The sequence below is a fragment of the Bos javanicus genome, chromosome 29 (genome assembly GCF_032452875.1).
Source record: "Bos javanicus breed banteng chromosome 29, ARS-OSU_banteng_1.0, whole genome shotgun sequence".
Taxonomy (NCBI): Eukaryota; Metazoa; Chordata; class Mammalia; order Artiodactyla; family Bovidae; genus Bos; species Bos javanicus.
This window is the reverse complement of record NC_083896.1, coordinates 26,971,690-27,099,898: the sequence shown is the minus strand read 5'-3', so window position 1 is coordinate 27,099,898 and position 128,209 is coordinate 26,971,690. Positions and strand designations below refer to the sequence as shown.

Genomic DNA, 128,209 nt, shown 5'->3' with positions numbered 1-128,209 from the left:
CAATACAGTCCTACCTCAAGAAACAAGAAAAACATTGAATAGACAACCTAACTTCACACCTAAAACAACTGGAAAAAGAAAAAAAAATTAGTAGAAGGAAAGAAATCATAAAGATCCAAGCAGAAAGAAATGAAAACAAAATAAAAAAAAACAATAGTAAAGATTAATAAAACTAAAAGTTGGTTCTTTGAGAAGGTAAAAAAATTGACAAACCCTTAGCAGACTCATCAAGGGAAAAAAAAAGAGAAGAGTGAAATCAACAAAATTAGAAGTGAAAAAGGAGAGGTTACAACAGACAAGGCAGAAATATAAAGGATTATAAGAGACTATTATGAACAACTACATGGCAATAAAATAGATACCCTGGAAGAAATGGACAGATTCTTAGAAAAGTTCAATCTCCCAAAACTGAACCAGGGAGAAGTAGAAGTTATGAACAACCCAATTACAAGCACTGAAATTGACGCTGTGATCAAAACTCTCCCAAAAAAAAAAACAAAATCCCAGGACCATGTGGCTTCACAGGAGAATTCTGTCAAACATTTGGAGAAGAGCTAATGCCTATCCTTCTAAAACTGTTTCAAAAAATTGCAGAAGGATCACTTCCAATTTCATTCTACAAGGCCACCATCACCCTGATACAAAAACCAAAGACAACACACACACACAAAAAACTACAGGCCAATATCACTGATGACCATAGATGCAAAAATCCTCAACAAAATTTTAGCAAACAGAGTTCAGCAACACATCAAAAAGCTCATACACCATGATCAAGTTGGGTTTATTCTAGGGATACAAGGATTCTTCAATATATGGAAATCCATCAGTGTGATACACCATATTAAGAAATTGAAACATAAAAACCATATGATCATTTCAATAGATGCAGAAAAAGCCTTTGATAAAATTCAGCACCTATTTATGATTAAACCTCTTCAAAAAATGGGCATAGAAGGAACCTATCTCAACATAATAAAAGCCATATATGATAAACCTACAGCAAACTTTGTTCTCAATGGTGAAAAACTGAAAGCACTCCCCCTAAGATCAAGAACAAGACAAAGGTGTCCACCTTCACCACTATTATTCAACATAGTTCTGGAAGTCCTAGCTACAGCAATCAGAAAAAGAAATAAAAGGAATCCAGACCAGAAAAGAAGTAAAGCTCTCACTGTTTGCAGCTGACATGATACTACACATAGAAAACCCTAAAGATAGTATCAGAAAATTACTAGAGCTAATCACTGAATTTAGCAAAGTTGCAGGATACAAAATCAATATACAGAAATACTCGCATTTCTATATACTAACAATGAAAAATCAGAAAGAGCAATTAAGAAATCAATCCCACTCACCATTGCAAAAAAAAAAAAAGTATTAAATATATAGGAATAAACTTACCTAAGGAGATGAAAGAACTGTATACAGAAAATTATAAGACACTAATGAAAGAAATCAAAGATGACATAAACAGATGGAGAGATATTCCATGATCCTGAGTAGGAAGAATCAATATTGTGCAAATGACTATACTACCAAATGCAAACTACAGATTCAACACAATCCCTATCATTACCAATGGCATTTTTCACAGAACTAGAACAAAAATTTCACAATTCATATGGAAACACAAAAGACCCCAAATAGCCAAAGCAGTCTTGAGAAGGAAGAATGGAGCCAGAGGAATCAACCTTCATGACTTCAGATTATACTACAAAGCTACAGTCATCAAGACAGGATGCTACTGGCACAAAAACAGAAATATAGGTCAATGGAACAAGATAGGAAGCCCAGAAATAAACCCATGCACCAATGGGTACCTGATTTTTGACAAAGGAGGCAAGAATATACAAGGTGGCAAAGACAGCCTCTTCAGTAAATGGTTCTTGGAAAACTGGACAGCTACATGTAAAAGAATAAAATTAGAACACTTCCTAATATGATACACAAAGATAAACTCAAAATGGATTAAAGACCTAAATGTAAGACCAGAAACTATAAAACTTTTAGAGGAAAACAAAGGCAGAACACTCAATGACAAAAATCAAAGTAGGATCCTCTATGACACCTCCTAGAGTAATGGAAATAAAAACAAAAATAAACAAGTGGGACCTGATTAAACTTAAAAGCATTTGCACAGCAAAGGAAACTATAAGCAAGGTGAAAAGAAAACCTTCAGAATGGGAGAAAATAATAGCAAATGAAACAACTGACAAAGGATTAATTTCCAAAATATACAAGCAGCTCATATAACTCAATACCAGAAAAACAAGCAACCCAATCAAAGAATGGGTAAAGACCTAAACAGATATTCCTCCAAAGAACACATACAGATGACTAACAAACACATGAAAAGATGCTCAACATCTCTCATTATTAGAGAAATGCAAGTCAAAACTACAATGAGATATTACCTAACACTAGTCAGAATGACCATCATCAAAATGTCTACAAGCAATAAATGCTGGAAAGGGTGTGGAGAAAAGGGAACATTCTTGCACTGTTGGTGGGAATGTAAACTGATACAGCCACTATGGAAGTCAGTATGGAGAGTCCTTTAAAAACGAGTAATAAAATCACTATATGACCCAGCAGTCCCACTCCTAGGCATATACCCTGAGGAAACCAAAATTGAAAGAGACACATGTATTCCGTTGTTCATTGCAACACTATTTACAATAGCTAGAACGTGGAAGCAACCTAGATGTCCATCGGCAGATGAATGGATAAAGAAGCTGTGGTATATACACACAATGGAATATTACTCAGCCATAAAAAGAAACACATTTGAATCAGTTCTAATGAGGTGGATGAACCTAGAACCTATTATACAGAGTGAAGTGAGTCAGAAAGAGAAAGATAAATATGCTGTTCTAACACGTATATTTGGAATCTAGAAAAATGGTACTGAAGAATTTACTTACAGGGCAACAATGGAGAAAGAGACATAGAGGAGATTTATAGATATGGGGAGAGGGGAGGAGAGGTTGAGATGTATGGGAAGAGTAACATGGAAACTTACATTATCGTTTGTAAAATAGATGGCCAACTGGAATTTGGTGTATGACTCAAACTCAAACAGGGGCTCTGTATCAACCTAGAGGGATGGGATGGGGAGGAAGATGGGAGGGAACTTCAAAAGGGAGGGGATATATGTATACCTATGGCTGATTCATGCTGAGGGTTTGACAGAAAATAGCAAAATTCTGTAAAGCAATTATCCTTCAATAAAAAATAAATTAATTTTAAAAAATAAAGGAAGGAAATTGACTCTGAATGGATGCTACTAGATGGATGAAGCTTGAGGAGATTATGACAAGTGAAATAAGCAGCCACAAAAAGACAAATACTGTAGAATTCCAGCTAAACAGGGTGTTTAGAGTAGTTAGATGACAGATAAGAAGGTAGGAAGTTGTTTGCCAGGGGCTGGGAGAGAAGAAGATATGTTTGTTACTCATTCCCAGTGTCCAGCTCTTTACAACACCAGGGACTGTAGCCCACCAGGCTCCTCTGTCCATGGAATTCTCCAGGCAAGAATACTAGAGTGCATTGCCATTCCCTTCTCCAGAGAATCTTCCAGACCCAGGGATTGAACCTGGGTCCCCTACATTACAGCCAGAGACTTCTTTACTGTCTGAACCACCAGAGAAGACCCAGGGGAAGAGAGATTGTTGTTTAATGTATATTGTTTCCTTCTGCAAGGTGAAAAAGTCCTGAAGTTTGGTTGTGCTGTAGCATGAATGTACATAGCACTACTGAACTGTATACTCTAAATGGCTAAGATGATAAATTTAATGCTTTGTACTGCTTTTCCACTATTTAAAAATGAGGCTCCTTTGGAATAGACATGTACACACTGCTGTATTTTAAATGGATAATCTACTGCATAGCACAGGGAAGTCTCCTCAATGTTATGTGGCAGCCTGGACAAAAGGGGAATTTGGGGGAGAATGGATACATGTATATGTATGGCTGAGTCCTTTTGCTGTTCACCTGAAACTATCACAACAGTGTTAATCAACTATACTCCAATGTAAAATAAAAAGTTAAAAACATAAAAAAAAAAAAAAAAGCCTCCTTATCTGGTTCTCACATATCCTGGGATTTTTGAGTTTTCTAGTTCTCTCTTTTTTCTTATAACTTCATCTACTCTTGAACCCACTCAAATGACTGTTAAATTGCTGAATACCTCAGTTTGGTGTTTGGTGTGGGCAGAGAAAAATCTAGTCTAAGGTAGGCTCCACTGGGGTATGCTTGGAGTTATCATTAGTGTCCTTACTCCTTACCAGACAGAGTGAAATGTGATTGCTTTACAAGTATTATCTAGTTTACCTAAAAAAATGCTGAGATCACTTTACTTAAGGTGAAACAGGGCTAAGGGATGTTGGATAAATTTCTGTGAATTTCATGGGGTTTTGTAAATAGAATTAGAATTCCATCTCAAATCCTCTTGCAGCTATCCTCAAGATAGCAATTTTGCAAAAATTTTGAAAGTAAGTATTTGGCCATTTAAATACATACACCAAGGCTTCCCTACAGCTCAGTGGTAAAGATTCCACCTGCAGTGCAGGAGATGCAGGTTTTGGCTCTGGGTCAGGAAGATCCACTGGAAGAGGAAATGGCAACTCATTCCAGTATTCTTGCCTTGGAAATTCCATGGACAGAGGAGTCTGGTGGGCTACAGTCCATGTGCTCATAAAGAGTCAGACAGTACTGAATGACTGAGTACACATACACACAACACATACACATACACACAAACACACACACACACACCCCAAAACATCTTACTTCACTTTGTTTTTCCTTTCAATACCTCATATTATCTCTTATTCCTGTCTTCGAACCATGCAAGCAATCTCCTTTTTTATACCTTCGCTTTTTCCCACAGAAAGCAATGGGTGGTTGAGTCTGAATCACCTGATGGGCAGGGCCCTGAGGATGCACCACAAGTTCTTACTGCTGAGGAGCTACCCTAGTTCCTAACCTTCCATGAGCCCAGTTTTTTCATCAATTTATTTAGTTTTCTGCTGCTACTGCTGCTAAGTCGCTTCAGTCATGTCTGACTCTGTGCGACCCCATAGACGGCAGCCCACGAGGTTCCCCCGTCCCTGGGATTCTCCAGGCAAGACCACTGGAGTGGGTTGCCATTTCCTTCTCCAATGCATGCAAGTGAAAAGTGAAAGTGAAGTCGCTCAGTCGCGTCCGACTCTTAGCGACCCCATGGACTACAGCCCACCAGGCTCCTCCATCCATGGGATTCTCCAGGCAAGAGTACTGGAGTGGGGTGCCATTGCCTTCTTTTCTAAGCTACCACAATTACTATTTCTTGCAATAAATCAATCCTATTGACACAAGTACCAAAATAATATGTTTGTATGTATGTGTTAGTTGCTCAGTAGTGTTCAACTCTTTGTGACCCCATGGACTGTAGGCACCAGGATCATCTGTCCATTGGATTTTCCAGGCAAGAATACTGGAGTGGGTTGCCATTCCATTCTCCAGAGGAAATCCCAACCCAGGAATCAAACCTGGGGCCTCCTGTATTGAAGGTGGATTCTTTACCATATGACCCACCAGGGAAGCCCCAAAATCACATAATTCATTAATTAAAACAACATATATACATGAAAAAGCAGTAAATACATAAATGTACCTATAAATATGTGATATCTGTGCCAAATGAATTTTTAAATTATATTATTATTCCATTAAAGTATATTTTGCAAAGATAATCATAAAAGATTTCATCTTTAATCAGTTTCCTTCTCTTTCTGTCTTGTTGCTAAGGTGTAATTATACCAAGCAGTTAATTGCTTCCTTGCTTAATAGGCTCTCTGACTTGGGGGATTAACACCCAAAGGAAGACCAAGGTTACTTAAAGCTTGTTTGGGAATTATTGCAGTTCCTTCCTAGAGTCAAAGAGGAAATTATATTGCAAGAAAGAAAAGCACATTGAGATTTTTGACATTCTGTTTTAAAGTGATGGGAAAAGAGAAGAATTCTGGAGGTCTACCAGCAGACTGCAAGCGGATGGGAATTCAGCAGGACAAGACTGCTTCCTCTTCCTACAGTAGGAGAGAAAAGTGACATTCAACTCAAATAGCACCAGCCAGTTATGTTCCCTCTTTGCCTTGTTAGTTCCCAAATTTTGTGCTTTATTTTTTAAATATTGACTCTCACCCTCTCCCACCCATCAAAATAAAATAAAGTAAGAACAGAGCTAGAGCTAGATAGGGTTTTAGGCAGTAGAATTCATGGATTGATCTAAGATTCAATGACTTCATTGTGTTGGAAAAGTTAAAGCAATTTGGAAAAGATATGAGATGTGTTCAAAAAATGAAAATTGGAAAGGAGTCTCTAATATGCATACTCCTGGGCTGTCTACTGCCATAAAGTTATTGTAGTTTAGTCACTAAGTCCTATCTGACCCTTTTGTTACTCCATAGCTTCCTAGGCTTCAGCGTGTGTGGGATTTTCCCAGTAGGAATACTGGAATGGGTGGCCATTTCCTTCTCCAGGGAATCTTCCAGACCCAGGGGTAGAACTCGAGTCTCCCACTTCTCCTGCATTGCAGGTGAATTCAATACCACTGAGCCACCAGGAAAGTACTTCCTAGCCCCTCAATGTCCTTGGTAGAATTTCTAATTAACTTCAACATCATCTTGATGGTTAAACAAAGGTTATAGTTGTTAGTGTCACTAAGTCATGTATGACTCTTATGCCATCCCATAGACTGTAGCATGCCTGGCTCCTCTACTCTCCACTATCTCCCAAAATTTGTTCAGACTTAAGTCTATTGAGTCACTGATGATATCTAACCATCTCACTCTCTGCCACCCTCTTCTTTTTCCTTCAATCTTTCCCAGCATCAGGGTCTTTTCCAATGAGTTGACTCTTCAGATCAGATGGCCAAAATTTTTCAGCTTCAGCAACAGTCCTTCCAGTGAATACTGAGGACTGATTTCTTTTTGGATTCAGAGTGATGATGAATGTATTGCTATTGTGTCTGTCATAGCCTGCATCTTCATGCTTCCCTGTCTTTTGTCTCTCCTAGACCTTCCTCCCAAGAACATGAGGAACCACACAGAGCTGAATGAGTTCATCCTACTGGGAATGCCTCAGACACAGGGACTGGAGACTGTGCTCCTTGGCATCTTCTCATTTATTTACCTCTTCACCCTGCTGGGAAATCTGCTCATTCTTCTAGCAATTGTCTCCTCCTCGACCCTTCACACTCCCATGTACTTCTTCTTGGGACTCCTATCGATTTTGGACATGCTGTTCCCCTCTGTCACCTGTCCCAAGATGCTATTCTATCTCTCTGGCCAGAGCCACGCCATATCTTATAAGGGATGTGCTGTTCAGCTCTTCTCCTATCATTTCCTGAGTTCTACAGAAGGCTGCCTCTATTCTGTGATGGCTTATGATCGTTTTGTTGCCATCTGTCACCCACTAAGATATATGCTCATCATGAGACCTGGAGTCTGTGTTGGTTTGGTCTTGGCAGCCTGGTTGGTGGGTTGTCTTCATGCCACTATCTTGACATCTTTTACCTTTCAGCTGCCCTACTGTGGCCCCAATCGGGTGGACCACTTCTTCTGTGACATTCCTGCTATCTTACCCCTGGCTTGTGCTGATAGCTCCCTGGCCCAGAGAGTGGGTTCCACTAATGTTGGCTTTCTGGCTTTAATGCTTTGGTTGAGTGTTTGTGTCTCCTACACACACATTGGGATTGCCATTTTGAGGATCCGTTCGGCAGAGGGCAGGCAGAAAGCTTTCTCTACCTGCAGTGCCCACCTCACTGCCATTCTCTGTGCCTATGGGCCTGTAATCTTCATCTATCTGCAGCCCACACCCAACCCTTTTCTCAGTGCCACGGTGCAAATATTAAATAATATTGTCTCACCATGCTGAACTCATTAATCTATTCTTTAAGGAAGAAAGAGGTGAAAAGCTCACTAAAAAAGGCATTCTATAATGTAGTATTTAGTGCTCTAGACTAAATTATGAGTTTTGTGAAGGATTTTAGATTTATTGTCTTTTAACACCATTCTCCTATTTCTTCTTTTTTAAAAAACATTATTGTAGTATAGCTTTTTTACAATGTTGTGCTCATTTCTTCTGTACCTTAAAATTAATCAGCCACACCCACACATGTACTAAGCTGCATCAGTCATGTCCGACTCTTTGCAACCCCATGGACTAAAACCTACAAGGCTCCTCTGTCCATGGGATTCTCCAGGCAAGAATACTGGAGGGGGTTGCCATTTCCTACTCCAGGGGATTTTCCTAACCCAGGGATCAAACCCGTGTCTCCTGTATCTCCTCCATTGGCAGGCAGGTTCTTTATACACACTCATATGTCCCTTCTTTTTTGGATTTCCTTCCCATTTAGGTCACCTCAGGGCACTGAGTAGAGTTCCCTGTGCTACAGTGTAGGTTCCTATCAGTTATCTATCTTATACATAATATCAATAGTATTTATATGTCAGTCCCAATTTCCCAATTCATCCCACCACCACCCCCCATTTTCGAATTGGTGTCCATAGGTCTATTCTATACCTGTTTCTCTACTTCTTCTTTGCACATAAGATAATCTATTTCTTCTTTTTTGTTTGCTTTATTTTAATTTTTTTTATTTTTTATTGGAGTATAGCCAGTCAACTATGTTGTGATAATTTCAGGTGAACAGCAAAGGGACTCTGCCATTCATATACATGTATCATTCTCCTCCAAACTCCACTCCCTTTTAAATGAATAAACAGTTCATGGAAAATGCTTCCTTACATTTGTCTTATTCACTGTTGTATCCGCAGGACATGGCTCAGTGATCTAGTAAGTGCTATGCATGAGTTTATTAAGTGAATGAATGGGTACCACTTAACCTTTCAAATTTGATGTAATTTAATATTTATTTACTATAAACAGAAACATAATTTCAATAATTGGGAAACAGAACAACCACATAAACTGATTTAAATACATATCCTCTTAAATTTGAGGAAATATAAAACCAAATCTGAATGAACTCTAACCACTTTTCTCAATTCTCAGATCAGTGTTGTGATGACTGGCATGGCAAAACAATTAAATCATTTTAAATCTTTCCTGTATCTAATACTTTAGTATGCTGCTGCTGCTGCTGCTGCTAAGTTGCTTCAGTCATGTCTGACTCTGTGCGACCCCATAGACGGCACCCCACCAGGCTCCCCGTCCCTGGGATTCTCCAGGCAAGAACACTGGAGTGGGTTGCCATTTCCTTCTCCAATGCAGGAAAGTGAAAAGTGACAGTGAAGTTGCTCAGTCATGTCTGACTCTTCGCGACCCCATGGACTGCAGCCTAGCACACAACAAAAAATTTTATTTAAACATACATAATCACACACACAAGCAAAAACCAGTTCTTAAAATCTCACTCCATCAACAACACAACAACAAAAACAAAGAACTTGATTCCAAAAAGTGGGCAGAAGACCTCAACAGACATTTTTCCAAAGAAGACATACAGGTGGCTAATAAACACATGAAAAGAGGCTCAACAACACTCATTATTCAGATCAGATCAGATCAGTAGCTCAGTCATGTCCGACTCTGCGACTCCATGAATGGCAGCACGCCAGGCCTCCCTGTCCATCACCAACTCCCGCAGTTCACCCAGACTCACGTCCATCGAGTCAGTGATGCCATCCAGCCATCTCATCCTCTGTCGTCCCCTTTTCCTCCTGCCCCCAATCCCTCCCAGCATCAGAGTCTTTTCCAATGAGTCAACACTTCGCATGAGGTGGCCAAAGTACTGGAGTTTCAGCTTTAGCATCATTCCTTCCAAAGAAATCCCAGGGCTGATCTCCTTCAGAATGGACTGGTTGGATCTCCTTGCAGTCCAAGGGACTCTCAAGAGTCTTCTCCAACACCACAGTTCAAAAGCATCAATTCTTCGGCGCTCAGCCTTCTTCACAGTCCAACTCTCACATCCATACAGGACCACTGGAAAAACCATAGCCTTGACTAGACGAACCTTGTTGGCAAAGTAATGTCTCTGCTTTTGAATATGGTATCCAGGTTGGTCATAACCTTCCTTCCAAGGAGTAAGCGTCTTTTAATTTCATGGCTGCAGTCACCATCTGCAGTGATTTTGGAGCCCAGAAAAATAAAGTCTGACACTGTTTCCACTGTTTCCCCATCTATTTGCCATGAAGTGATGGGACCAGATGCCATGATCTTCATTTTCTGAATGTTGAGCTTTAAGCCAACTTTTTCATTCTCCACTTTCACTTTCATCAAGAGGTGCCGGGAGCGGGTATATTGCATATTGAGTGCAGCACTTTCCACAGCATCATCTTTCAGGATCTGGAATAGCTCAACTGGAATTCTATCACTGCCGGTAGCCAGTGTGAGGAACTCCGCCCATGACAAAGGTCATGAGGAAGGAGGCTCGGCATACGCAAAGGTGGGATCGAGCTTCAGAAGTCCCCCTGGAAATTCTCGAGCATATACCCCCAAAACCAGAGTCTGCCTACTTTCTGCTTTGAGCTTTCACCTACACCTCTGACTTTAGGGGGGCTGTCCCCCACTACCTCTCTCTGAAAAAGAGTTAGCTTACAGTTCCAGTTAATAATTCCTGGGTGTGACAGTGTTTAACCTACAAACTCCTTTGGAAATCCTCTAGCCTGCCTGAATAGGTTTTTCCGGCCACATGTGATTGTTCAGAGCCTCCCAACTGTGAGAGGCAGGAGATGTTCTAAACTGTCTAAACACAGATTCTTTTGAGTAGTTAAAAGATTGATTAGAAATTGTATTGGTGAAGGGATTTTCACTTCTTGGGCCAATGTTTGCTGCTAAGTTTCCATATCCCTTATCTGCTGTGTCCCTGGCAGTGTATTGATTAATATAATTGGTGTAAGTAGTAGCTTTAATGTTTGTAACCTGGGACCCTTGAGTTAATTCTTTTTCTTGTTATAGCCCACCACACCTTTGCTCTGTAGGAATGCAACTTTATCTAATGCTTTTTGGAGGCTGGCGCCTGACTTTAGAATAATCACCTTTAGAGAAAAAGGCCTCTGGGCCAGAAGATGATGCAAATCACCTAAGCTTTTGCATATGATAAGTTTGCAGGAAGAAAGCCTGGCTTGCTGCCTGATTCTACCCCTTCCCCCATTATCCTCTATGCATAACTTAAGGTATAAAAACTACTTTGGAAAATAAAGTGTGGGCCTTGTTCACCGAAACTTGGTCTCACCATGTCGTTCTTTCTCTCACCTTCTGGCTGAATTATTCAGCCTCTTTTCTCCACTGAATTTCCTCACTGAGCTATCCTTATTTCAGCCTCTTTTCTTCACTGAATTTTACTGAGCTATCCTCATTCTATTACTCTTTATACCCTTAATTAACATTTAATTAAGCAATTGTTTCCTGATCCTCGCCGACGCTGTCTCCGCTTCGAATTCCCTGGATCCACCGGGGCTGGACCCCGGCAAAGAGGCTTTTGAGTTCCTCTTCACTTTCTGCCATAAGGGTGGTGTCATCTGCATATCTGAGGTTATTGATATTTCTCCCAGCAATCTTGATTCCAGCTTGTGTTTCTTCCAGTCCAGCGTTTCTCATGATGTACTCTGCATGTAAGTTAAATAAACAGGGTGAAAATATACAGCCTTGACGAACTCCTTTTCCTATTTGGAACCAGTCTGTTGTTCCATGTCCAGTTCTAACTGTTACTTCCTGACCTGCATACAAATTTCTCAAGAGGCAGATCAGGTGGTCTGGTATTCCCATCTCTTTCAGAATTTTCCAGTTTATTGTGATCCACACAGTCAAAGGCTTTGGCACAGTCAATAAAGCAGAAATAGATATTTTTCTGGAACTCTCTTGCTTTCTCCATGATCCAGCGGATGTTGGCAATTTGATCTCTGGCTCCTCTGCCTTTTCTAAAACCAGCCTGAACATGAGGAAGTTCACGGTTCACATATTGCTGAAGCCTGGCTTGGAGAATTTTGAGCATTACTTTACTAGCATGTGAGATGAGTGTAATTGTGCGGTAGTTTGAGTATTATTTGGCATTGCCTTTCTTTGGGATTGGAATGAAAACTGACCCTCTCCAGTCCCGTGGCCACTGCTGAGTTTTCCAAATTTGCTGGCATATTGAGTGCAGCATTTTCACAGCATCATCTTTCAGAATTTGGAATAGTTCAACTGGAATTCCATCACCTCCACTAGCTTTGTTCGTAGTGATGCTTGCTAAGGCCCACTAGACTTCACATTCCAGGATGTCTGGCTCTAGGTCAGTGATCACACCATTGTGATTATCTGGGTCTTGAAGATCTTTTTTGTACAGTTTTTCTGTGTATTCTTGCCATCTCTTCTTAATATCTTCTGCTTCTGTTATGTCCATACCATTTCTGTCCTTTATCGAGCTCATCTTTGCATGAAATGTTCCTTTGGTATCTCTGATTTTCTTGAAGAGATCCCGAGTCTTTCCCATTCTGTTGTTTTCCTCTATTTCTTTGCATTGATCGCTGAAGAAGGCTTTCTTATCTCTTCTTGCTATTCTTTGGAACTCTGCATTCAGATGTTTATATCTTTCCTTTTCTCCTTTGATTTTCACATCTCTTCTTTCACAGCTATTTGTAAGCCCTCCCCAGACAGCCATTTTGCTGTTTTGCATTTCTTTTCCAGGGGGGTGGTCTTGATCCCTGTCTCCTGTACAATGTCATGAACCTCATTCCATAGTTCATCAGGCACTCTATCTATCAGATCTAGGCCCTTAAATCTAATTCTCACTTCCACTGTATAATCATAAGGGATTTGATTTAGGTCATACCTGAATGTTCTAGTAGTTTTCCCTACTTTCTTCAATTTCAGTCTGAATTTGGCAATAAGGAGTTCATGGTCTGAGCCACAGTCAGCTCCTGGTCTTGTTTTTTCTGGCTGTATAGAGCTTCTCCATCTTTGGCTGCAAAGAATATAATCAAGCTGATTTCGGTGTTGACCATCTGGTGATGTCCATGTGTAGAGTCTTCTCTTGTATTGTTGGAAGAGGGTATTTGTTATGACCAGTGCATTTTCTTGGCAAAACTCTATTAGTCTTTGCCCTGCTTCATTCTGTATTCCAAGGCCAAATTTGCCTGTTACTCCAGGTGTTTCTTGACTTCCTACTTTTGCGTTCTAGTCCCCTGTAATGAAAAGGACATCTTTTTTGGGTGTTAGTTCTAAAAGGTCTTGTAGGTCTTCATAGAACCGTTCAACTTCAGCTTCTTCAGTGTTACTCGTTGGGGCATAGACTTGGATTACTGTGATATTGAATGGTTTGCCTCGGAAACGAACAGAGATCATTCTGTCGTTTTTGAGATTGCATCCGAGTACTGCATTTTGGACTCTTTTGTTGACCATGATGGCCACTCCATTTCTTCTGAGGGATTCCTGCCCGAAGTAGTAGATATAATGGTCATCTGAGTTAAATTCACCCATTCCAGTCCATTTGAGTTCGCTGATTCCTAGAATGTCGACATTCACTCTTGCCATCTCTTGTTTGACCACTTCCAATTTGCCTTGATTCATGGACCTGACATTCCAGGTTCCTATGCAATATTGCTCTTTACAGCATTGGACCTTGCTTCTATCACCAGTCACATCCACAACTGGGTATTGTTTTTGCTTTGGCTCCATCCCTTCATTCTTTCTGGAGTTATTTCTCCACTGATCTCCAGTAGCATATTGGGCACCTACTGACCTGGGGAGTTCCTCTTTCAGTATCCTCTCATTTTGCCTATTCATACTGTTCGTGGGGTTCTCAAGGCAAGAATACTGAAGTGGTTTGCCATTCCCTTCTCCAGTGGACCACATTCTGTCAAATCTCTCCACCATGACCCACCCGTCTTGGGTTGCCCCACGGGCATGGCTTAGTTTCATTGAGAAATACAAATCAAAACTACAATGAGATATCATACACCAGTCAGAATGGCCATCATCAAAAGATCTACAACAGTGAAGGCTTGAAAGAGTGTGGAGTAAAGGGAACCCTCTTGTACTGTTGGTGGCAATGTTAACTGATACAGACACTCTATAGGGCAGTATGGAGATTCCTTTAAAATTATGAATAAAATTACCATACGATCCAACAGTTCCACTACTGGGCATATTCTCTGTGAAAACCATAATTGAAAAAAAGACAGAAGTTCTGAAATATTCACTGCAGCACAATTTACAATAGCACATGGAAGCAGTCTTTATGTCCATCAACAGATGAATGGATAAAGAAGCTGTGTTACATATATACAATGGAATATTATTTAACCATAAAAAGAATGCATTTGAGACAGTTCTAACGAGGCGGATGAACCTAGAACCTATTATACAGAGTGAAGTAAGAGAGAAACACATATCTAATATTAATGCATATATATGGAATCTAGAAAGCTGGTATGATGAACCTATTTGCAGGGCAGCAATGGAGATGCAGACATAGATAACGGACTTGCTGACACAGAGGCGGGGAATGAGTGGTGGGACGAATGGAGGGAATAGCATGGAAACATATACATTACCATGTGTGGAATATATAGACAGTGAGAATTTGCTGTATGATTCCCAGATCTCAGAAAGATGCTCTGTGACAACCTAGAGGGACAGGATGGGGAGGGAGGTAGGAAGGAGGCTCAAGACGGAAAGAACATATGTATACCTATGGCTGATTCATGCTGATGTATGGCAGAAACCAACACAATACTGTAAAGCAATTATCTTTCAATTACAAATAAATTTAGAAAAACAAGTAACTTGATTTACAAGGGTGTAAAGGACTTAAAAGACATTCTGTGAAGAAGACAGCAAGCATATAAAAAGATGTTTAATATCACTCCCACTAGGTAAATGTACATCAGATTCACAAGATGTCACTCACAGCCATCAAAATGGCTTTTACTGAAAAAAGGGGTGGGGGATGGACACGTGGAGAAATTGGAACCATTGTCTGCTGTTGGTGGAAACTATAAAATGGTACAGCCACTATGGAAAACAGTGTGGAGGCTCCTCAATATAAATTTTAAAATAACATTCCCCTATGATTCACCAATTATGCTTTTGAGTATAGATCCAAAAGGGTCCTAAATATTCATATTTATATCATGTTCAAAGCAGCATTACTCACAATAGACAGGTAGGAGGTGAAAGCTATTCATGTGCATTAACGATAAATGAATAGTCAAAATGTGATATATACATACATGGAATATTATTCCCACTTTAAAAAGTGGGATGACACAGTTGGATGCTACTAGATGGATGAAGCTTGAGGAGATTATGTTAGGTGAAATAAGCAGCTACAAAAAGACAGATACTGTAGGATTCCAGCTATACTGGGTGTTTAGAGTAGTTAGATGACAGATAAGAAGGTAGGAAGGTGATTCCCAGGGGCTGGGGAGAGGAAGATAGATTGTTGTTTAATATATATAGTTTCCTTTTGCAAGATGAAAAAGTTCTGAAGTTTGGTTGCACTGTAGAAGGAATATATATAATACTACTGAACTGTATACTTAAAATGGTTAAGATGGTAAATGTTATGCTTTATATTGCTTTTCCACCATTTAAAAATGAAGCTTCTTTGGGAAGGACATGTACACATTGTTATATTTAAAATGGATAATCTACTGTATAGCACAGGGAACTCTGCTCAATGTTACATGGTAGCCTGAACGGGACAAAAGTTTGGGGGAGAATGAAAACATGTATATGTAGGGCTGAGTCCCTTTGCTGTTCACCTGAAACTATCACAACACTGTTAATCAGCTATACTCCAATATAAAATAAAAACTTTTCAAAAATAAATAAAAAGAAGCCTCCTTATCTGATTCTCACATACCCTGGGATTTTTTTAGTTTTCTGTTCACTCCTTTTTCTTATAACTTCATCTACTCTTGAACCCACTCAAATCACTGTTAAATTGTTGAATACTTCAGTCTGGTGTAGGCAGAGAAGAGTCAGAAATCCAGCATAACGTAGGCTTCAGAGGGTCATCCTGGAGTTATCATTTGTGTCCTAACTCATTACCAGACACCATGTAATGCAATTTCTTCACAAGTATTACCTAGTTTATCTACAAAAAGTGCTAGATCACATTACAGAGGCAAAACAAGTCTTAGGGATGTTGTGTAAATTTCTGTAAATTACAGGTTTTTTGTGGATAGGATGAGGATTCCATCTCAAATCATCATGAAGCTATAATCAATATAGCAATTTTGCTGAAATTCTTAAAATATATATTTGACCTTTTATATAAACACACCAAAACATCTTACCTCAGCTTTTTTTCCTTTCATCATCTCTGATATATGAGAATGTTCCCATATTATCTCTTATTCCTGGTTTAAACCCTCCAAGCACCCCTCCTTTTTATACTTATTTTTTTCCCCTCCAGTAATTCAATGCCTTTTCCATTTTTTATTTATTTTTCCTTCCTAGCCTTCCTCACTCTAGTGAAGTGAAAGTCACTCAATCAAGTCCGGCTCTTTGCAACCCCATGACTCTAGTCTGCATGACACTCCTCTGTCCATTGAATTCTCCAGGCAAGAGTACTGGAGTGGGTAGCCATGCCCTTCTCCAGATCTTCCCGACCCAGGGATTGAATCCAGGTCTCCTGCATTGTAGGCAGTTTCTTTACCATCTGAGCCACTAGGGAAGCCCTCTCTTGACTTTAATCCTAACCCTGAATACACCGTTACTTATCAAGGTTAATTTAATGGTGTTTTCTTCCTAGTCAAAGGCATTGTTACCATCTTTTTTATTTGGACAGTCTGTAAAGTTTTTTCAAGTCGATCACCATGCTTCAGAGTATTAAAGATAATCGGAGATAAATAGCATGGTAGAATCATTAACTTTAACATCCTTTTAGCATCAGTTAGATGTGCAATAAAAATATTGTTTTCTTTTTAAGTAGAAATTCCAGATGTACTTAGAATAACATAACTACCTAAGTGCCAAGAACAATAAAACACGTACTTCAAATTATAGCTCAAAATTCTTTTCCACCTCTTAGCATGTGTCTTCCTCCCTTTTCTCCTAGCTTAGGCCTTTATTTTCCCTAACCTTTGGAGGACTGCCCATTTCTGTTCCACTGTACCCTGTACCCTGGCCACAGAGGTGGGCGTGAGATTCAGCCAAGAAAATCAGATTTGAATCTGAGGCTCCCAGAAGTAATGGGCAGCTGAGGCTGAATCACCTGCTGGCAGGGCCCAGAGGATGCACCACAAGTTCTTACTGCTGAGGAGCTGCCCTAGTTCCTAGCCTTCCATGAGCCTAGTTTTTTCAACAATTTCTTTAATTTTCTGAGCTAACCCAGTTACTGTTGCTTGCAATAAATCAATCCTATTACCACAAATAGTAAAATAATTGATTGATTAAAACAACACATACACATGAAAAAGCAGTAAATATATCTATAAATGTGATATATGTGCCAAATGAAGTTTTAAATGATTATTCACTAAAGTATATTTTATAAGGAAACCATAAAAGATTCCCTCTTTAATCAGTTTCCTCCTCTCTCTTTCTCTCTAGGTTTCATTGGTAAGGTCTAATTATATCAAGCAGTTAATTTCTCCCTTGCTTAATAAGGACCCTGACTTGGGGGATTAATACCCAAAGGAAGACCAAGGCTACTTACTATCTCCCGTATTTGAAAATTATTGCAGTTCCTAGATCAGAGAGAAATTACTATAAAAGTGAAAAGCACACTCAGATTTTGACATTCTATTTGAAAGTGATTGAAAAAGAGAATTCTGAAGATCTACCAACAGACTGCAAGTTGATGGGAATTTCGCAGGACAGGGTTACTTCCTTCTTCCAGGGAAGGAAAACAAAGTAACATTCAATTCAATAGCACCAGTCAGTTATGTTCTGTTTGCCTTGTAAGTGCCCAGATTTCTCCTTCATTTAAAAAAATTTGGCTCTCACTCTCCTGTCATGACCATCAAAATAAAATAATAAAGATAGAGCTAGAGCTAGCTAGGGTCTTAGGCAGTAGAATTCATGGGTTAATGTATGATTTAAAGAGCTTACTGTGCTGAAAGTTAAAACAAGTTGAAAAAAATATGAGAAATGTTCAAAAGATGGAAATTGGAAAGGAGTCTCTACTATACCTACCCCTGTGTCTTCTACTGCCATAAAAGCAGAATGCTTTTTAGCCTGGATCTGGTTAGACTATTACAGGTTTTGGATACTGAAATGGAGGCTATTGGTTACTGATGTGTGCTAAAATCCAGAGCATATGCGTCCTGTTAATGTAATTTTCCATTCTTTAAGGGCTGTTAAAGACCCCTCTTTTGGCTGGTTTCTCATTGTTGACCCTCATACCCAGGGAGATAATGTGGGAAAGAGTCTGTCTTTTGTATGTGTGGCTTGCATGCATGCATGCTGATCACCTCAGTCGTGTCCAACTCTTGAGACCCTCCGGACGGTAGCCACCAGGCTCCTCTGTCCATAGGATTCTCCAGGAAAGCATACTGGAGTGGGTTCACGTGTCCTCCTCCAGATCTTCCCAACCCAGGAATCAAAACCAGGTCTCTTCTGTCTCCTGCATCGGCAGGTGGGTTCATTACTAGTGTCACCTGGGAAGCCCCTAAAAGTGAAAGTGTTAGTTTTTCAGTCCTGTTTGACTCTTTATGACCCCATGGACTGTAGACCACCAGGCTCCTCCATCCATGAAATTCTCCAGGCAGGAATACAGGAATGGGTAGCCATTCCCTTCTCCAGAGGATCTTCCTGACCCAGGGATCAAACCTGCATTACAGGCAGATTCTTTAACATCTGAGCCTCCAGGGAAGCCCATATGTGACTTATATGATCATAAATGATTTTGGACATTTAAAGTAACCTAATTGTCTCAGGTGAATATAGAAAACTTGGATAGGACTTTCTTGCATCTTTAAATTTGTCCTTTTAGAATCACAAAGCAGCATTCAAAATTTATACAATTTAACAGTGTATATGCAGCGTGGAAGATAGGAGAGTTGTCATGTAAGGATTTCTTGGTGAGACTGCAAGCAGAAACTGCACTGCAAAGAGAGACCCAGCATGGAAAGAAGCGGGCCAATCAAGGCAATTCTAAAGGGAAGCACTAGTCTGTTTACATTGAGATTATTTGCTCCTTTTCCATTTCATTGTCTTAAACACATTCACATACATATTCACATACGTATTTACATACATATTCACTTTAACCACAGATTTCTTTTGACAGACGCCCAAGATTTGATCCTTCCATAAACATGAGAAATCACACAGTGGTGACTGAATACATCCTGCTGGGAATCCCTGAGACAGAGGGCCTAGAGACTGTGCTTTTTTCCCTGTTCTCATCATTATATTTGTGCACTGTCTTGGGAAACGTGCTCATCCTTTCGGCTATCATCTCTTCCTCTCGGCTTCATACACCCATGTACTTTTTCTTGGCGAACCTCTCCGTGTTTGACCTGGGTTTCTCATCAACAACTGCTCCCAAGATGCTGTCATACCTTTCAGGGCTGAGTCAAGGTATCTCTTTTCAGGGTTGTGCTACCCAGCTCTTCTTCTACCACTTCCTGGGATGTACTGAGTGTTTCCTATACACGGTGATGGCCTATGACCGCTTTGTTGCCATATGCTTTCCTCTGAGATACATGGTCATAATGAATCACAGAGTCTGCACCATCTTGGCCACAGGGACCTGGATAGGCAGCTGTATCCATGCCATTATCCTAACGTCCCTCACCTTCCAGCTGTCCTACTGTGGCTCTAACAAGGTGAGCTATTACTTCTGTGACATACCTGCCATCTTACCTCTAGCCTGTGGGGATGCATCTCTAGCCCAGAGGGTAGGTTTTACAAATGTTGGTCTTTTGTCTCTCATTTGCTTTTTTCTCATTCTTGTTTCCTACACCCGCATTGGGATTGCCATATCAAAAATTCGCTCAGCAGAGGGCAGGCAGCGAGCATTCTCCACCTGCAGTGCACACATGACTGCAATTCTCTGTGCTTATGGGCCAGTCATCATCATCTATCTACAGCCCAATCCCAGTGCCTTGCTTGGTGCTATAATCCAGATATTGAATAATCATGTAACCCCCATGCTGAATCCATTGATCTACAGCCTGAGAAATCAGGATGTTAAATCAGCTCTAAGGAATGCATTTCCCAAGAGATGCTTCACTCTGAAGAAAAACTGAGAAAAGCTCAAGCTTTGCTGGACAAAGTTTGAGTCTCCATTTCTCAGGACTAATTCTCTTCCACAGCTTCCACAGCGTGTTGAAATCAAATGTGCTCTGAATGGTTCTACCACTCAACCTCACCAAGTTTTAAAGCCATGTCTGCTTTCATATTTTCCTGTGTTTATAATGAAATATAATTACTAGAGTAACTACTGACATCAATCTTATTCTTGGGCTGCCTGGATTGCCTGCCAGAACCACCATCCTTCCCCAAACATTTCCTCCCTCGTTAAATCTTTAAAAGAGTTCAGAGAACATATTTTCTTTCTCATAATCTCAGTTAAAAGTAGTTCCGTATATATCTAAAGGGAAGGGAGAACGGAAAAAAAATTCAAGCAAGCCCAGCTTAATACAGAGTATCAGAACTCAATATCCTTTCTGTAGAGTATAACCTCCAATTTACTTCCACTCAACACCAAAACTCTCACTTGAGTAATATTTAAGGGTTAGATCTATCTCATGTGTAGTCTGGTTTGATTTTAATATTTTCCTTGTGTACAAATTCCTTTGGGATCCAGATATTCTTGTATTATTAGATGACTGGAAGGCTGTGATCTTGAATCTTGTCTCATTAGCCCCTACAAAAATCAGCTTTAGTTTTGTAAAGAAAAAAGGAAACAAAAGGATAGTAAGACAAACAAAAAGAGTCAAATTTAAATGTAATACTACATGTTTTTCTAAAACAACATTGATTGATTTGTCTGTTATAAAAAGCAAGCTGGTTAGAATTTTCATTTAAATTCAGGTAGCAATAAACTTGCTTTTCCATTGAAAATAATAAGGTATATATAACTTATTTTGATTCTGCTAATCTCTAGTTTCCCTAACGATAAGGGAAAAAATAGGTAAATTTATTATAGAAACTGTGTTAAATTTTATAACATAGTCTCATTCTTCTTTTGCTGATTTTAGTTTGTTTCCTTTTATGTTTTACCTACCAGATGTTTATGACTTTTCTTGTAAGCCACCTTAAGTCCTTTTGGTAAGAACCAGAGAATAAATAATGCACTAAAACAAATAATAATAATGATATTAATAAAGCTGTATTTCAGTAGTATTTTTCATAATGGATTTATTATTTTCTTCCTTCTCTGGCCTTCAATTCCTGTCTGTCAAATGATTGAAAATAAGTTCTCCAAGTAGAAACTGTAAGCATCACAATGAATGTGGAGTGAGCTGTCAGAAAATATTAAATGGGCTCCCATGGCAGGAGATGCCAGTTACCAGTGCTCTGAATTTGTTGTAAAGGAATCTCTAATGTGAGATACTGTTATTTCACCTGAAAAGTAATTCCGGAGTCACTAGGCATTTCTGGCTAGAAATCCAGAGGACATTAACCAAGTAACCTTAATTACATGGAAGTTGTTTCCAGGTTAGCAACAATTGTATTGAAATATTAAATATATCAAGTGTTAAAGGATATAGTGTAAATAATGGTTGGATTTTCACTCATTGCTTTCATATAAACATCAAAAACTCAGTATCTTCCATTATAGCAAGGTTGTTTTTTTCAACGTTCTCTTAACCAAGAGTGAACTACAGTAGTTCCACCCTTATCTGCAGTTTCATTTTTCAGTGGTTTCAGTTCTGTGGTTTCAGTCACCCACAGGTCACCCTTGGTCTGAAACTATTAAATGAAAAATTCCAGAAACAGATCATTCCTAAGTTTTAAACAGCCAGCCTTTCTGAGTAGTGTGATGAAATCTCGAGCTCCGTCTGGCCACGTACATGAATCACTGTCCCAGGAATACAGTGTTTATGTTCAAGAAACCTTTCTTTTACTCAGTAAGGACCCAAAGCTCAAGAGAAGTGATGTTGCCAATACAGATAAGCCATAGTGAAGCCATAAAGTGTTTCCTGTAAGTGATAAAGTTAAAGTTCTCAACTTAAGGAAAAAATTAGTTCTGTATTGAGGTTGCTGTGATCTATAATACTAATAATGAATCGGATACCCAAGAAACTGTGAAGAAAAAGAAATTTGTACTAGTTTTGTTGCCACACCTCAAATTACAAAAGCTATGACCATAGTGTGTGATAAGTGTTTAATTAGGATGGAAAAGTCATTAAATGGTGCAGTAAGTATTTTAAGAGTGAGAGGGAGACCACATTCATATAATGTTTGTTACAGCATATTGTTATTATTGTTCTATTTTATTATTAGTTATCGTTGATCTCTTACTGTGACCAGTTTATAAGTTAAACTTTATCATAGGTTTGCATGTATAGGAAAAGACATATATAAAGTGTTAGTCGCTCAGTTGTGTCCAACTCTTTGTGACCCCGTGGACTGTAGCCCGCCAGCCCTCTGCCCACAGGATTTCCCAGGCAAGAACACTAGAGTGGATTGTCATTTCCTTCTCCAGGGGATCTTCCCAACCCAAGGATCAAACCAGGGCCTTCTGTGTTAGAGGCAGATTCTTTACACTCTGAGCCACCAGATTCAGGTTTGATACTGTTTGCAGTTCCAGGCACCCACTGGGGATCTTGGAACATATACCCCAGGATAATGGGCATCTACTGTAGTCACCTCCGTTCTTTAGCCTTGTCTTGATGCTGTCAGCTGCATTCATACCCATCCCATTCATTTCATCCTTTCTCTAGACTCCAAGGATTTATACTAATTGCTTTCCATTTCCCTAAACATAAATACCCATATTTTCTTTCCTGATCTCCAACTTTGATGGGCAGATGCTGAAATAGGTTTATGTTTTACAGCCTCCACTCTTCTGTTCTTTAAACGCACACTTTTTTGTTTTAAGGATTTTACTACTTGTCACTACAAAGAAACACACGACGATACAAAAAAATAATAAACATTTGAAAAGTTACAATGGTTTAGAAAATTTCTTTGTATTTTATCCTAACAGTTTTCCTCTAATGTGTATTTTTAAATGTAATTTTAACTATTCATACCTTTCTATTTACTTCCAAATTCTTCACCTTCCATTGATATACTCATAGATTTTTTTTCTTCCAAAATTTATTTATTATTTTTTTTTAATTTTATTTTATTTTTAAACTTTACATAATTGTATGAAGGGCCAGGTTCACAGGCTAAGAGCCTGGATACAGAAATTTCCTTAGTTAATGGTAGAACCAAAAATAGAATCTTGGTCTTCTGGTTTGCAGATCAGTTCTTTTCCTGTTGCACAGACTTATAAATTCCAACTGAGGAATTTATGGGTGATCTTGATGCTACAGAACTTTCATTAATTTCCAGACAAGTCATCATAGCAATAAAAACACTAAATAGAAAAATAATTCAGTATTTTATTGTAAGAGGTCACCTCTGATTCAGAAATTTTACCACTTCTGACACAAAACATATAAAAGTTTTTAAACATAAAAAACTATATAAGAAAAAATAATGTCTAGCTTTTACATTCTCTTGATACATTCCTAAAGCTTCATCAAATAGACTTTATAAATTTAGAGATAATTTGAAAGTTCCAAAAGAGTTACAAAAGTAGTACAAAAAAATCCATGTATACCCTTTATTCAGATTCCAAAAATGTTATCATTATATTTATTACAATCCTTCAAAAAAGGATTTTTAATGTGTTTAAATAGCTTTCTCTCATCAACAAAATGATTAGCATTCAAGTTACAGTGTTCCAAGATTATCGAAAAAAGACTGCATAATGAAAGCAAATGTCCCAAAGAGTTTAACTATGAATGCTTTGATATCAAAAATATAACTTTAAGCTTCGGTTGTAGAGTTGATGTGAAAGTTGTACAGACACACAAAGCAACCTTCCTCTCTGTCCCCCCATACACATACACACAAACACACACATTTTTTTTCTAAATCAGAATACATTGTTGCCATGAGGAGTTGCAGACATAATTCCCCTTTTCCTTACACTCCTTACTTAGAGTGCATTTTTTTGAATATAAGGAACCTCCTTATATAACTATAATAAAGTTATCAAAACTAAGAAGTTAACATTGATACAATACTATTACCTGATCTACACCTTTACTTTAGGTTTTAGTAATTATTCCAATAATATCGTTTGTAGAAACAAAAAAAAATGTCCAGGATCATGCATTGCATAAAGTCATTTCTGTTTGGTTTCTGTTCATCTACTATGTTTCCTAAGTCATGCTTTGTACTCTAGGACAGTAAAGTTTTGAAGATTTTATTCTGAGTATTTTGTGGAACATCCATTAATTTGAGTTTGCCTGATATTTCCTCCTCATTAGATTCAGGTTATGCATTTTGGGCAGGACAAACTCAGAAATGTTTTGTTCTTCCTAGTATATCATATCAGGAGGTATTTACTATACATTTGTCCCTTTAATAGTGAGGTCAATGCCAATCATTTCTGCCAGATTACTCAAGAATAAAGTTATAATTTTACTTTCAGAATTAATTGTGATCTTTGTGGGAAAGAGGGGTACTTTGTGATTATGTAAATATCCTGTTACTCCTCAAAGTTTAAACTGATAGTTGTAACCTCCATGGATGATTCCTGTCAGAATTGATTATTATGGTAGTTGCCAAATAATGTTTTTCTAATTTAATCATTCCTACTATAATTACCAACTGGCTTCCTACTATAAGGGAGAGCTTTCCATTCTCTTTTTAATATAAAATTTATATTTAAATGTATACAAAGAGACATTTATATTAAAATGTCACGCTAACAAACTGAATAAAATATATGATCCTATCTTGTTGAGAATGTGACAAAGGCTGTTAGCTGGAATCACATGGGGTAAGATAAGCATACTAAGACCTTATCTTATTAGGAAGGAGAACCGCTTTTTTAGTAGAGGAAATGCATAAGATAGCAAAACTGAACTAGGTCACGTCGAAGTTTCCTTCCAACTCTGAAATACTAATTTTGTGTCTCTATAGAGCTGCCTCATAACTGTGGACCAACCCTTCTGGTTGGGGAAATGGGAGTATGGGTAGAGGAAAAAATGCAGACGGGAGATGACGATGGGACAGAAAAAAAGGCATTTTATTCTTGCCATGAAATCCTTGCTGAATTATCCAAGAAATAAAAAAAATAACTTCTTGCTGTGTAAAACAGGGAGCTCAGCTCAGTGCTATGTGACAGCCTAGGGGGTGGGATATGGTGGGAGTGGGAGGGAGGTAGAAGATGGAGGGGACATATGTACACTTATGGCTGATTCACTTTGTTCTATGGCAGAAACCAGCACAACATTGTAAGGCAATTATCCTTCAATTAAAAACAAATTTAAAAATACAAATTATTTTTGCTCAGCTAGTTGCTTGATCTCAGCTAGCTGCAAACACTAGATATGAATCAACAGACAAGGACACCAGTCCCCCAAATAACAGGAGGTATTTATCATAAGGATATAGAAGAAAAGTGGACCATCGGGATAGACATATTACAGAGACAACATTTTTCAAGACAGAAAGCACAAGGTTCTTGGACCTAAATTTCACCATTGAACACAGGGTTGTTTATGATATTATGGGAATAGATAAGTTTAACTGTGGAAACATTATTGATGCCCTTCAGACCCAGACTGATGGGCATTAGAACATAAGACTAGACCATCCCTGTGTATATATGTGTCATCAACAACCTCAGTCTGGGGCAGAAATACGTCATCAATCTCAGTACTACACAAATACATAATATGATTACAAGACAGAGGACACAGTAAACTCAGACCTCTGAAAAGTCCTCAACCATTGCTCTGCAGTCCACGGAGTCTCCTATAAGCACATTCCTGAACGAAATGCAGCAGAATTAGAAAGGAACTGTTTCCCAGAATTCTTAGGGGACCACATCAAAATTTTCTTTCTCCAACTCATTCAGCACTTAGTCTCAATCTACACTCTTACACCACCTGAGCTGTTTTGGAATTTCACATCTTCTGCAACACAAGATTTCCTGTACTATGTACTAGCCAGAGGTCCTGAAGACAAATGGCCTGGGCCCAGAAGACTTCTAAACATGGTGGCTTTGCCCAATAACATGTTAATATTAACTTCATCATTCTCTTTAAACTGTCACCTGTGAGCACATGATAGGAAATAACTTTGTCTTAAGCTCACTTATATAGGCAAAGAACAATTAAATAGCAAACCCTTAACAGAGTGGGGAGATTTGTAGTGGGTGGGCATGGAGGAGTGTGTTGTACAATCAAATTTAGAGCAAGTTAGAAGATGAGATGGTTAGACAGTGTCAGTGACTCAATAAACATGAATTTGAGCAAAGGACAGAGGAGCCCGACGTGCAGTCCAAGGACTGTAGTCCTTGGGGTTGCAAAGAGTAGGATATGACTTAGTGACTGAACAACAACAGCGCCTATGCAGAGGGGAGGATATGTTCTCAGGGGAGACATGGTTTATAGTTATTCATGTGGGTACCCTGTTGGTAAGGTGAGGTAGAAAGACTGTACTTCAATACAAACCTCAAAAGAAATAGAATTTAATAGGTTAAACATATGCTGGAATATGTGTTCTTTAGTTACACATATTTACTGATCATATGTAAGATCTGTACAATACTTGGGGCTTCCCCAGTGACTCAGTGGTAAAGAACTCACCTGCCAATGCAAGAGACATAGGAGACGTGGGTTCAATCCCTGGGTTGGGAAGATCCCCTGGAGGACGAAATGGCAACACACTCCAGTATTCTTGCCTGGAAAATCCCAAGGACACAGGAGCCTGGCAGGCTATAGCCCATGGAGTCATAAAGAATATAATAGTTAGGAAGTGAATAAAATGCACATGGTTTCTGTCTTTAAATAAAACCTGGAGACTCTGAGGTCACCATAGTAAATTTCTGAATACTGAAAAAAAAAAAAAAACCCACTAAGGAAAGTCAAAATTAATTAAAAGATGTCATGTTAGGGCAATTAAAATTGGGAAGTGGCTTCCCTCGTGGCTCAGAGATTAAAGCATCTGCCTGGAATGCGGGAGACCTGGGTTCCATCCCTGTGTCAGGAAGATCCCCTGGAGAAGGAAATGACAACCCACTCCAGTGCTCTTGCCTGGAGAATCCCATGGAGGGAGGAGCCTGGTGGGCTACAATGCATGGGGTCGCAAAGAGGTCGGACACAACTGTGCAACTTCACTTTAACTTTCACTTTCACTTCAAAGGAACCTCACCCCATTCCATCCGGAGAAAGCCCAGACATTGGGCACGGAAGAAAAAACATGACCCCAAATAAAGCCCCTCAGCCTTAGAATAAGATGGGTATGAAATCATGGAAGACAGAATTTTGGACCTGCAATTCTTTGGACTTTAACATACAATGAAAAGATATTTCATATTTATATCTAATTCTTTATGAAACTTTAATAAGAAAATTCATATTCAGAATTGGTATTCATATACAATTTAATTTTGTTAGCAGTATATTACTTGGCACTTTTCCACACTATTGTGAGTGCTTACTTTAGAGCTGCTTCTGTTGAGCTATACTGAAAAATGTAGACATAATCTGTGATGAGAAATTGAACAGAGAAGGCATTTTGGGCTGCGAGTACAGTGTGTCCTTGATATTCAATTAATTTATGTTTTGTGCTGAAGAGAGACTGGTGAGATGGGCTGCTGGATGATGCAGGCAGATCTCCCTGGGTTGCCTGGCAACCAGCTGCCTGAACTGAATGTTCTGCTTTCCCCCAGACCTCAGGGGATGGGGGAGGGCAAACCAAGATGCCACTGGTTCCAGGGTTTTGGAGGGAGAAAATTAAGATATTCTCCTGCATTTTTATTCCACCTTTATTAGTGATAAAATCAACATTTTATTTTGACCTTCAGTTTATTCACCAATTCTTAGTATGCAGAGACATGGAAGTGGGCAGAAAGGTAATTGTTAAGGCTTCTTCAACGTACATTATTTTATCCTCAGGTTGTTATGATATTTCACAAATCCAAGTTGCTTATAGATGAACTGATGGTTTATGAAATATAGTTCAGTAACTTCGCTTAAAATTCTTCCCAACTTCAGCCTAATAATATATACAAAGAAGCATCATAAATGCTTTCCAAGTGTATATCAAGCTAAGCTTTCTATAGAGCACAAGACAAAAAAGGTAATTCTTCATCAATTAACAGAGCCTTTTTAAGCGATAAAGATATTACCCAAAGGAAATTACAATCTCCCCTCCCCCTTCCATCTTTTGATTAGTGACTTTGCTACATAATCAAATGCCCTCTTCAGCAACCAAGAGCACTCCTTTTTTTTCCTCACACTCCACTTGATCATCAATGAAGATCCACTACTCTATCTACTTTTCCCTAATTATCATCCGCTCTCCTTCCTAATTGCCATCACCTTTTTCAAAACTTCAGTCACACACTGATAGCCTTCTAAATGGAATCCCGGTCAGCCGAGGGCATCTCCCTGTTTATAATGGTTCATATCACATTTTCATAACAGCGCCTGATCCCCACGCCTGCAATATGAATGTGTGTATGTGTGTGTGTGCATGCTCAGTCATGTCCACCTCTTTGCAACTCCATGGACTGTAGTCTGCCAGGCTCCTCTGTCCATGGGATTTTCGAGGATGAATACAAAAGGACATATCATAAAAGGCCCTTCCCAGCCTGTCCCTTGCAGACCTTTCTATTCATGGGTCTACAGATGAAACTGTGCTGTGGGTCCAGGAATGTCGGATAAACCACTACTAAGCTCTTCTGTCAGGTGTCTCCCAAATAGTGCCTCTTCCATGAGGCCATCCTGGGAAAGTTGATTTCTCCTCCTTTAGCTTGCATGCATTTTTTTCTGACGGGCCTCATTCAGCAGCGCACTTTGGACATACAATAGCAGTGAGAAACAGACCTGCGTTGAATTCCTACAAATAATACTTTGTTGCCTGTGACATTGGGCGTGTTGAACTTCCTAGGTTGCAGTTTCCTCCACTTCAGTTCTGAATAATACCTCCTTCCTGTGGATACTGGCAGCATGAGATAATACTCGTAAAACAGCCATCATTATTCTGGCTCTTAGAGCTAAAAAAGGAATTTTTAATTCTTCCCCCCACCATCCCTGTCCTTTCCACATAGATTGTACCTTTGCCTGAACATTCCTGAAGTTAACCTACTACCTATTCAAATGTGTACTAAGCCCAGAGAGTAGGTTTTCCTAATGTTGGTCTTTTTTTCCTCTCTCTTCTTTTTCCATTATTCTTACATTTGCAGTGGTATTGTCACACAAAGAATTCTCTCAGTAGAAGGCAAGCCTTGAGCTTTCTCAGCCTACCTCACCCGCAGGCTACAATTATTTGTGGCCAAGAACAGAAGCCCAGGATCAGAGCCTTCTTTGATTCTTTGACTCAGCTACTGAATTTGAGTGACCCTGTCATTAAACTCCCTGATCTCCAGCCTGAGAAGCAAATGTGTTCCAAATAAAAGATTTAAAAAACAAACAATTCATAAAAATAAATGGGAATACTCAGAACTTCTAGAGGAAACATGACTATTGTTTCTTTAACCACTTTCAAGGGACTGTGCTTTAATCTAGTACTATGTCTTTAACTTCATTCCTAAATCCTATGCCCACATGTAGAAATTTGCTATTAATCACATCTTAAAACTAGAGTTTATTATGTAACTAACAGAATTTAATTGCTGTTTATCATTTGATTTGCCCCTGACCTAAACAACTTTTCATTCTTTTCTTTTTTTTAATTTAAATTTATTTATTTTAACTAGAGGCTAATTAATTTACAATATTGTATTGGTTTTGCCATACATCAACATGAATCCGCCACAGGTGTACACGTGTTCCCAATCCTGAACTCCCCTCCCACCTCCCTCCCCGTACCATCCCTCTGGGTCATCCCAGTGCACCAGCCCCAAGCTTCCTGTATCCTGCATTGAACCTGGACTGGTGATTCGTTTCTTATATGATATTATACATGTTTCAATGCCATTCTCCCAAATCATCCTCCTCCCCTCCCACAGAGTCCAAAAGACTGTTCTATACATCTGTGTCTCTTTTGCTGTCTCACATACAAGGTTATCATTACCATCTTTATAAATTCCATATATATGCATTAGTATACTGTATTGGTGTTTTTCTTTCTGGCTTACTTCACTCTGTATAATAGACTCCAGTTTCACCCACCTCATTAGAACTGATTCTTATCTCTATGGAGAAAACATGGGAAGGGAGACTTCATCACTGCAAAAACATTCACCAAAAAGGATATTTCCCTTATCTAAAAATAGCGATTTTCAATAAATTATAGAAGAAACTCTACTTACAATTAAATCTTTTCAGTTCCTATTCATGAAGTAAAAATAGATGACAGTTTCTAGATAAAAGGATCCTTTTTTTTTTTTTTTGGAATAAAGCCAAACTGCACATAGAAAAACAGGAAATTGGCATAGTAGGGTAGTTTTTTGTGTTTACACGGTGAAAATTATCTTACATTATCTTCTACCCAGATGTTTTTTATTAAAAAGAACAAAATTCAAGCAATATTTTCGTTTATTTATTTAAACAACATTTATTGTTTAAATGCTACCTTTTCATGCACACTGACTCTACTATTGAAATAATTTAGCTACTGGTACCAGGGGGTTTAATCTTATATTTCCAAAGCAGCCATATGAAGCAACTGAAATTTTTATGACTCATTGTTAATCGTGTTGCTTACTTTCATGGAAAATGAAGAGGCAGAATTTAAAGGGAGAAGGTGGGGGAGGGGGGCACGGAGAATGGACTAGTGTTCTGTTTGATTGTGAAAATACTAACTCTGTTGTGAGAGAGAAAGTCTGGCAAATGATCATAGTTTAAAATACCTTTTTTCCTTGTTATCAGTTGGTTCTGGGTAATATTTCTCAGAGCAACCAGAACCTGGTTATTGAGATTCTCTATTGCATAACATAGTTAATGTGATCCAGCTGCATAAAACCAACAACAATGAAAAGAAAACAAAATTGAGAGCAAATCACACACCCACAAAGTTTTACATGACTGACAGGGGATCCCGCTTCTTTGTGATGGTTTGCTTCATGTCTTAAAGACAAGCATGGTCGTGCAGTGGTGGAGACTGGAAGCCTGTGCTTGGGCTGTCTGATGAATTCTCACTAGGGATGCATGAGCTGTAATTGCTGTACCTCTTCTCCTGTGTCAATGTTTAAAGATAGATCAGCTCAGTATTGAATTCATGGTTTTCTGCGAGTCTGCTTTTCAAACTGTGAAGTCCTTGGAGTTCCTCCAGTGACATCACTCACCCTCTCTCCTCATGGATACCCACCGAGAAATAGCCCCTCTAGGGGGCTCTGCCCAGGAGTTCCAGGTGTTGAAATGATCAGACAGCTCAGGAGCAGCAGGAAGTACATAGCACTAGACTGGCAGGGATGGGCGACAACTCCCAGGGAGATAACTGAAGAGGGATATTTGATAAAACCTCCCCTTCCTAGTAGGAGAAGGCAATGGCACCCCCACTCCAGTACTCTTGCCTGGAAAATCCCATGGACAGAGGAGCCTGGCGGGCTGCAGTCCATGGGGTCGCTAAGAGTCGGACACGACTGAGCTACTTCACTTTGACTTTTCACTTTCATGCATTGGAGAAGGAAATGGCAACCCACTCCAGTATTCTTGCCTGGAGAATCCCAGGAATGGGGGAGCCTGGTGGGCTGCCATCTGTGGGGTTGCACAGAGTTGGACATGACTGAAGCGACGCAGCAGCAGCAGCAGCAGCAGCAGCCCCTTCCCAGCACATCCTGGGGAGTGTGTGCTCAGTCAGTAAGTCATGTTTGACTCTTTGTGAACCCAAGGACTGTAGCCCTCCAGGCTCCTCTGTCCATGGGGTTTCCTAGGCAAGAATACTGAAATGGGTTGCCATTTCCTCCTCCAGGGGATCTTCCTGACCCAGGGATCAAATCTGCATCTCTTATGTCTCCTGCAACACCTGGGAAGCCAATATTCTGGGGAAGATGACCGAAACAGGGAGGGAGAGGGTTGATGCATAAGGTAGGCTGTGGCTGAGGAACACAGCGCAGAGCACAGTGAAAAACATTGAGATGAGACTTTCTAGGCCCTTAATCGCCCCTTTTTTCTCTTATCACCCAGTCAACAGATTTTCAGTTGGGTTTCTCATTGGAAACTGGATTGCCTCCACTGAAGGAAGGGTGAAAATTCAGACACTGTTAATGACAGGCATTGGGCCAACAGGAGCAAATCACCAAGAGCTCAGTCATTGCAGCAACATCTATCTAGGAACAAATAACCAGAGAGATGATCAGAAATGAAAATTTACTCATTTAAGTGCCTTTAAAGGCACTAAAATGTCCTCAGAGATAAAAGATAATATGAAGGAAATTGAGATATGTTGTCAAACAGTGAATGTTGAAATGAGGGTCGGTTTGCTCTTATCTCTTTAAGATACAGTCAGATGATCTCACAGTCGTGTGATTAGAGCACAGTCGTTATGTTTTCCTGTGATCTGCTCCCCGGGACATGTGCTGGCCTCTGACTCATTGGTACTGTCTTGTATCCACTTCCAGATCTTGACATTAATTACTGTGCACCCTTTTAAAATTATTTAGAAGTCCTATGGAGTCATCCTGTTGTCAACATTTCTTCCTATCTCTTACTTTTCACTTTTTCCCATCTAGGCTTTATCCTCTTTAGGCAAAGAAAGCGAAAAGACACAAATTTTTCAGTGTATTTATGCTCCAATGAGTCATACCCACCCCTTCCTTTAAAGTTGAAAGGTTTTACCACTGGTCATTACAGAGTGTTCAAAAAGCAAATGTATCAATAGCTTATTAAGATATAAAAAAATAATAAATCTCGGGCTTCTGATTCTAGAACAAAGAGTAAGTACATACTGAAAGTGTGATCTATTTCTCTACACACAGAAATTATAGGAAAAAATATAGTAAGTATACATCTTAAGATGAAAATAATGAAGAAGAATTCTCTACAAACAAGAAACAGCCAGGACACCCATAGTACCGATCTGACCTGGGGCCAGAGCTCTACAACCCAAACTCCAGGCCAGAGCCACATTTCAAAAAGGACCAGCATTAATATTACAAAATCATCACCATTCAGCAAAGAGTCACAATTAAGAACTGTTTTATCAGCTTTCTCATCAGCTATTCAAAAGAACAATATTCTGAAAAGACACACACAAAAACCTTAAAAATCAGAAGTACTTATAAATTAGGAAATAAAAAATAGTAGGCCATCAAAAAGAATTTACAATAAAAATATCAAAGAGAAAATTAGACAGATAATATTATTAGGAAATAAGAATAGGAAATTCTAAACAAAGGAAAGAAAAGTTGTGAAAAGAAATCATCAGAAATCTTATATAAATAATATTATTGAATTTAAAAATTCAATAATATATGACTGAATAAAGGACTAAAGAGAAAAAATTACTGAACCAGAAGATTTAACTTTGAAAATTATCTAAAATATAGCACACACAAAAAAAGAAAAGAAAATATAAAAGCCGATAACTTCTAAGCATTTTCTTTTAGAAGTTATTTCCCAGTTTTCTGAAATTTTTAGGACTGCATCTGCTGTTGTTCTCCCACCCTCTGATTTCAATCTTAGGACTTTCCTTAGAAACCTTTCTTTTCATTTTAGTACTTTTACTGCTGAGAGTATGTTGAGAGCTCCCCATGCTTCCTTCTGTTTATCTTTATCTGTGGGCTCAGAAGAGTACAATATCAGGTGTTCTTACGTCAGGAGAGAACAATTACTAGAAGATCCATTCAAGAGAATTACTATTTCTTCCTTTTTAAAAAACTGCATAATGGTCTTATGAGGTGCTAATGATGAAAAAAGAATGAGAAACACAAAATATTATTTTTAATCCAGTAAAAGTTCCACTTCCCAGAAATGACCACTGTTAATAATTTTGGTGGGCATCTATCAAGCACACCTATATATGCCCACACTTACACAGATTTACACGCGTGAAGTAATATTATAGTTATCATCCTGTACTCTAATTTTTCTATTCCCTGAACTATTTTTTTTTCACATCAATAAATCTAGATAGCCATCTTAATTAATATGGCTACCAAAAAATCCATTTTATGGCCACAGAATGTATTTAATTCACTAACAGAAAATGTAGGAGATGCAGGAGACCCAGTTTCAATTCCTGGGTCGGGAAGATCCCTTGGCAAAGGAAACGGCAACCCACACCAGTATTCTTGCCTGGGAAATTCCACGGACAGAGGAGCCTGGCAGGCTACAGTCCATGGGATTAAAAAGAGCAGGACATGACTGAGCACACAGCCACATGATCATGAACTATTACATTTAACCATCCTCTCAATTGAGACCCTTATTTCATAAGGGTATTTCATCCATATGCATATAATCTCAGTTTCTTCCCTGCTTTAGAAAGGCAATATAACATAGCAATACTCTCCCATCTTGTCCTAAAGTATTATTGCTTTATCTTAAAATGAAGACCTCAAATTTTATTTTTTTAAGCATTTATTTAGGTTAAAACTTTGGGCATGAACTTTTTTAAAGGCAAAGAAAAGAAACTCATATTTTAAAATAAAGCAGTTGAAAAGAGGTGTTTAGAAGGCAACCTGAAATAAAGAAAATTACAGATCCCCTTTCCCAGTGGGCTATGAGGGGTATCCATCCTATTTAAGAAGGTGGGAAGAGGAAGACAGAGAGCCACCCCTGCTTCTTTGCTTACCCAGTTACTCGCATCCTTCCAAGAGCAAAAGGAGAAGCATGTAGGGCTCCATAGCGACCCACTAGGACTTGTATTTATTTAAAAGAGACAAAGTATTTCAAAGCCTTTGTTTAAATGGGGAGCACATTGGAATAGTAGACTTATACTATACCTTCATGAATATGGGGAGAAGAAGAAAGCAATTTTGCCTAATAATACATATCTAGAGTAATTTATATTTCCAGAAGAATAAAGATTCACATTTAAATACAAAAATGAACATAACAAATTATCAACTAAAAGCCAATTAGAAAACCAAACATTTTAGACATTAAAGGATGCATTTTAGAGGATAGGAAAATTTCTCCATTCCAGATGGATGTCCTAAAAATTTCCATTATTAAAGTAATGCTTACAAGACAAACTATAAAAATCAAAGACAGAAATGCAGCACTATGCATTTTATTAAAACAGAATTTTGTGAATGTTTTTATTTAACATTTTTTCAAAAGGGGGTTGACAAAACAGAATGGTATCGATTACTACAGTTAAAGAAAAAAGGGGAACCTTTTCTCCCTTTCATTTTTTTGAGATTCCCTTTGCTAGCAATTGCTAATAGAAGCAGCAAGATTTTCAAGGCTAAATTCAAGAATTTAACCAGTTAGTGCAAAGAAAATCTTAAAAGTTTGAATATGAGAAATAGTAGGAGAATAAATGAAAATAAATGAAACAAAAATATAATTGTTCATACTTGCAACCAAGGATTACAGTGGAGGAAAAATTATTAAACTGTTTCTTGCATTCATCAGTTTCAAGTCTACTCAGCACTTTGAGCTTGGAGAATAGAAAGATTTATATTTATGTCAGAACTGTTTTAGGGGAAAAAAAGATGAGTTATGTGAAACCAGCATAGAAAAGGAAAAGAGAGAGAGAAAGATAGGAGCAGTTCAGTTTCTGCCTCTGAAACTAAATAAGACAAAAGTACAAGTGCTTCTCTCCTTCCAAAACACAGAACTTTCCGATTTAGTATAAATTTTTTCAATATTTATGTCATGACAAAGTAATAATGTTCTGTAGCTATCAAAGTCCCTCTGTTGTTTCCTTTTGTTGAAACTAATACTTGGTATCATGTCATCAACACAATTTCTATGCAAAGTTAATTCCCTGGGGCTTCTTAATAAAGGAGATCAAGTCCTTTTCTATGACAAGGAAAATGTTCAGTTCTCTTCTCAGTTAGCTGGGAGTTGGAGGGGGAATACACGTATTAATATCAGAGTGGGGGTTTTTTGGCTTCTGTAAACAAGATGAAGGGCCCTGTGACCTCTGCCAGCCATTTTCATCAAGCCTTTCTCTCTTACCTGTATTACCTCTTGTATCTAATCTCTATACACAAACAGTGCATATAGTGACACCAACATGTAACAATCACTGATTTGAAACCGCTGCTCCAGAAAGATATTCACACACGGTAGTGTCATCAGGAAGCCATGAGCTTCACAGACCTCTCTCCCACAGTTCTAATCATTTCAACCATTCTTTATCCTATCAATTCAATTCTGAGATCTTTTTTTTAGACTATCTCCTTTTCAAACATTTTTCTTTTTTTAACACCAAAACCACTTTGTATTGGGGTATAGCCATAAACAATGCTGTGGTAGTTTCAGAGAACAGTGAAAGGACTCAGCCATCTTTATTGCAGCCTAAATCGGTGCAGAGAAGAATCTAGCTCATCAGTGCCCCAACAGTGTCATCTTCTGGCCAATATGAGGAATTTTACCTTGCTTCAGAAAGTGAAAGTCCCTCAGTAGTTGACTCTTTGCGACTCCATGGACTATACAGTCCATGGAATTCTCCAGGCCAGAATACTGCAGTGGGTAATTGTTTCCTTCTCCAGGGGATCTTCCCAATCCAGGGATTGAACCCAAGTCTCTCTCATTGCACCCAGATTCTTTATAGCTGAGCCACTAGGGAAGCTTTGCTTCAGAGGCCAATCTCAAGGGCTGAATTCTAAACAGAGAGCACAGTTGTTCTCACCAGGAAAAAATGAAAGGATAATTAAATGACATGAGAGAAGTGTTACTTAATGCTATTGTGGTGATCATATTGCACTATATAAATGAATCAAATCAGCACATACACCTTAAGCTTACACAGGGTTGCATGGCAATTATATCTTAATTTTTTTTTTCATTTAAAAAAGAGGTAGTACTGCAAATGGTAGTCATTGCCTCACCAAAATCAGAAACTAGGAGGCCTCTGGGCACCTTTTTCCCCCTTCACCCATGACCACATGCTTCTAAATAATAGTTCCTATGGACAGGGAGGCCTGGCATGCTGCGATTCATGGGGTCGCAAAGAGTCAGACACAACTGAGCGACTGAACTGAACTGAACTGATGATGGTACACAATTTCAGATGTGAAAGAATGCTTAAAGATAATCTAGTCCAACATCTTCATTTTATAAATGTTGGAAACCAAGGTCACAGAATAAAAGGACTTGTTCAGGACCACACAGGGTATAATTATTAGTGCAGCCAGGTAGAATCCAGATGTTTTCCTGGGTCCTAATTAAGTGCTTTTTTACATTATGAGTAAAGTGTTCTCATAAAGTAAAGTGTTTCTATTCTTTCCTATTTCCTCATCCAAAATGACCTTGAATAAATCACCATCATTATTACATGCCTTAGGAATAGTAAGAGTAATGGATGTGCACATACACACATTTCCACAAAAGGATGTGGTCAGGGAAAGAATCCATCAAAGTGAGCCCTGCCAACATCAGTATTCAGGATGGCTGTGGGCATACTCAGGCTTTTACCTCACCTTGAGGAACAACATCCTGAGAGGTTTAACACTGCCGGGAAAGAATTCATTAAAATTATTCAGTCAGCCTCTGATCAAAAAACTAACATGCTCTGGAGGGAGGTAGGGATCAGTACCTAGTGTTGCTAAAATATATTATCTGAAATATCCAGTTTTCAACAAACAATTAACATACAAAGAAACAGAAAAGTATGATCCGTAGTGCAGGGGAAAAAAATGTCCTTATAAATATGTTCAAATAACTGATCAGATCAGTTGCTCAGTCGTGTCCGACTCTTTGCGACCCCATGAATCGCAGCACGCCAGGCCTCCCTGTCCATCACCAACTCCCGGAGTTCATTGAGACTCACGTCCATCAAGTCAGTGATGCCATCCAGCCATCTCATCCTCTGTCATCTCCTTCTCCTCCTGCCCCCAATCCCTCCCAGCATCAGAGTCTTTTCCAATGAGTCAACTCTTCGCATGAGGTGGCCAAAGTACTGGAGTTTCAGCTTCAGCATCATTCCCTCCAAAGAAATCCCAGGGCTGATCTCCTTCAGAATGGACTGGTTGGATCTCCTTGCAGTCCAAAGGACTCTCAAGAGTCTTCTCCAACACCACGGAAGCCATAATTAAAGAAGCAAAGGAATGTGTAATGACAATGTTAAATCAAATAGAGAATATCAATGGCTAAAAATTTTAAGAACCAAAGGGAAGTTCTGGAGTAGAAAAGTACAATTACTGAAATAAACAATTTATTAGAGGGAATCAATGGTAGACTTAAATTGGCAGAAAAAAGAATGAATAAACTCGAAGATAAACTGGTGTATATATATATATATATGCATGCAATATATATATACATATAATTGTAATATACTTTCCAATAATAGCAAACAAGAGTTGGGTGGGAGAGAGTCTATATTGGGCAAAGAAAATGACAGGATAACTCAAAAGCACAGAAACGAATGGTGAAAGCCAAAAATAAGTAAGAAGGTTATTATAACAAAAGCTATAAATACACAGTTGCTTTACATACTTCCCCCAGTTTCAGTTTCTTGAAAACCATGAAATTATATAAAGCAATAATTATAACATGTTTTGTTGGAATCGTAGCATTCATAGATGCAATATGTCTAACAATAATACCACAAAAAGAGGGGGAAATGAATAGAGATATATAGAAGTAGTGTCTCTACATTGCTCTGGAATTTATTTAGTATACATTTGAAACTGATTGTGATAAGTTAAGATATAAGATGGTAAGTCCCAGAGCAACTATTAAGGTAATAAATCAACAAAATAGTGAAAAACTCATTAAGTAAATCAAAATACTATTTCATAAAGTAAATTTTTAAAGTGAAGGAGAAATAGAGGAACAAAAAAGACACAGAATGAGGCATAGAAAACAAAAAACAGGTAAAATAGCAAATATAAATCCAATTATATCTATATTAACATTAAAATGTGAATGAATTAAAATTCAACCAAAAGGCAGAGATCGTCAAACTGGAGCAGAAAAAACTTTCCCTAATACAGTCTGTCTACAGGAGACACACTTGAGATTCAAAGATACAAACAGAAGGAAAACAAATGCATAGAAAAAGAGATATCATGCAAATAGCAACAACAAGGGAGTTGAAATGGTTAAACTAACAGACAGAATAGACTTTAAAACAAAAAATGTTACTAGAGATAAAAAGGAATATTTTATAATGATAAAAGGTTTAATCTGCTAAGAAGATAGTATAATCATAAATACATATGTATTTAATAATATATGGTGACCTCAGAAACTATAGGAACTAGGGATTTTAGACACATAAGAGATGGGGGCAGGTGGTAAGGAACCTGCTACAACATGGATGAACCTTGAAAACATGCTAAGTTAAACAAATCAGTCACAGAAAACACATTTTATGTGATTCTATTTATATCAAATGTCCAGAACAGGCAAACTTATAGTTATAGAAAGTAGATTAATGGTTGCTTAGAGCTGAAATTGATGGAGGTAATGAGAAGGTGATCTGTAAAACATATATGATATCTTTTTGTGATGATAAAAATGTTCTAAAATTGACCATGGTGAAGGTGGACAGTCTGTGAATATATTAAAAAATACACTGACTCCTATAATTTAAATGGGTGAATTCTCTGGCATATGCAATATATCACAATAAATCTGGTTAAAAATTGTGGCAATGGAAAAGGTTCGATACATTATTGAAATAAACCAGGATTATAAACATATATATATAAAATATGATTTCAAATGTATAAATACACATATGTAGATAGATATATGGATGACATAGGTGTACATGAAATAGTTGTAAATAGGATTTTATAAAATTTAGTTCCAATTTAGTCACTCATTAAAGAGAGAGTAGAAATGTCAGAATGTTAATGGTGATTATTATTTAGGTGGTAGGGTTAATTTGTAATTTCTAGTCACTTTACTTTTTTACAGTTTTCCTATTTTCTTCAAATCTATTTATTTTCAAGAGGAAAAAAATTATTACTATTTTTGAGGGTCCAGGAATTCTGGAAGTCAAACTCCGTCTTTGATTTAATGTAGAAAATCTGCATTCATACTACAGAATTCAAAGCACGGTTGTAAAGAGCAGATACACTGACCTAAGTCTAGAGGATCAACGAAAATACCTGTCACTAGATAGAATAGCACATTTCTGATTTCTGAAATGTAACTGAATTTCTTTATATCAGACTTAAGTACATAACAGGCATCACAGCATAGATGACGAAATGATAAATTTAATGGAATGAATTGAGTAGACAACAGATTTTTTTTTTGGAAAAATGAAAACTACTTCATGCAAATTGAAAAGAAGTTGCTGGAAGAGGTAAGCATGTGTGCTCTAGTTATGACAATACAGAGGCAACGTTATTAGCACAAAGTTAAAACCCTTGCATTCACATCTTAGCTCAGCAAATTTCTATCTCAGAGACACTGCAGGAGTGCCTTAACCTCTCAGTGCGTTAATACACTCCTCTGTATATTGGGATAATAATATCTACTCTATATGAAAATTCTCATAATAACATATGTCAGTGTTAATAAAGTGCATAGCATAGTACCTGGCACATTTTAAGTGCCATAAAGATTTTCTTGAATACAAATTTATATAAATATATACATGTTTAATGACAAAAAATTCCATTCAACCTATTTATCCCAAATGCCACTTAGCCATTCACCCCAGCTGGTTTCAGAGACCACATGCCCAATATAAATGCAAGGCAAATCTGTAAGCACAGATAATGACATAGTATTTTATGCTCCACAAGTATGTACTCCTTGGATTAGTGCTTTTCTCAGAGCCAACTTCATATCCTTGTTTCTCAAGCTGTATATCAAAGGATTCAGGGAAGGGTTAACAATATTATTGAACAACGGAACCACAGAATCCATCCAAGGGTTGGAGGCAGGCCAGAGATAAATGAGGATCACAGGTCCATAGAAGAGCAAGACGGAAGTCAGGTGGGCACTGCAGGTGGAGAAGGCTCTGTGCCTGCCTTCTGAGGAGCTGATTCTCAATATAGAGATAACGATGCGAGTATAAGAAGTGAGGACAAGAAGGAAACACAGGAGTGCCACAACACCTACGTTGGTGACACTCACCCTGTGAGCTAGAGAGGTGTCTGCACAGGCCAGGGACAGCACCACCGGGATGTCACAGAAGAAATTGCCCACCTTCTTGGGGCCACAGTAGGGTAACTTAAACACAAGAAATGTGAGGACAGATGCATGCACACTGCTCCCCATCCAGGTGCTCAGAGTCAAGATGGCGCACACCCTGGGGTTCATGATGGCCGTGTACCGCAAGGGGTGACAGATGGCGGCAAAGCGGTCATAGGCCATCACGGTGTACAGGAAACACTCCGTGCAGCCCAGGAAGTGATAAAAGAAGAGCTGGCAGGCGCAGCCCTGGTAAGAGATGGTCCGGCTTCGCCCCAGTAGGTAGAGCATCATTTTGGGGGAACTCACGGAAGGGAAAAAGATGTCAAACACTGACAGGTTGCCCAGGAAGAAATACATGGGGGTGTGGAGGTTGGAGGAAGTGAGGATGGCCAGGAGAATGAGCAGGTTCCCCACAAGAGTGAGCAGGTAGAAGGCGAGGAAGAAGACAAAGAGCGCGTGTTCCAGCCCCTGTGTGTGAGGGATTCCCATGAGGAGGAACTCGGTCACTGGAGTGTGATTCCTCATCTTCACATCTAGTCACACCTGGAAGGTCAGACAGCGGTCTCACTGAGATGGGCTTTCCCCAAAACACTAATACCTGCACAGGACCCATGGGAAAGGGATAACATCTATGTATTATACATAAAAACCTTCTAGATGGGAGTCAGTCCAGTCCTTACTATTTAATGAGTGACATTCAGCCATTTATTTGTCATTTGTTTCCTCAGAAGGATAAGAGATGACACAACAGACAGAATAGACTAGAAAGCAGAGAATAAAGCCTACACTTGGATTTATCTGAGTTTCAATTCCAAATCTACTCCCCACTCTGTAACCCTGGAATATTTTGAAAAATAATCTTTAAATCTCCTCTGTGCCCATGTTCATGGTATAATATATCTTATGTTCTTATGAGAATTAATGCTTATATATATATATATATATATATATAAAGTCCCCAATGTAATGACTGCTCTTACTCACTCTTGTTTAAAAATTCACTCAAGATGCTAATATTCTGATTTAATGCAATTTTACTCCACATGGAGTTTCTCTTTGGCTGACCTGCACCTACAGCAGTTTGGAATCACCTATTGATTAAAAGGATTCACAGAAATGTTTTCTGCATCATCAATAGAAACAATGGAAAACTAAGAACTGTCTGGTAGGAATACACTGAGACAAGATGGAAATGATAACACTTAATCAGAAAAAGGAACAGGCACTTAGCAATACTAAAAACAGCTATCTGATTTCAATGTAGTATTCAGTCTTTCAATAGAAATTATGTCTGCAATATGACAACAATGCCATCCCGATGAAGGTTTTTAAGGTTCAGCATCATTAATTAGGGAATATCTTGAGAAAATCCATGAAATCTGCAAAGTCAATATTAGTCCAAACTCAAATAGACCTAATTCCCATCTTCTCTCACCTGCCTATGGTATGTATAGCCCATCAGATGAGGAGAAGACAGTGTTCTAGAAAGAAGGCACCTACAGGCAGAAGGGAAAGAGTGGACGTGGGCTGGAATCCCGGCTCCACATCCACCCTCCTGTTTCCTTTACTTTAGATGCTGTGGAACATGAGGGCCAGGCTCTGAAACCAGAGAATTTGAAGACACCTCTTTGTCACATTCAGTCTCTCAGGCCAACAGTGAGTCTGGTCTCTGATAAAAGGAGAGACATCCATTTCCTGAAGAGAGAATAGATGTCTTGTGTGTTCCTTTGGGACCCACTCCCCATGTGGGATGTCTGTATTACAGAGGGAGCAATTAGAGTGGAGACTTCCTGCTCCTTCCTTCTGCCCACTGTCTCTATCTCATTAATTCTTAGATGAAAACCTAATTACCTCAAAAAGTGAGAAAACTGTTAGTCACTCAGTCATGTCTGACTCTTTGCAACCCCATGGACTGTAGCCCCTCAGGCTCTTCTGTCCATAGGGTTCTCTAAGCAAGAATACTGGAGTGCATTGCTATTCGCTTCTCCAGGGGATCTTCCTCAACCAGGGATCGAACCCTGGTCTCACACATTGCAGACAGATTCTTTACCATCTGAGGCACCAAAAGCATGTACTTATTTTCAATTTTCAAATCCCTTAGATTAACAATAACACTTGGGCATTTTTATCTAGCAGAAAGCCATCCACTGAGTTCAGATTTTTTTAATTTCCCAGTGGTCCTGTGTTTGGAAGAACTATGTTTAAGAAAAAAGCTGAGGATTAGGAAAGAAACCACTTATAGAAATGATGCAACAATCCCAGTTGGTGCTAACAAAACTGCTTTTTTTCTGTAATTAGTGGTAGAGTTCCCCAATATCACTTTCTCAACTGCTTCAATTAGTATCTTATCCTTTTCCAAAAACTCTGTTCTTCATTTTCGTTTTAAGATCACTACTAGTCTTTATATTATCATTCTTTAACTATGGTGGGTATGTGCATGCCAAGTCGCTTCAGTCGTGTCTGACTCTTTGTGACCCCATGGATTGTAGCCCACAAGTCTTCTCTGTCCATGGTATTTTCCAGGGAAGAATACTGCAGTGGTTGCTATGCCCTCTTCCAGGGCATCTTTCCAACCCCGGAATCGAACCCATGTCTCTTACCTCTCCTGCATTGGCCAGCAGTTTCTTTACCACTGGTGCCACCTGGGAAGCCCTTAACTACTGTAACTAGGTTCAATTTATGTTATAAGAATCAGTCTACGACTGCTGTGTAGACAAAGGATCAGAACAGACAAAGGTAGAATTAGGTAGGGCTGTGAGCACGCTGGGCTTCCCCAGTAGCTCAATGGTAAAGATTCCGCCTGCAATGCAGGAGCTGCAGGAGACACAGATTCAGTCCCTGGATGGGAAAGATCCCCTGGAGAAGGAAATGGCATCCCAGTCCAGTGTTCTCACCTGGAGAATCCCCATGGATAGAGGAGCCTGCCAGGCACAGTCCATGGGGTAGCAAAGAGATGGACATGACTGAAGCGACTTAGCACACACGTGAGCAGGTTATTTTTAATGGCCATTGAGAGAAGGAAATGGCCACCCGCTCCAGTATTCTTGCCTGGAGAATCCTGTGGACAGAGGAGCCTGGTGGGCTGCTGTCCATGAGGTCGCACAGAGTTGGACATGACTGAAGCGACTTAGTATGCATGGGTGCATTGGAGAAGGAAATGGCAACCCACTCCAGTATTCCTGCCTGGAGAATCCCAGGGACAGAGGAGCCTGGTGGGCTGCCGTCTATGGGGTCACACAGAGGCGGAAACAACTGAAGCGACTTAGCAGCAGCAGCAGTGAAACAAGCACATGGATCTATTTAAAATGCTATAGCTAAAATTCCTTTGATAAAATACAAAATGCACAAAAGTGACAATGATTTAAGTATTTACAACATTCTAATCATCACTGTCTTTTTTTCATGCTAAGGAATTCAGAAGAGTCTTCTGTCTCTATGGTTTTGAAATCACAATTACTTCTTACTGAGAATATCCTATTTTTTTTTTTAGCCAAACTCTTCAAAGACCCTTTATTTTATCCTTGCACCAATCATATGAGTAGATATCATTTTTGTTTGGAAGATAAAAATAAGGCTGGAAAATTTTAAATAATTATCAAAGTTTACTCCAAAAGTCAATCACAGAACTTGGATTTGAACGTCAGTCTGTCTGCATTTAACACTTATGTTCTTTTCTAACAAAATGGAATAAATAATTTTAGTCTTAATTTTAAAAGTAAATATATTATAGTCTTATATTTCTACTCATTTTCTTATTCATTCCTTTTGTTTTCAAAATGAAGGTGATGAATCAAATCATCATAAAAGCTTAAAATTTTTTGACAAGCAATGCTTTTTTTAATATTTTAAACAGTTTTATTGAGATATAACTTCTATGCCATAAAGTGTCTGACCCTCAGCGACCCCATGGACTGCAGCCTACCAGGCACCTCTGTCCATGGGACTTTCCAGGCAAGAGTACTGGAGTGGGATGCCATTGCCTTCTCCTAAAGTTACAACTCAATGAGAATATATTTACAAAGAATATGTACTTACAGAGATGTACAACCATCACCACGGGCTAATTTTAGAACTTTTCCTTCATATTAAAAAGAAGTGTCCATCTCCAGTCATTTCCATCAATATCCCAAGCTCTAGGCAACTATTAATCTATTTTTGGTCTCTATGAATTTGCCCTTTTTGATTATGTTTTACAAGTATACTCACAAATTATGTGTTCTTTTTGTCTGGTATCTTTCACTGAATATGTTTTTGAGATTGATCTCTGCTGTTGCATGTACCAGTATTTTTAAAGTTCCTTCATTTTGGTGAACAATATTTCATCATATGGATATTTTTATGTCTATAAGGTAAGATTCCAACTTTTTTCCTAGTTACCTGCTGCTGATGCTGCTAAGTTGCTTCAGTCATGTCCGACTCTGTGCGACCCCATAGACGGCAGCCCATCAGGCTCCCCCGTCCCTGGGATTATCAGGCAAGAACACTGGAGTGGGTTGCCATTTCCTTCTCCAGTGCATGAAAGTGAAAAGTGAAAGTGAAGTCGCTCAGTCGTGTCCAACTCCTAGTGACCCCATGGACTGCAGCCTACCAGGCTCCTCCGTCCACGGGATTTTCCAGGCAAGAGTACTGGAGTGGGTTACCTTTGCCTTCTCCATGCCGATCCCTAAAAGATTATTGGTGTAACTAGAAATATTTTGCATATCTCAAAATCCAGTCCAAACTGAATTATTTTGGATTGTCACATAGTAAACAGTTCAGAAAATCAATTCTGAATTTATATATATATTATATTCACAGCTTTTATTATTTTGTTTCAGCTTGTCATCTCAACTTCTTTACTGCAAAAAGCAATGCTGTATTAGTGAAAATCAGACCAGCTCTGAAATATTTTGTAATCAGTAATGTGCCCTACTCTTCCTTTTTCAACTGCCCTTTCTATAAATTGAGTATTTTACTTTGCACCTAAGTAATAAGAATTTTTCAAGGAGTTTATGTATTTCATAATCAATATCCCTATGACTCATTAAAACACACACATTAGGAAAAGAAGTAAGCCACAGTGAGCCTTATATGTACTATCTCATTTAACTTTCAAAAATGCTGTTCTTGGCAAAATCACAAGACATTAAAGAAACAGATAATCTAATAGCCCCCAATTGTACTTTTCTTTATATTGTGTTATTCCTAGACTTTCCATATCATAAATTTATTCAATAAATATCCACAGTGAAATGCATTTGTCACCCAGACAGATTAAATTAGGCTTCACAATACATTCACTTTCAAAACACTTATACATATATATATATATGACATTCATAAATTTATGAACATATGACTTACACATGAGTTCAGTTCAGTTCAGTCACTCAGTCGTGTCCGACTCTTTGCGACCCCACGAATCGCAGCACGCCAGGCCTCCCTGTCCATCACCAACTCATGGACTTCACTCAGACTCACATCCACTGAGTCAATGATGCCATCCAGCCACCTTATCCTCTGTCATCCCCTTCTCCTCCTGCCCCAAATCCCTCCCACCATCAGAGTCTTTTCCAATGAGTCAACTCTTCGCATGAGGTGGCCAAAGTACTGGAGCTTCAGCTTTAGCATCATTCCTTCCAAAGAACACCCAGGGTTGATCTCCTTCAGAATGGACTGGTTGGATCTCCTTGCAGTCCAAGGGACTCTCAAGAGTCTTCTCCAACACCACAGTTCAAAAGCATCAATTCTTCGGCATTCAGCCTTCTTCACAGTCCAACTCTCACATCCATACATGACCACAGGAAAAACCATAGCCTTGACTCTACGGACCTTTGTTGGCAAAGTAATGTCTCTGCTTTTGAATATGCTATCTAGGTTGGTCATAGTAAGAGTATATAAATTTGCAAAGAGAAGTAAAACACTATATTTACTAGAATGTATGAGTTAGTAGGTTAACATTCTTTTCCAAACAGTAAAATTTTACATTCAAAGCAAAATGCTCTCTTAGGAGACTGTTAGTGAGTGCAAAGTTAAAGCAGTGTCAACTAGACGATTATAACCAAGGGTTCTCCTACTACAGTAATTTGCCACACTTTTCATTACTGTATCAGTATGCCTGTCAAACAGTCTGAAATGCCTTTGTCAGCTGGTATTCTCTCTCCCATGGACACTAGAGATACACTATCCATGTGTTCAATAGCTTTATCAAGGCACAGGCTACATATTATAAAATTCATGTATACCTGTGGCGGATTCATTTTGATATTTGGCAAAACTAATACAATTATGTAAAGTTTAAAAATAAAATAAAATTGGAAGAGTAAAAAAAAAAAAAAAACACAATTGAATTATTACTTTAGTTTTACAGAGTCATGCAAACATTGTCAAAATTTTGATCATATCCATCACCCAAAAGTTTCCCTGGGGCCAATTTGCAATCAATTCCCATTCCCACTCCCCTCCCCAGGAAGCCAACCACTAATTTAGTCTTTGTCTCTGTAAATTTGTCTTTTCTAGGCATTTCATACAAATGGAATGATACAACATGTGTTCTTTGAACCTGGCTTCTTTCCCTTAGCATAATGCTGTTGAGGTTCATCCATGCTATATCATGTAAAAATAGTTTGTCGGAGGCTTTTTCTTGCCAATAGTATTCCATAGCGTGAATACATTATATTTTGTTTATCCTTTCACTAGACATTCAAGACGTTTCTACTTTTGAATTTCATGAGTAACACTACTATGAACAGTCACATGAAAATCTCCCTATATATCCACTTCCTTTTCATCTCCTATCCAAGACTGTATATTTATTCTGAGATTTTGATAAAATCCTCATAATATCTTTTGATATCAGTGATAAGCCTCATAAAATCAAACTAAATTGTAGAACATTTTTGGAGACATCCAATCCTGCCCCTCAAATGTTTATCCTCAATACTTTCTATTTCAAGTGATGCTATTTTCCCATGTCTTAGTTCAGCCTACTGCGGTGCTCTATAAACACAGTGTATGTAACGACATGTCCAATAGCTTTCAGAATTAAGGTTTTTCAAAATAACTCAAAGGCACAACAATTCTTCTGAAATCGAAATATCTCTCTTTAAAATGGTCGCTATCACTGTGCTGAAAGTCAAGGTGCTCCCTACTCTTCCCCTATGGTACTTTTCATACTACAGCAGCAGAGGTAGGAGGGCACCTCCATGCCTACTGTGTTTGTTAACAATTGGACTCTCATGCCACCGTGTGGTTTAAGAACTGATAATCCATCTACTGTTAATGTAGGATATATGACCCATGTCAACATAGAAGAAAAAGGGAAATCTAAAATAAATGTTTGAGGGAAAATTCTAGAGACAGAACAAAAGAGATATCAATTGTATTCACTGGGTGGGGGTTGGGGGGGAAGATGAAGAAACATTATTTGGCCATAGATCTAAGCTTTCCAAAAAAATGTTACAGGATCTTCCTGGTGGCACAGCTGTAGAGTCCACTTGACAATGCAGGAGACACAGGTTTGATCCCTGGCCCAGGAAGATTCCACATGCTGTACAGCAGCTGAGCTCATGGGCCACAACTGAAAATGATCCAAATACATTCTGTCTATAGGAGACACAGTTCAGAAGAGAAAGATATAAATAAAAAGAAAATAAAAGCATAGAAAAAGAGATGTCATGCTAACATCCACCCTAGGGAAGCTGAAGCGGCAGGACTAATAGACAAAACAGACTTTAAAACAAAAAATGTTACTAGAGATACAAGGGAACATAAAAGGGTTGATCTATTATGAAAATAGAACAATTATAAACATATATGTATTTAATAACATGTAGTGACCTTAGAAGGAGAAGGCAATGGCACCCCACTCCAGTACTCTTGCCTGGAAAATCCCATGGATGGAGGAGCCTGGTGGGCTGCAGTCCATGAGGTCGCTAAGAGTCAGACACGACTGAGCGACTTTACTTTCACTTTTCACTTTCACGCACTGGAGAAGGAAATGGCAACCCACTCCAGTGTTCTTGCCTGGAGAATCCCAGGGATGGGGGAGCCTGGTGAGCTGCCGTCTCTGGGGTCGCACAGAGTCGGACACGACTGAAGTGACTTAGCAGCAGCAGCAGCAGCAGTGACCTTAGAAAACCAAAGTACCTAGGGAAATTCAGGCTACATAAGAAGTTTGTGATTCAGTGAAAAAGACTCCATCTGCCAATGCAGGAGACATGGGATCTATCCCTGGGTTTGGAAGATGGCCTGGAAGAGGAAATGGCAACCCAATCCCATATTCTTGCCCAGGAAATCCCACGGACAGAGGAGCCTGGCAGGCTACAGTTTCACGGGGTCGCAAAAGAGTCGAACACGACTTAGTAACTAAACAACAACAAAGATAAGAAGTGGAAAAAAAACAAAACAAAACAGAACCTACTACTATATGTTTGAATCTTGTAAACATTATGCTAAGTTAAGAAGACAGTCATGTTGATGTATGGCAAAACCAATACAATATTGTAAAGTAATTAGCCTCTAATTAAAATAAATAAATTAAAAAAAAAACATATCTCAAAAAAAGAAAAGACAGTCACAAAAAAATAAGCATTATATGATTCTGTTTATATAAAATCTCAAAAACAAGCATATCTGTAGATACAGAAAGTAGATTAAGTTGCTTACAGCCAAAGGTAAGAGGGGTAATAAGAAGATGATAGCTACAAAGTATAGGATAGCTTTTTCTGATGATAAAAATGTTCTAAAATTGGCCATAGTGATGGTTGCACAGATCTGTGAATATAATAAAAAAAAAAAAAAATTGACTTGTACACTTTAAATGGGTGAACTATTTGGGACATGAATTATATCAGTAAAATTAGTTTAAAAATTGTGACAATTGAAATTACTTGATACACTATTAAAATAAGAAAATATTATATATATATGTATATATATATAACTACAACTGTATAAATATGCATAGGTAGATATGTATATTCATGATGTACATTTAGATTACATAACTATAAACAGGAAATCAGAAATTTTAGTTTCAATTTAGTCATTAATAAGAGAGAGAGGACAAATGTCAGAACGTTAATGGTGATTATAATTTGTGTGGTAGGATTAATTTGTAATTTCTAGTCACTTTACTTTTTTACAGTTTTCCTATTTTCTTCAAACCTATTTATTTACATGAGGAAAAAGAAGGTTATTATTTCTAAAGTGCTAGGAATTTTGGAACTCAAACTCTGTCTTTGATTTAATGGAAGAAAATCTGCAATCACTGTTACAGAATTAAAACTACTGTTGTTAAGAGCAAATACTGCCCTAAGACTAGAGGATCTATGAAACACACACTAGTAGATATGTGGATATCATCTGGTTTCTGAAATGTAACCAAAATTCTTTATATCAGACTCAGGTATATAACACTCCTCACAACATAGGAAAAAAGAGTAATGGAATTTAATGGAATGGAACAAACTGAATAGACTACAGATTTTTTTTTTTTTTTGGAAAATTGGAGAATACTCCATGTAAGTTGAAAACAAGTTCCTGGAAAAGTGGGCATTTGTGCTATACTTCTGACAATACAAAGCTTTCCAGGTGCCACAGTGGTAAAGAATCCTCCTGCCAAGGCAAGAGATGCAACAGACACGGGATCAATCCCTGGGTCGGGAAGGTCCCCTGGAGTAGGAAATTGCAACCCACTCCAGCATTCTTTCCTGGAAACTTCCATGGATAAAAAAGCCTGACGGCCTACGGTCCATGGGGTCGCAAAGAGTCAGACATGACAGGAAACCCACACACACATTTCTGACAATACAGAAGAAGCATTATTAGCACAAAGCTAACACTCTAGCAGTCACAGTCCTAGCTCAGCAAACTTCTATCTCTGTGACACTGCAAAAGTCTCTTAACCTTCCGGTGCCTTAATATCCTCCTCTGTACATTGGGATAATAATACCTACTCCACATGATAATTATCATAATAACTTATATCAGTACTTATAAAGTGCATAGAATAGTGCTTGGCCCATGGTAAGTGCTGTAAACGATTTTGCTCAATAAAAATTATATAAATATATACATGCTAATCACAAAAAAAAATCCATTCAAATTGTTTAGCAGTCACACCAATGTTAAGAGACTGGTCATCCCCTATATATACAAGGCAAATTTATAAGCACAGGTACTGACAGAAAAGCTTACACTCCACTGGTGCGTACTCCCTGGATTAGTGCTTTTCTCAGAGCCAACTTCACATCCTTGTTTCTCAAGCTGTATATCAAAGGATTCAGGGAAGGGTTAACAATATTATTCAACACTTGAACCATAGAATCCAACCAAGAACTGGAGGCAGGCCGCAGATAAATGAGGACCACGGGTCCATAGAAGAGCAAGACAGAAGTCAGGTGGGCACTGCAGGTGGAGAAGGCTCTGTGCCTGCCTTCTGAGGAGCTGATTCTCAATATAGAGATAACGATGCGAGTATAAGAAGTGAGGACAAGAAGGAAACACAGGAGTGCCACAACACCTACGTTGGTGACACTCACCCTGTGAGCTAGAGAGGTGTCTGCACAGGCCAGGGACAGCACCACCGGGATGTCACAGAAGAAATTGCCCACCTCCTTGGGGCCACAGTAGGGTAACTTAAACACAAGAAATGTGAGGACAGACGCATGCACACTGCTCCCCATCCAGGTGCTCAGAGTCAAGATGGCGCACACCCTGGGGTTCATGATGGCCGTGTACCGCAAGGGGTGACAGATGGCGGCAAAGCGGTCATAGGCCATCACGGTGTACAGGAAACACTCCGTGCAGCCCAGGAAGTGATAAAAGAAGAGCTGGCAGGCGCAGCCCTGGTAAGAGATGGTCTGGCTTTGCCCCAGTAGGTAGAGCATCATTTTGGGGGAACTCACGGAAGGGAAAAAGATGTCAAACACTGACAGGTTGCCCAGGAAGAAATACATGGGGGTGTGGAGGTTGGAGGAAGTGAGGGTGGCCAGGAGAATGAGCAGGTTCCCCACAAGAGTGAGCAGGTAGAAGGTGAGGAAGAAGACAAAGAGCGCATGTTCCAGCCCCTGTGTGTGAGGGATTCCCATGAGGAGGAACTCGGTCACTGGAGTGTGATTCCTCATCTTCACATCTAGTCACACCTGGAAGGTCAGACAGCGGTCTCACTGAGATGGGCTTTCCCCAAAACACTAATACCTGCACAGGACCCATGGGAAAGGAATAACATCTAGGCATTATACATAAAAAAACTTCTAGATGGGAGTCAGTCCAGTCCTTACTAATTAATGAGTGATATTCAGCCATTTTTCATCTGTATCCACTGAAGGATAATGGATAGCACAAGAGAAAGAATAGAGAAGAGGATAGAAGATAAATCCTGCCTCAGATTTATCTGAATTTAAATGCCCAATCTAATTCCCACTCAGTGATTTTGGACGATTTAAAAAAAAACTCCATATCCCCTCAGTATCTGGGTTAATAGTTTATTAATATCTTATGATTATAAGATTTAATAATATGATTCTACTTTGGCCACATGATATGAAGAACTGACTCTGATGCTGGGAAAGATTGAAGGCAAGAGGAGAAGGGGATGACAGAGGGTGAGATGGTTGGATGGCACCACCAACTCGATGGACATGAGTTTGAGCAAACTCCAGGAGTTGGTGATGGACAGGGAAGCCTGGCGTGCTGCAGTCCATTGGGTCACAGAGTCAGACATGACTGAGCGACTGAACTTGATTCTAATGAGGAATAATGCTTTAATATATATAAAACCCCTAATGTAATGCAGCAAATTCCTATCCTCATTAGAAAATTCCCTCAAGGTACTGAATTCTGATTTCAACGCTCCTTTACTCCACACAGCATTTGACTTAGGCTGATCTGCACCTGCAGCACTTTAGAATCATCTATTGATGTCATTGATTCACAAAAATGCTTTCTGCATCGTCAACTCGAAAAATGGACAACTAAGAACCATCTAGTGGAAATACAGTGAAACACGATGGAAATGATAATACTTAATTCAGGAAAAAGCAACAGGTGGTTAGCAATAATAAAAACAACTATCTTCTCTCAATGTCACAGTCAGTCTCTCAACAGAAATTATGTCTGCAATATGACAATGTATGCCATCCCGATGAAGGCTTTTAAGACTCAGCATCATTAACTAGGGAATATCTTAAGAAAACCCATGGAGTCAGCTAAGTCTGTGTTTAGTCCAAACTCCAATAGAGCCAATTTCCATCTTCTCTCACATGCCTATGTATAACCCATCAGATGAGGAGAAAGCATTCCAGAAAGAAGGCACCTACAGATGGAAGGGAAAGAGTCGACATGGGCTGGAATCCGGGCTCCACATCCACCCTCCTGCTTTCTTTCCTTCAGAGCCTGGAACAGAAGGCCAGGCTCTGAAACCAGAGAAGCTGAGTGCACCTCTTTGATTAAGTCACTCAGACCTGAAAATCCAGATCAACAGTGCCTGTGTTCCTTGGGAAAAGGAGTGGCCTTCGTTCCCTGAAGTGTGCCTTTGAGTGTGCCTTTGAGACCTTCTCCCCATGTGGGTTGTCTGTAGAACAGGGGGGCAATTAGACTGGAGACTTTCCCCTCCTTCCTTCTTATCCTCACTGTCTCTACTTCATTAATCTTAGACTAAAATATAATTATGTAAAAGCATTTACTTATTTTTAATATGTATGTATGTTCCACATTTTGATTATGTGTTTGTCATTAATGGGCACAAATAGCTTCCACCCCCTACCTATTGTGAATAATTCTTCCATGAACATACTATAAGTATGAATATTCAGGACTCTTGGATGTATACTCAGAAGTAAAATTAGTGAATCATAGGGTAATTTTATTTCCAAATTTACTGAGAAATAACCATACTACTTTCCATAGAGAATGTACCATTTTGCAGTTCCTACCAATGGTGCACAATGGTTCCAAGTTTTCCACATCTCTTTTCTATTTTGCTTTTTTCCCCAATAAGAGCTATTCTAATGGGTGTAGGTGATATCTCAATGTGAATTTGATTTGTATCTCCCTAACAATTACAATAAACTGTGGGAAATTCTGAAAGAGATGGGAATACCAGACCACCTGACCTGCCTCTTGATAAACCTATATGCAGGTCAGGAAGCAACAGTTAGAACTGGACATGGAACAACAGACTGGTTCCAAATAGGAAAAGGAGTACATCAAGGCTGTATATTGTCACCCTGCTTATTTAACTTATATCCACAGTAGATCATGAGAAACACTGGGCTGGAAGAAGCGCAAGCTGGAATCAAGAGTGCCAGGAGAAATATCAATATCCTCAGATAATCAGATGACACCATCATTATGGCAGAAAGTGAAGAGGGAAAAAAAGCCTCTTGATGAAAGTGAATCAGGAGAATGAAAGAGTTGGCTTAAAGCTCAACATTCAGAAAATGAAGATCATGGCATCTGGTCCCATCACTTCATGGGAAAGAGATGGGGAAACAGTGGAAACAGTGTCAGACTTTATTTCTTTGAGCTCCAAAATCACTGCAGATGGTGACTGCAGCCATGAAATTAAAAGACACTTACTCCTTGGAAGGAAAGTTATGACCAATCTAGATAGCATACTCAAAAGCAGAGACATTACTTTGCCAACAAGGTCCGTCTAGTCAAGGCTATAGTTTTTCCTGTGGTCATGTATGAATGTGAGAGTTAGACTATGAAGAAAGCTGAGCGCCGAAGAATTGATGCTTTTGAACTGTGGTGTTGGAGAAGACTCTTGAGAGTGTGTTGGACTGCAAGGAGATCCAACCAGTATATTCTAAAGGAGATCAGTCCTGGGTGTTCATTGGAAGGACTGTTGCTAAAGCTGAAGCTCCAATACTTTGGCCACCTCATGTGAAGAGTTGACTCATTGGAAAAGACTCTGATGCTGGAAGGGATTGGGGGCAGGAGGAGAAGGGGACGACAGAGGATGTGATGGCTGGATGGCATCACCAACTCGATGGACATGAGTTTGAGTGAACTCTGGGAGTTGGTGATGGACAGGGAGGCCTGGTGTGCTGCGATTCATGGGGTTGCAAAGAGTCGGACACGACTGAGAGACTGGACTGAACGGAACTGAACTGAACAATTACTGATGTTAAGCATCTTTTCATATGCTTGATGATCAATTGGATGTCTTCTTTACGGATGTCTATTTAAGTCCTTTTCCCCCCTTTTAATCAAGTTACTTGTTTTGTTGTTGTTCTTGTTGAGGATGCTGGAATAAGATTTTAAGAACTGCTGTGTGCATGTGTATGTGTGTGCCCATGTGTTTTAAGAAAAGATTTATGTTGTGTGCTATACTAAAGTTTTAGATACATGGAAGTTTTAAGATGTTTTAATATTTTTGCAATGCCTGTCATTACAACATTGATTTCAGAGAAGCTGAGAAAAGTGGTTGGAGTTCATTCATATTTGGCTTTCTTTATCTTTAATGAGAATATGTATTTCAACTTTAATGAAAATATATATCTAAATAAGTTATATGGTTGTTCTGTATCCCACTTGTTTCACTCATGTTTCTGTTTTCATATCAATAAATTTGCAATAACATCATAATTTGAAAGGCTAAATGATACCCATCATTCATTCAACAAATTCACACGCCATGCTTACTAGGTCACTGGGCAATGTCCTATGGGTACAACAGTGAATAAGACAAACATGATGGAAATATGTCTTGCACAGAAAAGAAATAAAATGAACAAGTTTAAGTATTAGTGGTGATAACTATTTGTCATAATCACAATATGGGGTTTACTAGATATTATAGCATGAGGGTTCTTCCATCAGTATCCAGCATTAATAGAATGGCAAACTAATACTAGAATTGTTTGAATCCAGCATATAGTCTAGGACACACTCCCAAAGCACAGGAATAGGATTCTGTATTATCTTAGGTTTTATCTATCATGTTAGGAGGGGCCATGGAATCCTCACATTGCACATCAAACCATTGTCTGTGGTGTACATGGACTTCATTTTGTCCCTTTTGTCTCATGCTTTTTGTAAGGGCACCAATTTATTTGATTTAGGGTTTTCACTTTTTGTTTTATTTTAATGGTTTCAAATGGTATGGATACTTTGGGGAGTAAAAATGGAACACAAACCTACACATCAGTAAAATGTCATAGAAAATAAGGACTGATGTGTCCGTGGGATCACCTGTAAATATTCTTCTTTCTCTGGATTCTGGAGAAAAATGAGAAATGGTGAACAACTTGAGTATTTTGGGAGGCCAAGTTGGAAAATGTAACTTGGTGGGAGAACCAGATACGCATGGTAACTGAACCCAGTAATTAGGACATCTTCTCTTCAAACAACTCTGGACAATATGGCTTTCCCAACCCTTTCACACTAAAGTGTAATCTGGGATGTTGTCAGTATGATACAGTAGGAAACAGTGATAGTAGGAGTTAAGAGGATTTGAGACTAGAGCTATATTTACCCTAACTACGTGTGTAATGAAGGGCAAGATGCTTATTGCTATATCTTAGTGCCACCATGTACAGAGGGGTACAATGGGTTGTGGCACAGAACTAGTGGAGATAATGAGAAAGTCAATATATAAACATGACCAATGTCCTTCTATATTATACCAGCTATGTATTGAACACTATGTATCATGAGCTCTGAAGAGAGCTCAATAAAGGCCATGTAGTATAGGCATACAGAGAAGGCAATGGCACCCCACTCCAGTACTCTTGCCTGGAAAATCCCATGGACGGAGGAGCCTGGTAGGCTGCAGTCCATGTGGTCGCTAAGAGTCGGACACGACTGAGCGGCTTCACTTTCACTTTTCACTTTCATGCATTGGAGAAGGAAATGGCAACCCACTCCAGTGTTCTTGCCTGGAGAATTCCAGGGACGGGGGAGCCTGATGGGCTGCCGTCTATGGGGTCGCACAGAGTCGGACACGACTGAAGCAACTTAGCAGCAGCAGCAGCAGCAGTATAGGCATAAATAAACACAGAATAACAAAAATACCAAATACCAAACAGAAGGAGAAAATGTGGAAAGCATTCAGAAAAAAATGACTCATCCTTTACAAGCGAACTTTAGTGAGAACTTTGACTGACTTTTCATATGAAACAGTGGATCTCAGAAGGCACCAGGATAAATAAGCACTCAAAGGACAAAAAGCCAACCAGGATACTACTGACATTAAAGAAATCATCCAAGTGAATATGAAACATGAAATAAAGACATTCTATGAAAAATTAAAGTGGAAAACATTTGTTCCTAGCAGATGTACCTTATAAGAACTACTAAATGAAGTCCTTCAAGCTAAAAGCACTTAACTCTAGATGGTAATCCAAATACAAATGAAAGACAAACACCATTGGTAAAGGTAACTATGCTATTTAAAAAGACAGTATAAATTCATATTTTCTAATTTCAATGAACTTATTTTAATACCAATATATAAAACAATATGCATATAAAGTATTACAGAGTATTATAAAATATTATAAAAAAATATTATAAAATACTTTTATGAAATATTCATAAAAATGTAATATACTTGCCAATAATAGCGAAAAAGAGGTAGATGGGAGCAAATCTGTATTGAGCAAAGAAAATGACATGATAATTCAAAACCACAGAAACAAATGGAGAAAACTAAAAGTAACAAGATTATAACAAAAGCTATAAATACATAGTTGCTTTACATACTTCACCCAGCTTCTTTAAAAGACGTAAAATTACACAAAGCAATAATTACAACAATGCATTGTTGAAATTGTAGCATTCATAGGTATAATATGTCTAACAATAATACCACAAGGAGAGGGCAGAAGGCAGAGAGCTATATAGGATTAGTGTCTCTCTATCACTCTGGAATTAATTTAGTATATGTCTGAAGCTTATTGTGAAAAGTTAAGATATAAGATGGTAAACCCTAGAGCAACTATTAAGGTAATAATTCAAACAATATAGTGAAAAACTCATTAAAGAAACTAAAAATGCTAAAAAATATTAATTATAAATTAATTTTTAAATGTAAAGGAGAAATAAAAGAACAATAAAAGACATGGAATGACACATATAGAAAGCAAAAAGTAAAATATCACATGTAAATCCAATTATATCTATATTAACATTAAAATGTGAATGGATTAAAATTCAATCAAAAGGCAGAGATCATTGAACTGGACCATAAAAATGATCCAAATGCATTCTGTCTATAGGAGACACATTTTAGATTCAAAGACAAAAACAGGGGACTTCCCAGGTGGTCCAGTGGCTAAGACTCTGAGCTCTCAGTGCAGGGGGTCTGATTTCATATCCCTGGTCAGGGAACTAGATCCTACATGCTGCAACTAAGAACCAGGGCAGCCAAATAAATTAATTAAAAATAAATACTTTTTAAAAAAAGATACAAACAGAAGGAAAATAAGAGTGTAGAAAAAGAGATATCATGCAAATAGAAACAACAGGGAGTTGAAGTGGTTAGATTAGTAGAAAAAATAGACTTTAAAACAAAACATGTTACTAGAGATAAAAAGGAATATTTTATAATAATAAAAGGGTTAACCTGGTATAAAGACAGAACAATTGTAAGTACATGTGCATTTAATAACATATAGTTGCCTCAGAAATCAAGAGAACTAGAGACATTCATATCACATATGAAGTAGGGGGAGGTGCAGAGGGACATAACTTGCTACTACATGGATGAACCTTGAAAACATTATGCTAAGTTAAGAGACTCACACAAAAAACACATTTTATGTGATTCTCCTGATATACAATGTCCAGAACAGGGAAATCTATAGACAGTAAGCAAATTAATGATTGCTTACAGTCAAGGGTGACAGAGGTAATAAGAGAATGATAGCTAAATGGTATAGGATATCTTTTTGAGATGATAAAAATGTTCTAAAACACACCATGGGGATGGTTGCACATATCTGTGAATATACTAAAAAACACTGACTCATGTACTTTAAATGGGTGAATTATTTGGTATGTAAATTATATCTCAATAAAACTGGTTAAAAACTGTGGCAATTGAAAATGATTGATACACTTTTAAAGCAAGATTCGTGGCTCAGTGTTAAAGAATCTGCCTGTCAATGCAGGAGACACAAGAGACTCACTGCAGTAGAAAATGGCAATCCACTCCAGTATTCTTGCCTGAAAAATCCCATGGACTGAGGAGCCTGGTGGGCTACAGTCCAAGGGATTGAAAAGAGTCTTGAGCACAGTTTATACACTTATTTATAGACATGACTGCAGCTGCTGCTGCTTAGTCACTTCAGTAGTGTCTGACTCTGTGTGACTCTAAGGACTGCAGCCTGCCAAGCTCCTCCATCGTGGGATTCTCTACGCAAGAGCACTAGAGTGGGTTGCCATGCCCACCTCCAGGGGATCTTCCCAACTCGGGGATAGAACCCGGGTCTTCTGCATTGCAGGCAGATTCTTTACCACTGAGCCACCAGGGAAGCCCCACATATGTGCATAAATACACATATGTAGATAGGTATATAATAATACAGATATAAATAAAATAATTATAAACAGGAAGTCAGGAAATTTAGTTCTAATTTAGTCATCAATGAGAGAGAGAGAGCAAATACCAGAATGTTAATGGTGATTATATTTCAGTGGTAGCATTAATGCATAATTTCAGATCACTTTAATTTTCACAGTCTTCCTGGTTTCTTCAAATCTATTTACTTATATAAGGGAAAAAAGATTATTACATTTGAAAGTTCAGGAAATCTGCGATTCAAACTCCGTCTTAATTTAATGAAAGAAAATCTGCAGTCATTATTATAGAATTCAAACCACTGTAGTAAAGAACAGATATACTTAACTAAAATTGATGATCTATTAAAATACATATTAGTAGATATATGGATATCACCTGGCTTCTGAAATGTAAAGGAAACCCTTTATATCAAGATGAAATACATAGCATTTGTTAAAATATATATTAAAAGTGATAAAATTAATGGAACAAATTTAATAGACTACATATTTTTTTTGGAAAATTAGAGAATACTCAATGTAAATTGAAAAGAAGTCCCTAAAAGAAGTAAGCATTTATGCTATAATTCTGACAATACAGTGGAAGCATTACCACAAAGTTAAAAACCTTGCATTCACATCCTAGTTCAGCGACTTTCTATCTCTGTGACACTGCAAAACTGTCCTACCCTCTCGGTGCCTTAATATCCTCTTCTGTAAATTGGGGTAATATTTACTCCATGTGATAATTATAATAAAAACATGGGTCAGTATTTGTAAAGTGCACAGAATACTGCCTAGCACATGGTAAGTGCTGTAAAAGATTTTGTTGAAAAAAAATTTTATATAAATATATACACACTAATCATAAAGAATTAATTCAACCTACTTGTCCCACATTGCACTTAGCAGTCACATCAACTCTAATAGACTAGGTGCCCCAGATAAATACAAGGCAAAATTGTAAGGACAGATAATGACAGAAAAGCTTACACTCCTCAAGTATATACTTCCTGGATTAGTGCTTTTCTCAGAGCCAACTTTACATCCTTGTTTCTCAAGCTGTATATCAAAGGATTTAAGGATGGGTAACAGTAGTATTTAATACCTGAACCACAGAATCCAACCAGAGGCTGGAGGCAGGCCGGAGATAAATGAGGACCACGGGTCCATAGAAGAGCAGAAGTCAGGTGGGCACTGCAGGTGGAGAAGGCTCTGTGCCTGCCTTCTGAGGAGCTGATTCTCAATATAGAGATAATGATGCGAATATAAGAAGTGAGGACAAGAAGGAAACACAGGAGTGCCACAACACCTACGTTGGTGACACTCACCCTGTAAGCTAGAGAGGTGTCTGCACAGGCCAGGGACAGCACCACCGGGATGTCACAGAAGAAATTGCCCACCTCCTTGGGGCCACAGTAGGGTAACTTAAACACAAGAAATGTGAGGACAGACGCATGCACACTGCTCCCCATCCAGGTGCTCAGAGTCAAGATGGCGCACACCCTGGGGTTCATGATGGCCGTGTACCGCAAGGGGTGACAGATGGCGGCAAAGCGGTCATAGGCCATCACGGTGTACAGGAAACACTCCGTGCAGCCCAGGAAGTGATAAAAGAAGAGCTGGCAGGCGCAGCCCTGGTAAGAGATGGTCTGGCTTTGCCCCAGTAGGTAGAGCATCATTTTGGGGGAAGTCACAGAAGGGAAAAAGATGTCAAACACTGACAGGTTGCCCAGGAAGAAAAACATGGGGGTGTGGAGGTTGGAGGAAGTGAGGGTGGCCAGGAGAATGAGCAGGTTCCCCACAAGAGTGAGCAGGTAGAAGGCGAGGAAGAAGACAAAGAGCACGTGTTCCAGCCCTTGTGTGTGAGGGATTCCAGTGAGGAGGAACTCGGTCACTGGAGTGTGATTCCTCATCTTCACATCTAATCACACCTGGAAGATCAGACAGTGGTCTCATTGGTATGGGCTTTCCCCAAAACACTAAAACCTGCACAGAACCCAGGGGAAAGGGATAACATCTGTATACTATCCATAAAAATGGAGAGGAGAATGACAACCCACTCCAGTATTCTTACCCAGAGAATTCTATGGACAGAGGAGCCTGGTGGGCTGCCGTCCATGGGATCTCAAAGCATTGGACACGACTGCATGACTGAACTGTCCTGAACTGATTGATGTGAATGATTCTCAAAAATGCTCTCACTGTCATAACTGGAATAGCAGAAAACTGAAAACCATCTAGTGGTAATACAGGAGAACAGGATAGAAATGATAGTACTTAATGCAGGCAAAAGCATCAAGCAATTAGCAATATTAAAAACAACTATCTTCCTTCAACATAAAATTCTGTCTTTCAATAGAATTTACACGTGCAATATGACAATATGTATGGATACAATTAAGGTTTTTAAGACTCAGCATCATTAATTAGGGAATATCTTAAGAAAATCCATGAAGTTAGCTAAGTCAGTTTTAGCCCAGACTCCAATAGAGCCAATTCCCATCTTCTCTCACCTGCCTCTACTATGTATAACCCATCAGATGAGGAGAGAATGTTCTAGAAAGAAGGCACCTACAGATGGAAAGGAAAGAGTGGGCTTGGGCTGGAATCCAGGCTCCATGTCCACCCTCCTGGTTTCCTTTCCTTTTAGATGCCATGAAACAGGAGGGCCAGGGTCTGAAACCAGAAGGGCTGAACACACCTCTTTGTCAGAGGAGTGGCATTCATTCCCTGAAGAGTGAATAGGCATTTTGGGTATTCCTTCGGGACCGTCTCCCCAAAGAAGATATATATAGAACAGAGGAAGCAATTAGACTGGAGACTTTCCCCTCCTTCCTCCTTCTTCCCTCCTCTTCTTTACTTCACTCTATCTCATTAATTCTTAGACTAAAGGTAATTATGAAAAAGCATTTGCTTATTTTCAAATCCCTTTGATTAACAGTCACTCTTGGATATTGTTTTCCTTTAGTAGACAGCCATCCATTAAGTTCAAATATTTGAAATTGTCCAGTGATACTGTGTTGAAAGAACTGAGTTTAAAGAAAAAGCTGGAGATTAGGAAAGGAACCACTTAGAAACGAGGCAATAATCCCATCTGGTGTTGACAAAATTTCTTTTTCTATAATTAGTCGGATAGTTTCCCAATATCACTTCTCAACTGCCTCAATTAATATCTTCAGTTCAGTTCAGCTCAGTTCAGTCACTCAGTCATGTCCAACTCTTTGCAACCCCATGAATCGCAGCACACCAGGCCTCCCTGTCCATCACCAACTCCCGGAGTTCACCTAGTCCATCGAGTTGGTGATGCCAACCAGCCATCTCATCCTCTGTCATCCCCTTCTCCTCCTGCCCCAAATCCCTCCCAGCATCAGAGTCTTTTCCAATGAGTCAACTCTTCGCATGAGGTGGCCAAAGTACTGGAGTTTCAGCTTCAGCATCATTCCTTCCAAAGAAATCCCAGGGCTGATCTCCTTTAGAATGGACTGGTTGGATCTCCTTGCAGTCCAAGGGACTCTCAAGAGTCTTCTCCAACACCACGGTTCAAAAGCATCAGTTTTTCGGCATTGTACAACCATTACCACAATCTAATTTTAGAACATTTCCCCCATAATATATATACTATGTGTATACTATGTGTATATATATATGTGCATATAATATGTATGCATATATGTGTATATGTAAATAAGTATATATACAATATACATAATATATATATTCCCTCATTTTATATATATATGTATGTATATATATATATATATACACACACACATTTTCAGTCATTTTCACTCCTACCTCAAGCACTAAGCAATCAGTTTACTTTCTATCTCTATGAATTTGCCCTTTTACTAGTGGAGTCACAAAATGTATGTTCCTTTTTTGTCTGGCTTCTTTCACTGAACACAGCATTTTTGAGACTGATCTCTGCTCTTGCAACAGTCAGTATTTTGTTCCTACATATTGATGAAGCATATTGTAGCATATGAATATTTTGATTTCCTGAACCATAGGTGACGATTCTAACTATATCCTAGTATTTACAGACCCCTACAGTTCATGGGGTCACAAAGAGCTGGACACAACTGAGCGACTAACACTTTCAAAAATGTTTTAATATCTCAAAATCACCATCATTATTATCCGTGCAAAACTGTGGATTGTGCAAAACACAATGATTGTGTCACATGTTAAACAGTTGAGTGTATGAATTCTGAATATATATACATATATACATATATATCGGAGAAGGCAATGGCACCCCACTCCAGTACTCTTGCCTGGAAAATCCCGTGGACGGAGCAGCCTGGTAGGCTCCAGTCCATGAGGTCGCTAAGAGTCGGACATGACTGAGCGACTTCACTTTCACTTTTCACTTTCATGCATTGGAGAAAGAAATGGTAACCCACTCCAGTGTTCTTGCCTGGAGAATCCCAGGGACAGGGGAGCCTGGTGGGCTTCCTGCTATGGGGTCGCACAGAGTCGGACACGACTGAAGCGACTTGGCAGCAGCAGCAGCATACACATATATATCCATAGTTTTAATTATTTTGTTTCAGCTTGTAATCTAAATTTCTATACTATGAAAAACATTTACTGAATTAGTAAAAATCACGCCAGCACTGAACTGATTTATGATTAGTAATGTGCCCCAATCTTTCCTTTCTCAATTTCCCTTACTATAAATTTAATATTTTACTTTGTATGTAAGTAATTCCAAGAAATCTTCAAGGGGTTTGTGCATCTCATAATTACTATCCCTCTGATTCATTAAAACACAAATATTAGGAAGAGATATAATCCATTGTTACGGTTATTGTTGTTGAGCCGTTAAGTCATGTCCAACATTTTGTGACCCCATGGACTGCAGCATGCCAGGCTTCCCTGTGCTTTACTATCTCCCAGAGTTTACTAAAATTCATGTCTTAAGAGTTGGTGATGCTATCTAACCAACTCATCCTCTACCACCTCTTCTCCTTTTGTCTTCAATCTTTCTAAACATCAGGGTCTTTTCCAATGAGTCAACTCTTCACATCAAGTGACCAAAGTACTGGAGCTTCAGCTTCAGCATCAGTCTTTCCAATTAATATTCAGGGTTGATTTCCTTTAGGATTAACTGGTTTCATCTCCTTGCAGACCAAGGGACTCTCAAGAGTCTTCTCTAGCACCACAGTTCAAAAGCATCAGTTCTTCAGCTGTCAGCCTTCTTTATGGTCCAATTCTCACATCTGTACATGGCTATGGAAAAAACATAGTTTTGAGTATATATTTAAGTTCTGTACCCCTCCTTTAATTATATTATTTGTTTTGTTCTTGCTGTTCCTGACGATGCAGTAAATTTGATAAACTAGTGTATGCGTGTGTGTTTGTGTGTATGTGTTTTAAATAAAATTTTATGTTGTGTCTGTGCTATACTAAAGTTTTACATTTAGGAAAGATTTAAAGTGCTTAATTTTTTGTTTGCAATCCCAGTCATTACAAACTGATTTAAAAGGAGCTTTAAAAAGTGGTTGGAGTTCATTCAGATTTGGCTTGATATATCTTCAACTTTAATGAGAATATATATTTAAATTAGTGTATGTTGTTGTTTTGTATCCCATGTTTCACTCATGTTTCTGTTTCATCTAAATACATATGCTGGTGCTGCTGCTGCTAAGTTGGTTCAGTCGTGTCCGACTCTGTGCGACCCCATAGACGGCAGCCCACCAGGCTTCCCCATCCTTGGGATTCTCCAAGCAAGAACACTGGAGTGGATTGCCATTTCCTTCTCCAATGCATGAAAGTGAAAAGTGAAAGTGAAGTTACTCAGTCGTACCCAACTCTTCGTGACCCCACCAGACTCCTCCATCCATGGGATTTTCCAGGCAAAAGTACTGGAGTGGGTTGCCATTGTCTTCTCCAAAATACATATGCTATTACATGATAATTTAAAAGAATAAGTGCTACCCATTCATTATCTTAATAAACTCACACACAGTGCTCAGTAGGTACTGGGGCATGTCCAATACATATAACAGTGAATAAGATAAACATAATGGAACTTTCCACTGCATAGAATAGAAATCTACTGAACAAGCTTAAGTATTAGTGTGATAACTATTTGTCATAATCATTAGCCAGGTTTTACAAGATATCATAGCATGAGTGTTCTTCCATTAGTATCCAGCATTAATAGAACGGCAAACTAATACTAGAATTGTTTGAATCCAGCATATAGTCTAGGACACACTACCAAAGCATAGGAATAGGATTCTGTATGATCTTAAATTTTATCTGTCATGTTAGGAGGGGCCATGGAATCCTCACATTGCACATCAAACCATTGTCTGCGGTGCAAATGGACTTCATTTTGTCCTTTTTGTCTCATGCTTTTTGTAAGGGCAGCAATTTATTTTATTTGGGATTTTCACTTTTTTGTTTTGTTTTAATGGTTTCAAATGATACGGATACTTTGGGGAGTAAAAATGGAACACAAACCTATACATCAGTAAAATGTCATAGAAAATAAGGACTTGTATGTCCGTGGGGCCTTCTGTAAATACTTTCCTTCTTTCTCTTCGGATTCTGGAGAAAAGTGAGAAATGATGAATAACTTGAGAATTTTGGGAGGCCAAGTTGGAAAATGTAACTTGGTGGGAAAACCAGATACACGTGATAATTGAACCCAGTAATCAGGACATCTTCTCTTCAAACAACACTGGACAATATAGCTTTCCCAACCCTTTCACTCTAGAGGGTAATCTGGAATGTTGTCAGTATGATACAGTAGGAAACAGTGAGAGTAGGAGTTAAGAAGGCTTGGTACTAGACCTGCATTTAGCTTAACTACATGTGTTATGAAGGGCAAGATATTTATTGTAATATCTCAGTGCTACCATGTACAGAGGGGTACAATGAGTTGTGGCACAGAATTAGTAGAGATAATAAGAAAGTCAATATATAAACATGACCGATGTTTGTGTATATTTTACTGGTTATTTACTGAACAATCTCTGTGTATCATGAGCTCTGAAGAGAACTCAATAAAGGCCATGTAGGATAGGCATAAACAAACACATAATAATAAAAATACCAAAACCCAAACAGAAGGAGAAAATGTGGAAAACATCAAGAGAGAAATAACTCATCATCCCTTACAAGGGAACCTCAGTAAGAACTATGAGTGACTTCACATGTGAAACAGTGGAGATCAGAAGACATCAGAATAAGTATTTAAATACTCAAAGGGGAAAAAAAGCCAACCACTAAACTACCTACATTAAAGGTATCATCAAAATGAATATGTAATAAACATATTCTATGAAAAATTAAAGTGGAAAGAATTTGTTTACAGCAGATGCAACTTACAAGAAACACTAAATGAAATTCTTCAGGCTAAAAACATGTAACACTTCATGGTAATCCAAATCCAAATGAAAAACAAAAGCACTGGTAAAGGTAAACATGTTATTAAAACATTCTGTAAATGCATATTTTCTAATTTCCATGAACTTATTTTAAAAGCGAATATATAAAACAATGTGTACATAAACTATTATGGGGCATGCAATATATATAAAAATGTAATACACTTGCCAATAATAGCAAAAAAGAAGTAGCTGGGAGCAAATCTGTATTGGGCTAAGAAAATGACATGATAGTTCAAAACCATAGAAACAAATGGCGAATGCCAACAATAAGTAGGAAGGTCATTATAACAAAAGCTATAAATACATAATTGCTTTACATACTTCTTCAAAAGTCATAATTATACAAAATAATAATTATAACAGTGTGTTGGGAATTGTATCATTCATAGATGTAATATAGATTTAACCACTTTATCACAAAAAGAGAGGGGAAGGAAGAGAGCTGTCTTGAAGTAGTATCTCTACATCACTCTGGACTTCTTTTAGCATACACCTGAGGCTGATTATGATAAGTTAGGATATAAGATAGTAAGCCCCAGAGCAACAACTAAGGTAATAAGGAATATAATGTAAAACTCATTAAAGAAATTAAAAATGCTACATTAGGAATTAATTTTTAAAAGTAAAGGAGAAATAGAGGAACAAAAAGATGTGGAATGAGACATATAGAAAACCAAAAGTAAAATATCACATGTAAATACAATTATATCTATATTAACATTAAAACATGAATGGATTACAATTCAATCAAAAGGCCAAGATGGTCAAGCTGCATTTTTTTAAACTATCTTTCCTGTATTCCTTTATTTATTTATTTTTTATTTATTTATTTATTTTTGGCTGTGTCGGGTCTTGTTTGCTGTGCAGCCTTTTATTTCTTTGAGGTGAGCAAGGGCTACACTTCCTATTGTGGTCACTTTGCTTGGTTTTTTCTGTGTGTGTGTGTGGTGCTGGAGAAGTCTTTTTTTTTTTTTTTTTAATTGGAGGCTAATTACTTTACCCTGTACGCTTTGCTTGTTGATAGGCTCTAGGCACGACGGCTCAGTAGTTGCAGTTCCCAGACTCTAGAGCAGAGGCTTAATGTGAGTTGTGGCTCACAGGTTCAGTGGCTTTGCAACATGTCTGATCATCCCAGATCAGGGATCAATTCCGTGTATCCTGCATTGGCAGGTGGATTCTTTACCACTGAGCCACTTATGGAATCTTACAGGAGACACACACACACAGAGAGATTCAAGATACTCCTTCACAGAGAGAGATACAAATAGAAGGAAAATAAAAATATAGAAAACCAGAGATATTATACAAACAACAACCACAGGAAAGCTGAAATGGCTAAATTAATAGACAAAATAGACTTTTAAAGTATTACTAGGAGACTTCCAAGAGGACTTATGCCAAGATGCAACTCCTGGGACTGCTGCTGCCACCTCCCCCATCCCTGTGGCAGCCACTGCCAACTCATGCCTCTGCAGGAGACCCTCATGGCATCTCCCCTTTTGCAGCCCTGTCAGGATCCCAGGATCCACTCCCTCTCCCCAACCACTAATGAAGCAAAACTGGCTGGAAGCATGCAAACTAGTGCTTCTCAACCCTGGTTGAATAATGGAATTTTCTGGGAACTTTTAGAACTGTTACTATTCAATTGTCTAGGGTGGAGATTGGGCATCAGTATTGTTTTATAGCTTTCTAGATGATGATTCTAGTTCTATTCTCTGACCCTGTCTTCCCTGCCCCACCTTTTTCCCTATCAAAATTCATCGTCATCTGTGGTTTGGAAAAAGTAATAAATTCATCTGAAATAAGAAATTGAAAAAAAAAGTATTACTAGAGATAAAAAGAGACATTTTATAATGATAAAAGGGTCAGTCCTTTATAAGGATAGTACAATTATAAATATATATGGATTGAATAACATATAGTGATCTCAGAAACCAAAGTAACTAGGGATGTTCAGGCCACATAAGATAAGAAGTGGGAAAAAATAGTAACCTGCTACAACATGGATGAATCTTGAAAACATTACACAAAGTTAAAGAAAGCAGCCACAAAAAAATAAACATTTTATGTGGTTCTATTTCTATAAAGTGGCCAGAACAAGCAAATTTATTGATACAGAAAGCAGATTATCAGTTGCTTAGAGAGGAAAATGATAAGAATAACAGAATGATAGCTTAAAGGTATAGGGTATCTTTTTGTGATGATAAAAAAAATGTTCTGAAATACACCATGGTGATGGTTGAAATTCTAGAATATACTTAAAAAAACATTAATTGTATAGTTTAAATGTGTGAATTATTTGGTATGTGAATTGTATCTCTGGTTAAACTGGTTTAAAAATAGTGGCAATTGAAAATGCTTGATACACTGTTAGAATAAGAATATATATATAATATGACTACAACTGTATAAGTACACATATGTAGATAGGTATATGGATGATACAATTGAAATAATTATAAACAGGAAGTCAGAAACTTTTGTTTCAATTTAGTCACTATAGAGAGAGAAGGTGGAGAAATAACAGAATGATGATAGTGATTATCATTTGGGTGGTAGGATTAATTTGTAATTTCTATCACTTTAGTTTTTACATTTTTCCTGTTTTCTTCAAACCTATTTATTTACATGAAGAAAAAAGTTATTTTAATGAACCAGGAATCTGGAATTCAAATTCAGTCTTTGATTTAATGACAGAAAATCTGAAATCATTATTCAAGAATCTGGTCATAAAGAACAGATACACTGACCTAAGACTAGAGGATCTCTGAAAATACCTATTAGTAGATATGTGTGTATCACCTGGCTTCTGAAATGTAACCAAATTTCTTAATCTCACATTCAAGTATACAACACTCATCACAATATAGATGAAAAAAGTGATGGAAATAAATGTAACAAATTGAATAAACTAGATTTTTTTGAAAAATTGGAGAACACTCTGTAAATTGAAAAGAATTTCCTGGAAGAAGTAAGCATTTAAGCTATCTCTGATGACACAGAGGCAGAATTAATAGCACAAAGTTAAAACCCTTCCATTAACATCCTAGCTCAGTAACCTTTTATCTCTGTGAACTGCAGAAGTGTCTTAATGTCCCACTGCCTTAATATATTCCTCTGCAAATTGGGATAATAATATCTACTCTATATGATAATTATCATAACATCTGTCAGTATTTATAAAGTGGACAAAATAGTGCCTATAAACGATTTTGTTGAATAAAAATTTATGTAAATACTACATGCTAATGACAAAGAATTCATTCAACGTACTTGTCCCAAATCGCACTTAGCAGTCACACCAACTCTGAGACTAGTCGCCCCCAATGAATACAGGGCAAATTTATGAGAACAGGTACTGACAGAAAAGCTTACACTCCTCAGGTATGTACTCCCTGGATTAGTGCTTTTCTCAGAGCCAACTTCACATCCTTGTTTCTCAAGCTGTATATCAAAGGATTTAAGGATGGGGTAACAATATTATTGAACAACGGAACCACAGATTCCAACCAAGAACTGGAGGCAGGCTGGAGATAAACAAGGACCACGGGTCCATAGAAGAGCAGGACAGAAGTCAGGTGGGCACTGCAGGTGGAGAAGGCTCTGTGCCTGCCTTCTGAGGAGCTGATTCTCAATATAGAGATAACGATGCGAGTATAAGAAGTGAGGACAAGAAGGAAACACAGGAGTGCCACAACACCTACGTTGGTGAAACTCACCCTGTGAGCTAGAGAGGTGTCTGCACAGGCCAGGGGCAGCACCACCGAGATGTCACAGAAGAAATTGCCCACCTCCTTGGGGCCACAGTAGGGTAACTTAAACACAAGAAATGTGAGGACAGATGCATGCACACTGCTCCCTATCCAGGTGCTCAGAGTCAAGATGGCGCACACCCTGGGGTTCATGATGACCGTGTACCGCAAAGGGTGACAGATGGCGGCAAAGCGGTCATAGGCCATCACGGTGTACAGGAAACACTCCGTGCAGCCCAGGAAGTGATAAAAGAAGAGCTGGCAGGCGCAGCCCTGGTAAGAGATGGTCCGGCTTTGCCCCAGTAGGTAGAGCATCATTTTGGGGGAACTCACGGAAGGGAAAAAGATGTCAAACACTGACAGGTTGCCCAGGAAGAAATACATGGGGGTGTGGAGGTTGGAGGAAGTGAGGATGGCCAGGAGAATGAGCAGGTTCCCCACAAGAGTGAGCAGGTAGAAGGTGAGGAAGAAGACAAAGAGCGCGTGTTCCAGCCCCTGTGTGTGAGGGATTCCCGTGAGGAGGAACTCGGTCACTGGAGTGTGATTCCTCATCTTTACATCTAGTCACACCTGGAAGGTCAGACAGCAGTCTCACTGAGATGAGTTTTCACCAAAACACTAATACCTGCACAGGATCCATGGAAAAGGGATAATATCTATACATTGTACATTAAAAACCTCTAGATAGGAGTCAGTCCAGTTTTCACTAACTAATGTGCAATGTCACTTTTCATCTGTGTCCTCTGAAGGATAATAGATAACACAAGAGGCAGAATAGAGCAGAGGGCAGAAGATAAATCGTACCCTTGGATTTATCTGAGTTTAAATGCACACTCAGTGATTTTAGACAATTTTGAAAAAGTCTCCAAATCTCCTTGCTATCTGGTTAATAGTTGAATAATATGATTCTTATGAGGAATAATGCTTTAATGTATATAAAACCCCTAATATAATGACTGCAGCTACCCACCCTCATTAGAAAATTCACTTAAGGTACTAATATTCTGGTTTCAATTCTCCTTTACTCCACATAGCACTTGGCTTTAGCTGACCTGTGCCTACAGCACTTTGGAATCACCTATTGATTAAAACGATTCACAAAAATGCTTTCTCCATCATCAGCTAGAACAACGGACAACTAAGAACAATCTAGTGGAAATAGAGTGAAACAGGATGGAAATGATAACATTTAATACAAGAAAAAGCAACAGGCACTTAGCAATAATAAAAATAGCTATCTTACTTCAATGTAACATTTAATCTCAGTAGGAATTATGTCTGCAATATGACAATATATGCCATCCCAATGAAGGTTTTTAAAACCCAGCGTCATTAACTAGGGAATATCTTAAGACAATCAATCCATGGAGACAACTAAGTCAGTTTTAGCCCTAACTCCAGTAGAGCCAATTCCCATCTTCTCTCACCTGCCCATGGTGTGTTTAACCCATTAGATGAGAAGAGAGCATTCTAGAAAGAAGGAACCTACAGATGGAAGGGAAAGAATCGACTTGGCTAGAATCCAGGCTCCACATCCACCCTCCTGCTTTCTTTCCTTAGATGTTGTGAAACAGAAGGCCAGTCAGAACTGAAAATCTAGAGCAACAGTGCCTGTGGTCCCTGAGAAAAGAAGGATCATTTCCCTGAGGAGAGATGTTTGGGGTGTTCCTTTGGGACCCACTCTCTCCCCATGTGGGACAGCTGTACAACATAAAGCAATTAATCAGACTTTCCCCTCCTTCATTCTTTCTCCCCAGTGTCTCCACCTTATTAATTTTAAAACAAAAAAAAATGTACTATGCAAAAAACTTATTTTCATTTTTCAAATCCTTTTGATTAACAATAACTCTTGGACTTTCCTGATGGTACAGTGGATAAGAATCTGCCTGTCAATGCAGTAGACACTGGTTCGATTCCTGGTCTGGGAAGTTCCCACATGCCACAGGGCAACTAAAGCCAGCACTCTGGAGCCCTCAAGTCACTACTACTGAAGCCCATGCACCTAGAGCCTGTGCTCCACAAGAGAAACAACAGAGTAGCCCCTACTCTCTACAACTAGAGAAAGCCTATGTGCAGCAACAAAGACCCAGTGCAATAAAAAATAAATTGAAAAAAACAAAAAACAAAAAACACTCTGAGTTTCCAAAGTAGGAAGCATGAGCTTGATCCCTGGTCAGGAACCAGGATCCTACACACTGCATAGCCAAAAAACAAAAAACAGTAACTCTTGGGCATATTTTTCCTGTAGTAGGGAGCCATCCTTTAAGTTAGATATTTTAAATTGCCCAGTGATTCTATGCTTGGAAGAACTGGGTTTAAAGAAACAGCTAGGATTAGCTAAGTAACCACTTGCAGAAATGAGCATTCCATTTGTTATTAAGAAAACTGCTGGGAGGAGGAGCTAAGATGGTGGAGGAGTAGGACGGGGAGAACACTTTCTCCCCCACAAATTTATCAAAAGAACATTTAAACGCTGAGTAAATTCCGCAAAACAACTTCTGAATGCCGGCAGAGGACATCAGCACCCAGAAAAGCAACCCAACTCTTCGAAAGGAGGTAGGAAAAAATATAAAAGACAAAAAAAGAGACAAAAGAGGGAGGGACAGAGTTCCATCCCGGGAAGGGAGTCTTAAAAAGAGAGAAGTTTCCAAACACCAGGAAACCTTCTCACTGCTGAATCTGTGCCAAGCCTTAGAAGCACAGAGGGCAACATAACAGGGAGGAAAAATAAATAAACAATTAAAACTCACAGATTGCAAGCCCTACGGTAAATCCCCCAGAGGAGAAGCAGTGCAGACACCTGCACACACCACTAGCAAGCGGGGGCTGGGCAGGGAGGCACGGCACGGACTGCATCGCTGAGAGTAAGAATCTGGCCTGAATACCCTGAGCGCTATCTGAGCAAAATAATTTGGGCTAGCAAACCAGACTATGGGATATCTACCACGCGAAAAGCCAGCCCTAACCTAAGACACCGCCAGGCCCGCGCACAGAACAAAGGACTGAACAGAGATAGCCAGCTGCAGACCTTCCCCCTCCGGTGACAGGCAGCCAGGGCCGGAAGTGGGCAATCGCAGCCCCAGAGAGACATTATCTATAAAACTGTAAGCAGGCTTCTTTGCTAACTAAAACTTCTTGGGGGTCTGGACGGTCAACATCTGCCTGAGAAGGTGCGCCAGTTTTACACCCAGATAACCGAGTGGCGGGGAGGCGATAAGTCGCAGCATTGGTGCTCGCCTAACACCTCATCACCTGAGCTGCTCAGACCTGGGAAGGGCACAAAACACAGGCCCAACTGAGTCTGCGCCTCTGAGGGCTACCCGAGTGCCTGAACCTGAGCGGCTTGGACCTGAGAGGTACATGCAGCCCAGGGCCGGCCTCGGATTGTTCCCGGCGGAACAACCTAGAGCCCGAGCAGTGTGAGCAGAGAGGCTACACGCGCCGTGAGCGGGGGCAGACCCAGTGTGGCTGAGGCACTGCGAGCGCACACCAGTGTTATTTGTTTGCAGCATCCCTCCCTCCCTCCCCACAGAGCGACTGAACAAGTGAGCCTAAAAAAAAAAAAAAAGTGTTCTCCACCGTCCCCTTTGTGTCAGGGTGGAAACCAGACCCTGAAGAGACCAGCAAACAGAAGAAGTTATAACAGAGGGAAACGCCTCAGAGATTAAAACCCTGTGGTTACTACGGACTACATAGGAAGGGGCCTATAGATCTTGAGAAATATAAGTCGGACCAAGGAACTAGCCAAAAGTCGCAGCGATCGCGCTCGCCAAACACCTCATCACCTGAGCTGCTCAGACCTGGGAAGGGCACAAAACGCAGGCCCAACCAAGTCTGTGCCTCTGAGGACTACCCGAGTGCCTGAACCTGAGCGGCTTGGACCTGGGAGGTGCAAGCAGCCCAGGGCCGGCCACAGAAAGGTTCCTGGCAGAGCAACCTAGAGCCTGAACAGTGTGAGCAGGGAGGCTACACGCGCCGTGAGCGGGGGCAGATCCAGTGTGGCTGAGGCACTGCGAGCACACGCCAGTGTTATTTGTTTGCAGCATCCCTCCCTCCCCACAGTGCGACTGAACAAGTGAGCCTAAAAAAAAAAAAAAGTGTCCACCACCACCATCCCCTTTGTGTCAGGGCGGAAACCAGACACGGAAGAGACCAGCAAACAGAAGAAGCTATAACAGAGGGAACCGCTGTGGAAGCTACAGGCAATAGATTAAAACCCTGTGGTTAGTACCGACTACATAGGAAGGGGCCTATAGATCTTGAGAAATATAAGTCGGACCAAGGAACTAGCTGAAAATGAACTGACCCCACAATACCCACAACAAAACAAGAGAATGTCCTAGATATATTTTTACAACCATTCTTTCTTTCTTTTTTTTTAATTTTTAAAAAATGTTTAAGTCCTCTATTATTCCTTTAATTTTCACTTTTATAACCTACTATTACTTTGCCAAAAGAAGACCCTATTTTTTTAAAGCAAATTTCATATATATATTTTTTATAATTTTTGTGACCTTTTTTTTTTCTTTTCTTTAACATTGTATTTCTGAAATTCCAATCTCTACTCTAGATTTTTAATTTTAGCTTTTTGGTATTTGTTATCAGTTTTGTACTTTTTTTTTATATAATTTTTGTGACTTTTTTCTCTCTCTCTCTTTCTTTCTCATCTTCTTTTATATAACATTGTATATCTGAAATTCCAAACTCTACTCTAGATTTTTAATTTATGCTTTTTGGTATTTTTTATCAATTTTGTACCTATATTTTCTTTATAATTTTTGCGACTTTGTTTGTTTTTGTTTGTTTGTTTTCTCTCTTTCTTTTTCTTCTTTTTTTTAACATTGTATTTTTGAAATGCAAAACTATATTCTAGATTTTTAACTTTTGCTTTTTGGTATTTGTTATCAACTTTGTACCTATATTTTCTTTACAATTTTTGCGACTTTGTTTGTTTTTGTTTGTTTGTTTTCTCTCTTTCTTTTCCTTCTTTTCTTTAACATTGTATTTTTGAAATTCCAAACTCTACTCTAGATTTTTAATTTTTGCTTTTATGTATTTGTTACCAATTTTGTACCTTTAAGAACCCAATCTTCAGTACCCATTTTTCACTAGGGAGCGAGATTACTGGCTTGACTGCTCTCTCTCCCTTTGGACTCTCCTTTTTCTCCACCAGGTCGCCTGTGTCTCCTCCCTAACCCCTCTCTACTCTACCCAACTCTGTGAATTTCTGTGTGTTCCAGATGGTGGAGAACACTTAGGGAACTGATTACTGGCTGGATCTGTCTCCCTCCTTTTCATTCCCCTCTTTTATCCTCCTGGCCACCTCTGTATCCTTCCTCCTTCTTCTCTTCTCTGTATAACTCCATGAACATCTCTGAGCAGTCCAGTTGTGGAGTGCACATAAGGAAGTGATTACTAGATAGTCCACTCTCTCCTCTATTGATTCCACCTCATCTCATTCGGGTCATCTCTAACTCCCTCCTCCCTCTTCTCTTCTCCATGTAATGCTGTGAAACTCTCTGGGTGACCCTCACGGTGGAGAAACTTTTCATGTTTAACGTAGATGTTTTATCAATGGTGCTGTATAGAAGGAGAAGTTTTGAAACTACTGTAAAAATAAGACCAATAACTGGAAGCAGGAGGCTTAAGTCCAAACCCTGACTCCAGGGAACTCCTGACTCCAGGGAACAGTAATTGACAGGAGCTCATCAAACGCCTCCATACCTACACTGAAACCAAGCGCCACACAAGGGCCAACAAGTTCCAGGGCAAGACATACCAAGCAAATTCTCCAGCAACACAGGAACACAGTCCTGAGCTCCAAGATACAGGCTGCCCAAAGTCACTCCAAAACCATAGACATCTCATAACTCATTACTGGACACTTTATTACACTCCAGAGAAAAGAAATCCAGCTCCACCCACCAGAACACCGACACAAGCTTCCCTAACCAAGAAACCTTGGCAAGCCACCTGTACAAACCCACACACAGCGAGGAAATGCCACAATAAAGAGAACTCCACCAACTTCCAGAATACAGAAAGGACACCCCAAACTCAGCAATTTAAACAAGATGAAGAGACAGAGGAATACCCAGCAGGTAAAGGAACAGGATAAATGCCTACCAAACCAAACAAAAGAGGAAGAGATAGGGAATCTACCTAATAAATAATTTCGAATAATGATAGTGAAATTGATCCAAAATCTTGAAATCAAAATGGAATCACAGATAAATAGCCTGGAGACAAGGATTGAGAAGTTGCAAGCAAGGTTTAACAAGGACCTAGAAGAAATAAAAGAGAGTCAATATAAAATGAATAATGCAATAAATGAAATAAAAAACATTCTTGAAGCAACAAATAGCAGAATAACAGAGGCAGAAGATAGGATTAGTGAATTAGAAGATAGAATGGTAGAAATAAATGAATCAGAGAGGATAAAAGAAAAACAAATTAAAAGAAATAAGGACAATCTCAGAGACCTCCAGGACAATATTAAACACTACAACATTTGAAACATAGGGGTCCCAGAAGAGGAAGACAAAAAGAAAGACCATGAGAAAATACTTGAGGAGATAATAGTTGAAAACTTCCCTAAAATGGGATAGGAAATAATCACCCAAGTCCAAGAAACCCAGAGAGTCCCAAACAGGATAAACCCAAGGCAAAACACCCCAAGACACATATTAATCAAATTAACAAAGATCAAACACAAAGAACAAATATTAAAAGCAGCAAGGGAAAAACAACAAATAACACACAAGGGAATTCCCATAAGGATAACAGCTGATCTTTCAATAGAAACTCTTCAAGCCAGGAGGGAATGGCAAGACATACTTAAAGTGATGAAAGAAAATAACCTACAGCCCAAATCAAAAGCTTTACAGACAAGCAAAAGCTGAGAGAATTCTGCACCACCAAACCAGCTCTCCAACAAATACTAAAGGATATTCTCTAGACAGGAAACACAAAAAGGGTGTATAAATTTGAACCCAAAACAATAAAGTAAATGGAAACGGGATCATACTTATCAATAATTACCTTAAATGTAAATGGGTTGAATGCCCCAACCAAAAGACAAAGACTGGCTGAATGGATACAAAAACAAGACCCCTATATATGCTGTCTACAAGAAACCCACCTCAAAACAAGGGACACATACAGACTGAAAGTGAAGGGCTGGAAAAAGATTTTCCATGCAAATAGGGACCAAAAGAAAGCAGGAGTAGCAATACTCATATCAGATAAAGTAGACTTTAAAACAAAGGCTGTGAAAAGAGACAAAGACAGTCACTACATAATGATCAAAGGATCAATCCAAGAAGAAGATATAACAATTATAAATATATATACACCCAACACGGGAGCACTGCAATATGTAAGACAAATGCTAACAAGTATGAAAGGAGAAATCAACAATAACACAATAATAGTGGGAGACTTTAATACCCCACTCACACCTATGGATAGATCAACTAAACAGAAAATTAACAAGGAAACACAAACTTTAAACGAAACAATAGACCAGTTAGACCTAATTGATATCTATAGGACATTTCATCCCAAAAAAAATGAATTTCACCTTTTTCTCAAGTGCACATGGAACCTTCTCCAGGATAGATCACATCCTGGGCCATAAATCTATCCTTGGTAAATTCAAAACAATTGAAATCATTCCAAGCATCTTTTCTGACCACAATGCAGTAAGATTAGATCTCAATTAGAGGAGAAATGCTGAAGAAGCTGAAGTTGAACGGTTCTATGAAGACCTACAAGACCTTTTAGAACTAACACCCAAAAAAGATGTCCTTTTCATTATAGGGGACTGGAATGCAAAAGTAGGAAGTCAAGAAACACCTGGAGTAACAGGTAAATTTGGCCTTGGAATACGGAATGAAGCAGAGCAAAGACTAATAGAGTTTTGCCAAGAAAATGCACTGGTCATAACAAACACCCTCTTCCAACAACACAAGAGAAGACTCTATACATGGACATCACCAGATGGTCAACACTGAAATCAGATTGATTATATTCTTTGCAGCCAAAGATGGAGAAGCTCTATACAGTCAACAAAAACAAGACCAGGAGCTGACTGTGGCTCAGATCATGAACTCCTTATTGCCAAATTCAGACTTAAATTGAAGAAAGTAGGGAAAACCACTAGACCATTCAGGTATGACCTAAAACAAATCCCTTATGATTATACAGTGGAAGGGAGAAATAGATTTAAGGGCCTAGATCTGATAGATAGAGTGCCTGATGAACTATGGAATGAGGTTCATGACATTGTGCAAGAGACAGGGATCAAGACCATTCCCATAGAAAAGAAATGCAAAAAAGCAAAATGGCTGTCTGGGGAGGCCTTACAAATAGCTGTGAAAAGAAGACAAGCGAAAAGGAAAGATATAAACATCTGAATGCAGAGTTCCAAAGAATAGGAAGAAGAGATAAGAAAGCCTTCTTCAGCGATCAATGCAAAGAAATAGAGGAAAACAACAGAATGGGAAAGACTAGGGATCTCTTCAAGAAAATCAGAGATACCAAAGCAACATTTCATGCAAAGATGAGCTCGATAAAGGACAGAAATGGTATGGACCTAACAGAAGTAGAAGATATTAAGAAGAGATGGCAAGAATACACAGTTGAACTGTACAAAAAAGATCTTCACGACCCAGATAATCACGATGGTGTGATCACTGACCTAGAGCCAGACATCCTGGAATGTGAAGTCAAGTGGGCCTTAGAAAGCATCACTATGAACAAAGCAAGTGGAGGTGATGGAATTCCAGTTGAGCTGTTTCAAATCCTGAAAGATGATGCTGTGAAAGTGCTACACTCAATATGCTAGCAAATTCGGAAAACTCAGCAGTGGCCACAGGACTGGAAAAGGTCAGTTTTCATTCCAATCCCAAAGAAAGGCAATGCCAAAGAATGCTCAAACTACTGCACAATTGCACTCATCTCACACGCTAGTAAAGTAATGCTCAAAATTCTCCAAGCCAGGCTTCAGCAGTATGTGAACCGTGAACCTCCTGATGTTCAAGCTGGTTTTAGAAAAGGCAGAGGAACCAGAAGTCAAATTGCCAACATCCGCTGGATCATGGAAAAAGCAAGAGTTCCAGAAAAACATCTATTTCTGCTTTATTGACTATGCCAAAGCCTTTGACTGTGTGGATCACAATAAACTGTGGAAAATTCTGAAAGAGATGGGAATACCAGAACACCTGACCTGTCTCCTGAGAAACCTATATGCAAGTCAAGAAGCAAAAGTTAGAACTGGAAATGGAACAACAGACTGGTTCCAAATAAGAAAAGGAGTACGTCAAGGCTGTATATTGTCACCCTGCTTATTTAACTTATATGCAGAGAACATTATGAGAAACGCTGGACTGGAAGAAACACAAACTGGAATCAAGATTGCCGGGAGAAATATCAATGACCTCATATATGCAGATGACACCACCTTTATGGCAGAAAGTGAAGAGGAACTCAAAATCCTCTTGATGAAAGTGAAAGTGGAGAGTGAAAGGTTGGCTTAAAGCTCAACATTCAGAAAACGAAGATCATGGCATCCGGTCCCACCACTTCATGGGAAATAGATGGGGAAACAGTGGAAACAGTGTCAGACTTTATTTTTCTGGGCTCCAAAATCACTACAGATGGTGACTGCAGCCATGAAATTAAAAGATGCTTACTCCTTGGAAGGGAAGTTATGACCAACCTATATGGCATATTCAAAAGCAGAGACATTACTTTGCCAACAAAGGTTCGTCTAGTCAAGGCTGTGGTTTTTCCTGTGGTCATGTATGGATGTGAGAGTTGGACTGTAAAGAAGGCTGAATGCCGAAGACTTGATGCTCTTGAACTGTGGTGTTGCACAAGACTCTTGAGAGTCCCTTGGACTGCAAGAAGATCCAACCAGTCCATTCTGAAGGAGATCAGCCCTGGGATTTCTTTGGAAGGAAGGATGCTAAAGCTGAAACTCCAGTACTTCGGCCACCTCATGTGAAGAGTTGACTCATTGGAAAAGACTCTGATGCTGGGAGGGATTATGGGCAGGAGGAGAAGGGGACAACAGAGGATGAGATGGCTGGATGGCATCACTGACTCGATGGACGTGAGTCTGAATGAACTCCAGGAGTTGGTGATGGACAGGGAGGCCTTGCATGCTGCGATTCATGGGGTTGCAAAGAGTCAGACACAACTGAGCGACTGATCTGTTCTGACAGGAGAAAAACTATTAAAAATTACAGCATATGGAGGCTGAACAACACCTTGCTGAATAACCAACAAATCACAGAAGAAATCAAAAAAGAAATCAAAATTTGCATAGAATTGAATGAAAATGAAAACACAACAACCCAAAACCTATGGGATACTGTAAAAGCAGTCCTAAGGGGAAAGTTCATAGCAATACAGGCATACCTCAAGAAACAAGAAAAAAGTCAAATAAATAACCTAACCCTACACCTAAAGCAACTAGAAAAGGAAGAAATGAAGAAACCTAGGGTTAGTAGAAGGAAAGAAATCTTAAAAATTAGGGCAGAAATAAATGCAAAAGAAACAAAAGAGACCATAGCAAAAATCAGCAAAGCCAAAAGATAGTTCTTTGAAAGGATAAATAAAATTGACAAATCATTAGCCAGACTCATCAAGAAACAAAGGGAGAAAAATCAAATCAATAAAATTAGAAATGAAAATGGAGAGATCACAACAGACAACACAGAAATACAAAGGATCATAAGAGACTACTACCAAAAATTATATGCCAATAAAATGGACAACGTGGAAGAAATGGACATATTCTTAGAAAAGTACAACTTTCCAAAACTCGACCAGGAAGAAATTGAAAATCTTAACAGACCCATCACAAGCACGGAAATTGAAACTGTAATCAAAAATCTTCCAGCAAACAAAAGCCCAGGTCCAGACGGCTTCACAGCTGAATTCTACCAAAAATTTAGAGAAGAGCTAACACCTATCCTACTCAAACTCTTCCAGAAAATTGCAGAGGAAGGTGAACTTCCAAACTCATTCTATGAGGCCACCATCACCCTAATACCAAAACCTGACAAAGATCCCACAAAAAAAGAAAACTACAGGCCAATATCACTGATGAACATAGATGCAAAAATCCTTTAAAAAAATTCTAGCGATAAAAATCCAACAACACATTAAAAAGATCATACATCATGACCAAGTGGGCTTTATCCCAGGGATGCAAGGATTCTTCAATATCTGCAAGTCAATCAATGTAATACACCACATTAACAAATTAAAAAATAAAAACCATATGATTATCTCAATAGATGCAGAGAAAGCCTTTGACAAAATTCAACATCCATTTATGATAAAAAAAAAAAAAGAAATCTCCAGAGCAGGAATAGAAGGAACATAACTCAACATAATAACAGCTATATATGACAAACCCACAGCAAACATTATCCTCAATGGTGAAAAATTGAAAGCATTTCCTCTAAAGTCAGGAACAAGACAAGGGTGCCCACTTTCACCATTACTATTCAACATAGTTTTGGAAGTTTTGGCCACAGCAATCAGAGCAGAAAAAGAAATAAAAGGAATCCAAATTGGAAAAGAAGAAGTAAAACGCTCACTGTTTGCAGATGACATGATCCTCTACATAGAAAACCCTAAAGACTCCACCAGAAAATTACTAGAACTAATCAATGATTATAGTAAAGTTGCAGGATATAAAATCAACACACAGAAATCCCTTGCATTCTTATACTCTAATAATGAGAAAACAGAAAGAGAAATTAAGGAAACAATTCCATTCACCATTGCAATGGAAAGAATAAAATACTTAGGAATATATCTACCTAAAGAAACTAAAGACCTATATATAGAAAACTATAAAACGCTGGTGAAAGAAATCAAAGAGGATACTAATAGATGGAGAAATATACCATGTTCATGGTTTGGGAGAATCAATATAGTGAAAATGAGTATACTACCCAAAGCAATTTATAGATTCAATGCAATCCCTATCAAGCTACCAACGATATTCTTCACAGAGCTAGAACAAATAATTTGACAATTTGTATGGAAATACAAAAAACCTCGAATAGCCAAAGCGATCTTGAGAAAGAAGAATGGAACTGGAGGAATCAACCTACCTGGCTTCAGGCTCTACTACAAAGCCACATTCAACAAGACAGTATGGTACTGGCACAAAGACAGAAATATAGATCAATGGAACAAAATAGAAAGCCCAGAGATAAATCCACGCACCTATGGACACCTTATCTTTGACAAAGGAGGCAAGAATATACAATGGATTAAAAACAATCTCTTTAACAAGTGGTGCTGGGAAAACTGGTGAACCACTTGTAAAAGAATGAAACTAGAACACTTTCTAACACCATACACAAAAATAAACTCAAAATGGATTAAAGATCTAAACGTAAGACCAGAAACTATAAAACTCCTAGAGGAGAACATAGGCAAAACACTCTCCAACATACATCAGAGCAGGATCCTCTATGACCCACCTCCCAGAATATTGGAAATAAAAGCAAAAATAAACAAATTAATGGGACCTAATTAAAATTAAAAGCTTCTGCACAACAAAGGAAACTATAAGCAAGGTGAAAAGACAGCCTTCAGAATGGGAGAAAATAATAGCAAATGAAGCAACTGACAAACAACTAATCTCAAAAATATACAAGCAACTCCTACAGCTCAATTCCAGAAAAATAAACGACCCAATCAAAAAATGGGCCAAAGAACTAAATAGACATTTCTCCAAAGAAGACATACAGATGGCTAACAAACACATGAAAAGATGCTCAACATCACTCATTATCAGAGAAATGCAAATCAAAACCACTATGAGGTACCATTTCATGCCAGTCAGAATGGCTGCGATCCAAAAGTCTACAAGCAATAAATGCTGGAGAGGGTGTGGAGAAAAGGGAACTCTCTTACACTGTTGGTGGGAATGCAAACGAGTACAGTCACTATGGAGAACAGTGTGGAGATTCCTTAAAAAACTGGAAATAGAACTGCTTTATGATCCAGCAATCCCACTGCTGGGCATACACACTGAGGAAACCAGAATTGAAAGAGACACACGTACCCCAATGTTCATAGCAGCACTGTTTATAATAGCCAGGACATGGACGCAACCTAGATGTCCATCAGCAGATGAATGGATAAGAAAGCAGTGGTGCATATACACAATGGAGTATTACTCAGCCATTAAAAAGAATACATTTGAATCAATTCTAATGAGGTGGATGAAACTGAAGCCTATTATACAGAGTGAAGTAAGCCAGAAAGAAAAACAAAATACAGTATACTAACACATATATATGGAATTTAGAAAGATGGTAACAATAACCCTGTATACGAGACAGCAAAAGAGATACTGATGTATAGAACAGGCTTTTGGACTCTGTGAGAGAGGGAGGGAGTGGGATGATTTGGGAGAATGGCATTGAAATAGGTATAATATCATATATGAAAAGAGTCGCCAGTCCAGGTTCGATGCACAATACTGGATGCTTGGGGCTGGTGCACTGGGACGACCCAGAGGGATGGTATGGGGAGGGAGGAGGGAGGAGGGTTCAGGATAGGGAACACATGTATACCTGTGGCAGATTCATTTTGATATTTGGCAAAACCAATACAATACTGTAAAGTTTAAAAATAAAATAAAATTTAAAAAAAAAAGAAAACTGCTTTTTTTCATAATTTCTGTATAGTCTCCCAATATCAGTTTTTCATCTTCCTGAATTAACATCCTTTTCTAAAAATCCATTTGTTCATTTTTTCATTTCTTTATTCCTGTTAAAGATCACTACTTGTGTTTCTCTCAGCATGCTTTAACTACTGTGACTTGATTCAACTTAACATTTTAAGAATCAGTCTGCTGACTGCTGTGTAGAGAAAGAATCAGAGCATAAAAAGATAAAATTAGGTAGGGCTGTGAGCACGTTGTTTTTACTGGCTGCTCAATGAAACAAGTATGTTGGAAGAGGTAGTACATACATATATGGACTATACTCAGCCACAGAACAATAAAACTGGGTCACTCTTAGTGTTGTGGATGAACCTGTGCTGGGCTAAGTAGTTTCAGTTGTGCCTGATTCTTGGGAACCCCATGGACTGTAGCCTGCCAGGTTCCTCTGTCCATGGCATTTTCCAGGCAAGAGTACTGGAGTGGGTTGCCATTTCCTTCTCCAGGGGATCTTCCTGACCCAGGGATCGAACTCATGTCTCTTATGTCTCCTGCATTGGCAGGCAGGTTCTTTACCACTAGTGCCACCTGGAAACCTCTAGAGTCTGGCATACAGAGTGAAGTAAGCCAGAAAGAGAAAAACAAATATCATATACTTGATGAAAGTGAAAGAGGAGAGTGAAAAAGTTGGCTTAAAGCTCAACATTCAGAAAACTAAGATCATGGCATCTGGTCCCATCACTTCATGGGAAATAGATGGGGAAACGGTGGAAACAGTGTCAGACTTTATTGTGGGGGCTCCAAAATCACTGCAGATGGTGATTGCAGCTATAAAATTAAAAGGCGCTTACTCCTTGAAAGGAAAGTTTTGACCAACCTAGATAGCATATTGAAAAGCAGAGACATTACTTTGCCAACAAAGGTCCATCTAGTCAAGGCTATGGTTTTTCCAGTGGTCATATATGGATATGAGAGTTGGACTGTGAAGAAAGCTGAGCACCGAAGAAGTGATGCTTTTGAACTGTGGTGTTGGAGAAGCCTCTTGAGAGTCCCATGGACTGCAAGGAGATCCAACCAATCCATTCTAAAGGAGATCAGTCCTGGGTGTTCTTTGGAAGGAATGATGCTAAAGCTGAAACTCCAGTACTTGGCCACCTCATGCGAAGAGTTAACTCATTGGAAACGTCTCTGATGCTTGGAGGGATTGGGGGCAGGAGGAAAGGGGGACGACAGAGGATGAGATGGCTGGATGGCATCACCGACTTGATGGACGTGTGTTTGGGTGAACTGCGGGAGCTGGTGATGGACAGGGAGGCCAGGCGTGCTGCGACTCATGGGGTCGCAAAGAGTCGGACAGGACTGAGCGACTGAACTGAACTGAACTGAATGCATATATATGAAATCTAGAAAAATGTTCCTGTTGAACTTATTTGCAGGGCAGGAATAGAGACGCGGGTCTAGAAAACAGTCTTGCAGACATGGGTTGGGGTCAGTAGGAAAGGGAGGACAAACTGGGAGATTAGGACTGACATATACACACTACCATGTGTCAAACAGATAACAAGTAGGAAAGTGCTGTACAGCACAGGGAGCTCAGCTCAGTGCTTTGTGATGACCTGGAGGGGTGGGATGGGAGTGGGATGGAGTCTCAAGAGAGAGGGGATATACATGTATATATAGGTGGTTCATTTTGTTGTAAAGCAGAAACTCACACAACTTTGTAAAGCAACTATATGCCAATAAACTTTTCTAATAGAAAATTTGTTATAGCTAAAATCACTTCGAGTGAGTGAGTGAAGTCGCTCAGTCGTGTCGGACTCTTTTGGGATAATACAAAATGCACTAAAATGGTTTAAGGATTTACAGCTTTCTAATCATTATTGTCTTTTTTTTCATGCTAATGAATTCAGAAGAGTCTTATTTCTCCATGGTTTTGAAATTATAATTACGTTTTACTGAGATTCTCCTATTTTTTTTTTAACCAAACTCTTCAAGGCCCCTTTATTTCATTCTGGCATCATCAACCCTATGAGTAGATATTATTTTCTTTTTAAAGATAAAATAACGCTGAAAAAGTTTAAATAATTGCCAAAGTTAACTCCAAAAGTCAATCACAGAACTTAGATTTGAATATCAGTCTGTCTGCATTTAAAGCTTTTGGTCACTTCTAACAAAGTGGAATAAATTATCTGAGTCTTAATTTAAAAAGTAAATATGTTATAGTCATATATTACTACTCACTTTCTTACTCATTAGCTTTGTTTTCAAAATAAAGATGTTAAATCAGATAATCATAAAACCTTAAAGCTTTTTGACTAGTATTGATTTTTTAGTATTTTAATAAGTTTATTGAGATATAATTTGTATGTCATAAAATACATATTTTATGTGTACAACTCAATAAGAATATATTTACAAAGAATATGTATTTATAAAGTTGTACAACTATAATCACAATCTAATTTTAAAATATTTCCCTCATACTAAAAGGAAAAAAAATGTCCATTTACAATCATTCCCATCCTTACTCCAAGCTCTAGGCAACCATTAATCTACTTCCTGTCTCTATTAATTTGCCCTTTTGGGATATTTTTTACAAATGGAGTCACGAAATGTGTGTTCTTTTTTGTCTGTATATGAAAAATAGAACAGCAAATAATATTCAGAAAGCAAGATGGTAAGGATAGCTATAATTATATAGAATTTATGATTCTTCAGTACTTTTTATAAGCCAGTAACCATTCAGTTCTAGATTCAGACTGTCTGGGAGGAAAAATTTTGCTGGCCTTAGTTGCTTTACCTATGAAAGGAGGATATGTATGCATATATATCTATGTCTTAGGATTTTGTGAGAAATTAGTCAATACATGTAAAGTGTATCATATACATTGGACTATTTTAAGTGTTAGCTCTTATTCTAGGTGTTTGGATAAATCTAAATAGATAATAAACCTAAAGCTCATTTGATTAAAACCAATACAATATTGTAAAGTAATTAACCTCCAATTAAAATAAATAATTTTTTTTTTTTTTTTACTTTCTGATTCATTTTATTAAGGCAGCATGACCTTTATAGCAAAATCTGACAAAGCATTACAGGAAAGGTAATTTACAGACAAATTGCTAAAAAACAAGTATAAAAGTCTAATTCCAAAATTCTAGCAAATAAAATCAACATATGTGTAAAAAGGAAACTTGGTTTAATATTTTAAAGTCACTGCAGTTTGCTATGTGAATGGAATAAAAGCATAATCTCAATAGATTATATGATTATTTCAGTAGATACAGAAAATGCATTTGGTTAAATTCAGCATCTGTTTCTAAGAAAAACTAGAAAGAAGGGACATTCATAGCTAATCAAAGTATGTATAAACACACACACGATATATATTTAAGAGCAAAATGCTAGAAGCTTTCTCCTGAAAATGTTAACTAGCATCACTGTATTGATCACCATAGGAGAGGTCCAATGCAATAAGGGAAGATAAAGAAATGGATTTGGATTGTAGTAGAAACAAAAGTGTCAACTTTTTTCTTTTTTTTTTTTTTTACCATCCTTCTAAATTCCATATATATGCGTTAGTATACTGTATTGTGTTTTTCTTTCTGGCTTATTTCACTCTGTATAATAGGCTCCAGTTTCATCCACCTCATTAGAACTGATTCAAATGTATTCTTTTTAATGGCTGAGTAATACTCCATTGTATATGTACCACACTTTCTTATCCATTCATCTGCTGATGGACATCTAGGTTGTTTCCATGTCCTGGCTATTATAAACAGTGCTGCGATGAACATTGGGGTACACGTGTCTCTTTCCCTTCTGGTTTCTCAGTGTATGCCCAGCAGTAGGATTGCTGGATCATAAGGCAGTTCTATTTCCAGTTTTTAAGGAATCTCCACACTGTTCTCCATAGTGGCTGTACTAGTTTGCATTCCCACCAACAGTGTAAGAGGGTTCCCTTTTCTCCACACCCTCTCCAGCATTTATTATTTGTAGACTTTTGGGTCGCAGCCATTAAAATAAATAAATTTATATTAAAAAATAAAAAAAAAATTTAATGTTGAAAGATTCAAAAAAAAGTAAGTTACATTGTTAGTGCTTCAATTTTAACTAATTACAGATCTATTAGATTTTCAGGAAATGGACCAAACGTATAAGGAATAGAGAATGCTGACTCAGAGAGACTTTCCTCTGCCAATTTACAGAAATCCAGTCTCCCGTTTTATAAGAATAGATTAATGGCCAACTTCTCACTTATGACATATGAGTAGAATTTTAATGCCAAATTTCTCTGATGGCCAAAAGCATAAAGCTTCAAATGGGATTGTTTTGTACTGAGAAGACATGATTAAAGCCATAGAAGTTATAAACCAAGTTTAAACTTAAATTTACCAAACTGTGCAATTCTACTTTAAAATTTCACACCTTGTTGACCTGGTTTTATTAAATGGCCAGAAAGAGATTGTAAGAAAATAGAGTACAGCATATATTTGGGGAAAGAAGGAAGGAAGCCAGTCCATGTTCTCCAGAACCTTGTTTCTTTATGGTAATCAATGAAAACACAGTTCCCACGAGAACAGACTGTGTAAAGCAGAAAAGATACACTGTTTTGTTTGCTGGAAGATTTTTGATTACAGTTTCAATTTCCGTGCTTGTGATGGGTCTGTTAAGGTTTTCTATTTCTTCCTGGTCGAGTTTTGGAAAGTTGTACTTTTCTAAGAATTTGTCCATTTCTTCCTCGTTGTCCATTTTATTGGCATATAATTGTTGATAATAGTCTCTTATGATCCTTTGTATTTCTGTGTTGTCTGTTGTGATCTCTCGATTTTTGTTTCTAATTTTATTGATTTGATTTTTCTCCCTTTGTTTCTTGATGAGTCTGGCTAATGGTTTATCAATTTTATTTATCCTTTCAAAGAACCAGCTTTTGGCTTTGTTGATTTTTGCTATGGTCTCTTTTGTTTCTTTTGCATTTATTTCTGCTCTAATTTTTAAGATTTCTTTCCTTCTACTAACCCTGGGGTTCTTCATTTCGTCCTTTTCTAGTTGCTTTAGGTGTAGAGTTAGGTTATTTATTTGACTTTTTTCTTGTTTCTTGAGGTGTGCCTGTATTGCTATGAACTTTCCCCTTAGGACTGCTTTTACTGTGTCCCACAGGTTTTGGGTTGTTGTGTTTTCATTTTCATTCGTTTCTATGCAAATTTTGATTTCTTTTTTGATTTCTTCTGTGATTTGTTGGTTATTCAGCAGGGTGTTGTTCATCCTCCATATGTTGGAATTTTTAATAGTTTTTCTCCTGTAGTTGAGATCTAATCTTACTGCATTGTGGTCAGAAAAGATGCTTGGAATGATTTCTATTTTTTTGAATTTACCAAGGCTAGCTTTATGGCCCAGGATGTGATCTATCCTGGAGAAGGTTCCATGTGCGCTTGAGAAAAAGGTGAAGTTCATTGTTTTGGGATGAAATGTCCTATAGATATCAATTAGGTCTAACTGGTCTATTGTATTGTTTAAAGTTTGTGTTTCCTTGTTAATTTTCTGTTTAGTTGATCTATCCATGGGTGTGAGTGGGGTATTAAAGTCTCCCACTATTATTGTGTTATTGTTAATTTCTCCTTTCATACTTGTTAGCATTTGTCTTACATACTGCGGTGCTCCCGTGTTGGGTGCATATATATTTATAATTGTTATATCTTCTTCTTGGATTGATCCTTTGATCATTATGTAGTGACCTTCTTTGTCTCTTTTCACAGCCTTTGTTTTAAAGTCTATTTTATCTGATATGAGTATTGCTACTCCTGCTTTCTTTTGGTCCCTATTTGCATGGAAAATCTTTTTCCAGCCCTTCACTTTCAGCATACATCATACATATATGCTGTGACATACATCACAGCAGGATCCTGTATGACCCACCTCCCAGAATATTGGAAATAAAAGCAAAAATAAACAAATGGGACCTAATTAAACTTAAAAGCTTCTGTACATCAAAGGAAACTATTAGCAAGGTGAAAAGACAGCCTTCAGAATGGGAGAAAATAATAGCAAATGAAGCAACCGACAAACAACTAATCTCAAAAATATACAAGCAACTCCTACAGCTCAACTCTAGAAAAATAAATGACCCAATCAAAAAATGGGCCAAAGATCTAAATAGACATTTCTCCAAAGAAGACATACAGATGGCTAATAAACACATGAAAAGATGCTCAACATCACTCATTATCAGAGAAATGCAAATCAAAACCACTATGAGATACCATTTCACACCAGTCAGAATGGCTGCGATCCAAAAGTCTACAAATAATAAATGCTGGAGAGGGTGTGGAGAAAAGGGAACTCTCTTACACTGTTGGTGGGAATGCAAACTAGTACAGCCACTATGGAGAACAGTGTGGAGATTCCTTAAAAAACTGGAAATAGAACTGCCTTATGATCCAGCAATCCCACTGCTGGGCATACACACTGAGGAAACCAGAAGGGAAAGAGACACGTGTACCCCAATGTTCATCGCAGCACTGTTTATAATAGCCAGGACATGGAAGCAACCTAGATGTCCATCAGCAGATGAATGGATAAGAAAGCTGTGGTACATATACACAATGGAGTATTACTCAGCCATTAAAAAGAATACATTTGAATCAGTTCTAATGAGGTGGATGAAACTGGAGCCTATTATACAGAGTGAAGTAAGCCAGAAGGACAAACACCAATACAGTATACTAACACATATATATGGAATTTAGAAAGATGGTAACAATAACCCTGTATACGAGACAGCAAAGAGACACTGATGTATAGAACAGGCTTATGGACTCTGTGGGAGAGGGAGAGGGTGGGAAGATTTGGGAGAATGGCATTGAAACATGTGAAATGTCATGTATGAAACGAGATGCCAGTCCAGGTTCAATGCACGATGCTGGATGCTTGGGGCTGGTGCACTGGGACGACCCAGAGGGATGGTATGGGGAGGGAGGAGGGTTCAGGATGGGGAACACATGTATAATTTTTTTTAATTAAAATTGAATAAAAAAAAAAAAGATACACTGTTTTGGCAAATTAAAACAGAGAAAGGCTGAGTTAATTTGAAAAGTGTCCTTGAAGCAGTACATCATGGCTCAGTCCACCAATCCCTGACCACATGACAGGACTCCCAAGAGATGTCACATAGCATCTTCACCCAGCTCACTATTTAAGCATCAATCCTATTGTACAAGTAGTGTATCTGAAGCAACTCCTCAAAGAATTTCAGAAAGGAACTGCCACCATACCTTATGCCCCAGAACATGGACCACTTGAGTTAATGCTTTCCTCAGAGCCAGCTTCACATCCTTGTTTCTCAAGGTATAAATCAAAGGATTAAGGGAAGGGACAACAATATTATTTAACACTTGGATAACAGAATCTAGCCAGGGGATGGAAGCACGCCGAAGATAGACGAGCATCACAGGCCTATAGAACAAGATGATTGAAATCAGGTGGGCACTGCAGGTTGAAAAAGCTCGGCGCCTACCTTCAGAAGATTTGATTTTGAAAATGGAAAGGACAATGCAACCATAGGAAGTAAGGATAAGGATAAGGCATGTAAGAGTCACAAAATCCATGTTAGTGAAGCTTACCATCTGAGCTAGAGAGGTGTCTGCACAGGCCAGGGGTAGCACCACTGGGATGTCACAGAAGAAATTGTCCAACTCATCGGGGCCACAGTAAAGTAACTTAAACACAAGAAATGTGAGGATATTTCCATGTAGGCAGCTACCCAGCCAAGAACTCACTGTCAAGCTGGTACACACTCTGGGGTTCTTGATAACCATGTGTCACAAAGAGTGACAAATAGCCACAAAGCAGTCATAGGCCATCACAGTGTAGAGGAAGCACTTGGTACTACCCAGAAAGTGGTAAAAGAACAGCTGGGAGGCACAGCCCTGGTAAGAGATGGTTCAGCTTTGTCCCATTAGGTAGTATCATTTTGGGGGAACTCACTGAAGGGAAAAATATGTCAAACACTGACAGGAAAAAATACATGGGGGTGTGGAGGTTGGAAGAAACCAGAATGGTGAGGAAGATGAGCAGGTTTCCCAGTAAAGTGAAGAGATAGAACATCAAAAACAGGATGAATAGCAAGTTCTCCAGCCCTCCAGTGTTAGGAATTCCCAACGATATGAACTCTGACACAGAAGTATAGTTCTGCATGTCTATGCACCAGGCAGTCCTGGAAAAGCAAAGCATTCATGATATAAGACTACAAATAACTGAGAAAATATCTTCCTAGTAAACTTATTTCTCAAACAGTGACTGTGAGCAAAAAAATGTCAAAGAGGAAAAGGAAACCAGTAATAAATCCGGACCTGCAGCTAAGTAATGTGTTGCATTTGGCCTCAGTATTTTTCACGTGCAAAATTACATAGAATAATTTATAGTTGACAAACCTCGCAGTAATCAACTCTTATTATAGGTTTTAGGTAGTTTCTCCCAATCCAGTTTATCATCACACAAACTGGTATATTACAGAAGCATCTTCTCCAAGGAAAATTTGGCATCAGATGGCAAACTCGTTTTGTATTATAAGCCAAGTCATAATTAATTGCTTAATAGACCAACTGGGCTTCTCTGGTGGCTGGTAAAGAATTTGCCTGCAAATCAGGAGGCCCTGGTTTGATTCCTAGGTCAGGAAAATCCCCTGGAGAAGGGATAGGCTACCCACTCCAGTATTCTTGAGCTTCCCAGGTGGCTCAGCTGGTAAAGAATCAGCCTGCAATGTGGGAGACTTGGGTTTGATCCCTGGGTTGGGAAGATCCCCTGGATAACTGCGGGGCAACCAACTCCAGTATTCTTGCCTAGAGAATCCCAAGGAAAGAGGATCTTGGTGGGCTACAGTCCTTGGGGTCACAAAGAGTCAGACACAACTAAGCGACTAAGCACAGCAAAGCAATAGACCAACTATCCAAGTATATGCATATAAAAATGGGAACCTAAACAGAAATGATATTCATTTACCTATTTATTTTTACTTACAGTGATAGTGTTTTCCACTGTTTAGCATTTACATTCAAGAAAAGATATACAATTCATATTTATAACATGCTCACACACACACACACACAGGAATTACACTGAGTCTAGAAGAGCCTCGTGTAAGTAATAGAAATAGCTATTGCATCCCACCAAAAATATGTCCCTCCTCAGGAAGACTTTATTTCTATACCACAAATCTCATTCATGTAAATTTCAATTACATTATAATTTTTTAACTTCATTAATTAATGTCAGTCATATAAGCCTAAAGATCCTCAATTATTTTTTCTGAAGGCCCAATATCTTCTTTTGTTCCTTTGAATCAAATTTTATGTTAGCCGTCCACATGTTGTCACTTGGATATAACTGATTTTTCTCTGTTTGTGATCAATATTTGCTCATAGGAAATAATCTGATAGATGTATTAACATTAATTTATAAATTGCTAATCTCTTACCATTTCCTACGTTGTTTCAATTTTATGAGAATAAAGGCTTATAGCCATACAGGGAAAAAAGCTCAATAAGTAGAATTTATGGCAAAGAATGAAGAAGTAGAGAAAATAGGAGCTCTTCAGAATAACCTTGAAATCAATCTATAGAGCCAGGGCCCTGTATAAAGCTTGTCCTGTATAAAATGTTTGAGTAGATTGTGATTCTGGCAAAAATACAAACAGGAAAGCAAAAAAACTCCTTTCCAGCCCCAAATATACTTTACACATTGAGTTTAAGCCTCAACAATCAATCTAATCTCACAAACATTAATTTTCTATCCACCTGCTAGAAATATAAAGATGAATAAAATAAAGTGTTATCCCTAAAAAACTTAACCTAATATAAAACTGGTTTCTAACTCTGACCCTGACTCTATCATTTTCTACCTCTGGACCATAAGAAACTCACTTAACCTCTCTGAGCCTCAACTCTTACAGAAGAACAGTGGATAATCATATTGTCTGCCTCATAAAGTCTTTGTGAGGATTGAATGAGATAACAAAAATAAAATTCCTTGCCCAATGCTTGGCATTTAGTAGTAAATGTCCAATATGTCCAATATTATGTCCTCATGCATATAAGACAATGGTAATGTAGTTAAAACAAAAGCATTGAAGGTGTGATGAAGATATAATTAGAAATGGACTTGAAAAGGGATCCGCAAGATTTGAAAAAAAGTAGAGTAAACATAGTCAACTGATCTTTGACAAAAGAGCAAAGGCAATGCAATACAATGAGAAAAGATGGTCTTTTTAAAACTAATGATTCCAGAACAGGACATCTCTTTCTCTCTCTCTCTCTCTCTCTCTCTCTCTCTCTCTCTCTCTCTCACACACACACACACATACAAAATATATCTAGACATAGACTTTACACCCTCCACAAAAATTAACTTCAAATGAATAACAAACCTGAATGTGAAATGCAAAACTACTGAACTCATAGATGATAATTTAGGAGAAAATCTACATGATCTTGGATACGGCAATGGGTTTTTAGATATAGCACCAAAGGCACAATTCATAAGAGAAATAACTGATACACTGAACTTCATTAAAGTTAAAAAAAAAAAAAACTTGTTTTGCCAAAAACACAGCTAAGAGAATGAGAAAATAAGCTATAGAATGAGAGAAAATATTTTGTAAAAGACATCTGACAAATGACTAATGTTATGAAGAACTCTTAAAAATTCAGTAATAAGAAAACCAACAACCCAATTAAAAATTATCCCAAAGACCTTAATAGATACCTCACCAAAGAAGATAAATATAAACCTGGAAAATAAGGACATAAAAGGATGTTCCACATTATGTCATCTGCTGCTGCTAAGTTGCTTCAGTCGTGTCCGACTCTGTGCGACCCCATAGACGGCAGCCCACCAGGCTCCCCGTCCCTGGGATTCTCCAGACAAGAACACTGGAGTGGGTTGCATTTTCCTTCTCCAGGGAATGAAAGTGAAAAGAGAAAGTGAAGTCGCTCAGTCGTGTCTGACTCTTCGTGACTCCATGGACTGCAGCCTACCAGGCTCCTCCACACATGGGATTTTCAGGGAAATACAAATTAAAACAAAGAGATAACACTACAAACCTAGAATGCCCAAAATCTAAAACACTGACAATACCAAATACTAGTGAGAATGTGAAGTAACAGGAGCTGTCATTTCTGGTAGACATGCAAATGGCACAGTCACTTTGTAAGACAGTTTGGCAGTTTGTTATGAATCTCAATGTATTCTTACCATGATCTAGCAGCCATGGTCCTTGATATTTAAGCAAAGGAGTTGAAAATGTATATTAACACAAAACTCTGCACATTGATGTTTATATAAACTTTATTCACAATTGCCAAAACTTGGAAGCAGCCAAGATGTCCTTCAGTAGGGGAATGGATAAACTATGGTAAATCCAGACAATGGAACATCATTAAGTGCTATAAAGAAATGAGCCATCAACCTATGCAAAGACATGGAGGAATAATAAGGCTGTGTTACTAAGTGAAAGAAGTCTATCTGAAAGAGCTACAACCTTTATCATTCCAACCATATGACATTCTGGAGACAGTAAAAAGATTACTGGTTGGCAGGGGATGGATAGGTGGAGCACAAAGGACTTTTAGGTCAGTGAAAATACATTGTATGGAATGGTAGGTAGATGCTATTACATATTTGTTCAAATCCATTGAATGGACAAAACTGAAAGTGGACCCCAAAGTAAACTATGGATTTCAGGTAATAATGACGTATCAGGGTAGATTTATCGTTTATAACAAGTGTGCCCTCTGATGGGGATGTTTGGATATGGGACAGGCTGTACATGTGTATGGGCCTACAGTATATGAGAAATCTGTACTGTAAACCAAAAACTCATCTAAAAAAAATAAAGCTTTTTTAAAAATATCAAAGAAAAACACACAGGTCAGGAAAAATGTTCTTTCCACGAGACCTTCAGCAGAGGATTATGTAAATATCTGGCAGAATTAAAAGATATTTTGTAGGCTAGAAGTGCATAAATTCTCCATTTACCTGAACTTTTTTTGTTTCTAGCTCAACAAATTCACAAAGGTGTTTGTTACAAACATGTGATCAGCAAAAGTGTAGATTTCACAAATTACCTTAGATTCAATTTCAAAATTCTCTTTCCTCCTCTGCAGTTAGCACTCAATGCCTTATCTCCATCCAAACCTATTCTCAGGAAAGAACCTGACATACCAGGAAAAAAAATTTCTAAGAACAGATAATAACAGAAGATTTTCAAGCAGAAAATTTTACCCTTAGGGAAACAGAAGAAGGAATTATTTTGCTGCAAAGGAGACTAAACTAGATATTTTCTTCCAACTCTGAATTCTAAAATTTTATATTATTAGCATTTTATAAATTTTGTGACTTTTGCTATCACCACATTCAAAGAAATTTGCATTTTAACCTTCAGGGTTCAATGACAATGAAAGTACATACACCTGCTAAAGGAAGTTCTCATATTGATAAGAGGAGTAGATTGATATTGATTAAAAGAGTAGATGTTAAGAGTGGGGATAGTTTTTATTTTTTATACTAACCGCAAAAGGGAATTCATAAACAAAGAACCAATCTGCTTCAATCTCATCCACCTTCCTCATACAAATCATTCTCCTACTGCATGAGCACACTTATCTCTAAGTCTGCCCTGCTTCACGTCCTTCTCAGTGCTGACTTCCCAATGAATCACAGGACTCAGCAATATATAAGAATTTTCATAACTTCCATAATTCTCCTTCTTAAGTTGTTTGAACAGGGAAAATGATCAGGACAAATAGAGTTAAAAGCAAGACAGAGAGAGAGAAAAGGGAGAAGCATAGTGTAAGCAGAATAAGAGTTGAATAGAAGGAGGTAAAGTTTTAGACAAACACCAGCTAATGGAAAACACACCTAACATGGGCAGAGGGACTTTTGTCAAGTTTTAGGCAAGAATATATTTCTAAAGCCCAAAGTCCATATTGACGTAAGATGCCATGACATAGAGACAAGGTTCAGCACCTTGTGCTCTTGAGTCCAAGACACAAAGTTTCCACACTCAGCCCTGTCATGTAGTCTGGTCATGAAATGCTGGATTTATGATATTTTCAAACTGGAGAGTTTCTATTAAGACACTATCCCCTGTGGCCCAATCTTAGACTTAAGAATTGCGAATCACCAAAGGGAGTAATTAGAGGTCCTCCTGTCTATCTTAACACCCGTTTCCCATTACACATCTCATTATTTCATAACATATTATAGATTTATTGTAAATGTAGCATTACAACTTTATTAACTATCTGATAAATATTCAAGAGTGAGAAAAATACCAGTATCTTTCCTTGACTTTATTTAATATGCTCTTTCCAATCACTATAAACACAGTTATATTTTTAACTACTTACAATCATACCCTATATGTAGTTTTGCATAATTCCTTTTTAATATTAACTTTCTGATTAATAATTTTTTTTTTTTTTTTTTTTTTTGTGGTTAAAATGGTACATTTTATGTATATTTTACCTCACACATTTTTTAATCACTGAAGAAGCCAATATGGAAAATGAAGAACTGAATGTTAAAGACAAAACCCTTTAAAAAAAAAAAATCAAGAGGTAAGTACCTAGCTCCAAGCTCAAGGTCTAAACCGATGACAATCATTATGAGCCCTACTAAAGGACAGTCATACACAGTTTTAAGAGTGCTGTCAAACAGGTCATCTTGTGGCTCTCCTTCATGCAACGTCTTAACTCTTACAGCTGGGCCAGTACTCAGGAAAGGTCTTTTTCCAGCTTTGGCCTGCTTTGTTATTCGTAATAGACAAATGAAAAGTCCCAGAAGCCTGTTCTGTTTGGGAAGCTTTTCTTTTGTTCTAGGCTTCGGTGGTTAATGTGCTTGACGAATTTCAGAGTTTCTCTGTCTCTGTAGACCAGTGCCAAAGAGTTGTTTTCTAGATTCACTGTTAGCAGCTCTTTGTCTTCTCCTTTGGCAATGTAGGAGGTAAAGCCACCATACTCTGGCTCCCAGCCTTCACAGCCACAATAGAGCAGTAAGTCCAGGGCAAATTCAGTCTTGCTGTTGTCATGGATTAAAGTGTAGTGACCAGTCTTCCAATGCCTCAGTTCCCCCTGGCATGTGGGAACACTTGATTCTTTCTTTGCTTCGTCTTCCTCTGGGTCCGTCGGTCCCTCGCTCTGTAGACTGCTGTCGCTGGTGGCCGCCCAACTGTTCTCTGGCTCAGAAGAGCTGTGACTAGTCCCTTCTTCAGTGTTCTCAGCAGCAGAGACTGCATCTCGCTCCTTTTTGTCCTCAGGCTCATCTTCTGAAGGTGCCAGGAAGTGAAGCTTCAGGCCTGTGAAGTTGGAGAGCAGCAGGAACATCGCCTCGGAGCGGAACAGCGCCATGCAGTCCCTCAGGATGTCAGGAAGCTGGCTCTCCTCAGCCTTCTCGTAAAACCTTTTGTTAGGGGAACCTCGGCTGCTCCATTCCACACGTCCTCTCTCCAAAGCCTCACACACCTCTGCAAATTTCTCAGGCTGAAGGAATTCTTTTAGGAGAATTTCAGAGCTTTCCTCAAATTCTTCTTGAATTTGAGCTTGGTATTCCATGTCAAGATAAGTAGGGTTGATCCAATCATACAAAATTTCATGATCTTGCGGGATGTGAGGGCTCCGAGCTATGAGAGGCTCAAAGTAGGTGGGAGGCCTGGTCAGTGAAGGACCATGAAACCAGCCGCTGATGGACAAACGTGACTTTTCTTCAGACAAGACCTCAGACACCTGGTGAAAGGATACTGGAGACACTTCAAAGAAAACCAGTGTGTTCCACGAAGGGATAAGGGACTTGACAATCTGCTTCGGCTGAAAGTGTTCATCAACGCTGAACAGGTCCAGGGTGCCCCCCAAGCTCGCATCCCAGGGAGGAACCAGGTAAAGAATGAAGGCGATCCGGCGCCCTTCCAGCTCATCATCGTGACAGAGCAGGGCATCTGAGAATTCGTACTTAGCACAGGACATGTCAATGGTTGACTCCAGGTCAATCTTGGAAATGTCTGAAATCCAAGACCGGAAATGTTCAAACAGAATTTTCCTTAAAGCACAGATGTGGGGCTCTCTTCTCTTCTTCAGATCATCAGACTGCTGGAATTTATATAAATCATTATACTTTTCATGGAAGTCCAAGTTCAAAAGTTCCTTCTGAAGTCCTTCCAAGAAGTTTTGGCTTTGGATGAAGTTTGGGATCACGCAGTGAAGAAAGGGGTCCATGTCCATGACAATGGCTTCGTGGCGGAATGGCGTCCTGCGACTCCAGGCCTCAGCCACTTGCTTTTTCAAAGTTTCCTCTGTGACAGCATCCGAAAACTTCGCCATCACCTCCTTCTTTACTTTTTTCCCCGCCCGGTCAGAACCCGGCTCAGCAGGCCGCTTTCCGTTCATCTCTTCGCTAGCTACAAGATCCCAATAATTTTTCTTATACTTGTCAAAATAAGCACACATAGGTAGGTAGACAGATGTGTGTATGTGTTAGTTGCTCAATCATGTCCCACTCTTTGTGACACCATGGACTGTAGCCCACCTGGCTCCTCTGTCAATGAGATTCTCCAGGCAAGAACACTGGAATGGGTTGCCATTTCCTTCTTCAGGGGATCTTCCTAAGGATCAAAGGATCAAACCTGGGTCTCCTGCATTACAGGTGGATTCTTTACCAACTGAGCCATCAGGAAAGCCCGAGATAAAGCTTGAGAGCCCCACGTAAGAAATGATTACCCAGAGCTGGATTGGTCACTTTCTATATTGTGGTCTCTATATTAGGAAGTTTGAAAAATCTAAGAGGGTTTTTAGTAGCCTTGTATTTGAGTGTATTATTGGAAAGAGGGCATGTGAAGAGATAACACCAACTATCATGGGGAGGGTGGCTGGAGGAGCTCAAATACATTGAGAAAAACAAATAAGGAAAGTCCTTGGACTGTAGAAGTTTGAGATACTTGGTCAGGGAAAAAGGAGAAAAGATAGTAACTAAGTCAGAGAAATGCTACTGGGAATGTATGTGGATTAATATCCTCCTTTAGCCTAACCAGTTGACATCAGAGTAGAATTTTTTTGCATTTAAGTTTCTGTACCTGAAATTACCCTGAGAACTAGACTTGGATTCTAATTATCAGGAAAAGGCTCCACACAAGTGTCTCCTGGGAACACCAAGAAGATCAGAACCAACAAAGGAGAGTAACAGTATGAGAACGAGAACAGTAGAACCCCAGTCTTTGGGATCAGAACCTGTTTTTACAAATTAGGCATAATCTATAAACAATATAATATATAGTACACCATGGTTTTAGGGGGAAAAAATGGTTCCTGTTTTTCTGTGAAGTAATTGCTCTGGATTTTTTCCTCAAAACTTTCTGTTCAGATATCCTGCCTCAATAATTGCATATTTACATGTCTCTTTAAAAAAAAAAAGGCTTATTTTTTTTTAAAGTGTTATAAAGTCATTGTAAAATTATGAAGGTAACAGAAGCACACGGGCTTCCCTGGTGGCTCAGACAATATAGAATATGCCTGCAATGCAGGACACCAGGTTTGATCCCTGGGTCAGCAAGATCCCCTGGAGAAGGGAATGACAACCCATTCCAGTATTCTTGCCTCGAGAATCCCATGGACAGAGGAGCCTGGCGTGCTGCAGCCCATGGGGTCACAAAGAGTCAGACGCAACTGAGCAACTGAACTGAACTGACTGAACTGCAGATGGAGTTATAAGAAAAAAGGGAGAACTAGCAAACTCAAACGGAGAAGGCAATGGCACCTCACTCCAGTACTCTTGCCTGGAAAGTCCTGTGGACAGAGGAGCCTGGTGGGCTGCAGTCCATGGAGTCACAAAGAGTCGGACACAACTGAGTGACTTCACTTTCACTTTTCATTTTCATGCATTGAAGAAGGAAATGGCAACCCACTCCAGTGTTCTTGCCTGGAGAATCCCAGGGACCGTGGAGCCTGGTAGGCTGCCATCTATGGGGTCGCACAGAGTCGGACACGACAAGCGACTTAGCAGCAGCAGCAAACTCAAAAATCACAGGATATGTGAAAACTAAATAAGCAGCCTAATTTTTAAACTGTGCTAAAAGACATAAAGCACAAAATTTACTGTCAACCATTTTCAGTGTACAGTTCAGTAGTGCTAAGTATATTCATGTTGTTGTGCAACCAAACTTTACAGCTTTTTCATCTTACAAAAGGAAAGTTTATATCCATTAAATTATTTTCCCTTTCCCCACCCCTGGCAACCCTGGCAAGGTAGAATGGTGATTCTACCTTCTTTTTCTATATTTTGACAACTCTATAAACCTCATATACTTAAATCATACAGAAATCACATAGTATCTGTCTTATTTTGTGACTGCTTATTTCACTTAACATAATCTCTTCAAGTTTCTTCCTTGTAAAGATGGGATTTTCTTCCTTGTAAAGATGGGAGTACTATTGCCTGTATGTATGTACCACATTTTGATTATCTGTTCATCATTAATGGACACCTGAATTGCTTCCACCTCCTGCCTATTGTGAATAATGCCATGATGAGGAGCATGCTACAAATATCTATTTAAGACCCTTTTAGACATAATTCAGAAGGATAATTGCTAAATCACAGGGCAATTTTATTTTTAAATTTTTTGAGGAACCAGCATACTGCTTTCCATAGTGGCTGCACCACTTTATATCCCCACCAATAATGAACAATGGTTCCAGCTTCTTCACATTTCTTATCTTTTCCTCTTTTTTTTTCCAGTAAGAGCCATTCCAATGTGTGTGAGGTGATTTCTCATGAATTTGATTTGAATTTCTCTAGCGGTAGAGATTGAGCATCTTTTCATATGCTTATTGGCCATTTGTGTGTCTTTTTTGGAGAAATGTCTGTTTAAGTCCTTGATCTCCTTTTTAATCAAGATATTTGTTTGTTGTTACTGTTGATGGAGTACAATATTAAAAAGCAGTGTGTACATGTGTGTGTACACATTATTTAAATAAAATTTTATATTGGGTGCTGTACTAAAACTTCACATATAGGAAAGATTTAAACAGCTTTGATTTTTTCAGTGCTAAGTAGTAATTATTAGAAGGAGGCAAGTGGTTGGAGTTCATTCATATTCAGCTTTCATACATCTTCAACTTTAATGAGAATATATATTTAAATTAGTGAATGTGATTTTTACCTATCCTAATTATTTCACTCATGTTTCTGTTTTATGTAAATGAATAGGTAATTACATTTAATTTGAAAGTCTAAGCGGTATCCATTTATTCATGCAACAAACCTACCCACAGTTCCTAGTAGATTACTGGGCCACATCCTGTGGGTATAACAGTGAATAAGACAAACATGATGGAATTTTCCATTGCATAGAAAAAAAATCTATAAGTATCTGTCCATAATCCATATCCAGGCTTTATCAGATATCATAGCATGTGGGGTTTCCACCAATATCCAGCATTAATAGGACATCAAACTATAGTAGAATTGCTTAAATGCAACATATTGTCTAGGATACATTCCCAAAGCATAGGAATTTTTATTGTGATGTTAGATTTTACTGGTCAGGTTAGGAAGGGCCTTGGAATTCTCACACTGCACATCAAACCATTGTCTACGTTTAAATGGGCTTCATTTTATCCTTTTTGTCTCATGCCTTTTGTAAAGGCAACAGTGTATTTTTTTTTTCAATTTTAATTTAAAAAAAGTTATACATGTGTTCCCCATCCTGAACCCTCCTCCCTCCTCCCTCCCCACACCATCCCTCTGGGTCGTCCCAGTGCACCAGCCCCAAGCATCCAGCATCGTGCATTGAACCTGGACTGGCATCTCGTTTCATACATGACATTTCACATGTTTCAATGCCATTCTCCCAAATCTTCCCACCCTCTCCCTCTCCCACAGAGTCCATAAGACTGTTCTATACATCAGTGTCTCTTTTGCTATCTCGTATACAGGGTTATCGTTACCATCTTTCTAAATTCCATATATATGCGTTAGTATACTGTATTGGTGTTTGTCCTTCTGGCTTACTTCACTCTGTATAATAGGCTCCAGTTTCATTCACCTCATTAGAACTGATTCAAATGTATTCTTTTTAATGGCTGAGTAATACTCCATTGTGTATATGTACCACAGCTTTCTTTATCCATTCATCTGCTGATGGACATCTAGGTTGTTTCCATGTCCTGGCTATTATAAACAGTGCTGCGATGAACATCGGGGTACACGTGTCTCTTTCCCTTCTGGTTTCCTCAGTGTGTATGCCCAGCAGTGGGATTGCTGGATCATAAGGCAGTTCTATTTCCAGTTTTTTGAGGAATCTCCACACTGTTCTCCATAGTGGCTGTACTAGTTTGCATTCCCACCAACAGTGTAAGAGAGTTCCCTTTTCTCCACACCCTCTCCAGCATTTATTATTTGTAGACTTTTGGATCGCAGCCATTCTGACTGGTGTGAAATGGTATCTCATAGTGGTTTTGATTTGCAGCAACAGTGTATTTAATTCAGGGTTGTATTTTTTGTTTTGTTTTTAATGGTTTCAGGTAGAATGGAAACTTTGGGGAATAAAAATGGAATACAAAATAACTACAAATTAATAAAATGTCATAAAAGCTTAGGGCAGTAAATATTGCTCTCTCTTTCCCCCTGATTTCTGGAGAAAATTTAGAAATAATGACCAACTTGAGTATCACTGGAAGCCAACTTGGAAAATGTCTTGGTGGGAGAACAAGAACTGGTCATTGAACCCAGTAATCAGGACATCTCTTCAAACAACACTGAACAGGAAGGCTTTCCCAACCCTTTCACACTAAAGAGTAATCTGGGATGTTGTCTGTATGGTAGAGCAGGAAAAAAAATGACAATAGGAGTTAAGAGGGCTTGGGCTATACCTGGCTTTACTGTAATTAAATGTGTTATGAATGGCAAAATACTTATTTCTAGATCTCATTGCCACCATGTACAGAGGGATACAATGAGTCATGGCACAGAATTAATGGAGATAATAATAAAGTCAACATATAAACATGACCTACGTCCATGCATATTTTACTAGTTATTTATTGAAAGCTCTCTGTGTATCATGAGCTCCGGAAAGAGGTCGTGAGTTTGAATAAATTGCCAAGCAGGTCCTTCAGGGTAATCATGTTGTAGCGGGATTAAGAGTAAGAGCTATTTAATTAACAAGATCTGAATGTGAGGTCTGGTTTGCCACTTAATGTGCAAACTTGGCTCCATTATTTGAAGCTTCTAATCCTCAAAGTTCTTTTTTTTGAAATTGAAACTCCTTTATGGGGGGATATGAAGATTACATGAGATGGTATCTATGGAATATTCATCACAGATCATGGTCTAGCAATTACGATTAATACTACTGTTAGCAACATGGACCAACTGAAATGCATAGAGGGAGAACCGAGGAATGATTACATTCTAAGTGAAGTAAGAAAAACTAATTTGGCACAGAGATGGCTATTGAAGGATAACTTTTGTATTGCCATAGATCTTCACTATTTTCAATCAGGCAAAATTTGCTGTCTATTATAAGAAATCTGTCTCAAGCTTCTTGCAATTTCCCTTGGATTCCTTCTCCAGGATTAGTGCACTGAGAATAGCATGAATTATGAAGTTACTTATGGGGCCTCCGGGTTTACAATTATGCACAAAAATAGAAAATCTTATTAGGCAGACTTAATGCTTTAGAGAAAGCATTTTCCCTTGATATTATTTGATTATTTATCTAATTACTCATTTGATTGAGTAGGTGAGTGATATTAAGAGTCAATACATTTTAAAATCCTCTATAAAACCCTTAATTTAGTGCAGAACAGTAAATACTACATTGTGGAAAATCCTTTTTAGGGAACTTTTCACTTCCTTGTTCCTTAAGGAATAGATTAACGAGTTCAGCATGGGTGAGACAGTATTATTTAATAGTTGCACCATGGCATCTAGCAAGGGGTTGGGTGTGGGCTGCAGATAGACAATGATTATAGGTCCAAAGGCACAGAGAATGGCAGTGAGGTGGGCACTGCAGGTAGAGAAAGCTTTCTGCCTGCCCTCTGCCGAACGGATCCTCAAAATGGCAATCCCAATGCGTGTGTAGGAGGCACAAATACTCAACCAAAGCATTAAAGCCAGAAAGCCAACACTAGTGGAAGCTACACCCTGGGCAAAGGAGCTGTCAGCACAAGCCAGGGGTAAGATAACAGGAATGTCACAGAAGAAGTGGTTCACCTGATTAGGGCCACAGTAGGGTAGCTGAAAGGTAAAGGATGTCAGGATAGTGGCCTGAAGACAACCCACCAACCAGGCTGCCAAGACCAAACCAACACAGACTCCAGGTCTCATGATGAGCTTATACGTCAGTGGGTGACAGATGGCAACAAAACGATCATAAGCCATCACAGAATAGAGGCAGCCTTCTGTAGAACCCAGGAAATGATAGAAGAAGAGCTGAACAGCACATCCCTTATAAGAAATGGCTCGGTTCTGGCCAGAAAAATAGACTAGCATCTTGGGACAGAGAACAGAGGGGAACAGCATGTCCAAAATAGAGAGGAGTCCCAAGAAGAAGTACATGGGAGTGTGAAGGGTCGAGGAGGAGACAATTGCTAGAAGGATGAGCAAATTTCCGAGCAGGGTCAAGGGGTAAATTAACGAGAAGATGCCAAGGAGCACAGTCTTCATTCCCTCTGTCTGAGGTATTCCCAGTAGGATGAACTCATTCAGCTCTGTGTGGTTCCTCATGTTCCTGGGAGGAAGGTCTAGGGGAGACAAAAGACCAGAAACCATGACTGTGGAGGCTGACTGTGACAGATGCAATACCGATACATTCATCATCACTGGTCTTTGTTTACACATAAACATGAGGTTGAAATTAAGAATCAGAAACTCTGGGAATAATATTTAGGGGCTAGTAAAGCAGATGTGTGCCTTTGTATCTCAAAATATCACATTCTTTTATGAATAGGGATTCAAAGCAATATGAAGCTTTAGCAAAGTGAAATACCGGATGTACTATGAGAACATAGGCATCAATACTGAGCAGATGAGCATAGTTTGAATTAAGTCCACAACCAACTATACAACAACAAAAATGTCCCAAATTTAAGACCAACCTGAAAACATGTTGAAGCCTCACCCTCCTGACTCTATTACAAAGCTACAGTTGCTCAAATATGTGTTCATACACCCTAAATATTCATCAAAGATCAATTTGGGCACCCACATCTATGTTGAGAAGAATGGACTGTGATACAGTTTAAAGAGTAGTAAGATTTGGGTATATGATATCATTCTAACTGGATATATTTCTTAGTCTGAGCATGGAGTCTCAAAGAGTCAGACACAACTGAGTGACTGAACTGAACTGAAGGTTATTTGCCTGAAAAGAAATTAACAGTGACAAATTTGATTATTATTCTGGTGTTTAGTTTGTTTAGAGATTAGTAGATGTTTAGAGACTATGTAGGTGATAGGTTTTGATAGTGATAGTGGAGTTATCATATATAAAGATGAATTTTTGATGTTTGCTAACTACTGAAATTTTGAAATCCAGTGGTAGTGAAGTTATCATATATAAAGATGAATTTTTGATGTTTGCTAACTACTGAAATTTTGAAATCCAAAGTATTTCAATTCTGCAGACTTTTCTGTGTCTTCTGATTATTTTAAATTCTAATTTTAATTTTATTGTGATAATAAAACTTCACATGAGATCTACTCTCTAAACAGATTTTTAAGTGTAAAAGATAATATTAACTATGAGCATAATGTTTTACAGCATTTGTGAAACTTTCTACCTATTCATCAGCAATTTCTCATTTCCTGTTGTCCCCTAACCCTGGTAGCCATCATTCTGTGTTTTGTTTTTAAGAGTATAATTGTTTTATTTTAAAGGAAAAACTCATTATGTCGAGAACATGAAAGGGCCAGTAGAGAGTGCTGTGGTCAGCTGTCTGCTACAATGGTTGAGCTCCTGAATTTCTCAAGAAGAGATGCCACGATACTACGCATAAAATAGATAACTAATGAAAACCTACTGTACAGCACAGGGAACTCTACTCAATGCTCCTTGGCGACCTAAATGGGAAATAAATCCAAAAAAAAGAGGAGACTTATGTATATGTATAGCTAATTAACTTTCCTGCAGTGTAGAAACTAGCACAATATTGTAAAGCAACTATACTCCAATAAATTAACTTTAAAAAAGAAGAGAGATGTCTTTTTCACTTACACTTTTTACCATTATAATTTGCTTTTTTTGAGATGCAAAATATATTTTAAAATGTCCAATTATAATGGTTTGAATTTCTAATTATAATTCCTGGTCAACTTCTCTGATCTTCTTTTATAAGTAATATTATTAATTGTTATTGATTGATAATTATGTCTTCTAAAAAACCCTGGAAAATGGTAAGATAATGCTCTCCATGTACTCAAGTTGTTTATAATCTTGGAATCTCAATTTCTCATCTTTATATAAGCAGAAAGTATTCCCTGCACCAGTAGGCTCAACCTTAACCAATCAGTTAAATATATCATTCCAAGCAGGACACTTTTGAGAGTCAAAGAAAGCGTTATTAATAACTAAGGCAGAATAAGAAGGGTAAAATAGGAACATGTCTGTTTAACCATCGAATAGTCTCCTTTCCCCCATGTGTGTCCTACAGATCTTATTTTGACATGTTCTGATATAACTGTGCCCCTTGAAGATATGGGATATTCTTATAATTGTGCTGGATAAATAGAGGGTACCCACTGAATATCTTTTTTCTGATTAACTGAGATAATATTTACCTCCCAGAATTGCTGTAAAGATTAAATGTCATGATGCTCAGGAAAGATTTTGATACACAGTAAGATGCTGTATATGGTTCATTATAATTGTATTTTCTATAGAGATATCCATGCTAAAGAATTTGGGAAGGAGTTACCTGTGTGAGGATCAGAGTTAGTATCTTAAACCTGAACGAAGTCACCAGGAGAAACAGGGTAAATTATGGACAAAGAAGGAATGAGAGACCAAACTTTGAGAAATACTACATTTTAGGAAAAGGAGAAGAAAAGGGAGCCATTTAATAAGAAATATATACATTCATCATATGATTTGGAAGAGGTCAGGAGAATGTCTTTTGCATACCATTTATCATGAAAATTATTATTTTCTCCATGTCTTAGAATTTTCTCCATTGTCAGGGAGAATATGCAACTAATTTTTATTCTTAAGCAAGTGTGTGGTTCTTTAAAAGTGACAGATGCTGAATTAATGATTAAGGAACAACAAAAGAAATAATAGATGAATGTATTTCTGCATGCTGTTTTGTGGGGTGAATGGAGGAAAGGACTCTAGTCATTGCACAAAATGGGAAGGAAGCTCTTAGTCATGATTGCTTCCAACAATGCTAGTCAGGAGTCCATAGTGGAGTAAAAGTAAAAATTAAAGAAGATGGGAAAATGCTCTGGACAGTTACATGGCTCAGTTAAGGAAAACAAATGTTGTTTTTCTTACCTTTAAGTTCAGTTTCTTCTATAGACTTGTGGGACTTACCATTCTGAACATCTCTCTTCCCTGGGTGCAACGGAAATGGATTTGGGCTTCTTAAGTGTTGGCACCCCACTCCAGCACTCTTGCCTGGAAAATCCCATGGACGGAGGAGCCTGGTGGGCCACAGTCCATGGGGTCGCTAAGAGTCAGACACGACTGAGAGACTTCACTTTCATTTTTCACTTTCATGCATTGGAGAAGGCAATGGCAACCCACTCCAGTGTTCTTGCCTGGAGAATCCCAGGGACGGGGGAGCCTGGTGGACTGCCGTCTATGGGGTCGCACAGAGTCGGACACGACTGAAGCGACTTAGCAGCAGCAGCAGCAAGTGTAGACCTCAAATGGTCTTTTCCATTCAGGATTACACAGAGAGAGGATAGTATATGTCTGATGGCTCGCCCATCATCTAGGGTGATTTCTTCAGAGTTAGCAGAAATAAGATCTCCTACATTCATAGAGTTTTAAATGATCTCTTACTCCCTCTGGAGCCCCATCCATGATACATCCCAGGACTCAGGGAGCAGGAGCCCTTGAGCACAGGGAGCAATCAAATGCTGGATGTTGAGAGAGCTCATGACTGAGAAAAGACTACACGGTAATCAAGACGATCTTCAAGCAATTAGGAATCAAGGAAGTTGTGGATCCCCCATGGCCACCCTAATTTTCTACTCTGGGTAGACTTTCAAGAACCCTTTTTGTTCTTCATAGACCTCACAGATTTGACTTCCTTCTCTGTCATTTTTTGAGTCTCTACCTATTCCCTTACTTTTTATGGTTGTAGAAGAAATTGTAACATAATGAAAAGATCATTCACCTTGGAAGTTTCTGGTGTGAAGAACAAGTCTGTTTCTCATTAATTGTAAGTCCTTGAGCAAGCCAGTGCTCTTCTCTGAACCATAATATAGTCCTTCATAAATTGGAGTTATTTCATAGGGACACTGGAGATTAAATGAGACAACACTTGTAAACTTCCTGGCACATACTACTTAATTATTTGTATTGAAATTGAATGGAACATAGACTTGTATTCATTGTTAGAATCTTTTTTAGTTCTTTTACCCCTTTTCTTCTTAATTTGAGTTTTTTCATTGTTTTGTTTTTTTCATTTTAGTCAGTCTGATTTCATTTCTTTTATCAACTAGTAATTATAGTGTGGGGCTTCCCTGGTGGCTCAGACAGTAAAGAATCTGCCATGCAGGAGATCTGGGTTTGATTCCTGGATTGGGAAGATCCTTTGGAGAAGGGAATGGCTACTCACTCCAGTATTCTTGCCTGGAGAGTTCCATGGACAGAGGAGCTTGATGGGCTACAGTCCATGGGGTCGCAGAGTTCAACACTACTGAACAACTAACACTTTCACTGTAACTATAGTGAGAGAGATGGTGAGAAACCAAACCAAAATGAAACAAAACAAAAGAAAATAATAGGTATATAGTTACCAAAAAATAAATAAGGAATATCAGAATGTTTTTCATAATAATGGATTGTTTCCTATGGAATCTAAATAAGATTTTCCAGGTTCTCAGGATTCAACAAGCCAATCCAAGGAAGGGAAAATGGAACTAACATTTAAAGAGAGTCCACTTGTGGAAAGGACTTTTAAAATCTTATTTTATTCACTTCTTACAACATCCACACAGGGTAGCTATTTTTAGTCCACTTTATAAATGATGACATGGTCATCAGAGAGAGTAATTTTTCCCAAGATTACACAAGGTTGAGTAGGAGAGGTAGGAATTGAGCCACAAATTTTTTTAGTCTAAATCTCACAGACTTAATTCTGGGGACAGAGCCAAGTTGATACTAAAACATCAGAATCTGGTTCCTAGTTTTCTCTCCAAGTTTGACCCTCTGGATCAGCAAGGTATACCTTTCCTAGTCTTCAGAGAGTAAGACCTTGAGCTTTACCCTGCCCATCTCCTTTCACATCTCTTTATGACTCTGTTTTGAACAATAACTACAACAGCATGGCTTCCCAGGTGGCACTAGTGGTAAGAATCGGCCTACCAATGCAAGATATGTGAGAAACATGGGTTCGATCCCTGTGTTGGGAAGATCCCCTGGAGAAGGGCACTTTCCCACTCCAATATTCTTGCCTAGAAAATTCCACGCACGAAGTAGCCTGGCAGGCTATAGTCCATGGGGTAGCAAAAAAATTAACACGACTGAACATGCGCGTGCGCGTGCACACACACACACACACACACACACACACACATAGTAGACAACAGATTTAGTGACTAAACAGCAACAACATAACAGATAACAATCAAAAGGCCTAACAGTACACAGAAATTGGGATACATATGTATTTATTCTTGGGGCTTCCCAGCTGGCACTGGTGGTAAGGAACCCACCTGCTAATAATGCAGGAGACAGAAGAGAAGCTGGTTAGATCCCTGGGTAAGGAAGATCTCCTGGAGGAGAGCATAGCAACCCACTCCAGTATCCTTGCCTGGAGAATCCCATGGACAGAAGAGCCTGGTGGGCTACAGTTCATAGGGTCTCAAAGAGTTGGACACAACTGAAGCCACTTACATGCATGTGTGTATATTTATTCTTAATTAATATCTTGGGCACTTATTTACTTATAGGCTTTCAAGTTTTAAAAACACATAAAGGTCAGGAAGAGAAATCATGATGACAGAGTACGATGACTTGGAGCTCACAACCCCTACAAACACATCAAAAATACACCTACATACAGAACAACTCTCACTGAAAATTAACTGGAAACTGTCATGAGGATTTCTGTACAATGAAGGCTATAAGAAAAGTACACACTTAAACAGACTTTAAATTCCCATTAGTGTTACTTTATTCATCATTAGCAGAATCATCCATCTTTTCCAAGTAGGAAAAAAAAAAAAAAGCCAAAGCTCATAACAACAATTAAAAAGAGAAATGAATATATTTCTTAATGCTATTCTTAACTAGGAATAGGAAAAGGAAATTGTGAAAGTGGTATGAAATAAAGAGGACATACTTTTAAAAATTGAAAAATACTTGAAAGAAAACTCAAATTCCCTTCCCCATGGTGAGAAAGAAATAGAATGAGAAGGTTACCAATAAAAATATTGTAAATAAACACACAGAAACCCTTCTCCTGTGACTGCTTGCACCCTGATTCTAATCAATACTTTCCAACTGGGTCCTTAAATGTATTATTTCATTAACCGAGGTCATCAAGTCCTTCTCATCACAGGAAAGAGTGGAGCCTATTTAATTAGAGGGTATGAGTTTCAGTCCTATCCCATGCTTACTAACTTGGACGTGGCACTTAAACTCTCCATGCCTCAGGTTTATAATTTCTAAAACAGTGATGATAATAATAGCATCTCCTTCATTGGGTTGTCTTGATGATTAAATGGAAAAAACACATAAAATAGAACAGTACATTGCATGTAGTATATAATCAACAATGTCAGTTGACATATATGCTCTCAAAACTTTCCTCCAGTCCCCCATCATAACACTCACCAGACACTTTTCCGTTTAACTCCTGTGTCCCCTATACACTGTAAGCTCTATAAAGACTAACATTTCTTCTGTCTTGTTTGCCACTTCTCTTGTAGTGCTGTGAATACTGCAGAGTACACAGTAGGCACTCTATAAATAACTCTGTAAGTTACATTGTTCTCTGGTGAAAGCCTTCCAAATGTTTCTCACATTTCTCACATGCTCAGCATTAGGGTCAACAGACACACAGACTTCCATCCTTTTCCCTCAGCCATCACGCAAGTTCAAAGTTTTTTAGGTTTTTATTGAACTATATGCTGAAATGTAATGATGCCAGTTATACTTCTAGCTTTTCCCATATACTCCCTCTTATTTGGCCATTATAGATAGCTGAAGAATATGTTCTGAAAGCATACATCTGCCCCTTTCTAACTTAAACATTTTCAGTGATCTTTAGCTACCCAATGGGCTACTGAAACATTGTAATAAAAATACACTGGAACATTGTAATAAAAATACAACTATCAAAACTATGGTTAAGTTTTGGATAAAATTAAAGAAAAAGTCAATGAAATTCTATACTTAATCCAGAGGGTTTCCTTATTTGTTAGAAAGTGCCAGGTTCTTCACAGCAGGTTTCCACTGCTCAATATAAGGAGTGCCTCCAAAAGACATGGAGAAGGTAAGAGAACAGCACGCAGAATGAGAGAAATGTGCAAATCATCTATTTGATAAAGACCTAAACCACCTCCACTCAACAGTAAAAAAAGAAATAATCCAAGGAATACACAGCTCAGTGATATGAGGTACAGAGTCCAGAAATCAATCTGCATTTATCAGAACAATAATTTTGACAAAAATACAAAAGCAATTTAATGAAGAAATGATGGGCTTTGCAATGCAATAGGAATACTTAGATATTCATATCAAAAACAAACACACAAACAAAATAGAAACTCAATCTGTACCTCACATTAACAAAAACTGTCACAGAATGAATTGTAGATATTAATGTAAAACATGAAACTTAAGAATTTTTAAATATGAAAAAGATTGTGACAGAGTGTCCATTGACAGATGAATGGATAAATATTGGTGTGTATGTGTGCTAAATTGCTTCAGTCATGCCTGACTCTTTACAAATCCATGGACTGTAGCCCACCAGGCTTCTCTGTCCATGGGATTTTCCAGGCAAGAATACTGGAGTGGGTTGCCATGCCTTCCTCTAGGGGATCATCCTGACCCAGGAATTGAACTTACATCTCTTATGTCTCCTGCACTGGCAGGCAAGTTCTTTACCACTAGAGCCACCTGGGAAACATATATATATGTCACAACGGAATATTGCTCAGCCATAAAAAAATAAAATAAAGTTTTCCACTTATGATATAAATGGATCTAGGCGAAATGAGTCAGAAAGAGAAAGGCAGATACTGTATGATCTCACCAACTTGTGATCTCTAAAAACAGATAAAACAAAACCAGACTCACAAATACAGAGAACAAGTGGGTAGTTGCCAAAGGGGATGGTGTTGGGGGAAGAGAGAAATAGGTGAAGGGAATTAGGAAATACAAATGTCCAGTTGCAAAATAAAAAAGTCATGGAAATATACAGCATCAGGAAAATGGTCAATAATATTATAATAACATTGCATGGAGACAGATAGTTACCACATTTACCATGGTGATCAGTTCTTAATGTAACTAAATATTAAATTACTATGTTGCACACCTGAAAATAACATAGTACATCAAGTATATGCCAACAAAACAAAACAACAACAAAAAGAAAATCTTGAAAGAAACCAAGAACAAAGGATATTTTACCTACAGGGAACAGAGCAAAACCAATATAATATTGTAAAGTAATTAGCCTCCAATTAAAATAAATAAATTTATATTAAAAAAAGAATCTGAATGGGGAGAAAAAAAGAATTACAGAGGAACTCTCATTGGAAACTGGGCAATCAAAAAAGAGTGGAGTAAAAAATTTAAAGTGTTGAAATACAAAAATCACCAGCTTAGAATTTTAAATCCAATAATGTTATCCTTCAAATTGAGGTAAAATTATGACATTTCAGATAAACAAAATCTAAAAGAATCTGTTACCCGAGGCCTGCCTTGCAAAAAATATTAAAAGTAGTTCTTTAGGCAAAAGAAAAATAATCTAGGTCAGATGCTTGAACTGACATTTTAAAAAAGCATCAGAGAAGAACAAATATTAGTAAAATATTATTTTTCTTATTTTTAATTTATCTAAAACATAACTGTGAATTTTAAATAATAAGAGTAATACTATAAAACAGTAGAGGAAAAAGTAGTCAGAAGACACTTTGACATAAATTACAGCAAGATCTTTTTTGATCCACCTGCTAAAATAATGCAGAATAAAAAAGGGACCTAATTAAACTTAGAAGATTTTTCACAGCAAAGTTATCCATAAACAAAAAGAAAATACAACCCCCAGAATGGGGGGGGGGGGAAGTGTGTAAATGAAGCAGTTGAAAAGGGTTTAATCTCCAAAATATGCAAACAGCTCATGCACCTCTATGTCAAAAAAAAAGCCCAAACAACTCAATCAAAAAGTGGGCAGAAGATCTAAATACACATTCCTCCAAAGAAGACATACAGATGGCCACAAAGTACATGCAAAGATGCTCAATATCACTAATAATTAGAGAAATACAAATCAAAACATATCTACATTGAGATATCACCTCACACCAGTCAGAATGACCATCATCAAAAAATCTACAAACAACAAATGCTGGAGAGGGTGTAAAGAAAAGGGAACCCCTACACGGTTGGTGTGAATGAAAATTTGTGCAGCCAGTATGGAGAACAGTATGTAGGTTCCTTAAGAAACTAAAAATAGAGCTACCATATGATCCAGCAATCTCATTCCTGGGCCTATATCTGGAGAAAACCCTAATTTGAAAAGATACATGCACACAAATGTTTGCTGTAACACAATTTACAACAGCCAAGACATGGAAGTAACCCAAATGTCACTCAGAGAACTCAAACAGGGCCTCTGAGACAATCTAGAAGGGTGAGATGGGGAGGGAGATGGGAGGGAGGTTTGAGAGGGAAGGGACATGGGTGTACCTATGGCTGAGTCTTATTGATGTTTGACAGAAAACAAAATTCTGTAAAGCAATTATCCTTCCATTTAAAAAATTAATTTTTTAATAAGATGATGTGGTACATATATACAATGGAATATTACTCAACCATTAAGAAAAGTGAAATAATGCCATTTGTAACAACATGGATGGGACCAGAGATTCTCATACTAAGTGAAGTAAGTCAAAAAAAGATAAATATCAAATGATATGACTCACTTGTAAAATCTAATTTCTAAAATGATATAAAAGTTCTTATTTACAAAACAGAAACAGACTCAGATTTCAAAAACAAACGTATGGTTACCAAGGAGAAACATGGTGGGGAAGAAGGGGGAGCGGGAAGACCCTGAGTTTAGCACAAACACACACACACACACTACTATATATGAAATAGATAACCAACAAGGACCTACTATATAGCCCAGGGAACTCTATTCAATATTCTTTAATAACCTAAGTGGGAAAAGAATCTGAAAAAGAATGAATACATGTATATGTATGACTGAATCACTATGCTGTACACCTGAAACTAACACATTTTAGATCAACTATACCCTCAAACAAAAATTGTAATTCTTCAATTAAAAAAAAAGATTAAACCAAATTATATTATAAGGAGCTATGCAGTTTAAGAAAATATATGTTTTCAAAATACTGTTCTATACATCTGTGTCTCTTTTGCTGTCTCGCATACAGGGTTATCGTTAACCATCTTTCTAAACTCCATATATATGCATTAGTATACTGTATTGGTGTTTTTCTTTCTGGCTTACTTCACTCTGTATAATAAGCTCCAGTTTCATCCACCTCATTAGAACTGATTCAAATGTATTATTTTAATGGCTGAGTAATACTTCATTGTGTATATGTACCACAGCTTTCTTATCCATTCATCTGCTGACATATTGTAAAGTAATTAACCTCCAATTAAAATAAATAAATTTAAATTTTAAAAATTTTTTTAAAAAAGAAAAAATATGTTTTTGTTTTACTAAATTAATAAACTGGAAAATCATGTTTAAAAATATAATATAGTTTTTATAATAAAATTCCTCAGAAACATTCATTAAACAAATATTCCTGAGTAGCAGGTTTGGATAAAGTTAAACACCGAGAAATATAACTGTAATACATTTCTTATTGATCACTAAATTATATTACTAACTCTGTTAAATGAGTGTATCTTCATTACAGAGATTATTTGCTCTGTGAATATGCTACTTTATCTTTAAGTGTCAACAGAGCTTTCTTTACTTCCTTGTTCCTCAGGGTATAGACCACAGGATTCAGAAGGGGCGTCATCACAGTGTAGAAAACAGCCACAATCCTGTCCATAGCCTCCTTGGAGCCTGGTCTCAGGTAAATGAAAACACCAGGACCAAAGAAGCAAAGGACCACAGTGCAGTGGGAGGCACAGGTCTGGAAGGCTCTCCATCTCCCTTCTGAGGTGTGGATCTTCAGGATGGAATGGATGATGGATACGTAGGACAGCACTATCAGGAAAAAACAGCCCAAGGCCACCACACCAATGTTGACAAAGATCACCACCTCGTTGGCAGAGGTGTCTGCACAGGTCAGTTTGAGGATGGGTGGTGCATCGCAGAAGTAATGCTGGATCTGGTTGGGTCCACAGAAGGGCAAACGGAACGTCAGTGTGGTCTGGACAGCAGAGTGCAGAGAGCCACTGAGCCACGTGGTTGTGGCCAGGAGGGCACACGTCCTCCCACTCATCACGCTGGCATACCTGAGCGGGTAACTGATGGCCAGGAAGCGGTCATAGGACATGACGGTGTAGAGGAAGCACTCGGTGCTGCCCAGGAAGTGGAAGGAGTAGAGCTGGGCCACACAGCCAGGAAAGGAGATAGGACTGCCTTCTGGGGACACCAGGGTCATCAGCATTTTGGGCACAGTGACCGTGGAGAACCACATGTCAATGAAGGACAGGTTGCTCAGGAAGTAGTACATGGGGGTGTGCAGGTGGGGATCCACTGTGATCACCAGCAAGATGAGAAGGTTCCCCACCACAGTGAGGGCATAGATCACCAGGAAGATTCCAAAGAGGAGCGTGTCCAGCTCTGGTGAATGCGGAAGGCCCATGAGGATGAACGTTGTCACTAGGCTCATGTTTGTCATTTCTCCACACTTTTGGTCTCTCTCTCTCTCTCTCTATGGGAACATCAAGAGCATCCAACATTTTATTGAGAACTGAGACCTGCATTATACAAGTCATATTCAATTTTGCTTACCACAAACCTCCCTTGAAAAAGGAGATAGAATGATTTCATCCTCTCTCTTATATCCCTCTTGCTTTCTCTCTCTCTGTCTGTCACACACACCCACACCCACACACACACACAGGCACACACAGATAGATGTGAAAAAGGGAGAAAACCACACAGATTTCTATTGATATATCATGAACACTAACTTAGCACCATAAAACAAGTCAAATTTTCTATTTTATACTTTCTCTGGATCATGTTAGCTTGTTGTATGCTCCAGGTCTCACAGTGTTTAAATCGAAGTTTCAGGTTGGTCTCTCATCTCATCTGAAGTTCAGGATCACTTGCCTCAGTGACAATGTCAGAGTGAAGTAACATATTAAATGACAACTACTTAGTAAAGTAATGACATTCACAGGTATTCATTAAATGATACCAAATTATATGAAGCTGTTGCCTTGCTTTTTAAATGTATAGCTATAGCTATGGAGGGAGAGAAAGACAGAGACAGAGAGGGAGTAGAGAGAGAAAACAAATTCTCATTGTGCTATAGAGACTTCTCAATTTCAAAGCTACAATTTTGAGGAAAATTTCATCATTGGTATTGGTACTGGTGTCTCACTAACCACCACTAATTGTTTACATAGGAAATAATCTTAGAGCAGGTTAAGAAACTATAAACTTCATACAGAATCCTGACAACCTCTCATGTGATCCAGAAAATATCAACAATCACAACACTGCTAGCCTCAAACTTGTCTTCTTTTACGCAGTCATTGATAAGGCACTGAAAATATAAACTTCATATGTGTTCTCCCAACCACAATCCAGTGGGAAGCGGCTGGTTTCTCACATACATATTTCTATCCTAAAGGTTTAAACATAATATTTTCTTGTATAAGCTTTGTTAGAGATGATATTCTCCCCCAATCTTCCATTCCTTATACTCATAAATCCATGAAATGACCTCAAAAGAGAAGACAATTAACTCTATGAAGCATATGATTCTTATGTAAAACCAACTACCTGTAACAAGGAAGAACAAAAGAAAAGGATCTATGTTAACTTAATATCAAGAAATATTGGACAAATAACACAAGAAAAAAAGAAGAGAAGGAGCCAAAATGAGAACAACACCCAGTTGTGGATGTGACTGGTGATGCAAGTAAAGTCTGATGCTGTAAAGAAAAATATTGCATAGGAACCTGGAATCTTAGGTCCATGAATGAAGGCAAATTGGAAGTGGTCTAACAGGAGATGGCAAGAGTGAACATCAACATTTTAGGAATCATTGAACTAAAATGGACTGGAATCAGCAAATTTAACTCAGATGACCATTATATCTACTACTGTGGGCAAGAATCCTTTAGAAGAAATGAAGGAGACATCACAGTCAACAAAAGAATCTGAAATGCAGTACGTGGGTACAGTCTCAAAAATGACAGAATGATCTCTGTTCATTTCCAAGGCAAACCATTCAATATTAATGCTGAAGAAGCTGAATTTGAACAGTTCTATCAAAACCTACAAGACCTTCTAGAACTAACACCCAATAAAGATGTCCTATTCATTATAGGAGACTGGCACGCAAAAGTAGGAAGTCAAGAGATTCCTGGAGTAACAGGCAAATTTGGCCTTGGAGTACAAAATGAAGCAGGGAAACGGCTAACAGAGTTTTGCCAAGGGAACGCATTGGTCATAGCAAACACCCTCTTCCAACAACACAAAAGAAGACTCTACACATGGACATCACCAGATGCTCAATAAGGAAATCACATTGATTACATTCTTTGCAGCCAAAGATGAAGAAGTGCTATACAATCAGCAAAAACAAGATGGGGAGCTGACTGTGGCTCAGATCATGAACTTCTTATTGCAGAATTCAGACTTTTAAATTGAAGGAAGTATGGAAAACCACTAGACAATTCAGGTATGACCTAAATCAAATCCCTTACAATTATACAGTGGAAGTGACAAATAGATTCAAGGGATTAGATCTGATAGACAGAGCACCTGAAGAACTACGGATGGAGGTTCCTGACATTGTACAGGAAGCAGTGATCATGACCATTCCCAAGAAAAAGAAACACAGAGAGGCAAAATTGTTGTCTGAGGAGGCCTTACGAATAGTTGAGAAAAGAAGAGAAGCTAAAGGCAAAGGAGAAAAGGAAAGATGCTGCTGCTGCTGCTACTAAGTCACTTCAGTCGTGTCCGACTCTGTGCGACCCCATAGACGGCAGCCCACCAGGCCCTGCCATCCCTGGGGTTCTCCAGGCAAGAACACTGGAGTGGGTTGCCATTTCCTCCTCCAATGCATGAAAGTGAAAAGTGAAAGTGAAGTCGCTCAGTCGTGTCTGACTCTTAGCGACCCCATGGACTGCAGCCTACCAGGCTCCTCCACCCATGGGATTTTCCAGGCAAGAGTACTGGAGTGGGGTGCCATTGCCCATTTAAATGCAGAGTTCCAAAGAATAGCATGGAGACATAAGAAAGCCTTCCTTGGTGATCAATGCACAAAAATAGAGGAAAACAATAGGATGAGAAAGACTACAGATCTCTTCAAGAAAATTAGAGATACCAAGGGAACATTTCATGCAAAGACGGGCTCGATAAAGGACAGAAATGGTATGGACCTAACAGAAGCAGAAGATATTAAGAAGAGGTGGCAAGAATACACAGAAGAACTGTACAAAAAAGATCTTCATGACCAAGGTAATCACGATGGTGTGATCACTGACCTAGAGCCAGACATCCTAGAAAGTGAAGTCAAGTGGGCTTTAGGAAGCATCATTACGAACAAAGCTAGAGGAGGTGATGGAATTCCAGTTGAGCTGTTTCAAATCCTGAAAGATGATGCTGTGAAAGTGCTGCACTCAATATGCTAGCAAATTTGGAAAACTCAGCAGTGGCCACAGGACTGGAAAAGGTCAGTTTTCATTCCGATCCCAAAGAAAGGCAACGCCAAAGAATGCTCAAACTACCACACAATTGTACTCATCTCACATGCAAGCAAAGTAATGCTCAAAATTCTCCAAGCCAAGCTTCAGCAGTACGTGAACCGTGAACTTCCAGATGTTCAAGCTGAATTTAGAAAAGGCAAAGGAACCAGAGATCAAATTACCAACATCCGTTGGGTCATCGAAAAAGCAAGAGAGTTCCAGAAAAACTTCTACTTCTGCTTTATTGACCATGCCAAAGCCTTTGATTGTGTGGATCACAATAAACTATGGAAAATTCTTAAAGAGATGGGAATACCAGACCACCTAACCTGCCTCCTGAGAAATCTGTATGCAGGTCAAGAAGCAACTGTTAGAACTGAACATGGAACAACAGACTGGTTCCAAATAGGGAAAGGAGTACGTCATAGTTTCAACCTTATTATTTAACTTACATGCAGAATATATCATCTGAAATGATAGGCTGGACAAAGCACAAGCTGAAATCAAGATTGCTGAGAAAAATATCAATAACCTCAGATACAAAGATGACACCACCCTTATGGCAGAAAGTGCAGAAGAACTAAAGAGCCACTTGAGAGAAGTGAATGCAGAGAATGAAAAAGTTAGCTTAAAACTCAACATTCAAAAATTAAGATCATGACATCCGGTCCCATCACTTCATGGCAAATAGATGGGGAAGCAATGGAAACAGTGACAGACTATTTTCTTGGGCTCCAAAATCACTGCAGATGCTGACGGCAGCTGTGAAATTAAAAGACACTTGCTCCTTGGAAGAAAAGCTATTAAAAAACAGAGACATTACTTTGCCAACAAAGGTCCATCTAATTAAAGCTATGGTTTTCCCAGTAGTCATGTATGGATGTGAGAGTTGAACTAAAAAGAAAGTTGAGTGTCGAAGAATTGATGCTTTTGAATTGTAGTGTTGGAGAAGACTCTTGAGAGTCCCTTGGACAGCAAGGAGATCCCACCAGTCCATCCTAAAGGAAAGCAGCCCTGAATATTCATTGAAAGGACTGATTCTGAAGCTGAAACTCCAATACTCTGATGTGAAGAAGTGACTCAATGGAAAAGACCCTGATCCTGGGAAAGATTGAAGGCAGGAGGAGAAAGGGATGACAGAGGATAAAATGGTTGTATGGCATCACCAACTCAATGGACATGAGGTTGAGCAAGCTTCAGGGTTTGGTGATGGACAGGGAAGCCTGGCATGCTGCAGTACGTGGGTCGCGAAGAGTCAGACACAACTCAGAGACTGATCTGAACTGAACTGAATATCAAGAAAAGCTGGAACTGTGTATAATGGAAAGTGAGGCAGAAATGATGTTTTTAGTTTAATCCAAAATATTGTTGAATTCAAGATTATTGCTATTTTTCAAGGAAAGATTCACCAATGTGAGAGAAATGAGGCTCTCTTCTCTTAATAAAGCCCACACAGAATAGATACTATCTCCAGACAATCTGGCTTAAGCTAAATTAAAGCTATATTCTTCAAATGAAAGAGTAAATAGCAGTGACAATTACTCTAATATCCTATGTGGGTATCAGAACCAAAAAATGAAACAAACGTATCTCTAAAATTTCTACTGTACCAGTGGGATCCCAGGATAAATCACATAGATCAGATAAAGTATGAAATTTTTCATCAGGTGAATTGCAAGGCAGCCTGAGACCTAAAGCTGGTGTTATCAGTGAGAGATAACAGAGTTTGACTTTTCTGTTTATGCTGTAGCAACTTTGTCCCTTTTCCTAGGTCCCTATTACTAATCATACATATAAAGATATGTATATGTTGCATGTATATACATATATGTGTATATATGTGTGTGTGTGTGTGTGTGTGCAATTTGTGTGTGTGTTACACATACAGAGAGAAAGATAAAGAATAGAAACAGAGTGAAAGAGAGACAGTCAAGACTTGATAACCACGAGTGGTTATCAATGTCTTATCTAACAATGTTAGATAACAATATCTTATCTGTCAATGAAAGCTTAAGAGGGAAAGCAAGTGGAAATGGGAGAAAGTTACCTTTCTAAGAACTCACCTTCACTGCATGATTATTTAAATATAAAATTCATTTGTGTTTATGCTTTACCCTGAAGAATGTTGAACACTCAGCATGCTATGTCGAAGCACTTATTCACAAGTTACTTCTCAAAGAGCTGATGTATCTGTGATTGCTTGTTGAGAAAGAGTGGTTCATTTCTGTTCAAGGACCCAATTAACTTAAGGGCAGAGAATGGAAACTCACGTAGGTAGAAAGGTGGAATGTAACTTGATTTGCTTTCTTGGGGAATAGGATTACTCTTGGGTGTTCAGGCTTCCGAGATGAACAGAAAAACAACAGAAAGGGACAAATGAAAGATTTTTAATAATTACCTACATATTTCCCTATGTGTTTGTTATCTGAACACTCCTGAGAGTTTATGACTTTTTGGAGCTAGTATTTATGCCTAAAAGGAAAGAAGGACTCAGTTACCCTTATCAGTGATACAGATAAACTCACAACTGTTTATTCTAAACATAAAATTGCCCAGAACCCATAAATGGTCATCTCACTTTTTCCCCTTTTATTTGCCATGAAGTGATGGGACCAGATGCCATGATCTTAGTGTCTTGAATGTTGAGTTTTAAGCCAGCTTTTCCACTCTAAGTCATCCCTATTCATTATGGAGTTGAGCCAGATTCTATGTTAACTATTTACTTCTTATAATTTAGGATCCTTTTCAAGTACTAATAAACTCAGAGAATATGGCTTCAAGGAATCAATAATACACATCATGTTATTACAAACTATTTTTAAATATCAGGTTAACAGAGGAACAACACCATAATAATGTCTCCGAGGATAAGTTCAGGGCTCCACAGAAGTTATTTCAGTTATTTCAAGGAGAGTCTCAAGCTTCAAGGAGAGTCTCAAGCTGCTGCTGCTACTAAGCTACTATGGGGTCGACTCTGTGCGACCCCATAGATGGCAGCCCACCAGGCTTCCCCACCCCTGGGATTCTCCAGGCAAGAACGCTGGAGTGGGTTGCCATTTCCTTCTCCAATGCATGAAAGTTAAAAGTGAAAGTGAAGTCGCTGCTGCTGCTGCTGCTGCTGCTGCTAAGTCGCTTCAGTCATGTCCGACTCTGTGTGACCCATAGAGGGCAGTCCACCAAGCCTCCCCGTCCCTGGGATTCTCCAGGCAAGAACACTGGAGTGGGTTACCATTTCCTTCTCCAGTGCATGAAAGTGAAAAGTGAAAGTGAAGTCACTCAGTCGTGTGCAACTCATAGCAATCCCATGGACTGCAGCCTACCAGGCTCCTCCATCCATGGGATTTTCCAGGCAAGAGTACTGGAGTGGAGTGCCATTGCCTTCTCCGAGTGAAGTCGCTAGTTGTGTCCAACTCATAGCAATCCCATGGACTGCAGCCTACCAGGCTCCTCTGTCCATGGAATTTTCCAGGCAAGAGTACCAGAGTGGGTTGCCATTGCCTTCTCCGGAGAGTCTCAAGAGAATACATCAAAATACAGCACAGTGTGTTGAAAGTTTCACCCAGCTTTCATCATTCCTGAGAAACCTGTATGCAGGTCAAGAAGCAACAGTTAGAACTGGACATGAAAAAATGGACTGGTTCAAAATTGGGCAAAGCATTCATCAAGGCTGTACATTGTCACTCTGCTTATTTAACTTATATGCAGAGTATATCACGAGAAATGCCAGACTGCGTGAAGCCCAAACTAGAATCCAGATTGCTAGGCAATGGCAACCCACTCCAGTACTCTTGCCTGGAAAATCCCATGGATGGAGGAGCCTGGTAGGCTGCAGTCCATGGGGTCGCTAGGAGTCAGACATGACTGAGCAACTTCACTTTCACTTTTCACTTTCATGCATTGGAGAAGGAAATGGCAAGCCACTCCAGTGTTCTTGCCTGGAGAATCCCAGGGACGGGGAAACCTGATGGGCTACCATCTCTGGAGTCACACAGAGTCGGACACAACTGAAGCGGCTTACCAGCAGCAGCAGCAGCAGCAGGAGAAATATCAATAACCTCAGATATGCAGATGACACCACCCTTACAGCAGAAAGCAAAGAGGAACTAAAGAGCTTCTTGATGAAGGTGAAAGAGGAGAGTGAAAAAGTTGGCTTAAAACTCAACATTCAAAAAACTAAGATCATGGCATCTCGTCACATCACTTCATGGCAAATAGATGGGGAAGCAATGGAAACAGTGACAGTGGGCTCCAAAATCACTGCAGATGGTGACTGCAGCTGTGAAATTAAAAGATGCTTGCTCCTTGGAAGAAAATCTGTGAGCAACCTAGACAGCATATTAAAAAGCAGAGATATTACTTTGTCAACAAAGGTCTGTCTAGTCAAGGCTATGGTTTTTCCAGTAGTCAGGTATGGATGTAAGAGTTGGACTATAAAGAAAGCTGAGCGCTGAAGAATTGATGCTTTTGAACTGTGGTGTTGGAGGAGACTCTTGAGAATCCCTTGGACTGCAAGGAGATCAAGCCAGTCAATCCTAAAGGAAATCAGCCCTGAATATTCATTGGAAGGACTGATGCTGAAGCTGAAGCTCCAATACTTTGGCCACCTGATGCAAAGAACTGACTCACTGGAGAAAACCATGATACTAAGAAAAATTGAAGGCAGGAAGAGAAGGGAATAACAGAGGACGAGATGGTTGGATGGCATCACCAACTCAATGGACATGAATTTGAGCGGGCTCTGGGAGATGGTGAAGAACAGGGAGGCCTGGTGTGCTGCAGTCCATGTGGTCAAATAGAGACAGACATGACTGAGCGACTGAACAACAGCATCATTCCTTAAGTGCAATACCAGTTGTGAATTATTTTACTCTTTTTATTTTCCTGTTTTGAGAACAGCACTTGTAACTCTTAGGGCATAGTAATGACATAATGAAATATTTACAAATAATGCTGTTCCAATTAATATTTGATATTGTAAAAAAATTTTAGTGAAGTATTTCAATTATCCATTATTGTACTTTATTTTCCAGAGCTTTTTCATGTTGTCCCATCTGTCTCATCTTTCTCTATTTATCTCTCTTACTATTCTTTCAGTTTTAAAAGAAGGGTATAAGGAAGGATTATGGGAAGACCCTCTGAGCTTCAGCATACATTTTTCTGGGACAATCATAGCACATAAGAAGCAAATGTTGACTAAGTGGGAAAAGTGTTTAAACACATGAAATTTGATGTAATAGCTTTATCTACTAACAGAAATATCTGACAAACTAAAGTTATTAGGGACTTGAACAAAGAAGGCAGAAACAGCATGGACAGAAAGAGAAGGCCCCTGTTTAGGAGTGATATCTGAAATTATGAGTGTGCATCAGAAGTTGAGTCCCTCAGAAAGTATAAACATACTGGGAAGTGGAAAGAGTCTGTAGCAGGGAGAGCATCTTAAAGAAATGAGACCAACATTTATGAAAGTGGATTACTACAAGAAAAGACAACATTTTTCCTTGAGAAGTCCACAACTTAATTTGGAGCTCAAAAATATATAGTGTTACAAAGCACCTAGAATCTAATTCAGGCAGAATTAGGGTAGCTAAAGTGCTTTTCATAGTATATGGGGGAAAATTAGCTTTTGAAAAAATGCTTAAATTTGATATATAGACTACACATAACTGTACAAAAATCAGTTCTTTGTTATTTCAGTGCTTATTATTGTTAACTGATGTTTAGTCCTCAAAGAATTAAAATGTTCCTGAAATTCTGTTATACCAATACAAGCTAGAATTTCACTCCATGGGTTCTTGTGCTGGATATTTGGGTATTTATGTGCAGGGCTTCCCTGGGGGCTCAGATGGTAAAGCATCTGCCTGCAATGCGGGAGACCTGGGTTTGATCCCCGGTTGGGAAGATCTCTTGGAGAAAAACATGGCAACCCACTCTAATACTCTTGCCCGGAAAATCCATGGACAGAGGAGCCTGGAAGCTTACACTCCCTGGGGTCGCAAAGAGTCAGACAAGACTGAATGACTCAACACAACCCATTTGGGATTAAGCCTTAACCACATTCCATACTAACTGTGAATTTGAGTAAGGAACCTAATCATCTTCAGTTTTCTCATATTATGTATCAATAGTACCTATGGCATAGGGTTTGGGTAATAATAAAGTCTCTAGTAATGAATAAAGAAGGTATGTGGTATATCCCAAGCTCAATAACATTTATGTTTTTGCCTCTGAATTGTTCCAGAATAATTTAATTCCATATAATTTTAATGTTACACGGACTTTATTGCAGTTAAATTACTTGAAAACTAGTAAATATGTGAACATTAAATTTATCAAAACATTTGGAATAATTGCATTGTCAATAATTGTGTTAATCATGATACTAATTTATTATCCATTATTTAAAGAAAATTACATTCACGCCATCTTCAAATTACTGTACTTTGGAAGATGCATGAATCACTAGTCATTCACGAAAATAGTTTGTAAAAGCATTGAACTGAGAATCAGGCTATCTAGCTGGTAGTCCCAGGTTTGAATTTTAAAACTTGAATTAAGAAACTATTGTGTACAGTACTACTAGAGTCCACAGAGTCACAAAAAGTCAGACAGGACTGAATGACCAACATTTTCAGTTCTCAAAGCACTTTTACTTCTACTAACTCATTGAATCCTCCAAACAGTATTGCTAGAGAAAGTCTTTCACAGCTGAAAAACAGATATACAAAGCATAAAACTATTTCTCTTATTTTAACCAATATTTGCTTTTGTCTACATGCAGTTATAACACTTCACCCATTGCACGTAGAAGTCCACTTGTATGAGCTGTGTAGCTATGCACTGGGGGGTTTTAGGGTGTTTTATCTTTACTAGGCCTGATTTTTCTAATTTGTGAAAGAAATATGTTGAAATCCCATGATGCCAAGTGATTTAATTACACATTGATTTTTCTACTTTCTTCTAAATAGGAAGCACCCTTGCCTCCAGCCTACAATGTAGGGTGTCCCTGTCCTAGAGCAGATTGAGGTTTGGTGAATCTGAATTTCCAAGACTCTGAAATATTGAGAGAATGTGCTCTCTGAGCAGCATGACCTTCATCACCATCCATAGTGAAATGACCCAGCATAGAATGTTTGTGCTGAATATAAGCATCAGGTCCATTAATACAGGAATTTAAGGC

General features: G+C 38.6%; 8 protein-coding genes and 2 pseudogenes across 8 annotated transcripts; 2 read left to right on the top strand and 8 right to left on the bottom strand.

Moving 5' to 3' along the window:
• The first annotated feature begins 7,077 nt into the window (after window positions 1-7,077).
• On the top strand, window positions 7,078-7,920 carry LOC133241782 (olfactory receptor 10N1-like). Its single transcript, XM_061407705.1, has one exon. The coding sequence runs from the start codon at window positions 7,078-7,080 to the stop codon at window positions 7,918-7,920; it is 843 nt and encodes a 280-aa protein (XP_061263689.1).
• Window positions 7,921-19,256: 11,336 nt separating this feature from the next.
• On the top strand, window positions 19,257-20,229 carry LOC133241781 (putative olfactory receptor 10D4). Its single transcript, XM_061407704.1, has one exon. It carries the CDS (start codon window positions 19,260-19,262, stop codon window positions 20,193-20,195), a length of 936 nt encoding a protein of 311 aa, XP_061263688.1. The 5' UTR covers window positions 19,257-19,259; the 3' UTR covers window positions 20,196-20,229.
• Window positions 20,230-32,233: 12,004 nt separating this feature from the next.
• Window positions 32,234-41,938, bottom strand: LOC133241780 (putative olfactory receptor 10D4). The gene is made up of 2 exons (XM_061407703.1): window positions 40,982-41,938; window positions 32,234-32,365 (listed from the first exon to the last, which is right to left on the bottom strand). Exons 1-2 carry the CDS (start codon window positions 41,877-41,879, stop codon window positions 32,286-32,288), a joined length of 978 nt encoding a protein of 325 aa, XP_061263687.1. The 5' UTR covers window positions 41,880-41,938; the 3' UTR covers window positions 32,234-32,285.
• A 9,591-nt stretch (window positions 41,939-51,529) lies between these two features.
• LOC133240953 (putative olfactory receptor 10D4) lies at window positions 51,530-52,473 on the bottom strand. The gene has a single exon (XM_061405932.1). The coding sequence runs from the start codon at window positions 52,460-52,462 to the stop codon at window positions 51,530-51,532; it is 933 nt and encodes a 310-aa protein (XP_061261916.1). The 5' UTR covers window positions 52,463-52,473.
• Window positions 52,474-60,847: 8,374 nt separating this feature from the next.
• On the bottom strand, window positions 60,848-61,765 carry LOC133241779 (olfactory receptor 10D3-like; annotated as a pseudogene).
• Window positions 61,766-70,638: 8,873 nt separating this feature from the next.
• Window positions 70,639-71,601, bottom strand: LOC133241778 (putative olfactory receptor 10D4). Its single transcript, XM_061407702.1, has one exon. It carries the CDS (start codon window positions 71,560-71,562, stop codon window positions 70,639-70,641), a length of 924 nt encoding a protein of 307 aa, XP_061263686.1. The 5' UTR covers window positions 71,563-71,601.
• A 20,350-nt stretch (window positions 71,602-91,951) lies between these two features.
• LOC133240952 (olfactory receptor 10D1B-like) lies at window positions 91,952-92,906 on the bottom strand (annotated as a pseudogene).
• A 5,291-nt stretch (window positions 92,907-98,197) lies between these two features.
• Window positions 98,198-100,163, bottom strand: LOC133241142 (prolyl 3-hydroxylase OGFOD1-like). The gene has a single exon (XM_061406266.1). It carries the CDS (start codon window positions 100,145-100,147, stop codon window positions 98,519-98,521), a length of 1,629 nt encoding a protein of 542 aa, XP_061262250.1. The 5' UTR covers window positions 100,148-100,163; the 3' UTR covers window positions 98,198-98,518.
• Window positions 100,164-105,551: 5,388 nt separating this feature from the next.
• LOC133240951 (olfactory receptor 10N1-like) lies at window positions 105,552-106,484 on the bottom strand. The gene has a single exon (XM_061405931.1). It carries the CDS (start codon window positions 106,482-106,484, stop codon window positions 105,552-105,554), a length of 933 nt encoding a protein of 310 aa, XP_061261915.1.
• A 10,584-nt stretch (window positions 106,485-117,068) lies between these two features.
• On the bottom strand, window positions 117,069-118,224 carry LOC133241777 (olfactory receptor 10G9-like). Its single transcript, XM_061407701.1, has one exon. It carries the CDS (start codon window positions 118,002-118,004, stop codon window positions 117,069-117,071), a length of 936 nt encoding a protein of 311 aa, XP_061263685.1. The 5' UTR covers window positions 118,005-118,224.
• Between the last annotated feature and the right edge of the window lie 9,985 nt (window positions 118,225-128,209).

What these genes read in the sequence shown, in the direction of transcription:
- LOC133241782 (XM_061407705.1), top strand. Translation starts at nt 7,078, where the DNA reads ATGAGGAACCACACAGAGCTGAATGAGTTCATCCTACTGGGAATGCCT.
- LOC133241781 (XM_061407704.1), top strand. Translation starts at nt 19,260, where the DNA reads ATGAGAAATCACACAGTGGTGACTGAATACATCCTGCTGGGAATCCCT.
- LOC133241780 (XM_061407703.1), bottom strand. Translation starts at nt 41,879, where the DNA reads ATGAGGAATCACACTCCAGTGACCGAGTTCCTCCTCATGGGAATCCCT. An exon ending in GAAGTTGGCTCTGAGAAAAG is followed by an intron (nt 32,366 to 40,981) that starts CACTAATCCAAG and finishes TTGGTGATTTGC; the next exon opens with TCCTGTTGGCCCAATGCCTG.
- LOC133240953 (XM_061405932.1), bottom strand. Translation starts at nt 52,462, where the DNA reads ATGAGGAATCACACTCCAGTGACCGAGTTCCTCCTCATGGGAATCCCT.
- LOC133241778 (XM_061407702.1), bottom strand. Translation starts at nt 71,562, where the DNA reads ATGAGGAATCACACTCCAGTGACCGAGTTCCTCCTCACGGGAATCCCT.
- LOC133241142 (XM_061406266.1), bottom strand. Translation starts at nt 100,147, where the DNA reads ATGAACGGAAAGCGGCCTGCTGAGCCGGGTTCTGACCGGGCGGGGAAA.
- LOC133240951 (XM_061405931.1), bottom strand. Translation starts at nt 106,484, where the DNA reads ATGAGGAACCACACAGAGCTGAATGAGTTCATCCTACTGGGAATACCT.
- LOC133241777 (XM_061407701.1), bottom strand. Translation starts at nt 118,004, where the DNA reads ATGACAAACATGAGCCTAGTGACAACGTTCATCCTCATGGGCCTTCCG.